We start from the raw sequence: 144,179 nt of genomic DNA on the forward strand, positions 1-144,179 counted from the left end.
GTGTGAAAAAGTATTTCCTTTGATCACTTTTTACTTTCCAGCTTTTAAATTTTATTGTATGTCCCTTGATCCTGTACTATGAGACAGGGAGAAAAAAGATTCAGATATACCTTTTTCATGCCATTCATGCAGCACTCCCCCGCCTGTACCCGCTGCAGCAGCCATGGACAGGCACTTCTCACCTGGTCTCAATCTGCTGTGGTAAAAGAGGATTGGGGTACTCTTCTCTCACTGGGGCCACCTACATACTGAACCCCTCATCCCCGGTCCCCAACTCAGAAAAAAGGTTAATAAAGTAAAACAAAAAATGTATTTAAGGATTGAAGCAACGCTGGATAAATATTCTAGTTTTATATACTTGTCATTTTCCCTCTTTCATTTTAAGGCAAATAATCCCAAATTTTTCAGTCTCTTAATGGAATTTTTCTCATGTCTTTGATCATTCTCATGCTCTTCCTTGATATCCCTTAAGAAGAGTCTGTGCCATTGATTTTATATGAAGGCATTATAATATTGTTTGTATTATTCACCATCCTCATGTATACAAGCATCTTATTTGCTCAATGCACATCTGTTGAAAATGTTTTTTTTTTTTAATTGAACTACCTATAGAGTGATGCCCAGTTCTCTATCTAGGGTTGATACAGTTAATCTAGTACCCTGTCTTGTGTGTGAAAGTTCCCTCCAATGTATATTACTTTGCATGTATTGACATTGAATTTCATTGGGCAATATGGTGCCCATTCACATACTTCATTTAGATGTCTATGGAGTTCCTCATAATCCTCACTGGTCCTCACTAATCTGAATAACTTTGTCATCTGCAAATTTTGCTACTTCATTACTCTACTTATGAGATCACTTTATTTGTCTTATTATGGTGACTATGTTGTCTGAATCTGCACAAAACATTTATTTTTATAATATGGTTATGTTCCGGTTTTTACCTTCTGTTAGTTGATGCTGCAGACACTTTGTCGTGCATGTATTAGGCAGCACATTGGAACCACTATCAATATATGTTATATCCTTAATGCATCCCAGTCCATTCCACACTTCATCACATAATTTGAGAACATGTTTTACATCCTGCTGAATAAACAAGCTATATACCCATTTACTCATCTGCATTTGTGAACTATTGTCCAGCCTAAGTACATATGGAACTTCCTGTTGAATTATTTTCAACTCTGCTGAATAAAAACAGATATACTAGGGATATGTTGCCTCTTAGGATAATTTTTGTACCTGCCATATGAAACAAGTTTGGCTTTTTAAAAATTCGTATATTAGCTTAAATCTTTTTATATGGGATCACAAAATGTTTGTTGAACTTTACTCCATTCTTTTAAAATGTACTTGTCATTTATTTTATTTCTAATTTTACAAACCCATCTATTGGGGAACCTTACTTTTTAAAACATTAAGTTTTACAATAAACAACTCCTATTTCTGTGTTGTCAGAACTTTGCATTCCAACTGTATGTTCATTAATGTACTTTGCTTTTGTATTGGAGCTGAGAGCAATATACATTTCTGAATGAGTTGCTTTTGTTGCAGATATTACTTAGCACCTCTTTTTGTACACTTGTGTGTCATGATTTCTTTTCTTTACTGCAAACAAATCTGGTCCCTGTTGCTTGTTTACTCTTTTTGTTCTGTCTTGAACATCTTGATACTTGATATGTATTTTTAATAAAAAAGGTGAAATAATTATAGTGCATCTAATACCCTATGGTGTGTAGGAAGTACAGTTTTCATTAGCCCCGTCCACTGTCCTTTGCAAAATCTAGTCCATTTTTCATTATGACATTTCTTTGGTTTGGTTACTACCTGATTTTACTACCTGACATGGGTCAGAATTATGAGAGGTTAAAACCCTATCAGATGGTAGGGTACACTTATTCCAGTGCTTACTGTTACAATGGTGAAGCATCCTCTCTAGGGTTTCATACAGAAAGACCAGTCGCTCTAAATTCTTATAGTACATCCTGCCACAGCACTCAACTCTTTTGATATGAGGATATGTAGAAATTACCCCTAAGAGTGCATAAATAATTTTAAATAGTTGTTAAGTAAGTCTCCATATATGATACTTCCTTGCAGCAATTTCACAATACAGTATGATTAAGGCCAGTTAATTCTCTCAGTAAAAAAAAATGCAAAAGTCATAATTTCAGTTTAAAAAAAAATAGTGACATAGTATTTCAGTAACTGCTTATCCATAGGTATTATAGTTGTCAGTACTTATTAAATGTATATAGTGAGCAAAACACCAAATTAATATGAAGGGCCAAATATGGTTCCAAAATAATGGAAAAGTGTTGCTTTGTAGCAAGTGGGCATGCACAAAACTATCATTTGAATAAAAATACTATTAATTTTTGTTAATGAAATCATGATTGTGACAAACAACCAAACTTAATCATGATGACTAATACTAACTACAGGCAGTGCTGCAATCAATGTGTGTTTTGCTTCTGTGATATTAAGACTTGTTTTATGGCACAAAATCATTGTTTTGGGGGTGAAGAGTAATAAGTACCAGATTAAAAGTGTTTCTAAACAACTTATCCCTATTTTTAATGAACTGTTAAAATAGCAACAGTAAGATAAACAGTAAAAATTTATCCTATTGACACTTTATTTGGAAAACATTATTTTAATTCCCATACTAAGTTGAATGGTACAAAAATAATGAACATTTGGTTTAATATTTCCAATTGAAAGCATTAGAAAGGATTATTATGTTTTTTAAAAAACCCTGTTGTTGGGCACTATTGTGTGCCTGTGTGGATCTGCAGTTGTTCTTTAAGCAGTTACTGTTCTCTTTGGGGACGAAGGTGGTGTATGGCATACTGAAAATAATTTTTTGTCTGAATGTTTTAACTGTCTCTTTCTTGTAATAACTTAGAAATGAGAAAAGACCATACTTCCCCTGTTTTTTAAACTTATTTTGCTTTTGTGTTTGATTACTTTTTGCTTGGCATTAATTTCATTGTGTTATTGGCATATATTTCCCCATTTTTGTGTGGGTCTTTCACACAGCAACAATGGAGAGAGAACACTTTTTAAAACTGGGAAATGGGTTTGCAAAAGTGCAAAAATTGGCATAGGAATTTGGGGCTGGTATAGCACATGAAACAATTTACGTCTTTTAAAAAAAATAAATTTCAAGTTGACAATGTCCCTTTGAGCTGCCCTTGGTTCTGTTACATGACTTCGTTTCTTGCATTAGAAACTGTTGTTATTGTCTCTGAAGCAGTCTCTCAGGCAACTGCAGGCTGTTTCATTGACATAATTGTCTGGAGTATGCTCAGGTGGTGATTGTTCTGCCTGCCCCACCCCCAGGGCCTTTCTTCTGTTTACAAACACACTGCCTAGGTCACTGCCCAGACATTGTTGATGATGTCATCTAGAAAGCACATGTCTTTCTGCAGCTTCAAAGCTTGCAGATTTCTCCCAGCAGGGTGGTATAAAGTGCAGTTTGAAAGGGAAGGAGCTCAGCTTGTACCCTACTGATGAAGCTGACATCTCCATGCATCTTATTCGCTGTTCCCATGCTGCATGGTTTTGGTTAATCAGAGATTATTGCTCTGCACGTTGCAACCTCCATAAGCAGCTTGGGACGTAGAGCATCCTGGGTAACATGGTTTGTAAACCAACTGCAGACATTTGTGTTGGATACAATAACTGGTGTGGATTTCTGAATTTACTAGACTGGAGCTAACCTTGGGTTATAAACTACAGCAGAGAAAACCTGTCATTATTCACAGCAGTAACATAATATTTATAATCAAATGGTTTGTGATAATTAGCATTTACATATCAAATACAGCTGATTAGTTTTGATTTATGTTTTTATACCTAATACTAGCCAATTAGCCCGTCATAAGACGGGATTTTCAGGTCTTTCCTCCACGTCGGTCTTCTCTCCTGAGCCTTCAGTCTCTGGCTTCATCTCTCTCTCTCTCTCTCTCTCTCTCTCTCTCTCCTCCGCCTCCTGCCTCTCTCTCTGTCTCTCTCTTTCACTTCTTCTCCCCCTCCTGCCTCTCACTCGGTGGACCGTGGAGCCCAAATGGCCTTTTAGACTCCGCACTCCCCGTGCTGCATGGGGAGCGCAGAGCCCAAACAGTCGCTTGTGCCACTTGCTTCCACGCGGCAGCCTGGCTGAGCGGTGCAGAAGTCTACCGCCCCGTCCCCCTTCACCCCCCACCGTGGCACTTGGCTGACTTCTGCGCCGCTCAGCCGGGCCGCCGCAGGGAAGCAAGCGGCGCAAGCGACTGTTTGGGCTCTGTGCTCCCCATGCAGCACGGGCCACCCAGAGGTAACAGCCAGCATTTCAGGCAACAGCGCCCCCCAGAGGGAACAGCCAGCATTTCAGCGTTACAGACTCTAGGACACTGGGCTACTATATATATGATGAAACATACATATTTTTTTGAATTCATTTTAGATTTTTTTCACCCATGTTATTGTTTCAACATCAAGTAGCTTAGTACAGAAGAATGATGCAGATTAGAGGGTCTGGGTTGAAAACCCTTTCCTGCCAAAATAAAACCAAAAACAAAGCAAAACTGAATGTTCAAGCAAGCTAAAAGAAGGGCACTTGTTATTTGTAGTTTTTCTTTAATTAACTTTAAAAACTGCCTAAAAATTGTCATAATCGTTTAATGAAGATTTTGGTACTGATTTTTAAGATAGTTAAAATCTGTTTTGTGAAGGCGAACATTCTGGCCTCTAGAAAAAAAAAATGCTATTTTTCTAAAATTATATACAACTGAATTTGATAGAAGTGTGTGAATGGCAATTGTTTTTATCAAATGTGAGATTTTCACAACAGATCTTGTCCCACAGGAATTTTTATAGATGTATTTAATTTTAACTTTAAATATCTTGCCATTGACCAAAATAATTTGCCATTTGCAAAGCAAACCATTATACTATGGCCTCAGTCCTACAAATATTTATATAATTAAGCATGAGATTAATTCTATTAGTCAATGGGATCACTTACATGCTTAAAATGAAACCTGTCCATAAAACTCAGCAGGATTGGGGCCTATATTGGGGGAGTTGTAGTTACTACTTACAATGGCCTTGCAAGCTGATTAATGGAGAAAATGTGTGTGCTTCTCTGGGAAAACAGCCCCCTCCACCGTATAATTTAAGGAAAGAGAGTGCTTGAGAATTTCAGGATCATAAAGTTTCTCTTCAGTTCACCTCCATTGAGCATGAGGTCAGTGTGAATGTTTTATATTTTGTAAAATGAGAACTACATGAAGCGGTATAATTTAAGGATAGAGTACAACTTCTGAAATTAAAATATTTTGTTGTATTTAATTGAACCCATAATGTTGTTTATGTGGGTTTGTGTCAGTTTTGTGGATAAAAACAATCTCAATAGAATTATGAGAAATTCTGTAACACAAGGATTATTGATAGATCATACGGAGTGAGAAGCCATTAACATCAGTTGCCAATGTGTACTTTTAGGGATTCTTAATGCACAGATCAGTTAGGCTGCTTTATGATCCATTCTGTCATGCAAGTGGAAATATATACATCTAGAAAATGATACTTTGTTACCCATAAATAGACCACATGCATATAAGTAAGAATGCATGAGAGAAATCCTCTAGCTTTTCTTAAAATTATTTTTCCTTGTTTTAGTAATTCAGGCTTGAGGTATTGTAGATAATGTCAACTGCCTATGGAAAATTATTTTAAATCAAGCCCATTGTGGGTTGAGTCCAAAACAAGATCCTGAAAAAAACAGAATTATTTTATTTTAACTTAAAAATGGATATAGAGAGTATATGAATGAGACTAATATATATATTTTAAGGCTGAGCAATAGATGCTGAAAATAGGACTTTTTAACAGAATTGCTGACAATCTTAATTACCGTCATGCTAACAGGTGCTGCTATAATATGCCAGAGTGGATTAGACAACGTTCAGCTGTTTAGCAAATCATGTCCAAGCCAGTGTGGTACCATGGGCCTACAACTCCAGTTTGGTTTCAGTGGAAGTCACTCATGCTCAGACATCTCAGAAGATTAGATTCTATGTCCCAAATCTATAGCCCAGATCCTGGCCTAAGCAGTCGGGCTGAGCAGAGGGCAGATGAAACTCTTCCTTCCCCCAAGGCTGTGAAACAGCTGTGGAATAATTTGTGGCCCTTTATGTGACTCCCCCTAGGGACAAGAGTATATATGTAGTGATGGATCTTTTGGCCCCACCTATTCAGAGGTCAAACACATAGCTGAGTTGTATACAGAGCTGAGCTCTATACAGTTCTACTATGTCCTGTGTCTCTGTCCCCATTTTGTGCAGCAGAATGCAGAACCACAAATGGGAGTCCTGCTGTCATGGGTCTCTCTTTCCCTTTGGTGAGGAAAACAGAAAAAATCCTCCTTTTGCATCATTAATATTGCTATTACCACTATATTGGTCAGATGACTTACTCCTGAATGCTTTTGCAAAGTAGCATACTAGTTACAGGACATCTCAGAAAATGATTGCATTTAGTAATCTATATTCTAATTAGTGGTTGATATTTACATAATTTTTCTGAATATTATGCAATGGAAAAAACTGAGTTTAGTCTGTATATTCCATAGTTTGCACAGTATGAGTACTAATTGCTTTGTACTTTTCCTAAGATTTAATTTGCAAACACTATCCACTATTAAATTAGCATTAATATATGAAAAGTGCAGGCAATTCAAAGTGAACTGTCTTCACCTGGTCAGTTTTACGTGGCTTCTATTCTGACTTCCTCTTCCCTCCATCCCTTTGTATAGGAGGTGGTATGGTGAGACGAAGGTGGAGCTCTTTTGTGGCAACCAAAGACCAAGCCAGTTATTCTAAACTAGAACATCAGAGCCAGTTGAATGGCAGTTTGAGAATTAGGAGTCATAACTGCCTCCTTGAAACCCCCACTTCATCTGTGCTTGGCCTATTTTGATGTAAGAGAAAATCTGTCTTTACATCTTGAAGTATGGGTAGGGTTAATCAAAAGAGCTTAAACCTAACCCACTGCAATATATTACAATATGCCTGACTTTTGAAAAAATTTGGAACTGATAATGCACATTATATATCTCTGTGAATATCGCAGAGTAACAGATACATTGGTGTATAATGACCTCATTCACTGCTGGTTTAAGCAGGCACTGGCATTGGCTGGAACCAGCAGGGAATTTGATCCTAAGATCATAGAACACTGGCTTGACATTACCTTGCACATGGTATGCAATGCATTTAAACATGCATGTTAATTTTTATTCTTTACAGTGGAGACTAAGAATATATATTATCCTGTTATTTATTATAATTTATTCTGGCAATTTAAACTTAAAATAACTTTACTTAATCTCCAAATTTTGGACTAGATATCCGCTTTGCCTTTTAATAAGTGAATTGTGTTTTGGTTAGCACAGGGATAGGCAAAATATGGCCCACAGACCGGATGCACCCACCAAGCCACAGGATCTGGCCCGTGGCCCAGCAGGAGCCTCAGCCAGGCTCCCTGCCTGCCCTGCACCAGAAGAGTGGTCTGAGGGGGGAGAGATGTTGCATGCTGCCCCTGCCCCCAGCACAATCCCACAGCTCCATTGGCTGGTTTCTAGTCAATAGGAGTTGCTTATCTGAAGAAAAGGCAGTGACTGAAGCGTACAGTCCTGACCTCCCCTCGGGCTTCCAGCCTTCAGAGAAGCACACATGGCCCTTGCAGCTAGCTGCTTTTAGCAGCCTGTGGAGGCATGGAAGGCAGGGAGCCTGGTTGAATAACCTGGGCTGCTTGCCATAGCCGGTGTCCCTGCCTGCTCTACCCCCTCCTAGACCCTGCACTCGTATCCCCTACTCCCCTTCTGCATTTCTACCCTAAGTAACTCAAACCCTCTGCACCACAGTCCTCTGCCCCAGGTAACAACCCCCTTTTTCACCCACTCTCCCTCCCAGATCCCACACTCCCTTTTTACCAATCCCTTACTCCAAGCTTCCTTCTGCACTCAACTTCCATCCCAGACCCCACACCTCCTCCATGAATATCATGGAAGAGCATGGGCCTTGACTATTTACCAAATTCTTGGAGTGCCCTGCCCCCCATCAAAAATATTGCTCACCCCTGGGTTAGAGCATGAAAAAAATGCATTTCAAATGTATTTTAAGCTCTGTAAAGACATATATATATATATATATATATATATATATAATGTCTCTAAACACCTTGACAGATTGCTTAAATATCTAATATTTTCAAACATTCTGTTGGGAAACAAATTAGTTAGCCACTATTTCATCAGTATTTACTGGAGTCATCTATCAGCCAAACAAAAATATCTTGAGAATTTTTAAGATCTTCTGTTGAAGTGTTTGCATTATATCTGTGTACAAATGTAAATAGCTGCCTTTGCAGGGGTATCAGTATGCAAAATCGTGCTCTAATGAGAGAAGCTAAGACATATATAACTGTGCTATCAAAGTCTAACTTGGAACTTGAAAGTACACCGGTGTACTTTTGAAGGCAAAGACAATACACCTACTTGCATTGTTTAAATATAGCTATATAGGTCTTAAACATTGTACAAACTTTAATTATATTCCCTCATTGCTTTTTCAGCTGACAGTGCCAATAATACAAACCCTAAAAAGTCAGAAAATCAATAATTAAGATATTCAGTACCTGTTCAACAATATGCTCTTCACTTCCTTTTCTGAACTGCTGGAAGAAATCTGCATCTTACTTTTCTACCAGCTACAGTGTCTACCTCTTCACTGTGTGTATTCTTACCAAGAAAATGTCCTGATTAATGTTTTAATTATAGTTGAATAGAATATATAAATATTTGTGCAGGCTTTGAATAGGTAAGGCATTTTGTAAGTGGAAGTGTTTCAAGAGAAATTTAAGATTTGAAGTTTTGAGTGCAGTTAGGGTATTTCTTAATATTTTCAAATAATTATATTTCAAGCCCTACCTCTGATATATTAAAACCACAAACAATCCTTAGTGGATGTCATGATTCATTTGACATCTGCACTGTAAATCTAGATGGAAAAGATGCGGTGGCAACAGGTAGGAGGAATTTGCATTCTTCTGACATACTTAAAGATACAGCAGAGTCCATAGTACAATTTAAAAGAGATTGAAATAACTTCTTCATGAAGTGCACTACAGGCAAAATCATGCATCTGGGAAAGTTAGTTTCTTTCACGTCCTACTTGGCTTCCTCTGGAACCAACAGTGTAAAATCTCTTGTCTGTTAAGGGATGAGGCTTGGCTGCTGCAGAATGTGTCTGACAACTCTGAGCAGTGCTGGCTGCAGCCCAATATCATATGGCTGGTAACCCCTGGGGCCTGACCTGGCCACCACTGGGGGAGCCATCTCTTCAATCTCTTGAAGTGTTGGGACTCACGGGAAGTGCAGATAGTATCTCCTCGCATCTTACAGTAAAAGCAGCTTTTTGGCTCATGTGGTGGTATATGTATTGTACAATAGAAGATAGTTTGTCTTTAGAAATTGAAAAGTTTGGTTTAATATAAGTAGAGAAACCCATTTTCCCCCTTGGGAGGATGAATTCATCGTGTTGATAGAATACTTGGACATCCTTACAGCCTAGGAACTTGTAGGCAACACATTTATTTCTCAAATAGCACTATAGTAAACATAGCTTATGTATTTCTATTCTTGTTTTCTCTTTCCTTCTAGTAGTATTTGATGTAGAAAAAGAACATCCTGTTTCAGAAATCATCCATGGCGTGGGGAAGCAGTGGCTCAAAAACAGTTGAAAGTTAGTATTTCTTTGGCAATGGTTTCTATTTTGTACTAAAGAAGAAGGCTGCTTAATGATGGTGTAGTCCTAGTCAGCCCCAGGGGAGATGTGCGATTGTGCCAGACTGGAGCTGGACCCAAGATGCTGGCAGGTAGAAATAGATCATCATTCCTTTGCCAGTGTCCTGGTGTGTGAAGCAGGGCATCCCTGCCGGTGAGGGAGGTCCCCTTTCCAGGGACAGGCTGCTGTGCCCCTACTCATGGGCTTCCCGTGTAAGTGGTCACTCTCGAGCTGAAGCACTTGTCTCTGGCCTTAGAAACACACGGCCGGGGCGTGTAGGCCGCGCCGTCTGCCCCCGGTGCGGGACTGGCTCCTGGGGGCTGGCCTACTTCTGCCCCTTGGCCCTGCAGCATCCTGGGCTAAGGCCGGCCCTTCGCTCCCCCGCCCCGCCGCTCCCTAGCGAGGCTTCGCCGTTGCCTTCCGTGTGGCTGGAGCTGCGCAGTGCAGGCGCCTGGCGGAGCCGCTCCCGCTCCACCCGCGCTCCAGTCCGCGTTTTCCCAGGCTCCGGGCGTGTGCCTTGTTCTTGGGGCGCACATGCTAACTTGTTGAGCTGCGCTGGCCTCAGCGCCTCTCGCCATTGGCCGGCGCGGCATAGGCCCATGGGCGTGCGGGCCGTGCATTGGCCGGGCCGGGCCGTCCATCAGCAAACGGCGAGCTGCGTCAGGTTGGGTTGAGCGGCGTCCCCGTCCCTGCTCGCTGTCTGGCGGCGGCTGCGGCGCCGGTGCGGGCGGAGGGGGGCGCGGAGGGCGGCCCGTTCGCTCGCTCGCTAAGATGGCGGCGGCGGCGGCGGCGGCCGTGGCCCGGCTGGAGGGCCGCGAGTTCGAGTACCTGATGAAGAAGCGCTCGGTGACCATCGGCCGCAACTCGTCGCAGGGCTCGGTGGACGTGAGCATGGGCCACTCCAGCTTCATCTCCCGGCGCCACCTGGAGATCTTCACCGCCGCCCCCCCGCCGCCGGCCGGGGCGGACGGGCCGCCGCCGCCGCAGGGAGATGCCGCCGCGAGCGGAGCGGCAGGAGGAGGGGACTTCTACCTGCGCTGCCTCGGCAAGAACGGGGTCTTCGTGGACGGCGTGTTCCAGAGGCGCGGGGCGCCCCCGCTGCAGCTGCCCCGAGTGTGAGTACTGGGCAGCGGGGCCGGCCGGGGACCCCTGGGAGCGAGAGCGCTGCTCAGCCTCCCCGGGGACCCCCTGCTGGAGGGCGGGCGGCGCTGCCTCCGCACGCCGGCTGCCCCGTTTCCATTTTGCTGGCACATGGTGCATGACAGGCAGGGAGCCCTCCGTGCCGGGACGCGCATCGTGAATCCCACGCGGACAGCCTAGCGCACCCGGCCGGGGCCTTGCTTCCTTAGCCAAGCATGCTGGGTGCCGTGGCCCATGGCCCTGAGCCTGTCCAGTCCTCCAGCGCTCGTCTCCGAGTGGGGCGGCCTGTGCCATGCAGACGGCAAGCATCACATCACAGGAGCATTAGGCTGTCTGCTAGCTAACTCTTCCCCAGCTTGCTCTCTCTCATAATCACAGTATGCAACGGTAGTATGTGTTGAGTGTCAATCGGCCTGCACTGCTCTTTGGAGCTATGACTGTTGGTAAACAGAATTGAAAACATTCCCGCACATTGTTGCAAAGGAGAAGTCAGTTAAGTCTTTATCCACGCACTTGGGATTTCAGATCAGTACTAAGCAAATTTTGTGATATTTACAGTGCTGTTTTAATGTTTTTTGAATAATTTTATGTATATTCTATGGTAGTTTTGTTTTCTATTTAACTAAATTGAATTCTGTCTACCTTAACGTACTTATACTCAGAATTTTAATGTTCTTTAGGTTATTTAACAATGAAGAAAGAGTGTGCAAACAATACATTCCTTCACTTTTAGCAATTTTTTTCCTGCAGAATATTTTTCTGGTGAAGTGTGTGAGGCCTGGTATTTTTAAGGATGTACTGAATTACAAATATACATTCCATCCTTTTGAGAAGTTGCATGTGGAAAGTGAGGAGTATGTCTCAGTCTGTGCATCCAAAATGTAAATATTTCCAAAACACAGAGTATCTTAATTAAAATATACAAAAAGTTGGGGGGGGGGGTGTGCAGAGTAGTTATAAAATGTGTTAGAGGCGTTTTCATAGAAAGCATGCCTTCATTGACATAATCTTGTAGCTTTTAAACTTTATTTTGGAGACTGAATGAGACTCTGCTATTTTACGTTTATGTAGTTTAAGCAATTCACATATAAAATTATATTAGCTTAAACCTGTGCTTTCTAGGAAATGCTAATTCTGGAAGAGCTTGCTGTGTGACTGTATGTGTAGTGCTGTATAATCACAAGTACAGTTGGATGACTTGTTTGACCTCTAACAACTGCAACTTCTATTTTTGCTTTTTTTCCTTTTGTGATAATCATGTCTGTCATATGGTTAATCTGTTTTTCTTCCTTTTATAACTGGGTTTTAAAGTATTTTTATCTAAGGATATTTGTTGAAGACATGGGTAAGGATGCACTGTTTTTTTTTTTTTTAAAATCCACATTTAATTTTAAACTAGTCTTTAAAATGGTATATGATGTACTGCAAAACAGATATAAAATTAATTTGAGCAACTTAATCAGGTAGCAGATTTCCACGAAATAACTAAGGTCATCAGAAGCAAAACATTATATTTACTCAGTGTGCTTCTCTTGTTACGTTATCAGTGTGGATCTTGAGTTGTACTTTGCTTTAATGCTTTTAAGTCTGCAATGTTGCCACATAATTCTTAACAGGGGCAGAAAATGTTTACTTGTGTTCACAGTAACAATACACATCACAAAATTTTGCTTGGTGAACAAAGATGTATTTTTGCATAAGATTTTTTTTGTACTGAGCTAAGTAAATTAGTACTTAAAATTGCATCAAATGATTGCATGGTTACTTGGACTGCACATGAGTAACCAGCTTGCACAGTTTAACGTGAAAGTCATGTATTGCCTACAGAATGTACTTATGACTGACATTGAGCCTTGTAAACAGGATAGCAGGCAGCTGTTATCAGAAATTGTAGAACTAAATAGATTGATTTCTTTGGTTCATAGATGTGGGGATAATTTTTAAAATGGTAAGGACAGGCAAAATTGATGATGTCACCAGCAGGTTGAACAAGATTTACTTATAAATGCTGTTGGATGACTTATCTGTATCATTTCTGAAATATTTTAAATCTCACTTTCTTGCGTGGAAAGTTAGCCTTTAAAATGTATATCGTAGTTGTACCTTTCTACTTTAGCAAAGTTCTTTTGCAGCAGTGCTCAGTTGCTTATACCAAGTAATTAATGTGAAGTGTTGATGACTAATGTTGTTCATAGAAGCTATGTCCTCGAGTTTCACTGTGGATTTAAACTGATACATCAAATTTTATTTTATTTTTTATTTACATCTTTTCAGATAACATTCAGAGTCCAGGTGAATTAACTATATTAATTTATCAAGATATTTAGTTTAATTTTAAATTATATTTTAATTTCAAAGTGAGTGATGCAAGTTCATATCTGTCTGCATATGGCCCAGGAGATCACTCAGACTAAAAAAAATTCTAGTAAATTACCAGCAATATGCCTGGCTTGTGATAAATCTATAGTTTTTAAAAATTGGCCAGTGGCAAATATACTTAAGCAAATCTAAAACCTGTTTGGCACATCATTTGTTTCATTTTTTTAATACTTATCAACCTGATTAAGAGGCTGAAGAATAATCCTAAATTTTCATTCTTATGAAGAGTATTTGTAGATGTATCATATGCATTTCATCAAGATTATATATACTGCTGTAAACTTTTACACCAAAATCCAGTAGCTAAAGCCTGCAAGATTACTTGCATTTAAACTGTTACATCTGAGTATGAATGTCTTCTGGAACTAAGCTTTGGGATGCTATGGAATAATCTGAATATGTGTGTGGGTTTCTTTGTGGGTTTTTATTTTGATTTTTTTTGTACTTGCTGTTAATGTTAATGACCACTATTTTTATAGGATCTGAACACACTGTTGTGTGTGCAACCAATTGCAGTAGTTAACTCAGCAACCTTATTCCCTGAGCAGTTTTGATCTCAGTGCTGATGCAGTAACAAGGAAGTAAACAAAAATCCAAGGCACTTTCAAATTCCAGTAAATATTTTTCCTAATGGTAAAGGGTACAGTAAGTAAAGAAAGAAAACCTTTTCCAATTTTTCAGCAATAGTGCAAAGAATGAAACTCAAAACAAAAACTAAGTATCACTAACCCATCTACTTTTAAAAATTAGACGTTTTGATTATTTTTTCATCAGTGTTCCTGATAATCTTCTAAAATGACAAGGTCCACATCCTTTGACTTCAGTACTATTAATAGTTGAACATGAGCTAATTTAATTTCTTAATGTTATGGTTTTACCTTTTCTTGGAAGTAGAGAGCTGAAATAAAACTTGTCAGCCTCCTGCAGAATATGTACCCTAAGAATCTGGAAAAGGGGAAGCTTTGACAGTTTGGAAAATATAATGGCATATTTGTTCCAAAGATGAACAGTATGCAATGTTTAATTATGGTTGATTAGTTGACTGTATTAGTCACTGACACTTTGTTTTGATTACACTTTTCTGAAACTTTCAATCACAATTAAATAGCTTTTTCAGTCAGAGGGCACTGTTAGTGGGAGCAGTATGTTTTTTGTTCTTAATCCTAACAAATTCACACATACACAAACAAGTCATTTTGCTAAATGAACAAAACGGGGGGGAAAAGTAGCGGTTTTGCGCTCAACAATAAATAGTGCTTCACTTAGTATAAGCATTCTGAAGCGTGACAAAATGTTCAGAAACCTCTGTTACACTACGTGAGTTTGCATAGCTTTAAATAAAACCTACTGTAATTACCGTTGTAAGACCCACAGTTTGACATTTTTTGTTTTTACATAGAATTTTTGAATTGGCTCCAGTTGAAGTCTGTATCAGAATTCCCACTGGCTTCATTGAAACCAGATGAGGCCAATAAATGGTAATGAAATTGGAGAATTGAATTTTAAAGCACAATATGTTTTATATTTTTTTTCCTTCCAAGTTGACCAGAAATAGAAAATAAACCTACAACAATAAATCTCTTTTACCTGACAAGGATAGGTTTCAGCATAGTGCCATACACTGATTTTGTTTTGTTTTTTAAATATGATGAGGACAACTATAGCACATAATAGGACATGAGAAATGGGTATGATGTAATAGTTGCTGTGTGTCTTAAGGCAGTAAATGGTGAACTCTTAAATTGTAAGAGACATGTGAATCACAATTTTGAAGGAGGCCACGAGTTCAGTCCTTCTGTCAGCTGGTCAATAGGAACTCAAAGTCCTATGTAGCATTTCAACAGTTCTTTGCTGGGAATAGAAGCAGTTGGTAACAAAGCTGTTAAGTTTTTATAGTATTTTTTTTCCATATTGCTATCAGGTTAGAAGTTATTTTTTACATTGGCAATAATGCACACTTGAGGCTTGAAGGTACGTGAAACTTGGCGTTATGTTTCTGGGTGTTATAATAGTCAGACATATTTTAAATATTACTATTAATATTCATAAAACAATTCATAAAAGTATACTATTGAAAATGTGAAATAGTAATGTTCATATAATGTAGCAAGGCATGTAATACTTCCTACTCACTGGATAAGTGCTGATATTCAGCACAACATGTAACTTAGTCTACTCCTCTTGCAACTGTGAAATGGAACCCCAGCGTAAATTTGCACCACTCTGAAAATTACAAATGTTAAATATTTATGTACCAGAGTTTGTCTGTCTTCTATGAGAGGATTAAGTTACACTTTTAATTATATGTTTACTATGCCTACAAAGTTAGAGCTGTGTTAGTACCATTAAATTGCAGCAGCTACTCTCTCTTACTGATTAAAACGAAGAGGTTCTGTATTAAGACTCTGTGCACTAACTGAACTTTTACTTAGTGAAGTTACTGTTTAATTGGGTGGGAGGGGCAGAAAATGAGATACTCCAAAACTGTTTCAGTGCCCTTTTTTTATTTGGATGCTTGTGGATGCAATTCTGTGTGCACAAATCCAGTTATTGTTTAAATTTGGTTCACAGATGGAAAGTGTCAACCAGGATTGAGTTAACAGTTGAGATGAATGGGAGGGTAACCTTACTCTCCTGGAGCTGTTACCTGCTGTCTGCAGAATCAGAAAAACCTTTTTAAGTTTTCTGGCATGTCATAGAATCATAGGGTTGGAAGAGACATCAGGAGGTTGTCATGTCCAATCCCCTGCTAAAAGAAGGGTCATTCCCGACTAAATCATCCCAGCCAAAGCTTTGTGAAGCTGGGACTTAAAAACCTCTAAGGGGGAGATCCCGCCACCTCCCTATGTTCAGTTCATGTTTTAAAAGCTTTCTTGGCGAATATAGAGCAGATTATTTTTACAAAAAAGTAATGTTCTGAGAAATATGCATGTCACAAAAGAGAGAGAAATACCTCAAGCAAGCTGTATTTGACATGCTGACAGGGTTACTGATACTACTGCCCAAGGTAAGTTGTTTGAAAAAGAGACAAAGTTGAAATATTGTTGCAGCCGTTGTGAGTTGTGCATTTGAGGGCTTGATGGGGTGTCTTAGAATTTCATACAGAAGTAATTGTAACCACTGAAGTAACATGCCTGTTTGTTTATTTTAAGCATAACATTAAGAAAAGAGAGAGTTTTGGGCTGGGGCTTATGAATCAGACTTGAGAGAATTTTTTAGTTTATTTTCTAGAATGGGCAATGTGGTGTCTGTTGACAATGCCTAGTGTTAATTGGGATATATTTAATTGGCGTTCGTGGTTACTTTAATCTTGTATGTAGCAGAAGTAGAATCTCAGATATCAAGCACAGTGAAGCTACACTGCACTGATCATTAACAGGTTTATGTGCAAAAGAATGTGTGGTGAGTGAAGATAAAACTTGTGCTATTTGAAATGAGACCACAGAAAAGAACATGATATTTATATAAAGTCATTTTTATGTAGCAGCTGTCTTTGCTGTATACTAAAGACAAAATTTCACAATTCAACATTGAGATTATCAAATTAAATATCTCAGTGTTTAAAGTTTTACAGTGTAAAATAATCAGACACTAATATGTTGTGGAGTACCGTATGCAGTCAGACTAATACAGTGTTATGTTTTCTGTATATGTTTTCAGTTCATGGTGCATTATATCCATGATAGCACCCTCCCTGTCTCTCTGTAAAATGATTTCACATAGAAGAATTTTACTGCCTTTTTAGTAACATTACAAATTACCACCCACTTCAGTTAACTATAAGAGGAAATATATTCTCTGTATTGTAACATGAATTAGTAGAAACCAGAAAATACTTTTAAGAATGGTAATTTTTCTGTCACACTATTACAACTCTAATCAAGTGAGAGAAGAGAGATGTTCTTCTGTAATACATGCATAAAGTAAACTTGATGATTTCCTGCAGTTTATCTCTCTTGGAATTAAACCATAATGTCTTCGAGGATTTTTATTTTTGGAGGGAGGGGAGAAGAGTAACAAATTGTTCTGCATTGTATGTCTTTTGCCACTTAGGTTAATATGGAGAATTGAAGATGCAAATGATTTGAGGTTGGACCTCCTGAGGTTTCTTCCAACTCTAATATTCTATAATTTTATGATAAAATAAGGAAATTGGCACAACAACATTTTTCACTCTCCCCTGCAAAATGGAATCATATTGTATTGTTGGGTAATTCCATGCCTCATCAGAAGAATTATTATGGCCTGTTAATTACAGTTTTATACATAATATATCAAACCCTAAGATATCAAAATAATTAGGACATGTTATGTAAGTTTTAAGGCTGGATAAAGGTTTTACTTAAGAAAATTTTCCTCTCCTTCGAAGTAATATTACATTGTAGCGGTCTAATCTGCATTAGTAGTAGAAATAGAAACAGTAGTTGTGCAATGCACAGTACAAATATTTTTTCCTCATAGCAAGACCAATACTAGCCAAAGTATGAAAGGCAGTTGTCTTGTGCCTCTGCTATATTTATTGAAAAATACAAGAATGTTTCAAGAAATCCTATTCTAACTTTCTTTTCCAAAAGTGTATAAATATTAGAAAAATGAAGGGTATACATTTTGTAGAAAGCTTTAACCTTTAGGTCATGCAAATTACTGTCATCTTTTCTACTACAACCAATGAGTTTTATAGTGGGCTAAGTATTATAACTAGCTAACATCTCCCATGAAATTTTATGCTGTGTTTTTGAGAAGGTGACAGCTTTATCAACTGTCTCATTTATTTTGGCTATAAAAAGTTGAAATGTAGTAATAGTTGTTTACTGTGACCTTCTGCCTCGGAGGAGTTTTTTTAACCTAATTATAGCTTTTGGGGGCAACTTGTTAATTCTGCAACTATTCCTTGCTGGATGGTTTTGGAAATGTCATATTCCTTAGTTGAAATTTCACTACTGTTCTTGAAAGATTGGGATTTCATGGCTTTTATTAGGTAGTGTGATACGGGCCCATTGGTCGTTCACTATTCTGTGTCAATGATTTTGGTCAGACCTGACATACTCACTACAACTAACACACTGTTGTAATCTGTATCTAACAGGTGTTATGTTAAGATCAACCTATTACTAGTTTATATACAATATCTTAAATCATTACATGGTGTATGTATGGGGTGCATATAAAAAGTCAGAAATATGTGCTGAAATTAAGTTCTTAAAATGTGCTTGGTAAGCAGTTTGTAAGACCAGTCTTCCCTAGACAAAGGAATGTATATTTATTTCTCAGAGCAGCCTGGGTGTCAGGCAGTCAGTGAAGGTATGTTTACATGTAAGGTGAACAACACTATCAAGCTAAGAAATAGAGTGAAGACAATGTGGCATCTACACCACATCGAGAGAAACTTTTTTGTTTCAAAGGTTTACTGGAATATAAAAAGAGCAGGGAACTCTATAGATGTCCTTTACTTGAGGAGTCAAACCCAGCATTTCAAGCTGTGTGTCATGAGGTCATGGCTAAAGAGCAGGGGTCAAGCTGAATGAGGAACTGCGGTGAAAAAACTTCATTGAATAAAAGAGTCTAGTTTAAGTTGTGATTTAGCCTCAGGCTATGGCTACACTAGAGAGCGTACAGTGGTGTGACTGCACTGCTGTAAGCTCTAGCTGAACCACCCTAAGCTAATGGGACAGAGCTTGCCCTTCAACTAACTATCATTGCTCATTGGTAATGGATAAATTATCACAGTGCTGTATACCACTGCTTAGATTGGTTTAACTCATGTCATGCAGGCGTGTCTTAGACACTCAGGTATGTGTATAAAGTTACACTAACTTAAGCGGTAATGTACACATACACTTCTTGGGCTATTTTTTATTTTTGTTTGTAACCATTTCTATCTTTATTTCTTACATCTGCTGTAACTTAAACCTGTCTCTTTTTGTTAATAAACTTGTTTTACTTTTACTATAAACTTTGTGCTTTTGATTTAAGTGAAGGGTTTGTTAGTCCCACCTAAGTTTGTGAGTACTGTCTCTTTAAAGGAACAGCTATCTTGTTAAGATTTAATGGGTGCTTTGGTAAGAGGGGCTAAGCACTGCAAAAAAAGGTGTGTCTGAGTATTCTTGGGAATTGGAGTCCACTGATTACCAGTCTTAACCTTGTCTAGAAGATAACAGTCCTGAAATGTTTGCTGGCAAGGCAGGCATGCTAGTATGTCAGGGAGATGACACAAAGCTAAGGGTGAGAGAGCTTAAGACAGTGGCTCACACTTCTGGGAACCCCAGCAGATCATCAAAGCAGGATGTACAAAATAGGGATGTAATAGTGTAGTCAATTAACTGATAAGCAAAAGCTTATCGGTTAATGCTATAGACTAGATTCATTTTCCCCTACCTCCTGCCAATACATTTTTAACAGACTGGCCAGCAACCCTATTTATTTCATTTGGTGACCCCTTGTTCTTATGTTATGGGAACAAGTAAATAACTTTTCCTTATTTTCTTTTTCCACACCAGTATGATTTTATAGACCTCTATCATTTTTCTCCTTAGTCTTTTTTTCTAAACTGAAAAGACCCAATCTTTTTAAGCTCTGTTCATATGGCAGCAGTTTCAAACCCCTAATAATTTTTGTTGCCTTTTTCTGAACTTTTTGCAATGCCATGATAACCACATCAGTATGCAGTATTCATGGATTCATGGGCGTACCATGGATTTATATAGCAGCAACACTTGAAGTTTGTGGATGGTATAGTCATCATCGAGGAAGATGAAGAGACGTTAGCGAGAACGGTGTAGGTGCTAAATGAGAAAGGGAAGTGGTATTGACTTATTATGAATATCGATAAAATGAAGACAATGGTATTTAGAGATATGGAAATAGGAAGGAAGATCAGTGTAGATGGGATTGAACTAGAGAACGTAGAGAAGTTCACATATTTGTGGGGCAACATGATGTATGATCTAGACTGTAAGAAGGAAATACCAAGTAGAATAGTGAAAGCAAGAGTGAGTTTGAAGGTGATGAATAAGATCTGGAAAAGTAAAGAGATTAGCTTAGGAACAAAGCTGAGCATCTTTAAAACGTGTGTATGTAGCAGCATGTTGCACGGATGTGAAACATGCATAATAAAATATTAGAAAAGAACGATATTGGTGTTCGAGAGGAGTTTTTATAGAAAGATCCTTAGAATAGGATGGATGCAGAAGGTCACCAATGAGGAATTATATAGGAAGATACAGCTGGACGAGAACCTACTTCAGAAGGTTATACAACGGCAGTTACAGATATTCAGGCATATCTGCAGAATGAACGACGAGTGAAAAGTTAAGACCCTGGCATTCGGCATTATGGACGGTCAGAATAGGAGAGGCAGACCCCACAGAGAATGGGTAGATAATATAGTAGATTGGTGCAGAGCTAGTCTACAAAACTAAGCCACTCCACACAGGACAGGGAAAGATGGAAGGAAATAGTGAGGGAGGCGTTGGACACCAGCAGGCACTGAGCCCATGGTGGTTCATGATGATGATGAATAAGATATTCTCTGATTTATTCTCCATCCTTTTTTTTTAATGATTCGTAATATTCTGTTTGCTTTTTTGGCTACTGCTGCTCATTGAGTGGAAGTTTTCAGAGAATTATCCACAATGACTCCAACATCTCTCTTTAATTGTAATAGTTAATTTAGTCCCCATCATTTTGTACAAATAGTTGGGATTATGTTTTCAAAAATTGGTTTATTTTAATAAATTAAGATATTACTAAAACACAAATTTTAAAAATATAATTGTGTCCCTGTAATGTCAAATATCGCTTTTACAATGTAATATACTAGCTAGAAGTATGGGGAACTGTGTAACTAGGATGATTAGCCTGAGATCCATCATGGGCAAAATAATTAAAAAGCATTAGAAGAGATGGGGATTCAATAGATAAATTTAAAAGATGGGATTGTAATTAACAAGATTTTATGGAAAAATAGACATTTTCACACGAACAATATTTGAAATTACAAATTTGTTTGATAAAGATAATGTAGATGGAATGTATTTAAAACTTTTTAAAGATTTGACATTTTGATTTTTAAAGTGGCATTTATACAATTTCAAAGTGCATATTAAATGGATTAACAGTGGCTAACTGACAAATCTGGGGACTCATCATTGAATGGGAATGTTTCTAGTCAGGTTTTGCAAGGTTCAGGATTAGGCTCAGTGCTATTCAAACTTTTCATCAATGATTTGGAACTACGTACAAAATCAGCGCTGATAAAAAATTGAGGCTGATGCACAGATTTTAAGTGTGACGAATAATTTTGAGAACAGGGCAGTCATTCATAGCGATTGAGGTTGGGCCTAGTTTACATTTGGTCTACATGGTTGGTAAAATTAGGAGCCTAGAAATAAGGAACGGAATGCTAACCAGTCCAACATGATGAGGAATTGGTAAATAGTGAATCTGAAAAGGACTTGAGGTCATAGTGGTTAAGCATCAGTGCAATGTTGTTGCAAAGAGGACTAGTCTGTTCCTTGAATATATAAATGGGAGTAATAAATAGGAGGGAACTGCAGCTGATACTGGAATATTGTTTCTAGTTCTGGTGTCCACATTTTTTAAAACATGTTGAATAATTTGAGGATCATAGAACCATAGAGCTGGAAGAGACCTCAGAAGGTCATCAAGTCCAGCCCCCTGCTCTGGGCAGGACCAATCCCAACTAAATCAACCTAGCCAGGGCTTTATCAAGCCGAGACTTAAACACCTCTAGGGATGGAGACTCCACTACTTCCCTAGGTAACCCATTCCAGTGCTTCACCACCCTCCTAGTGAAATAGTTTTTCCTAATATCCAACCTGGACCTCTCCCACCTCAACTTGAGACCATTGATCCTTGTTCTACCACCTGTCACTACTGTGAACAGTCTCTCTCCATCCTCTTTGGAACCTCCCTTTAGGAAGTTGAAGGCTGCTATCAAATCCCCCCCTCACTCTTTTCTTCTGCAGACTAAACAGACCCAACTCCCTCAGGCTCTCCTCATAGGTCATATGCTCCAACCCCCTAATCATTTTGGTTGCCCTTCGCTGGACCCTCTCCAACGCGTCCACATCCTTTTTGTAGTGGGGGACCCAGAACTGGACACACTACTCCAGATGTGGCCTCACCAGAGCCGAATAAAGGGGAATAATGACATCTCTGGATCTGCTGGCAATGCTCCTTTTAATGTAACCTAATATGCCATTAGCCTTCTTGGCTACGTGGGCACACTGTTGACTCATATCCAGCTTCTCATCCACTGTAACCCCCAGGTCCTTTTCTGCAGAACTACTATTTAGCTGGTTGGTCCCCAGCCAGTAACAATGCTTGGGATTCTTCCATCCCAAGTGCAGGATTCTGCACTTGTCCTTGTTGAACCTCATCAGATTTCTTGTGGCCCAATCCTCAGATTTGTCTAAGTCACTCTGGACCTTATCTCTGCTCTCAAGCGTATCTACCTCTCCCCCTAGCTTAGTGTCATCTGCAAACTTGCTGAGGGTGCAATCCATCCCCTCATCCAGGTCATTAATAAAGATATTGAACAAAACCGGTCCTAGTACCGAACCTTGGAGCACTCCGCTAGAAACCAACTGCCATCCTGACATCGAGCTGTTGATCACTACCTGCTGGGCCCGGCCTTCTATCCATCTTACTGTCCATTTATCTAGTGCAGGAAAGAGCCACGAAAATTATTTGAGGACTGGAGAAAATACTCTTTCATGATCAGACTAAAGCTCTATGAGTTTAATTCGGGATGCGGGCCAGAGGCAGTTCATCAGGGTTAGCTTTAGGGATGTAAAAGTATAACCGGGGCTTGATATACCGTTGTTTCTACTTGCCCGTGGCGAGTTGATTTCAGCTGGTGGCTCCGTGCACCCCATTTACCGGTGCTGTGCATGCACAGCGCTGAGCTGGCGCATGCACGGTGCAGACCTGGAGAGTAGCTTTTGCCGCAGTTTGTCGAGCCCTAAGTATAACCATATAAACAGTTAACTGATAAGCCTAGGTTTATTGGTTACCATTCACAGTTACACACAGGCTCTTGGGAGTTGGCTGCCACACCGTGCTGCTGGCTCTGTATCAGAGTCCCCTCTTTGCTGGGAACTTGTTCCAATTTGTCCACATTTTTTCTAAAATGTTGTACTCCTAACTGGACACAGTACTCCAGTTAAGGCCCAATCAGCCCAGAGTAGACTAGGGATGTAATAGTATAGTTGGTTAAACAATAAGTAAAAGCTTATAGGTTAATACTCTAGACTACACACATTTTCCCCCAACTCCTTGCCTATAAATTTTTTAGCAGGCTGGCCAGCAGCCTCTAGCTCAGTCCCAGCCTGCACTGGGTTCTGAACCTACCCCCCTGCTGCGGCTCTGCATTTAAAGTGTATTAGGAGCCAGGCAGGCACCCTAGCTCAGTTCTAGCTTGTGCTGGATCCAGGAACTCGGATCCCTTCTCCTAGACAGGGGCTGCCTGGGGACTATAGAATAGTCGACTATGAGGTTAATGGACTATTCAATTAACTGTTATTTAACATCCCTACTATAGACTACATGAGCGTGTGCGCGCACACGCAGAGTAAATTTTTTAGCAGGCTGACCAGCAACCTGGCTTAGTCCTGGCTTATGGGTCTGGGATCTACCCTTGCTGTGGCTCTGCATTTAAACTGTATTAGGAGCTAGACTGGCAGGTACCCTGCTCAGATCTGACTCGTGCTGGGTCCAGGAGCACAGACCTTTCTCCTCCCTCCCCTGGACAGGGACTGCTGCCACCCTGCGCTGCTTCTTCTGTATCAGAGGCAGCAGCATGGGATGACAGGTAGCCAGTCCGCGAGGGGAGCTGGTTTTTAAACTGGCTTCCCTCGCAGACCAGCTTCCACCTTGCATCCTGCAAGGAGTGACGGGGACTCCTCGGAAGTGGGACTGGAGCACACTGGCTGCCGGTCCTGTCCCCTAATACTATACAGTAGTTGACTAACCAATAAGAATTCATGAGGTTACTCAACTATTCAATTAACTGATATTTAACATCCCTGGAGTAGAGTGGAAGAATTACTTGTCATATCCTGCTTACAACATTGCTACTAATTCGTCCCAGAATGATGTTTACTTTTTTTGCAACCGTTTCAGTGTTGACTCATATTTAGCTTGTGGTCCACTATGACCCCTACATCCTTTTCCGCAACACTCTGTAGATAGTCATTTCCCATTTTGTATGTGTGCAACTGATTAGGAAGGAACAATTGGAATAGTTGGCCTTTTTCCTTATTGAATGTCATCCTCTTTTCCTCAGACCACTTCTCCAGTTTGTCCAGTTCATTTTTAATTACAATTCTATCTTCCTTTCAGCCCTTCCCAGCTTGGTATCATTCGCAAATTTTATAAGTGTAACCTCTATGCCATTATCTGAACTACTGATGAAGATACTGAACAGAACCAATCCCAGAACTGATCCCTGTGGAACCCCATTTATAACTATTCATTTAAAATGATTTTTTTTCTGGGAACAAGTATCAGAGGGGGAGCCGTGTTAGTGTGAATCTGCAAAAGCGACGAGGAGTCCTGTGGCACCTTATAGACTAACAGATTTATTGGAGCATAAGCTTTCGTAGGCAAAGACCCACTTCGTAGCTCTGATCCCAGGTATGGGAAGGATGGTGGGGGAGGGGGATGAAGTAAACAATATGGGGACATGCATCTGACGCAGTGGGTCTTTGCCCATGAAAGCTTATACTCCAATACATCTGTTGGTCTATAAGGTGCCACAGGACTCCTAGTCGCTTTTATTGGAACAGACTACTAATGAAAATGGTAGATTCTCCATCTCTTGACATCTTCAAATGAATGTCTTCTCTAGAAGATAAACTTTAGCCAAATGTAAGTTATACTTTAATCAAACCCAAGTCATTGGGATCCATATAGGGGTTTTAGGGTGCAATGTGGCCTGTGATGTCAGGCCAGGTTTACAGTATAAACTAACATTGCTGTTTCACTTCGGGGTGTGAAAAATCCCACACCCCTGAGCAATGCAGTTATACCAAACTAACTTCTTGTGTAGACAGCACTGTGTCAACAGCAGGGCTTCTCCCAGTGACATAGCTGCTGCTTCTCATGGGGGTGGATTAACTACCTTAGTGATCCCCATATTGTTTACTTCATCTTCCCCCATCCTTCCCAGAGCTGGGATCAGGAGCAGGGCCACGGTTCTGGGAGGAGCAGATGAGGACAGAGGGCTGTGGCTGGGATCCCAGGGTTGGGTGGCACTCCCCAGTACCCCCACCCCTGAATATTCCTTGGTGCCGCCCAGAGAGCATCCGCCACAGTTTGGGGACATCTGAACTAACTGAAGCACTGCAGTGGTGCCAGTACACGATCACAGCTGCACCAGTGTGGCTGCACTGTTTCTATATGTGCACCTAATGATACCTTCTGGCATTTCACTTTAGACATCTATGAAGGTATGCAACAGGTTCTTGCCTAATTATTTCCTGTTGGATTTTAATGAAGTATTTCTCCGAAACAGTGCTTTTCAAACCAATGTAGTCTGCAAATCCCGAAGGGTCTGCAAACTGTTTTAAGATTTCCAAAGGGATCTGGACCTCCATTCAAAATATTTTAGGGGTCTGTAAATTAAAAAAAGGTTGAGAACCACTTCTCTAAAGTGAAGTATAGCTTTTACCTCTGAGTAGGCATTGAGGCTGGGCTTGTTTTTTCATCTTTTTTTTTTTTTTAACTAAATAACATCTGGTTTGCCACTTCTGTGCGCATATGTATTTATAAATTTTTTCTTAATCGTGTAATTTGGTTTACCACCAGTAAATGTCAAAATCAGTTGCTTATTAACAGTATATATGCAAATTCTTGTTCTGAAATAAAATTGGTAAGGAGGGATGATGCTTACTGGGTACTGGTACCTGGAAGGAGCCCCAGGGTTGTGAGCCGCCGCTCCCCCTCCCCACATGGGGGCACTGGGAGCAGACACTGGGCTGCTGGCAGTCCCCAGGTGCAGGGGCCAGCAGCAGAAGACCCGCTTAATCAGTTAACTGGTTAAATCTAAGGTTTAACTGTTTTATCTGATTAACCCAGTTTTTACATCCCTGCGGGTGTAAAACCAAAGCCTTTCCGTTAGTCCTGATATTGGTAGTAAGTCAGGTCACTACATAACAGCCTGGAAAGATTATTGCTTTTAATAGGAATTAAATTTGGGTTTTCTAAAAGTAAATTAAAAAGAGAAGGCATTATGATCTGAGTGTATGAGCACACGATTGGGAATTCTTAATCCTAGCGCTGCTACCGACTTGTTGTGACAATGGGCAATTTGTTTAACCTTTCGTCTTTTCCCCTCATTTGTAAAATATAGATAATGACTTACCACTAAAGGTTGTTGGGGGGCAAATGTCTGTACAGTGCTTTCAAAATATAAACGCTTTGTCCATGCTAAGCATTTTTATTTATTATACCAATGGGTTCAGAATTGTAAATCGCTCCCGTACTTGTTCATGTCAGAAGAAACGAATATTTGTGTCTGAGAGCTAGAATAATGTTGATTTAAAATGTTTGTTTTTAGAATATATAATTGGATTAAGACTCCAAAACTACTACAGCAGGAAACTGTAATAAAATTACCATTTAAGCATGTATATTTCTGCAAAAACTTGGACCTGGAATTTTGATATTTTAAAGGCTATGGCTATCATTGTTATAAAATATTACAGTACCAAGTTGAACTTGTATATGGCTATGGAGCTACAAGTACGTAGCTATTTTTTTCAGAACTAAAAATGGAATTAAGGAAATTATAAAGATTTTAAATCCAGAGTGGGTATGTTAAATAAAGCCTATGTGTAAAAACCTAATTTATCATTTTATATGGTAATATATGGGTGCTCAGTGCCTTGTGGACAGAAACCTGGCCTCATTAAAACTTTAGTATAATTCAGACAAAAGAGGCATATGACACACAAATCATATTATTTGGATTTACATAAATATGTAGGTTACTGGTGTTACATTCTGTTAACTTGTGTAAATAAAATGTGTTTGGGTGTAGGAATGGTGAAGGATGAAACAGTAGTGAGTTTATAGGAAGTGCGTGGAATAGGAGATCTAGGAAGCTTGGAAAACAATTGGAGGGGGGTGGAGTGTTAACATGTAAGGCCCTATATGGAAGAAAAGTCTCATGTGAGAGAAGATGGAAGGTGTTTATAGAGCATAATATATGAATGACGAAATAGTAAGAAAAAAACACAGATCCAAATGAATATTTTCATGCAGAACTTGAATATGAGGATGAGGAGTTTAAATTTGATTTTAAATGAGCTGGTAAGCAGCAGGGAGATTTGAGCAAGCGGGACTATTATAACAAAAAGTATGAAACAAGGAAGTTTATTTTAGCCTCATGGTTTAGTGTGTGTCGATTAAAGAGGGGAGAGAGGTTGTAGTAGTCGTATAATAAAGATGATAACATTGAGGATGTATTGGAAGTGATGGACTCTGGAAATATTTAACAAGATGATGCAGCAAAATTTGATAAGAGGTAAGCCTGGGGGGAGAAGTTGAAGATGAGCAGAGCCTGAAGCTATATGTACACTACGAAGAAAAGTTGGAAAAAGATACACAAATTGTGAACTGCAATTTGCGTATCTTTTTCTGCTTTTGTTTCGAAAGAGGCTTTTCCAAAATTTGGTACGTCTACATAATGCCAGATTTCGGGAAAACCTCTTTCAACACATCCCTTCTTCCTTGTAAAATGAGGTTTACAGGGATGACAAAAGAGCATGTCTGCTTTTCTGAATTTCCAAACTCCCTCTGACTCTACATCCTCTTAAGCACCCAAGTCCCCTAACTCGAGCTCCTTTTTGCACATAAGCTCTGTCTCATGCCCCACATTCCCTCCATAGAAAAGTACGGCCCTTGACAACTTACCAAAATCTTGGAGTGGCCCCCCAGCAAAAATTGCCTACCCCTGGTCTAGGCTTAGCCCTAGCCCTAAAGGTATCTTGGCAGGTTCTCGATGGATGATTTCCCCCCCCCCCCCGGTTGTGTGTGCGTGTGTCCCATTCCACATTCCCTAGCCTGCAATGATGCTAGTCTCGAGTGTGTCGGATCACATTTGGGGAGCCTGCAGACGCACAGCAGGTGGTTAGATGATGAGATGCTTCTCCACATTAAAGAAGCTCAGGGAGGTTCATTTTGCATATCGCACCTTTCACGCTACTATGCAAGGTCACAGAATGTCAATTCTGACTCATACTGCCACCATGTTTTAGACCAACAAGCAGAGCAGCGTGTGGTTGTCTCTGCTGTGTCAAGAAGCTCTCCTCATTTGGGAGTTTTGCATAGTCAGCTTGGTGCACCTGGAAGCTTCTTATTTCCCAGGAGTCCAGAACATGGTGGCAGACAGTTTAGCAGATTATTCTTCACCTATGAGTGGTTGGTGAGACATGATCTCCTCCATTCCATCTTCTGCTTGTGATGGAGGGCAACCAGAAATTACACTTTCTTTTGCTCGTTCCACAGCCTGGGGTTCTTAACAGATGTGTTTTAGCTGGCCTGGAAGGACTGGTTAAAGTACATCTTTCCCCTGATCCCATTCATCCTCAAGATCTGCAGGGCCAAGGTAATCTTGCTGGCTCCTGCATGACTGTGCCAGCATTGGTACACTGCTCTCCTGGAGCTGTGGGTGGACAGGTATTAGTTTCCTCTCTATCCTGACCTCATCATGCAGAACCCAGGGGTGCCTCTTTCATCTAGACCTTGGGTCTCTACACCCTTTGGCCTGGAAGCTTTGCGGCTCAATACCACAGAGCTCCAGTGCTCACCACAGGTTCAGCATGTTCTTTTAGGCAGTGGGAAACCATCTACTGCAGCCTGTTAACTTGCTAAGTGGAAAAGGTTCTCGTGCTAGTATGCATGGAGCCCGGGGTCAGCTGCTCCATGCTGCGCTGTGGCTTTGAATGCCGTGGAGATTCAGGGGTCAGGCTCCTCGCGCCATTTCAAAGTGGGAGCGCCCGGACTCCGTGCAGCATTTCAAAGTGGATCAGCTGGGAACTCCATGCAGCGTGCTGGCTTTGAAATGTACAGGAGTCCCCAGCAGGGGCTCTTATGCATTTCAAAGAGGAAGTGCAGCATAGAGCCTGGGGCCAGTCCTCCACTGACCCTAGGCTCCCGGGAGCACTTCTGCTTTGAAAGGGACTTCCCGCTGGCCCTGGGCTCCAGGTGGCGTTCCAACTTTGAAATGCACAGGAGACCCCACTGGGGCTCTTGTACATTTCAAAGGTGGAACGGGGAAGTGCTTATCAACTCAAGTAGTCAATGGAAATTCCATAGACTCCTTGACTAGCAAATTAATCGCTACTTAACATCTCTATATTGAACCTCTCATCTCCATCCCAGAGCAATGATTTAAATGAAGAAAGCAAAACTTAATTGACTCAAGGACCTAACAATGCAGGATAAATCTAGACTACAAGTAAATTAATTTTAATGGACTCACTTAAGAGGCCCCAGGTAAAATGTTGATCCAGTTGTGCTCTATGTTGTACAAATACATTTAAAGAACAGCGACGAGGAGTCCTGTGGCACCTTATAAACTAACAGATGTATTGGAGCATAAGCTTTCGTGGGCAAAGACCCACTTGCATGCATCTGACAAAGTGGGTCTTTGGCCACGAAATCTTATGCTCCAATACATCTGTTGGTCTATAAGGTGCCACAGGACTCCTTGTCACTTTTGCAGATCTAGACTAATATGGCTACCCCTCTGATATTTAAAGAAGCAGCATCTCTCTTGAAGAGTTTGCAATATAATCTCAGCTAACTTTTTAAAAAATAACCTGAATTATGGAACCCTCAGTTATGAAAAATGACTTAGAGTAATCCTTGAGTGTTAGTGTACTGCCTTTTCCTTACAGCAAATTTGCAACTGCATCATCTGATCAAGAGTAAATACTATGGTTTTAAAAAGTTATGTTTTCAGGATGAGTATGTGTTTTGAAATGAAGGCAGAAATGAGTTTCCAGTTGAAGGTAGGCTTTTCAGTTGTAGTTATTATTCAGGTTTCTAGATATTGATAATCCAAACCAACCTATTTTGGACATGAAAACCACTGTGCATTTGTCAGTTAAAATGATCAAATGACAAGCACATTGGCAACATACAGGAAAGAAATGCAATAGGTAAAAACCACAGAAGAGCTTCGGTTTTTGTTCTCTTAAACATTGAAGCTCAGATCTACTTTAAAAAGTGTTGCCGGTACATAAGATTGAGAAATGCAACCGATTCACATTCCCAGCTTGTCTCCGTATTGTTTAAGCAGTGTCAAAGTGCACAATGAATAGAGCTGGTCAAGAAACAGTTTAGTTTCAAACTCAAAATGATTAATGAAAACTTTCTGGGACTGACAGATTTTCTTTTTCATAGTGAAAGCTGTGAATGTCCTATTATTCAGTAACAATGTAGCTACCTTCCAGGAAAAGGGATATTTAAATGTTACTGATTCTGTATTTTGATCAGTAATAGAGAGGTAGCTGTGTTAGTCTGATCTTGCTAAAACAAAAGGAAAAACTATGTAGCACTTTAAAGACTAACAAGATGGCTGAACAGGTGATGAGCTTTCGTGGGCCAGACCCACTTCCTCAGATCATATTTTGGAAGAGAATTGGCCAGTCCTCTTCCAGAATATGATCTGAGGAAGTGGGTCTGGCCCATGAAAGCTCATCACCTGTTCAACCATCTTGTTAGTCTTTAAAGTGCTACATAGTTTTTCCTTGTATTTTGATCAAACATTCTTGCTTGATGAGCCTCTTTCTTCTCAACAGAAATATTTCTAATGTGGAATGACAGTTAGGTGGCGGCATGATTCAGCCAGGCTCTGCTGAGAGGGTACTTGCATTGTATCTCCAGTAGCAATGAGTCTATTCAGACACTTGGTGAAGAGTTGCAGCAACAGTGTTACATGTTTACTCTGCCTGAGTATTATACACTTAATTTGAAATATGCAATAGGGCTTTTGTTAAAGGATTTTCTAGTTACTTGTTCTTACAGAAACTAAAATAAAACTGTCCCCTTAAATGCAATCTCTTGCCCTCATGGCAGGGTCTAACTTCCCAATTAAGTCTCTGCTTTTATCAAGGCACACTCAACTTTATTTCCAAATGCAGGGAAAATTGTTTCCAAATAGTCTCCAGCTAGCTTCACTTTTCAGTTTAAAGTTGTCCCTGTCGGTTCTAGGCTTTTCTTTATCAAATCCGTTCTTGAACACAATGGAAGAAGGCTATGTTTCCGAGCCTCGTAGTATTTCCTCTTTATAATCTGCCCCAAAATAAGCTCCCTCTAAAGCTTTCTGCCTCTGTGATTGGGAGCTGGCAGATTCTTTAGATCAGTGGTCACCACCAGTAGATTGGGGTCTACTGGTAGATCTTGGAAGCTCTGACAAGTGATCTTGACTGGTTTGGCCAAGAGGCTATCGAGCGCAGCACTTCAGCTAACCCTCCCCCCACTGCTGTGCACCTCCTTTCTTTTGCCTCCCCCCCCACAGCCTCCTGCTTATGGTACAGAGCAGGGAAGGGAAAGGAGGGGGTGCTGTCATGGTGCCCCCCTCTCCCATCCTGCATTCTGTCCCCACAGAATGGAGGTGAGGGGCACAACAGGGCTTGGGATGGAGGGAGTTTGTTGGCTGCCTTTGGGAGTGATGCAGGGGTGAGCCTGCCTTAGCCTCACTGCACCCAGGAGCCACCTGAGGTAAGCAGTGTCCAGCTGGAGCCAGCTCTGGCCTCCCCCTCCCCCCTTGCATCTGTTGCTCCAGCCCTGAGCTCTCTGAACACAAACTCCCTTTCAAAGCCTGCACCCTGAACCCCCACCTGCACCCCAACTCCCTGCTCCAGGCTCAGTTCCAAGCCCCTCTCACACTCCAAATCGTTTAGCTCAAGACCAAAGCCTGTGCCCCAACTCTCTGCCCCTATGTGGTGAAAGGGAGGAACGATGGGGAAGGGAGGGAGGACGTAGTGAGCAGGGGCAGAGCCTCAAAGAAGGGAGACAAAGGAGGCGGGGCAAAGGTATTGTACTTAAATTCAAAAAGTGATCTTATGTTTGGATACTACTGTTTTAGAATCAAGGCAGGGACTCTTTCCACTTTGAGGAAGTCCATCCTTCCTGGTTGGGTGTGGAGTCTGCACAGAAGGAGCATTAGTTGATGGAGATGGACATGACTATTCAGGATCTCTGACAGAATCACAGAAGATGAATAAATATATTATTTGTAGGGCTTTCTCTGTTTTAGTCTCCTCTGTGATCTGGCTTCCATATGTTAATTTGGCCTCACTACCTACAAGATAGGGAACACTTATTTCCTTTTTTCTCATGGTGAAATTGAGGTAATGAGAGGTTAAAAGACTTACCTAAGATCACATAGGAAGACTGGTTCAGATCAGGTAGAATCCAGGTCCCCAATTCCCTTTCCTGTGACTTTAACACACAACTGTCCAGGAATTTATTTTTCCAATACACCTTTTAGAATACTCTAAAATTGTTAGCCCTAATCTCAAACTGTTGGGAACGGTTTTACTCTTTGCTGCCACTAGATAGTCAACCCAGCCCTCGAATACATTACCTAGTCCATGGGTGTGTTTACTATAAGTCCTGCTTATAACTGGTGTTCTGAGGACTGAAGTGATCACTAGCCCCAGCTCACCACTTAGCTATAAATGAAACTGGTTTTATTTCAAAGCATGGGAGCATTATCTCTAGCAGTCCCTTTGGCTGTCTTAGGAGTAGCTTTGATAGGGACCAAAAAGAATAGTGTTGTACCCAAGCTACACCAAGAGGGTGGTCTGTCGTAAAACAAAGGTGTATAATAGTGAAGGAAGTAGTGACAAAGAGAGAACATGGTTTGACTGCTTAATGCACTAACTGAAGGATGGACTGGAGACTGAAGAGAGCAAATCAAAGAAGAAAGTATTTCAGTATGATCATCTTTGGCAGTTTAATCAAAATTTACAGTTGCAAGAAGCAGTACACTTTGGCGTTTCTGCATGAGGCTGCAGTTACAGAAGTGAAGAAGTAACTGTGGAAATACTTTGCTTTGGTCTCTGCTCTTGAAGAATTAATATAGTTCAGTTTATGTTTTAATGTTGTTTATTACAAGTAATATTCACTCTGATTCCAGATGTGTAACTAGTAGGGATGTAAAATCCCATTTAATTGGTTAACTGACTAAAGGGTGTGAGCCCCCCAGTCCCTGCTGTACCGAGGGGTTGCTCACGTTGGTCAGAGCAGCCCTTGCCTGTGGCTCCCCAAGCCCCAGGCAGGGGCTGCACCATCTGGGGCGCTGAAGCAGCCCCTGCCTGTGGCAGGCCAGGGTGCCCTACAGGCAAAGGCTGCTTTGGCGTCCCAGTGAGAGCTGTCCCTGCCTGCAGGGCGCCCTGGCCTGCCACTGACTGGGGTCTTCTGGAGAGATGCTCTAGCCCTGTTGGTTAACCTTCACTGGTAAATCTCACTCATTAAGGATCAAGCTTACCAGTTAAATTTTCACATCCCTAGTAACTAGTGTAGAAGACACGTCTAGTATTAGTTTTGAGTCTCCCCTATTTCAGAGCGGTTCCATTGTATTTAAAACATTTAAGAGTTATTGTTAGTTTGATACCAGATTTAGCTTCTTGTTCTAGTTGGATTTCATACACTAGAAGATGGAGTAGTGCAGAGCTAATTATTTCCAGATAAATATAGATAAATACCCGGGGGGATGGGCTGCTGCCGTTACAATGACATTGCATTTCAACTTAATGGTCCCTGGGCTCCGACTAAGGAACAAATTGTATGTGGCACACTAATGCACTTTTGTCCTACTTATTCGTCTTTGTGGGAGCTGCCTGCTCTAACTTTCTATGAGAGTGTTCTGGAGGAGAATGCATTACACCTGTAGGCAGATTTAGATCATGATCCTGACTATGCAGGAACAATTGCAGGATGGGGGCCATACTGAAGAGCACTAATAGTGAGCAACAACTGTGGGCTGATGAGTTAGTTTGCTTGAGTGTGGCTTTTATTTTTAAATACTTGGAAGGTTCTCAAATACTATAGTGATGTGAGTAGTAATAGTACTTGAATAGAAGTTGACTAGTCAGTTTACTAGCAAATTGAAGACACTAAACGGAGTTCTGTGGAGCTGGAAAGATTGTCTCCTCTTCCAGCAGAAGTTGTCCCAATAAAAGATATTACTTCAGAGTTGTCTTTCATGGCACCAGAGCATGGAAGGTCTCCTGAAATCATTTCCTCAGTGTGGTGCAAGAGTGAGGAAGGCTAACAATGTTAGGGACCAATAGGAAAGGAGTAGATAAGATAGAAAATATCATAATCTCTCTCTATATATGATTTTTTTTTTTGCAGGATGACAGAATGATGTCATCACGTCACCTGCATCCATAGGAGCCCAGTCCTACTCACACCCAGCCTGGCCCTCCTCCAGGGCCATATGGAGAGCCAAGGCTGCTGCATTGTGACCCCAGCCCAGCCCTCTTGTCCCCAGTGGCTGGGGGAGAGCCAGGGCTGCCATGGCCTCATCCTAGCCTTCCCTGGTGGCTTGAAAGGGTGGGGGCGGGAAAGCTAGAGCTGGGGCTGGTGCAGCTGGTGAGTGGGAAGAGAGCCAGGCTTGGCATGGCCCTCCCCAGTGGCCGGGGCGTGGGCAGGGAGAGCTGGGGCGGAGGCTGGCGCGTCCTTGGCATCTGGGGGGGTGGGGGGATTGGTGAGCATAATGAGCAGGAGGCAAAGCCCCCTAGTGTCACTATATAAAGAGCCAGGGTGCATTCAGGCCTGTAATACTGTGTGTAGTTCTAGTCATCCTATCTCAAGATATTAGAATTGGAAAAACTAATGATAGAGGCAGTAGGGAGGAGGGGGGATGATAAGGGAGTCTGCTGCGGGTCCCAGCGAGCTGCTGCCGCAAACAGGGACTAGTGCTGGAGCAGCCTCTGTTCACAGCAGGCACAGCTGAATAGGGGCTGCTGGACTCAGCACGAGCCGGGCCTGAGCAGTCCCGGCTTGCTCTGATCCAGGACACTGCGCCTCTGTAACTTAAATGTAGTAAGAGCCTGGCGACTCTCACTACATTTAAAATGCAGAGCCGCAGCATGGGTGGCTCCTGGATCCGGCACGAGCTGGGATTGCTTACTCCCAGCTGGAGCCGGCTCCTGAAGCTACCCCTGCTGCGGCTCTGCAGAGCAGTCCTATCGACTAACCGTATAGTCCATACGAATTGTATATGATTAGCTAGGTAACCGCAATTTAACATCCTTCGACTGGATGATGTGATGGATTGCTCAGTAATTGACCTGTTTACTTTCTCTGAAGCGTTTGACATTGGCCATCTTCAGAGAACAGGATACTGGCCTAGAGGGCTGTTTTTGTGATCTTATGGAACCAATAGAGAGGTACAGTAACAACACATCTGTATAGGAAAGACAGACCTCCTCCCCTATGTAAAATTCCACAGAGAATGAAATTCAAATACTACTATGTGAGGAACTGATAATATTCTTTCATCCATCTGAATCCAGAATAGGTCCTAATGATCAACATTTACTACAGGTTTGACATTCCTAGTCTGGCACCCTTGGGACCTAAGTGGTCTCCCTCCAGGGACTTTGACAGGCTAGGAGAGGTCGATGCTTCCCTGCTAGCTGCCGGCCCCGCTTCCAGGCCCTCCTCCAGGAGCCTGTGGGTCCATCAGACTCCAGGCTGGCACTAGCTCCTGCTCCCAGCCTCTGGGGTTCTTTGGTCCAGCACCATCTTCTGGATCACAGATGTTGCTGGACTAGAGTGTCCCAGATATGAGAGGTTCAACCAGTGTCTGGTGGCTAGTTGGGAGTCTGTCTGTTTGAGGTAAACGCGCGTTCATATCACTGTTGGCAGCAAGGACCAGTGTTCCCTGCTAAGATTTTCTGTCCATGAGCAGAGTGAGTTTTGTCTTGTGCACCAATATTCAGGTCATGTGCACTTGTTCAGATGTGTGCCCCCAGGGCACCCAAGTTAACAAATATCTTACATCTTGTAAACCTCTCCCTTTCCTCCTCTGCTGCCATGTCCTCCACCCTCCGCTGGTGCCTGCTGTTGCCCCCTAACCTTCACCCTCCTCTGCTATCTTGGCTCTTTCCCTTCTCACTCCCCTCCGTTCTTCTGGGACCTGCCTCCCTCCCCATCCTCTCTGATTCCTGCACCCGCCCTTCCCTTCCCCCTGTGCCCACTTCTCTAACCCCACTTCGAACATCTGTAGTTGTCCCTGCCCGTCCCCTCTCCTAAAAATAGCACCTCGGCCCCAGCTTCAGTCCTAGCACACAGGTGCAGCTGGGGCTGTGGTGCTATTTTTAGTACCATGGCCCTGGCTCCAGGTCTGGCAGCCGCCATGTGGCCTGCTCTGGCCGTAGCTCCAGTGCTGGAAAGGGCTGAAGCTGGGCCAGGGCTTTGTGGAGGCTGCCCAGCTGCTCCTTGAGCAGGAAAGTCGAACAGCCACTGTGTGGCTCTGCTAAAGAGGTGGGTGAGGGCACACGTCGGTGTGTGCCCACACAGATGTCCCCCATAGATGGAACTGTGGCAAGGACCCTTGCTGGCAGTGTCAGATTGAATTGTTATGTTTATTGAACAAAGTTGATTGCTGCAGAAGCTGGTTGCACCCGTGTTGCACAGAGTCTTCCTATATTTTGGAGTTCTACTCTGTTACACGAGTGTTCTGATTGAGGCTTGTCTGTGTCACCTTTTCTATTGTTGTACATATAGCTCATGCACTCATCTTGGATCTGCGCAGACTATTGCTTCAGAGATGCTGTAATAGCCAGTTCTATATAATTGAATCTAGCAGTTACAGAAATTAGTTTAACTGCCGCCATATGTAATATTTGACAGAACTCCTTAAAATGAATCCATGCCAAGCAAAGCCTTTGTTTTTTGGGGTATGGTGAAATACTATGCAAGCCAAACAAAATTAGTATGTATTCATTTGCTGACATGACTTGCTATGTGATCTCCAGTCAGTTATTCAGTATCTCTGCCTCAGTTACTTGTCTGTGAAAAGGGAATATTTTCTTTTCCCCATCCTTTATATTTTCTGCTCAGGCTTTAATCTCCTTCAGAGCAAAGACTGTCTTGCACTGTTTCCATACAGTGTCTTGCACATGTGGATTCTGGGTACTGCTATAATGCATACATATTTCTTGAATTGTGTATGGTAAATCCTGAAGGGAATACAGTTTTGCTTCTAGTATTATGTGTTGCTGCAGAAGTTCATTACTCTCAAGCTTTTAATAATTCTGTTGATGATAATTTGTCTTCCTTTTGTTTGAACACAGAATGTATGGATTCTTTTATGTACATTAGCTGCTTACATAGGACAAGAAATATTAAAACTTCAAGAATAGTCCCTGATAGCCGTGTAACATGATGAAAAGAGAAAATTGATAGATGGTTATAACTGAGAGGGATCCATTACACAGCTATTTCCACTAGATTTAGCAATTAAAGGAGAATGGAATTGTAATAGAATTAAAAGAGGTCTCCTTGAAATACATTACTATATTACTACTTATGAAAATTTGTATATACTTTTTTGTTTTGCATTTGCAACATAACTGATTCAGAAACTGGCAGTGTATTTAAAAACAATTTAGGTACAGTCATTTTGAACTTCAGGGTCACCAACTATTTCCAGTGCAGAATGTCACCCTTAACATCTTTTCTGAGCTTTGCTGTTTAGCTTTTTTGCAATGAACTCTGTAATGAAAGTGGCCTGCTCACTAGAGATTTGCTGCTGAGAGCAATCAGCAGCAGCGCCTTTCAAAAGCAATGATGATTCTTGTTTCCTGTTACCGCAATCCCTGCTTGTTTTCAGTAGTCTTGACGCTCATGTTGCTTTAACTCGGAGAGCCTGATAGTATTAGGTCTTGTTTACACTACAACAGTGGTCTCCAACCTTTTTAACCACAAGATCACTTTTTAATTTACATTTAAGTGCAATGTAAGATCTATCTCAAACCCAAATACCCTTGCTCCACTTCCTTCCCTCCTCTTCTTTCAGGCCCTGCCCCTGCTCCACCCCTTCTCTGAGGCCTCACCCTGTTCTCTTCCTCCACCATCCTCACTCAGTTTCACCAGGCTGGGGTTTGAGTGCAAATTCTGGTCTTGGGCCATGGTGTCCAGTGTGTGGGAAGGGCTCCAGGCTTAGCCCAGGGTGAGGGATCGGGGTCGAGGAGGGGTTTCAGGGTGTAGGCTCTGGGAAGGAGTTTGAGTGCAGGGAGGCTCATGTCCAGGGCAGGAGGTTGGGTGCAGGAGATGGTTCATGGCTGGGACAGAGATTCAGGAAGCAGGGTCTGCCTGGGCACTGTTTAATTGAGATGGGGTAGAGCAGTTGCATTAAGGCAGGCTTATTCCTGCCCTGGCCCTGCACCACTCCTGAAAGCAGCTGGTATGTACAGCAATGGCTCCATGGTGCCATGTGCTGCCCATCACCTACACACAGGCGTTTAGCCCACAGCTTCTACTGGCCATGGTTCCCCTTTATTGATCAATGGGAGCTGCAGGAGGGACATGCCAGCCACTTCCAGGAGCAGCAGTTAACACAGGAATAATTATTCCAGCTGTGACAGGTTAGGCATTTTAGAACTCATTACTCAAAGAATTACATTTAAGCATAAGAGAGGAATGAAAATGATGAAATGCACAGACCAGGGGTGGGTGGGTGTGGGTGTGGGTGTGTGTAAGTAAGAGGGACAGATTTGCATTGCCAAGCTCTTTCCATCCTCTTCTCTGTGTGTGGAGACAGGGTACAGGAGAGGAGGGAGGAGGGACACCCTGACATCAGCGCTTCCCCCTCTTCTCTCTCCCACACACTGTGCAGCAAGCAGGAGGCTCCCAAAGGGGCAGCTCCAAGGCAGAGGAGGAGCAGCATAACGGTGGAGAGGCAACTGACGTGCCAATGCTTGATAGCTTCCTGGCCAAACCAGTCAGGATCACCAGTCAGGCTCCAAAATCTGCTGGTAGATCCTCATGCACTGGTTGGTGACCGCTGCATTTCAAGATAAGGCTATAAGTTATTACATGGTTTTGTAAAGTTGAAGGTAGTTCAAAGTAGCATGACCTCAGTAGGGAGCCTTTGAGAGTGATGCACTGTGGGTAGCTATCCCACAGTGCATGAGCCACTTTGCATTCAGGGTTATGCTCCCGGTGCATGCTGGGACCAAAACTGCAGCTGGTGGTTCTGGGGTCATGTCATCAGCATCCCATAATGTGCACAAGTACCTCCTCTCCCCTTGCTTAAGATCAATGGGGAACAGCCTTTTTACGCTCTTTTTGGCCAGGGTTACCCGCACAGATGCCATAGCAGTGCAAGCATGGCCCCTTCCATGAATCAAAGCATTGTGATATTGAGGTCTACCTTGGTGTGCCTAATGATGGAGTGTTAAGAGTGTATGCACAGCACTCCAGGAAGAAGACAAGGACAAATCTTGGAATGCCATGGGAACACTGTTCAGGCAATCCCTTTAGTTGAGCAAATTGGAAATGCAGCTGGCAGTCGATCCCCTGGAAACAGTGGAACTATGTTTTTGGTGCTGAGAGACCAGCACAGAGTGGTGGGCCCGCATCGTGCTGCAGGCATGATCAGCAGTGGCTGCAAAACTTCCAAATGTGCAAGGCCGCTTTCATGGACCTTTGGAAATGGCTTTGCCCTGCCCTGAAGTGCAGGGGCACCCAAATGATACTCTGACTGACAGTGGAGAAGTGCATGGTGATTGCCCTCTGGAAGCTTGCAACACCAGACAGCTGTTGGTCCATTCGGAATCAATTCAGAGTGGGAAAATCTGCAGTGAGGGGCTGCTGTTCTACAAGTAGCCAAAACAATCAATACCACTCTATGGAGGGTAGTGACTCTGGAAACATGAATGCCCCAGTGGATGGCTTTCCCACAATGGGTTCCCTAACTAAGGTGGGGCAATAGACAGAACGCACATTCCCATCTTAGCCCCTGGCCACCTTGTCAAGGAGTACATACACCTCTCCTGCCACTCCGCATCTCCTCCAGTAACACATTCCTTCACTCCATTTGCACCTAAATGTATCTTCCCTTGTCCTTTTCCGCTTGCGGGCTGATGTGAGCTGGACTGCTGGTGAAGCTGGAGAAGTTTGCAGCAAACTTCCTGCTGTTCCTGCTCTCCACAAAAAGTTACAAGGGCACACATTACAGGAAATACACGGTGGAACCTAAACCATAATTTGTTAACACAGTGGTTCCCAACCGCTGATCTGCCAGACCACGCCCATGCCGGGTGCTTCAGGGCATATGGCTGGCAGCTGCTGGAGCTGAAGCTGAGACTCTGGGGGCTGGCACTGAAGTACATATTTTGGTGGACGGGCAAAATTGTATTTGTACATTCATTACTTGCAAATAAAATATTACCAGTCCGCCAAGAATTTGTGAATGGGTTTGTCAGTCTGTGGTATAAAAGGGTTGGGAACCACTGTGTTAACATACAGCGGCAATGGAGATGTGTTGTGTGAAAAGCAGCCACTGTGCAGCAGGGGCACAACAAAGTTCTCAAGGGAATATCTGGACTCATGCCTTTTGTAAGCAGGCTTGGTAAGGGGCCTGTCAGAGCACATCTTATGGGCAAGAGGGGAGATAGGGGCCGATCATGTTGGCAGGGCAGGACGGTGACTCACGTGGCTTCCCTCCTTGTGTTTGGCGCACCCCACTTTCTGGGAGAATGCTACTCTCCCATCATGCAGGAGCCTGTGGGTGGCAGGGAGAACTGGGTCCGGTCATGCTGGCAGGGGCAGAGCAGTGGCTCATGTGGCTTCCCTCCTCTGTGTCTGCCACGTGCTGCTTGCTGGGAGAGTGCTATTTTCCCATCCTGCATGAGCCTGTGGGCAGGAGGGAGGATGGGGTCCAGTCATGGCAGTAGGGCAGGGAGGTGGCTCACTCTGCTTCCCACCTCTGTGTCCATCTCACCCCCCCTTCTCCGTGTAAGGTCAGGGAATGCTACTTTCCCATCCCACAGAAGCCTGTGGGTGGAAGGGCAGGAGGAAGGGAGGGGTGCCAGATGCTGAAGCCATGTCAGCAGCAGAGACAGCAGCTTAATAGCATCATCTGTCATCAGGTTACCATGCAAGGTATCAGTCTTCTCTGAAGCACACAGAGTGGTAGGTAGCTGATGCTGACTGAATGTGGCTAAAAACATGGGCTTTGTGCTGCAATGATGCCAACTGCTTGCTGGTAGTTGGACGTGGGAAGGTGCCCTACCGTGGAGGATGGAATAAGGCGGCCTCCCCAGAAACCTTGCCAGGATGATCAAAGAGTTATCTGAGAGCTCCATGGAGATATGCAGGGAGGATTCCCGCTCCATCGCCAGAGACTTTAACAAGCCCCCCACACTGTGTAGGGACAGAGTGTGCCACACATCACACCCGATTGCCTTTACCCACATGTAACAAGGGAAAAAAACCAGGAACTCATTAGAAGTGCCCTCCCCAGAATTGTTGCCTGACAGAGAGGTCCTGAGAGAAGGGGATTGTCTCCAAGGTTATTAAAAGTATGGTTTTGGCCCTTGCCACCTGCTATAAGGGGGCTATAAAATTGATGTAAATGTCAATTAATCAATGTAAAGTGCTGGAGTGCTGTAAAAGTTATCTTAAAATAAATCCATAACTCCTTTTATGCTGTTTTGTGGAAAAATTTTTTTAAAAAAATACAATTAAAATGCTTCCATGTTTCTCTAATTTGACACAAGTATAAATTCTGCTATGGAGTTTTGAAAAGAACACGAATGGCAAAATTTAAAAAAAATATGCAAGTCTATTTATTTCATTGTTTGTACTACCAAGTAATATGAACTGTTACTTTCATATTATCTAGAGTTTGGGAATGGAAAAAAATTAAATTTAATATTAAATTTTCAGTTCTTTCTTACAAGGTTAAAATCCATCACATGTCAGCTGTGAAAGGTTAGGAAAAAGATATTTCACAATATCTGAACACTTGTGCCTGAGAAGTCAAGGTATCAAGTGGTTTACATTTCCGTTTGACATCCTCATTCCGTGACAATGAAATCCAATTGATATGCTGGGGAAGCTTGACTGAAGAAACTTCACTGCTTTTTCATAGCAAGTTATAATACATTTAGAGCAGTTTTGCAAATTTTTGCTTACGTAAGGCAAACGAGTAAAAATTTTCCCTTCTGCTCTGGTGATGCTATGATGTCCTTACTGCGGCAGACTTTTTGTATCTTGCGCTTTTGTAGTGTTTCTTGTCTAAAAAGATCCTAAAGTATTTTAGTAATTTAAATAGCTATACCAACTTGGTTTCTTCAGAAGAAGTAGGTATTCTGTGCTACAGGGAGTTGCGGCTGTGGAAGCTTTTAAATAGCACAGGGCTAATTGTCACCTATCCTGTAATGCAGTGGTGGGCAACTTATGGCTTGCGGGCTGCATGCGGCCCATTGGGATTCCACCTATGCCCCGTACACCCCCTCTCTGCCCCCTTTTCCCTCGCCTTTTGGGCACTGGAGCCTCACACTTACCTACTCCTCCCACTTCTGCCTAGCACTTTCAAAGTGCCATGAATTGGCTGATTCACACTGTGTCCCCCGCTCCTCCCCTTCCCTCCCATCAGGTGATTCATGGCACTCTGAAATAGGGATGTAAGTGACTAGTCAACTACCCAATAAGCATATACTTATTGGGTAGTTAAGTAGTGACTCAACTAGTTGCTCCTCCCCCTCCCCCCGGCTGCCTCTATCAGAGAGAGGCAGCAAGGAGAGGGGAGAGCAAGAGCGGGTGTTGAGGGGAGCTGGGTTAAAAGCCAGCTCCCCCTAGCACCGTCTCCGTGTAAGGTCAGGGGAGGCAAAGGCGCAGCAGTGTAACGGCAGGAGTGGGGTCCACTTGTGCTGGTCCCACCTGCTGTGCCACTTCCTTTGTACATTTGAAAGGCAGAGGTGCAGTGGGATAGCGACTGCCTCCCTTATCGACTAATCGAGTAGTTGATGGAAATTTCATTGACCATTCGATTAGTAGATTAATTGAAATTAAACATTCCTACTCTGAAAGTGCTGGAAGAGGCGGGGGGGGGGAGAAGCGTCCCATCCCTACTTCTCTCCCAGCACTTTTGGAGTGCTGTGAATCCGCTGATTTGCGGTTTTCAAACTCTGGGAAGGAGGAGGAGAAGCAGGAACAGAGCATGAATTAGCCGATTCATGGCACTCCAAAAGTGCTGGGAGGGTGGGGGAGGAGTAGGTAAGTACAGGGGCTCCCATGCCTGAGTATGTGAGAAGTGGGGGGAATGAGGCAGAGAGGAGGTGCGCAGCTGCAGGTGGAACCCTAATGGGCTGTAAGCGGCCCACCACAGGATTTCAATATTGCAGCCAAAGACAGTCCACTCGCTAGTCTTGGTTGCCCATAGCAGCTATAATAATAAACTCTGACTTAATGAAATTTCAGATTTGGATTAGGTCTAGCAAATGCTGAAGAGGGAAAGGAAATTGATTAAAAATAGTGGAAATCCTTACACCTTCAGGTCAAAACTCAGGTATAGTCACTGACAAGTCAGAGATTCTTCTGGTGCTTCAAGGGAGACACAGAAATTTAGTGCTTGCAGTATGAAAAGCTGTTCTCTATTGGCTTCTAAGGGAATGTAATGGATCAGCAAAGCAAAGTCATATTATGATTTTTTTTTCATAGAATCCTGCAATAAAACTAAAAAACTGTTCCTAACCAAACACAAAATGTGTGTCACAGCAGAAATGTCTGATGGGGATTCGTCATGTCTGACTGGTTTAAATGTTCTATATAAAATCCTTGGAGGATCACTCTGAATGCTGTATACCTTTGCTACTCACTTACTGAAATATACATCTGCCTCTGAAGCAGAATACAGTAAATGGTAAATTGTTTTCAGTCATTTAGGACCGAAATTGAATGGTAGTTTGTTTAAAGCTATTATCAACAAATCAATCCCAGAGTTTTAAATCTCCATTTTCCAGTGTAAGATAAGCGTGCAGCTCTGTTTTTGGCCAACTGAAGCTGTTCTAGTTTAATATTACTCTCACTTCATCCCACAAGTATCACTTGCTTAGCTAGATAAAAAGATAGGAGGGAATGTAGGTAGATAGGCAGAATGTAAATACTTTTTAGTAAGAATTTAGCCATGACTCTAGGGTCTAACATGACTGGACTTGTGAAAATCATTCTGGGATCTTTAATGGTTTCAAGCGGTTAGGATCTCAGTTATATGGCCCAAAACCTGAGGCTGTGTCTACATTGGCATGATTTTGCGCAAAAGTTTTGCACAAAAACATGCTGCCTGTCTACACTGGCGGGGAGTTCTTGCGCAAGAACACTGACATTCTAATGTGTGAAATGAGTGCTTCTTGCACAAGAACTATGATGCTCCCGCTCAGGAATAAGCCTTCTTGTGCAACTGTTCTTGCGCAAGAGGCCAGTGTAGACAGACAACATTAATTTCTTGCGCAAGAAAGCCCGATGGCTAAAATGGCCATTGGAGCTTTCTTGCGCAAGAGAGTGTCTATGCTGGCACGGATGCTTTTGCGCAAAAGCACATGCCAGTGTAGACGCTCTCTTGCGCAAATACTTTAATGCAAAAACTCTCGCGTTAAAAGTATTTGCGAAAATCTTGCCAATGTAGATGTAGCCTGAGTGTTAAGAGTAATATTGCTTCCCTAATGTTTTAGGTATTTACTGTTACGGTATACCTGCTTTTTTTTTAAATAAACACCAGTTAGTTTAAATATCTCTACCTTGATTTTTATTATCTTGGAAAAGGCTCCATTTTTAGAGCTACCGTAAGCGTGAAGTGTTTAGATTAACCCAAAAATTTATTTAAATTCTGATGAGCCTTTTCTTTATTACTAGCTGCCTTTGGAAGAGGCAGATTCTATTTCTTTAGTCAATATAATATCAAAACTGTTTTAAGCTCTATCTTGTTTGATGGTGTGTGTTTTAGTTTGATGCCTTGAAGTTTTACTTTTGTTTTTTCAGAGACCATTCCTGATGATTGCTCTCTCATATGGTCCAGACAAATTTCTCCTATTCTTAGTTCATGCTTTTTACACAAGTGAACTTCTTTTGGAGAAGTAGAAACAATGGCAAAAACAGCATGTTGTCATCACTCCAATTTCCCAGAAACTTGTTGTGTAAGCTTTAATAGATGTGTAAGAAGTGAGATGTCTATGTAACTGCTGTACATTAACATCTACAGCCTCACGAGCAGAAAATGTATAGATCATAAAGCGAATGTACACACCTCATCTGTAGTTTTGCCATCATGCTCACTTTGTGTTATGGCAAAGTGCAGGAGGCTACGAATCCTCCCAGCTATTATTTCAGGAGGGACATGATGGAGAGAGAGTCTGCTAACTCAGAAACAAATCTAAGATAAGTCCATCTGAAAGTGCAGTTTTAAAAACTTGTGATTTACTTTGATTTTTTTCATCTTACTGTCTACCATGTGGTCTTAACTTTTAAATTCTGAGAGAGACTTTACTGCTCCTGTGCAGTCAGTTCATATGTTTGAAAATCTTTAACCCAATTTAAAGGAATTTTTTAGCTAGGGGGACTGTAGATTAGCTGTTCCTTTTAAGGTGACTATCGGGAAGAGGTAGAGAGGGAGAGGAATGATTCTGTGGTTAAAGCAAAGAACAGGAGTTAGAAAATCTAGTTCTGTATACTTCTTGTAACAATTAGGCAAATCACTAACTTTTTTTTTTTTTGCCTGTTCTCACCATCTGAAAAGTGGAGCTAATACCCAAGTTACACATGTATTGTGTGATTTAATTCATTATGGTGATCCTTGTACTGCCTTGAGATCCTCCAACAAGAGGTAGTATTTCTATCACATTTCTATGTGATTGGATGTTTGGTTTTTATTACATCATAGATATGACAGAGAAGGTAGGCTGTGGTTGTATATCAAATGTGTGTTTCATTTTTTGCTTCATAAATTGTTGATTAAGAATAAAATTTATAATCTGAATTTTGCTAGTGTAGGGTGCTTAGACTGGGTGAGGTATTTTTGGATGGATTATTTTCAGTTAAGTGACATCACTTCATGTTATTAACACATCCACATTAGTCACTAGGCTCTTCATTGCTCAGCATTGAACATAGAACCTCCGCCTCTGCACTGGTACCAACCATGGCACCATCCATTCTGGCACTGAGGTACTTCCACCAGAGAGACCTGATAGTTTAATTTACATTTAACTCTCCATTTACATTTAACACATCATCAGCCACAGCAGCACCCAAATATGCCTCTTTGCTCACGCCGTTATCTATTGATGACGATGACAGGGAAATAACATACACATACCAGGAGCAAAGATAGGACTACCAGCCACAACACCAACGTAGTCATGGCAGGCAGTAACGTAAATGTGATCAAAACAGAGCTATGAACCAGCCACAACACACTAAGTAAATTTGAGGCATCCATCAAGGGACTGAAAATGATTCTACCTGCTCCAGAGTTGTCAATAAATAAGACTTTTAACCATCACCTTCCTTCTTGTCTCCATCCCTCCCCTCCCATCCTCCTACCCCTATCCCTCTTTAGGGACCACTCTCACAAGGCCATCTTAAGATAGGAAGTTGATCATCTCTTCGGACTGGGTGTTAGAAGCGGTCCGACATGAATATGAAGGGAGTGGTTTTTGCTCACACTATTTCCTCACACAGAAAAAGAACGGTGAATGGTTCCCAATTTTAGATCTTAAAATTCATGTAAAGGCAAATGTTGACCATCATGATTCTTTCTCTGGAGCTGAATGATTGGTTTTCGTCTTTTGACTTACATGATGCCTACCGCCATGTTATGGTTCATCCTGCTCATAGGCATTTTCTTCGCTTCATCCTAGGTACCAAACATTGCCAGTATACTGTCCTACCTTTTGTACTCTCCAGCACACTCAGTGTTTTCTCCAAGATGCTTGCCATGGTCACCGCCCACCTGAGGAAACAAGACATTGCTGTCTTCCCTTACCTCAACGATTCCCTCATCAAGGCAAAATCCAAATTGGATTCTTGTTGAAGCACTTACCTGCTTATGATGATCTTCCACTGTCTGGGCCTGTTAATAAACAAAACAAAATCAGTGCTCACATTGACACAGTCCATACAATTCATTGGAGCACAGGTCGACTCAACAGCCACCATAGAATTCTTAAAAATCTGCGACCTGGTTCTCAAATTGTGTTTAGTGCCATGAGTCACAGCGCACAACTGTCTCCAGCTACGCGGCCACATGGCATTATGCAATCTGGTAGTACCAAATGTGTGTCTCTTTATGCGAGGCCTCCAAGGCTGGCTCAGGATAGACTACAAGCCAAATCATCACCCCCTCACCAAAACCCTGTCCACTTCTCCAACAGTAAAAAATGCAATAATATGGTGAACAAAAACAGACAACGTATGCACAGGTATTCCTTTCCAAACACCAGCCCTTTTGGTTATCACCACAGATGCCTCCATCACAGGATGGGGGGTGCACTTGGAAGAGATTGACAACTAAGGTTTTATGGACGTCAGTAGAATGGGCTCTCCACATAACTCTCCTTGAGCTCAGGGCTGTATTGCTTGTCTGCCAACACTTCTTACCAGCAGACATGTCAGAATATATACTCACAACATCGCCCGCATGTTTTATATAAACAGGTAAGTTAGTGCCTGTTCACATGACTTATGTACAGAGGCTATTGCCCTGTGGAACTGGTGCCTCGCTCACAGCATCACCATAAGTGCATGTCACCTTCCTGGTGCCTTAAATGCCACTGCTGATGCATTAAACGCCTCGGGAACACAAGTAGAAGATGGATTGTTATGAGAACTCTGTGATCTTTGAGCAATGGTGATACCCTCTTTATAGCCCTTCTCATCACAAAAGCAAACAAATTGTCACCTGTACTGCTCCAGGGCCAGCATTGGCAAGGGCTCCTTTGGAGATGTCCTCATTCTCAAGTGGAACCATCACCTACTATATGTCATCCCACTGATTGTTCTTCTCAATGGGACAATTCTCAAGATAAAGAGAGACAAGGCGAGAATCATTCTTATAGCCCCATACTGGCCCCAGCAGCCTTGGTTCCCCTTCCTGAACAAAATGACCCTACGTCCCCCAATCATGTTTCCACACAACCCAAAATTGTTACCAACTAGGGCTCCAGACACAGCACCTGCAATTTTTCAGACTTCATCTAAAAGCCTGGTACCTAGATGGTTCTCAGGGATAGAGCTGCAGTGCTTAAGTCAGGTACAGAACCACCTTCTATATAATAGGACTCCCTCAATTCGAAAGACATATAGCAGCAAATGGTCACAATTTGTTCAGTGGGCTGCTCCCCGCAGCATTTCTCCAGAGATGACCTCATTATCTGTTATATTGGACTATTTAGTGCACCTTAAACAGTCGTATCTCTATTGGCTCCATCAAAGTACACTTGGCAGCAATTACAACTTTCCATACAAAAATTGATACTACAGTCTTTGCACATCCAATGATGAAATTACTTGTGGGCCTTTCATAAACAATATACCCTGATTTAACTCCCCCGTCAACCTTGGGATTCGCATTTGGTGCTAAAGACCCTTACTAAATGCCCACTTGAGCTGATGGCTACATGCTCACTCCTCCACTTGTCATTGAAAACTGCATTTCTAGTGTCTATAACATCAGCCCAGCGGGTAGGAGAGATGGCTGCCCTAATGGCAGATCCTTCATAGAATACCTTCTTTAAAGATAAAGTTTCTCTATGCACCCAAAGTATACTCATCCTTCCCCATCGATCAGACTGTTCACCTACTTGTATTCTTTCCCAAACCTCATGGCAACACTTTCAAAGCACAAAAGCACAGGGCACTTTTACATCCGTTTACATCCATAGACTAAGGCCTTTCAGAGCTTCACCCCAGGCTGTATACGTATTTCTATAGCAGCTAGTGATTCCCAACCTTTTTCCCCATGGAGGAACCCTAAAATAATTGTTCATATCCCGAGGAACCCCTACCTATGAAAACGTTTGCTTGGCCAGAAAAAGTTGACAGCGGGGAGCGCAATTCAATTACTGCTAAATTATTGTCAAGTAATTTTATTTGTTAAGAGCTGTTATATACAGGGCTTGACAAATCCGCTTATCTACTCACCTGTGGTGAGTAGATTTCAGCCGGTCGGCCCGTTCACCGGCGTTTTGTGCATGTACAGTGCGGGGCTGGCGAGTGGTTTTCGCCGCGATCGTCGAGCCCTGGATATATATGTCAGCTTACATTGTAAGAAAAAAAATTGGAGCATTTTTCCTGTCTTTTTTTTTTTTTTTTGTATTCTCTAATCTTTTTTTCTTCCCTTCCCAAGTATCAAAATATCAAATCAAAATAAAGTTCACCTCCGAAGTCAATGTAAAGTTTACTTTCAGTGTGGCACTTGGGCTTGTTTCTTTTTGCACAAATGTTGAATTCTTGGCTGAATTTTTGACAAACACACTCTCAATTCTTCCTCTACAGATAACAGATGATTTCTTTCTTTGCTTTTAATTTTTGTAAGACATGAGAAAGCTTGTTCATAGAGGTAAGAAGTTGAATAAGATGTTCACTTCTTTTGCTGAGATCACAGGATATTCTCTTCTTATTGAAATCCAAAACACATCAAGTGGCACTTCATTGAATTTTATCTTCAAAGTTCCATCGCACTGTAGTTCAGTCAGTTCTTCTTCTTGCAGACTGAGTAAATTTTGAGAGAACTCAACAAAAGGGTTCCTAAACCAGTCAAACATTTCTGGTGACAAAGAAGGAAAGTATTGGTCAAGCTTTTCTGTCAGTAATTCCAAATGACTGGTAATTAATGGGATGATTTCTTTATAATCTGTCTGACTCTGAAACTGAAGTAGGAGTGGAAACATTTCAGTACTTCCACTTGAAAGGTGTCTTTTCCAAACCTTGAGTTTATTCTTGAATGCAAGAAGTTTGTCTGTGGAAGTTAGAATGTTTTCTTTTGGGCCCTGCATGGTGGTGGTCAAGGTGTTTAAGTGCTGATAAATATCTGCTAAGTAGGCTAGTTTTAGCAGCCATTTTGTATCTTCAAGAAAGTCAGAAAAACTGGCTTTATTATCTTTGAAGAAAAGCAGTAGTTCCTCTTGCAGCTCAAATACCCTTGTTAAAACTTTCCCTCCTGAAAGCCATCTAACATCAGTGTGTAGAAGGAGAGTCACATGGTCTTTTTGCATATTTTCACACAGCTTTGCAAACATGTGTGACTTAAGAGGGCGCTGCTTTATAAAATTGACCATGTTCACAGCTACATCAAGGACTTGTTTTAAATCCTCCCCAATAGTTTTTGAAACAAGAACTTCCCGGTGGAGGAAACCGTGGGTCGTTATGACATCAGGGTTTTTTTCTTTGACAAGTGTAACAAAACCTTTTATTGAGCCGATCATTGAGAGGGCACCATTGGTGCAAATTCCAATATACTGGCTCCATGACAAACCACATGATTTCAAATAAGACAAGATGTTGAAAATGTCTTGACCTTTGGTTGTTTCTGGCAGCTCTTTACAACAACAAAAATTTTCCATTATTTCACCTTTGTTTTCAAATCGTATGAATGCTAACAGCTGAGTTTTACTTGTTATGTCTATTGACTCGTCGACTTGGCAAGCAAAGTTGGTATTTTTTAGTATTTCAGACAAGACCTCTTCGATGTCATGTGATATCATCCACACGCCTACTAATAGTATTATTAGAAACAGGAACTTTGTCAATTTCAATTTGCCTATCAAAGAGGCAGTTGGTAACGTACAAAGATTACTTCGGTATTGCCAATTGCTGGACAAAAATTCCTGCGATATTTCGAGGGATATTTGGAATTGTTCGCGGTATTTCAAAATTTTTATTTATTTATTCTGTGATTTCTCGCGGATCCCCTGACGATGGTCTGCGGAACCCTGGTTTGGAAACACTGCTATAGCAGAATGCAATAAAGGACAGCAAATATCTCAGAGATTATCACACTGTGTTTCCAGCTGCATCAGAATTTATCAGCATAACCAATTATCACCACCTACCTTGCTGTGTGCCCATTCCACCAGGGCTGTAGCCATATCAATAGCTTACTTCCACAAGGTTCCGTTGGAAGACATATGCTCTGCGGGAACATGAACCTCCGATCAAACATTCGCTGTACACTACGCACTTTCACAGGGCCTCTCTCTCTCCAACTAGAGAGGCCAAGCTGTATTATCTACGACATACTTACCAGATCCAAAGTCTCTACCTCCATAGGCCATATTGCTCTTCAGTCACCTGCTGTGGAGCACCCACAGGGATGTTTCTCGAAGAAGGGGGAGATGGTTACTCATCTTTAGCAGTAACTGACGTTCTTCGAGAAGAGCATCCTTGTTGGTGCTCCACCACCCCTTCTTCCTCCCCTCTACTTTGGAGACGTTTCACCAGGCTGGGTTTTCCAGGTAGGGAAGGAAATGGGGTGGGGCACGGCACACGTGTATATGATCTGCTCACGGTGCATGCGTGGCCCCCCAGGCACTGCTGTGAAGAATCTAGTTTGCAGCGCTAGGATGCGCCAACACCTGCTGTGGAGCACCTACAGGGGATGCTCTTCTCAAAGAACATCAGTTACCGCTAAAGGTGAGCGACCTCCTCTTCTAGCTTGAGTCATAGATGCCTTTTATGGACACATCTCAGTATCTTATGACAGCACTCTTTCTCTACTTTTCTCCTTTTGCTTTCCTTGTCAGATATACTAGAACACTAAAGTACTCCATATAAAGTATTTTCTAGTTTTAATAGGGGTTTTCAGACAAATCTGTTGTTGACTGTGCTTAAAAGTGAATGATGATATTGTTAGAGTGCCGTATTTCCTTTCACATGTTCCTTTGCAGCCAAGTGGTACCTCCATGATGTGCCGAAGGAGGGCATTTCTGAAGTGGTTATCTGTGACTGGCCCACACAGTAGTAAAGGAATATTTTAGCACTGTTGTTTTGTGTATAAAAGGAAGAAATTGCAATTAATTTTACTTTTGTGGTGTTAACTAAAAGCTATGGTATAGTGCAGTGATGTATGGCTTGTCAGGTGCTGAATACCCATTTGTAAATCTGGTACAGGTATAGGCATATAAAACAGATTAAAAAAAATAAAGTAAACTTTATCAGTTAAAAGATGAAATTTAGTGATAGAGACCACACAACCAGACTACCACTGCTGTTGTACAGAGAGATGCTAAATAGTTGAAAATGCAGTGTTTCCATAGGCGCAATTTCTTTTGTATTCACAGACTGGGGAGCCTCAAATTCCAGAGGCATTACATGAGCAGTTTTAATGAATTAGTGTCTGGTTTTGTTGCAGCAGATGTGACAAGCAGCTTTATAAGCTGCTTCCCATCGATCGCTGTTTTCCAGCTCTTTTGTCTCTTTCTTTTGCTTGGAGAAAAGCAGTGAAGAGCTTGGTTTCTACAGTAACTGCTGCCTACATTCCTGCCTGCGGGCCAGTTTCTTTCACTGTCCTTGCAGCCTATGCTGGGCTACTGTATTCTGTTTCTTAAGGGTTGTTTCTTTCCCCCACCTCCTTGGTGGCTTTAATATTTTACCATGTAAGAATCAGAAGATCTTGTGGTAATTTGTAGTTTCAGGTATGAATTTCAAATTAAGCAAAGCATACTTCCAAGAAGGTAGACTAACATTAGTTTTACTTGCAGCTGATGGATGCCAGTGTTTGTATGGTTGGTACTTGAAGAGTGTTAAATATCTGCAGAAGAAGAATTATGGGTGTTGGCTGAAAATCTGGGATGATGCTGTCATTAGTGCATATTTTATATCAGGATGGCAGAGAATTACATCTAAGTATGTGATGCTGATAATGTTATTTACATATACTTCAGTAGTTAATAGTAGTAAGGTGACTAAGGGCAGCTGTTGCCTAGCTTTTTTCAGCCTTCACTCTCATAAATACCCTTTTAAGTAACTGCAAGGAGCGTAGTAATAAATATATATTGTTTATAGTTAAATTACCTTTTTGAGGGGGAAAGAACTTCACGTGATGTGAAGAACTAAAATTAATTTTTTCCTAAGATTTCAGAAGATTTGTTCCCTGAATATTACGAGTCAAATGTAAAAGCACTGACACATGAAGGTTTCAGATGCTAATAGCTTTTGAAAAAAAGTTTTCATGCTTCTTATATTTGTTGTAGGCCAAACCTTTTGCCAGCAATGTGAAAAACTGCACAAGCAAGAAAGCAGTGTTGCTTCCTACAAATAGGAAGACAAATTTTGGATCGGGTTTGCGGTGGGGTTTTTAGCGTGTGTGTGTGTGTGTGTGTGTGTGTGTGTGTGTTGCTTTAAATAAACTCTGATTTGGGTAATTTGTCATCAGTTTCTATCTCAATTAACTTTGGCCATTTACTGAATATCACTCATTTTTCTAAATTAAGTCATCAAGAGCAGCTACACTTTTAAGTAAAGTCAACTATTTGGGGGGAGCAGGGGTGGGGAGGGAGGAAAGGGATTGCATGTCCCCATGGATGCTTCTCTCAATTGTCTCCACATGCTGATATGCCTTAGTGAAACTTCCTTGGAAGTTTCCATTATCTCTACATCCTAACTGGCAAAGGGCTTAAAAGGGTACAGCATATTCTACTGCCAGTATGACAGCATCAGTTCCTCTGCAACAGTCAGCTTCAGGATAGTTTGGAGAGCTCTATATCAGGGCCATTACATTGACAAATAGTTCTTGTCTCTGTGAGGCACATTTTTCCACGTAAACATTGAGCATATGGTGTTACCGTTCATATGCTCTAACAGCTATGGAAAGAACTACCACAGTGTCAGATTTGTGATGCCAAAACTTGCATGTAAATTAGGACTCGACACAAAAGGAGTGTCCCACTACGTCAAGATAATATTCCAGTTGCACGTATACCCAGCCTGTTCAACATTACAATTCTGCAGACTCTCAAGAGGCAGGCACAGAAATGTGCCAGTAAAACAGAGTGATATCACACACGAGAGTCAAGGTACAATAATACCGCTTGAGTGGGGGAAGTGAGCACCTGGAGTCTAAACATCTCAGTACCACATCTCAAATGGCTGCTGACTGCTTCTAGAAGGATCTGGAATTAGCTCTTCTTTGCCAGAGAAACATGAGGGCAAGGGACTGGACTTGATGACCTCTCAAGGGCCCCTCTAGTCCTAGTATTCTATGACACACACATATTGAGGGTGGCTGAGGAAGAGGAAAAATATAAATGTTCACAAACATCTTATCTTCACCAGCTAATGCATACTTGGGGATAAATAAATTGCAAATATGAATATATGCAGGGTGTGATGAACAGCAGCGAAAGCTGCTCGCCAGCACCGCATTGCACGTGGTATGCACCACAAATGAACGGGACGCCTGGCTGAAATCTACTTACAAGGGGCAAGTAGATTCAATACTTTGTCGAGCCCTGAATATAGGTATTTAACACTTTTACAACACTCACAAAATTCCTAAAGAAAAACATGGATATAAATAGTACTGATTAAACAGCAGCTTAAAAATACACCAGACACCAAAACCTTGTCATTTGGGGGAGAAGATTCAATGTAATTCCCTTTTTATTACAAGAAAATTAGTCCTCTTTCCCCTCTAAGTCTCAACTATAGAATTTCTTATGATGTTAGTGGTTGACTTATTTGGGTATTCTATAAGGAATTTTTACCATTATCTCTGGTAATGGTATTATTATTGGAGGCGATTGGTATGTGACTTACAAAATGTGTCAATTTGGCATTCTCTTAAGCAGCCCTAGCTTGTTTAAGCTAATGTTACAAAACATTCTGTTTATGAATTGTTCACTTTGCCTATGCCAAGCAATATGAGCCTGTGAACTTGAAGGTTCATGGTACAAAATTTAGGCCATGTCTGCGCTGGCACACGTAAAGCGCCAGAGGTTACAGCACTGCTCATAGAGCACTTCAGTGAAAATGCTGTTGGGTGTCCACACTGTCAGTCACCAGCACAATAGCACGACCACACTCACGGCATGTGCAGCACCTTCGGAGCAGTGCATTCTGGGCAGCTATTCCCACAGAGCACCTCTGCTGCAGTAGAGGTTTGAGGGGTGGCACAGGGCATCCTAAGTCCTGTCCGAGTGCTGCATGGTGCATCACCTCACCTCCCAGCCATCAGTGCTCTTCTGTCTGCATTTAATGCCATCTTTCAATGGTTTCTGTGGTATACAGCTCTACCTCCTCGGTATGCAGGAATTGATCTACAGCTGTTGATGAAAATGCTGCTAGGTTTCATGAATGCCAGTCGTCTCACCAACACATCACAAATGGCAGTCAAGCTATTCCCAAAGCTGCAAAGTGATGAGGATCTCGGGCAGGATTTTTCCAACATTCTTGGGGCATTCACAGAGGTGCTGAGCACAGTGGAACGCTTTTGGGCTGAGGAAACAAGCACTAAGAGGTGGACTCATGTAGTTATGCAACGTGGGGATGACAAGCAGTGGCTGACAAACTTTTAGAAGAGGAAAGACACTTTCATGGGACTGTGTGCTGAGCTCACCCCCCACCCTGCACTACAAAGACATGCAAATGAGAGCTGCCCAGCTGGTGGGGAAGCGTGTGACGATCACACTGTAGAAGCTGGCTATTCCAGACAGCTTTCGCTTGGTCACCAATCAGTGTGGAGTGGGAAAGTTGATCATTGGACTAGTGCTGATGGAAGTGCACAGGGCCATCAATCACATCCTACTCCGAACGATCAGGACTCTGGGCAGCATGTGTGAAATTGTGGATGTCTTTGCACAGAAGAGATTCCCAAACTGCAGTGAAGTGACAGATGGTGCCCACATTCCAATTCTGGCACCAGACCACATAGCTTCTGAGTACATTAACCACAAGGGGTATTTCTCCATGGTTGTGCAGGTGCTTGTGGATCACTGTGGGTGTTTCATGGACATTAAATCCGTCTGATCTGGAAAGGTGCATGACATGTGCGTATTTTGGAACATTGTCCTGTTAAACAAGCAGGGACTTTCTTCCTGGACCATAAGATCACTGTGGGGGAAGTGGAAATGCCCATTGTGATTCTCCGAAATCCTGCCTACTCATTAATGCCATGGCTCACGAAGCCATTTACGGTGACCATTGACGGCAGCAAGCAGTGGTTCAATAGTAGCCTAAGCAGGTGCAGAATGACTGTGGAGTGCTTTTGGCCATTTAAAGGCCCATTGATGATGTTTATATGGGAAGCTAGACGATGATATCCCTATGGTTATTGCCTTGTGCTGTACCCTCCATGATACTTGCAAAGGGAGGAGTGAAAGCTTCACCTACAGCTGGACTGCTGAGGCACAGTTCCTGGAAGCCGAGTTTGAACAGCCTGAGACCAAGGGTATTAGAGGAGCACAGCAATGGCCATAAAGGTCAGCGATGTCTTGAAACACCAATTTGATGCTGAAAGTCAGTGGAACTTGTTGCCATGCACAGGAGTGCAGTGGCTCATTGCTAGGGCGTTACTCTGATTGGTCTTTGCTCAGCACTTAGCGCTACAGTGACTGTATCTTTGCTGGGGTATGCTTGTTTGCTTGCTTTCATGTAATGGAATAAAGATTGCTTTGAAACATGTAAGATTCATTTATTAAACTCAGCAAATGTAGGACACTCGTGAAGCATGAAGCATCTGCACTGTGTGGAGGGACAGTGACGGGGAGGGAGAAGAAGCAGAAGGTGAGGCATGCCCCAAGAATTGTACAGGTTCGTGTATGTCCAAGTTTCATAGGCAGCACTGCTTTCTGATGTGCTGTGCAAAGGGGGCTGCAGTTCATCACAGGCATTGAGTGCATCGGGAATCCGCATGGATGAAGGTTGGGTGGGCAGGTGTAGCCCTGAGCTGCCAGAGCAGCGGCCAGTGTGCTTGGTCACAGGGCTGGGCCTGCTCCAGCACCAGCTAGTGTGACTGGCTGCAGAGCCACTCCAGTAGCCAGCTCTGGGACCAGCTGCTCATGCAGCCCTGGATTAGCCATACAAGCTGCTTCAAAAATCACAGAGATTGCAGGAAGTCATAGTATCCATGACTCTGCATCTTCTGAAACAGACATGGAGCCTTACTCATAATATATTTCCCTTTGAAAATCGGAGGTGCTGATCCAAGGAATTGACTCGTTCTTTAGGGGCACATGGTCTTGCCACACCATATCTTGATCATTACAAAACAATTTCAAACCGAGTGTTGTAGGACAGTGGCTCTCAACATTTCCAGAGTACTGCCCCTCTTCAGGCATTTGATTTGTCTTGCATTCTCCTAAGTTTCACCTCACTACTAATCGGACATAAAAATTCACCTCACTTGCTTACAAAATCAGACACAAAATGTGAGTGTCACAGCATACTATTACTGATAAATTGCTTTTTCGTTTTGTCTGTATGAAATTTTAGTGTGTACTGACTATACTAGTGTTTTTTATGTAGCCTGTTGCAAAAGTAGGCAAATACCTAGATGAGCCGAGGTACTCCCTAGAAGAACTGTGCGTACCCTCCGGGGTAAGCTTACCTCTGGTTAGAAACCACTGTTGTAGGGGATGTTCGAGCATTGGACTTTAAGTTTTAGTGCCTCAAAGGACACATAACTGAGAGTGAAGAGTTTGAGGTTGTTGCATGCTTAGGTGCTGAGACAGTAGTAGAAATCCAGACAGGTGATAAGCTCCAAGAAGAGGAATTACCAGTGAGTATCATAGAGCTGGAAGAGACCTCAGGTGGTCATCAACTCCAGCCCCCTGCCCAAGGCAGGACCAATCCCGACAATCAACCCAGCCAGGACTTTATCAAGCTGAGACTTAAACACCTCTAGAGATGGAGATTCCACCACCTCCCTAGGTAACCCATCCCAGTGCTTCACCCCACCCTCCTAGGGAAATAGTTTTTCCTAATATCCAGCCTAGACCTCCCCCACTGTAACTTGAGACCATTGCTCCTTGTTCTGCCATCTGTCAGTACTGAGAACAGCCTTTCTCCATCCTCTTTGGAACCTCCCTTCAGTAAGTTGAAAGCTGCTATCAAATCCCCCCTCACTCTTCGCTTCTGCAGACTAAACAAACTCAGATCCCTCAGTCTCTCCTCGTAGGTCATGCTCTCCAGCTCCCTTATTTTGTTCGCCCTCCGCTGTACCCTCTCCAATGGGTCCACATCCTTTCTATAGTGGGGGACCCAGAACTGGACACACTACTCCAGATGTGGCCTCACCAAAGCTGAATAAAGAGGAATAATCACTTCTCTGGATCTGCTGGCAATGCTCCTCCTAATGCACCCTAATATGCCATTAGCTCTCTTGGCTACAAGGGCACACTGTTGACTCATATCCAGCTTCTCATCCACTGTAATCCCCAGGTTCTTTTCTGCAGAACTGCTACTCAGCCATTCGGTCACCAGCCTGTAACAATGCTTGGGATTCTTCCATCCCAAGTGCAGGATTCTACACTTGTCCTTGTTTAACTCATCAGATTTCTTTTGGCTCAATCCTCTAATCTGTCCAGGTCACTTTGGACCCTATTCCTGCCCTCCAGTGTATCTACCTCTCTCCCAGCTTAGTGTCATCTGCAAACTTGCTGAGGGTACAATCTATCCCCTCATCCAGGTCATTAATAAAGATTTTGAACAAACCTAGTCCTAGAACAGATCTTTGGGACACTCTGCTAGAAACCAACTGCCAACCTGACATCGAGCCGTTGATCACTACCCATTGGGCCCAACAGTCTGTCCAGCTTTCTATCCATCTTACAGTCCATTTATCCAATCCATATTCCCTTAACTTGCTGGCAAGAATATGGTGGGAGACCGTATCAAAAGCCTTGCTAAAGTCAACTTATATCACGTCCACCGACTTTCCCATATCCACAGAGCCAGTTACCTCCTCATAGAAGCTAATCAGGTTGGTTAGGCACGACTTGCCCTTCGTGAATCCATGTTGACTATTCCTGATCACCTTCCCCTTTTCCAAGTGCTTCAAAATGGATTCCTTGAAGATCCCCTCCATGATTTTTCAAGAGACTGAGGTAAGGCTGATGGGCCTGTAGTTCCCGGGATTATTGTTCTTCCAATTTTTTAAAGATGGGCACTACATTTGCCTTTTTCCAGTCATCCAGCATCTCTCCCGATCTCCACTAGTTTTCAAAGATAATGGCCAAAGGCTCCGCAGTAACATTTGCCAATTCCCTCAGTACCCTCGGATGCATTAAATCCAGGCCAATGGATTTGTGTGTGTTTAGCTTTTCTAAATAGTTCCTAACTTGTTGTTTCCCCAACAAGGACTGTCCACCTCCTTCCCATACTGTGTGGCCTAGTGCATTTGTCTGGGAGCTGAACTTGTCAGTGAAGACAGAGGCAAAGAAAGCATTGAGTACTTCAGCTTTTCCCACATCATCTTGTCACTAGGTTACCTCCTTCATCCAGTAATTATGCATGCCTTCCTTCCACACATTCTAGGGATGGCAACATGTAGATGTCTATACAATTAGCTGATAAGCTTTGGCTTATTGGTTAATCATATCAGCTACATGCATTCCTCTCCCTTGCTGCTTCTGTATCCTCACCGGAGCCGCTTCTTTCTCTCTCCCCCCCCCCCCCAATTCCTTGCTGCCTCTGATAGAAAGGCAGCAGCACAGAGGGTGAGGGGGGCAGGTGGGAGCTATTCGCGTGGGGAGACAGCTTTTAAGAGGCTCTCCATATGTGCCTCTGCCTTGCTGCCTCCTACAGAGGCAGGGGGGCAGGTCAGGCAGGAGCCGGGGTTGGTGGGAGCCAGTTCCCCTCAGCACCGAGCCACATGCCTTCTCCCCATGCGCTGCTGTCTCAGACCCCACGCAGACGGGCTATTACCATGAGCTCAGACCCCCACGGACAGGCTGCTGCCACCCCACACTGCTGCCTTATTATCGGAGGCAGCAGCGTAGGGTGGCAAGCAGAACAGGTCTGTGGTTTTTAAACCAGCTTCCCTCGCAGACCAACTCCTGCCTGCTACCTTGTGCTGATGCCTCTGATAGTGAGGCAGCAGTATGGAGTGACGGGCTTCCTGGGAATGGGGCCGGGAGCACATTGACTGCTCTTCTCTCCCCCTCTCCGGGACCATCAAATAGTCATGTAACTGCTAAAATTTTGGGTGATTACACAACTATTCAATTACGTGGTAACATCCCTAACACATACCACTCCTCCCACACCAGTGTGGACAGTTATTGAAGCAAAGAAGGAATGCTGGAAATGTGGATGTGGCAAGTACAACCCTATTGTGCATATTTTTTCCTGACACCATTATCTAGTAGCTTCTTGAATTATTTTTGTTTATTTAACACTTATATTGCAGTAATTCCTGCCTGGTCCCATCTTGCTAGGTGCTATACAAACAGATACTAAAAGACAGTCCTTGCTTCCAAGGAGTGATTGGAAACAGTTGATCTTCACTTTTTTCTCTGCCCTCCCCAGCTGTATAACTCAATCCCCACGCTCAATCCCAGTCTTTTCTCATTGTTTTCTCAGAGTTGTAACTAACTGATTTGGTGCCTGAGGCAAGACCATCCTTGGCGTGGGCAGGGGGACTGACGTGACGCAAGGCATAAGCGAAGACAGTGTAGTAGCTATTTTTTCTGTGCCCCCTCAGCCATGCGCCTGAAGCAAGTGCTTAAACTCCTCCTACCATCAGAGGGAGGAGGGTGCTTCCGGTCACCTATGTTGAATGGATATGAGCAAGCACTCGAAGAAAAGACCTGTTTCCGTAACTGCTGTTCTTCAGGATGTGTTGCTCGTGTCCATTCAACATCCTGCCCTCTTTCCCCACAATTGAAGTTTTCCAGCAAGAAGGAAGAGATGCTGGGAGCACTCTGATTGGTAAGAGGAGTTTAAGCACATGCTGACTTCAATACAGCTCATCCGGTAGAATCATCCTCTCAGATTTGTTGCGTAAGGGCATAGTGCATAAGAACTATGTTACAGCCTTGAAAATCTCCTGGACAGGAACACTGGCAAGGAAGGCTGCAGGAGGTGGCTTGTGAGAACTGAATGTACTCCGACAAGCAGGGATGGCTGGGCACACACCAACTGGTAGCACATCCACAAGCATGCGGTTAGCCAGTTGGAGATCCTCTGAGTGGCTGTTGGGAGCCCCTTCATTCTCTCAGCATATGCAACAAAGAGCTGGGGCTACTATATATCCTGTATAATGCAGCATGTGCATACCACTCCTGGGGGCACCTGAGCTGGTTCCCCCTACAGTTACTGCTAAGAGGAAATCTTACGGCATTGATTTATGTGGCAAGCACACACACTTACATTGAATGGACATGAGCAACATATCTTGAAGAACATCGGTTATGGAAACAGGTAACTGTCTTTTCATGGTGCGCTTTTGTAGCAAGCATTGCAATGTATTTACGTGGCCAGGTATGCTAAACATTTATATGCCCCTTCATGCTTCGGCCACCGTTCTGGAGGACATATTTCTATGCTGCTGATGTTCCATGTGCTAGCAGTCTTTGATGATGACGTACCATATGGTGGCTGTTTTAAGAACACTTTCACTGCAGTTTTGAGAAAATGAAAAGATGGTACCAATGTACAGCTACAGCACTCAATCAAAAGTTTAAAAATCTGAAGTGCCTTCCAAAATGTGAGAGGGACGAGGTGTGGAGCGTGCTCTCTGAATACTTAGCAGAGCAACACATTGATGTGGAAACGACAGAACCGGAACCAACCAACCAACCAAAAAAAATTCAACAATCAATGAAGGAAAGATTTTTATTTTCTATAAAAAGAGCAAATCCAGTCTTTATGGTATAGCAGTAATGTTTTCTAGTGTTTACTCAAGTTTTTCTGCATTTGTCATCTACAGTCCTTCATTGTGGCGGTTAGTTTAAAAACAGCTAACTAGATTGCCAAGTGAAGGAAGAAGAGTGGTTCATTTTGCTTTCCTGCTGCAACCAGTGTGCAATGTTTTGGCATAGATTCTGTTCCCAATTTAGTACATCAAGTATGCTTTGGAAACAAGTTGTCTGTTAAATTCAGACATAGTCCTTATGAAACAAGATTGAAAGGAAGGTCACAGTCACATTTTTTTCCCTTTTACTCTTTAAGCATGTAACAGGAAAATATGTTCCATGGTCACTAGCAGTGAATGTCCATGTTTGCCTTAGATACATCTATCCTTAAATGTGCCAAAGTTATAGTGAGACTTGGAACAAATGCTTCCCTTATATATGCTAAACTGCCTCCAGATTGACCTAGTTTTAAAAATAGTGAGATTTTTGAAGGTTAAATTAATGTTATCCTTAACAATAAAACATTAATTTCAAAATTGGTGCAATGGTATTAAATATCTACCACTCACAATAACATTCCTTCTTGCACCTATTCCAAAGCTGCTTTGTTTCCTTTCTTAATAAAACTACAGTAGAATCTCAGAGCTGTGAACTGACTGATTAACCACACAACTCAGTTGGGATCAGAATTACACAATCAGGCAGCAGCTGAGATTTTAAAAACACACACAGTACAGTACTATGTTAAAAGTAAACTACTTTAAAAAAAGAGAGCAGCATTTTTCTGCCTCAAAGTCTCAAAGCTATATCAAGTCAATGTTCAGTTGTAAAGTTTCGAACCAACCACCATGAACATGAACATTTCGTGAACATTTCAGAGTTACAGTCAACCTTCATTATTCCCTTTAACTCTGAAGTTCTACTACAAATCTGTAAGAATCATTTAGCAATATGGTTTCTAAGGTTTGTTTGTAGATAGTCATTGGCAAAGGCTGTCGGCGAGGGACATGTAAACATGCCCATGGTTTGGGGTCTGTTGCATATCTAGCATGATTTCAGTCCTGTACATATCTAACCGATTTCAGGGGAGGAGAGGGCAGCAAAGCATCTAATATTGTTAGATTATTGCTGATCCTGAGCAAAAGGTACCTGAAATACCTGAAATAGTCTAGTGGTGCTATGGTTAATAACAGAATTAAATGTAGATACATGCCTATCTGTTTAATGGTATACCAACTATAAATAGCATATTCTCTTGTTTAATTGGGACAATTTCTATATGCTGTAGTGCTCACCTAATGAAGGGGGAAGGAAATGTTTTAAAAGCCCATTAAATGAGTGGTGTGTGTGTGTGTGTGTGTGTGTGTGTGTGTGTGTGTGTGTGTGTGTGTGTGTGTGTGTGTACGTGTACACACACATAGATATACAGGCAGTCCCTGGGTTATGTCAATCTGACTTACGTCGGATCCCTAGTTACGAACGGGGGTGGGGGGGGCGCAGCTAGTGCGGGGTGCCTCCCCCACTGTCGCCGCCTCCGGCAGACCAGGGAGATGCGGAGCTATTTCCCCGCCCCCCCAGCAGAGCAGGCTTTTCTCGCCGCGGAGGACGCGGGCGGCGCGTCTTGGCGGTCCCGATGCCCGTGTCCTCCGCGGCGAGTCCCCAGCAGCTTGTCAGGTGGACTGCTTAAAGGTTCAGGGGCAGCCCACCATGCAGAATGTCCCAGAGGCATGGTTCAATGCTTTTTATGGAGAGTTTTGAAATTGTGGAGTTTTGTTCTGAATAGGAACAAAATGTTTGAGAGCCCCTGTTGTTTAACCTTACTAAATAAATAAATACAAATAAAATCAAATAATCAAAAGGTTGGCTAACAAATCTGAAACCTCCTCCAGTAAAATTGCTTTTTAGCAGAAAGCTGGTTCATTCACTTTTTCAAGTAATTCCTGTACGAGAGAGCACATACTTAGAAAAAATATAAATGAATAAAATAACCGCATTTTCCTTGTGCTTTTACCTCAGTACCTAATATGCTGTCAAAATCACAGAATCCATCCATAAGTATCTCTGTATGAAAACACACAAGAGAAATGGACTTTCATTTTTGCATTAAAGTCATGTACATAGTTAATATGATCCTATATAAATTACTTTGCATCATCTCTTTACATTTGATGGATCCCTTTTAAAAAACACAGGAAAGAAAGGAAAAAGAAAACTACTGGCAATTTGACACCTCTTTATACTTGGAGTTTGAAGGCAACAGTGGGGGAGGCACCCCGCACTAGCTGCTTCCCCCCAGCAGATCAGGGAGATGCGAAGCTAGCGCGCCCCCTCCCCCCCCAGCAGACCAGGGAGACGCGAAGCGGCTTTTCTCAGCAGACACCTCAGCTTGAGAATAAAGGACTGAGGAAAGTGAGGTGTGGGAGAATAAAACTGAGCTCTGGAGAAATGTTTGGCTAGAGTTTCCCCTACAATATGTACCAGTTCCGACTTATATACAAATTCAACTTGAGAACAAACCTACAGTCCCTATCTTGTACGTAACCCGGGGACTGCCTGTAGATAAAATTAAACACTTTGCATATTGTTTATATAACTTGATTTTATGAAATTTAAATAAACTAAGTCTATATGTTTGCTATATTAAGTTTTTATTTTTAAGTGACTATATTTTTTGTGTTAAATCTGTCTATTTTTTAATTTAAATTAAGGCTACATTTGTCAAGATTGTTAATTTCTGTATTGCCTATTGCTTTTATGTTTAGGCACCATTAGCATTGCTTTATTCATAGTAAAGTGGTTTAGGAGGGGAAAAAAAACAAAAATTGCTTTTAACTCATACTAGTGAAATTATATACGCCTTAATCCCACAAACATGTAGGTACCTGCTTAATTTCTCTGAGTAGTTTCACAATAAGACTGATCAGTGTAAAGTTAAGTGCTTCATAAATATTTGCAGGATCAGGGTAATAGTGAACAAAATGATACTGATGAATGGATTTTGGAGGACGACTTGTTAGATCTCTAGTAGTTGCTAACAGTTCAGTATACTCACACTGAGATTTGTGATTTTTCTGTGGCTATATTGATTGTTAGGAACATTATAAAAAGCAATTTACAAATTAATGCACAAAATCCATTCCTTCTGATGCCATTGATCAGATGTTTTCAAAATAATACCCCATTTGGAGTATATTTCCAATTCATCTCAAGATGGAGTACAGGAAAACTAGAGTGAGCTGCAGCTATTAAAATTAATGTATGCAATTATATTATATAAAGTCTAAAATTGTGTGTGTGTGTGTGTGTGTGTGTGTGTGTGTGTGTGTGTGTGTGTGTGTGTGTGTGTGTGTGTGTGTGTGTGTGTGTGTAAGTAAAATGAAGATAACTGCAGATCATTGCCCAAGATACACTATTTCCTACTTTAATTGGGGTAAAGTTTTGTTTGTGAGTTACACAAAGTCTGTTGTATTACTTGTAAACCTGTTGCATATATATTTGTGTTTTTCAGATGTACTTTCAGGTTTCCCAGCACAAATATCAAGATAACATTCACAGCTCTGTCCAATGAAAAGAGAGAAAAACAGGAGTCCCCAGAGTCTCCAGTGAAGCCTGTGCAACCCCAGATCTCTCCCTTAACAATAAACATTCCAGACAACATGGCTCACCTGATCAGCCCTCTCCCTTCTCCCACAGGAACTATCAGGTATTTAAATCTTGCAACATTGCATGTAGGGTAGTACATGATTACAGAATCAATACAGGACGTAGCTCATTACAATAATGCTTATGTTGGAGCTCAGAGTAGCCTTAGATGAGCCTTAGAGTAGAATTATAGCATTGTGTTTTTTCAGTGGCTACCCATTCACAGAGATACAAATCTGTTACCATCATGACGGTCTGACTTTAAATAGACAAAAGCATGTCATTGGGTTAAGGCTGTGCTCTGAACAAGCAGTGAATGAGGCTACATTTCCCAGTGGCCGAAATATTTGGACACACTAGAGTGAGCTTAAGAATTAAGCATCAATCTAACTTACAGTTTTCTTGCTTTTGTTGGTCTTCATTATCCCCATGACAACATTTTAATGTAGTTTCTATTTTTATTTCCATTATTAATGCTATTCTTAAGCATCGGACTGAAAGCCAGTGTCCTCAGTAAGTTTGTCAGCAGAAAAATGTTTTAGCAGTTTGGCAATGCTTACATTGAAAACCAATGAATAAAAACCGAGTTTCTTACTGACTAGTGACTGCAGTCACTAAACTAAGTGTCGTATTTATAGTATATCAAAACACAGTACTTCTCCTGTTCTTGAAGTTTTGGTAGGTGAGGTTAATTTGGGTCTGTCAGTTTAGCTGTGTTGATTAGAGACTTGCCACAAATGTTTGGCTTGTTAATTGACCTTCTTGCAAACTGCTAGAAGAGCATTTTGAGTAGAATTTTCTGACACAGCTAAGTCACTTAAATATTTTTGAAAATTCCATCTCTTCCTCACTAATTCTGGTAGATCTGCTTGATTCAATGAATGTACAACTAGTATGTCTGATTCTGTTTTGGGTCATATTACAAAGTTTAAATTCAGAGCTAAATGCGTTGATACTCAACAGGAGTAGAGCTCTTCATTCCAGTTTTGTGATGGTAATTGTGTGGTGTTTGGAAATGGTGCATTTGGAAAAAGAGATTTGGTAGTATAGCAGTCGTCTGGTTTTTATTTAAGTCAGGAAAAAATATCTTTCACAAGAAATGACTGTATTCACAAATATATTTGAATAAATGTGTCACCATTGCTTTTGCATTTTCTCAGATGTTGCAGTCCTCTCCCAGGACTATTGAACATAGTTGTTCAACTATTAAACTAGACCATTAAAAATCACTATACCATTCTGAGGGTTTGGCTAGGTTGACATTTTTTCCTGTAATTCATTGTGTTGTGTGAAGGATGTGTAAACTTGCTTTGATTATGCCAGATGTGTTGCATGCTGTTAGTTGATATGTGTAAAACTTACACTGCACAGTACTGACCAACATTTTTTTAAAAGTGCTGACCCTCAGACTCTTAATCTTCAATTGAAGGCCAGTTTCACACACCATGGATAAAATTCCGGCGGCCCTGCTGGACAGCCCATTAAGAGCTAACCTTAAATGTTGGAATTGTGGAGATAAAGTTTCTCTTGAAGAAAAGTGTTTTTGTATGATACTGTATTTACATTCAAGAAAATGTCAGTCACTTCAAAGGGAGACAGCACAATCTTCCTGTCTGCCTGCAAAGCAAATCCTGGCACATGCTACTTTTTGTCTCACCCTTCCAGGTGGTATCCATTAGCACTAGTTCTTCGAGTGCTTGTTCTCATTGATTCTAGTCAGGTGTGCATGCACTTCATGCGCAAGTATTGGAAATTTTTCCTGTAGGGTCAGTGAAGCCCCTTGGAGTGATGCTGCTATGGCAGCCTTTATAGACCACTGCTTCCCTGACCCTGTCTTCAGTTCCCTCTTACCATCTGTGGCGGTGTTGGAACATTTCTCCCCTTCTCCTGCCCCCCCCCCCCCATCCTTAACTAGCATTATACCTTGTTGTGTTAACTACTCAACAGTTAGTTACTTTTCAATTGTAAAACTCAGTCTTTAGTAGGGGGCAGGCTCACCCATATTTATTGGCCTTCATGGGCACCAGGATATGTCAAAAGGCCAAAGATTTAAAACTTGGACAGTTAGCAAAAAGTCTATGCTAAACAGTGACTCCCACGAGGTGTGCACAAGGTGTCTTGGAGAAGAATATCAGTCCAAGAGGTGCAAGATCTATAGGGGCACCAGGCGCAAGCTGCATATGCAGCGTGCCGTCATCGGTATGTGAAATGGCACTGAGAAAGGACTCTTGGGTTAGAGACTCTCGGCACTGAAGCCTACTGGCACCAGCTGATGCATGGCACCGCTATACCTCTCTGATGCCGAAAGGTTGGTAGAGCGTGCTGTCCTTACAAGACATGCCCCTCTCATGATCCTTCCCAGCACAAGAGAATGTTAGCATGTAAGGCTTAGCAAGATCAGCCATTGACTCCAGTCAAGCAGGCACAGTAGAGTCTGGCACAAAGTGTCTTCCTTGAGAACCAGAATCCAGTGTACAAGCCATCTACACTAGACACCTATGAGGTTGCAAGGGACCGCAGAGCGATCTCTGAGACTGGATCCCCTCCAGATACTGTCATGAGTGCCTCAGTCCAGGGGACATAGATCAGTGTCCTCTTCTCCCCAGCACTTGCCCTCACCAGCACAGAGGGATCATGGAATTCCTTCCCCGGCACCAGAGACAAGGGACAGATCTACTCCTCCAGAAGCGGTGGAGCACTGAGCACATGACACGGTTCTCTGTCCCGAATCAGCCAGCACCAATCATCCCCAAGGTTGTGCTGGCACAGTTTTCCAGCACTGCCTTCGCTCAGTGCAGACCCCCGTCTCTGGGTTCATTGGCGCCCCTCAGGTCATCTCTCTCTGACTGTCAGAAGCAGCCTCACTGTATTCAAGCAGAAGCCACACCTGCAAGCATAGACTCGAAAAGTCAGTGCCTGGCACCCACAGTGGCCCCCACCCCACAAAGGCTCTTTTGGACACCCTGAGCCTACCACCAGTCCCATGGTGCATCCAGGACAGGGCTGGGCAGTAATTTTTGATTGGGGGGGGGGGCACTCTCAGATTTTGGAAAAAGGTCAAGGACTGCACTTCTCCATGGCGGGGGTGTGAGGTTTGGGATAGAGGTTGAGTGCAGAAGGGAGATGGGGTTGCAAGAGAGCATGTGGGGTCTGAGAGGGAGTTTGGGTGAAGTAGGGGGTTGTTACCTGGGAGGGGGGATTAGAGGGACCAGGGTCTGCAAGGAAGTATGGGTACAGGAGTGAATTTTGACCTGGAGGAGGAGTATACCAAGGAGTGCAGGGGCTGGGAAGGAACTGTGATCTGGGTTAGGATGTGTGTGCAGAGAATTTGGATGGTGACCTAGGGAGTTAGTAAGTGGGAAGGGCTGGGGTGCAGGAGGCAGGGGCAGAGGTGTTGGAGGCAGACTCTGGCCAGGAGTCATTTACCTTAGATGGCTCCCAGCCAGCAGCCCAACAGAGTTCCTGAAGCAGAATTCCTCCATGTGCTGCTCAGGGCCGTGCCCCTGGGGGCTGAAAGACTTTGTGCACTTTCCACCCCCAGGCCAATCATCACAGCTGGGGGCAGAACCTTGGAGCGGGGGAGCGCATGAACTCTCGCCCCCCACCAGGTTTGTGCGGCACATAGAGGGTACCGCCCACTGTTCTGAGGAGCTGGCGGCTCCCTCTATGCGCCGCATGCCCCTGGTAGGAAGGGGGAGAGTGAGCGTGCTCCCTTGCCCCCAGGCCAATCGTCACAGTGGAGAGCGGGGCTTGGGGTCAGGCGTGCATGGAGTCTCTCGCCCCCTGCTAGAGGCACGCCTCGCTGTTTAAAATGGCTGGTGGTTCCCTCTAGGCACCACACGCCCCCGTGGAGGAGAGCTGCCAGCTTTGGGGTCTCAGCAGGTCAGCCTCAGGCCAGATCAAATGACTTGGTGGGCTGGATCTGGCCCGCTAGACTTATTTTGCCCACCCCTGATCCAGGGGCTCAGACTCACCCCCATTCCAGATCGCTTAGGGACTCTCAAGCCTCTCAGCCACCGGTAGCCAGTGTCTCTAGATCACTGCAGGGGACCACGGACGTTGTGGAGACAAGAACCTTTGCCAACACCAGCTTGGTGCAGGAAGAGGTCAAGATCCAACCCAAGCTGACCCCCCTAACACCACAGGCATCCTTGTGTCATCACCAGATGAAGCTGTGGCAGGCCCATTGATTACAGGCATATCCAGAGCTCCACCAACTAGTAGTCTGGAACATGAACTTTGCAGGTGGAGGAGGTGCTCATTATTGACTAGCAGACTAGAGCTGTGTGCCAATCAGTGATTCCTAACGCCGACCCCACCTCTGGGGAATAGATGCTTGGGAGTCATTTGACTGGAATTGACATGAACAAACTCTTGAAGAAAAGACAGTGGCCTGTTTACACGTAACACATGTTCTTCAAGATGTGGTGTTCACATCCGTTCCAATACCCGCCCTCCTTCTCCTCTGTTGGAGTATTCGCCATGAAGGAACCAAAGCAGGAGTTGAGGTGGCAGTAATATATAAAGCCTGTCATAGCAGCGCCGCTCCAGGGCGCTCCACAGCCGACCCAGAGCTCCTAGGGGAAAAGTTTATGAAACTTGTGCACACAGCACAAGCGCACTTGATTGAAATGGTCATGAACAACATATCTCGAAGAACACCAGTTATGAGAAACTAACTGTCTTTTTTTCCTTGAAGTTTTAAACTTTATATATTTGGATTAATCTGTTAATCTAAACTAGTATCTTGGATTTGGAACAAATCATGTGGATGGGAACTTGGAAGACTTCAGATACCTGCTTTTATTTTCCTAATTGTGTTTTTTGTTGCTACAGAAAGCGGAATTGAATCCTGTCATTATGTAAACATTTGGGGGGCTTCTTGCATTACATCAAAATATTTAAGCAGTGAAAAGATTGCTCACTAACTGTTTCTTAACTGTAAAGGGACATGGGGAATTCCAGAAGAATAGCTCTTTGTACAGCTGTCTTCGGGTACGCTATAAAAGATGGAAAAAACATCAATTTTCAAAAGATATGGTAAAAAATCATTTGAATTTTAGAGTTAATATTTTATACCTTCCTAACAGTAATGAGCCGTAGCAGACTGCCAGTTATCAAAGTTTACCCTTGCCTACTGTTTTGTTGATGTGTTTTTCACTATGTCATCATTTCACTAGTATTTGGCCTATTCAGTTATTACTTTACGTGAGGATTTGTAGTGTTGATTGATACAGCTCAGTGTCTATATTCTAAATAAGTTTACCTGAAATATGTGTTTGATTAAATAAGAAACATCCAGAACTTTCTTGTAGCTTGTAACCATTATGTTTTCAAACATGTTGTTTCATCCAGATAAACAGTACTCCAAGATAAACAGAGTTTGTGACTAGGCTAAAAACAAGATTTGTGGAAATTTCTCATAAGACCTAATTTCTGAAAGCTTTCTAATCAGAGGTTCAGATAAGCATCCAGAATTTTTGGCTGTATAAGTAGACAGAGCCTCTAACTAAAATGGACGCATTGTCAGTAACGCTTACATAAATACAATATAATCTACAAAACAGTTAATCCTTCTTGCTTTGAAGAGAGCGCCTGAAATCTTGTTTTCTGGAGTGATTCTGATTCTTACCATGAGCTATAAATTCCGTTTATAATAGAAATACTGACAGATCTTTTACAGCAGACTGGGAGCGCTAGTGAGTTTTCCTGTAACTAGAAGTATTTGATTAGATATAATGTGGTGATATACTGTATAACAAAATAGTAGGATCCTTTTTTATATTCTACAGTGCTGCAAATTCCTGCCCGTCTAGTCCGCGTGGTGCAGGCTCTTCAGGGTACAAAATGAGTCGTGTAATACCATCTGACCTACATTTAATGGCTGACAATTCACAGTCAGAAAACGACAAGGAAGCATCGGGTGGTGATAGCCCAAAGGTAAACGTTACACAGAATGAATTCATAATAAAATCTTGACCCCAACATACCAATGTTGGAAATTTATCCCATGTATATTAACTTAGACATGATTTGGCATTCAGAAATTTAAAAGGGATAGAAGATAGAAATCTTTTGTGGTTTGATATGCCTTATATCTTGATTTTTTTTTTTAAAAAAAAATAGATTACCAATGAAGATTTTCATGGCTGTTTTGGCTTCCAATTATTTGCATGACCATCATTTCTTAGACATTTAGATTCATAGTCCTTGTTTAAATTTTGTATTCGTTTCTTTTAATTTTTACTGCCATCTTAAATCCTCCTGATTGGAAGCTGTAAGTTTGGTTTTAGCTTTCCTTTTTGAAATCCGCAGGTCATCCAGAAGTGTTCAATATTGAAGTTGATAATTGTATTGTTTACATTTTAGCTAAGAGGTATATTGTAAATTTATGAAGGCAAATATTTTAAGGGTTCTTTTTTTTTTTTTATAGGATGACTCAAAGCCACCTTATTCTTATGCACAACTAATAGTACAAGCAATTACAATGGCACCTGATAAGCAGCTTACACTAAATGGAATTTATACGCACATAACTAAAAACTACCCATACTACAGGACTGCAGACAAGGGCTGGCAGGTAAATTTCATTTCTAGTATTTGTTTTAAAAGTCATGAATAAAAACAACTATTAGCATGAGAAATAAATGATAGGAAATATGCCAAGCCAACTTGTTTTATTTATACTAGTTATATTTAGTGACCATGACCGCTCTTCAGTAGATTTTTGATGGACTGAATGGTTCTTAAATGTGTATTGGATGGGTTTCTAATCTTAAAATCTCTAGGTTGGCAGAGGCTTTGTTGTACTATGGCAGCATCATTCTCTAGCTTTAGCATTCCCCTAGATTTCCAATAGGGGAATTAATAGGATTTCTATTGAAGAAAAAATATAAACATCATATAGGTGGCTGTATCAGAGGCAGCAGCATGGAGTGGGAGGCAGACTACATGGGGAACTGGTTTTTAAACTGGCTCCCCTTGCAGAACACCTGCCACGCTGTGCTGCTGCCTCTGATACAGAGGCAGAGCCCCTGTTCATGGGGCATCCAAACTGGTACAGAGCTCTGATACAGAGGCAGCAGCTCAGGAGTAGCAGGGGGCTCCCCAGGCCTGGGCCAGGAGCGCACTGGCTGCCACCCCTGGGGATTATCAAATAGACATGTAGCTACTAAGATTTCATGCGATTACAAAATTATTCAGTTACACGATATCTAACCTCCCTACTTGTGATGTTACCTCAGCAAGCCCAAATGAAATCCCAAATACTCTGACTACAAAGTTTGTTGAAAGCTGTAATCTTGAGCTTACAGATTCTTAGCTACTGGTGTACTTATCTTACACTGTTGACCACCTAATTTTTGATTGTGCTCACACAGGTGACGAGATAATTCCATTTGTCCACTTGCAACTGATGAGAATCTACCTCTGCTGAGTGTGGAAGACTAAACTGTCTTCTTCTGCACAATATTTTAAGTTTTCTTAATAAACAAATTTATAATGGAACATTTGCTAGGATAACCAGTTGACTATAAACCATATGCACTGTTTTGTCCCAGGTACACAGACATACAACTCCAGTGCCTCCACTGCTGCTTCTAGTTTTACCAAGGGACAGCAGAGAACAATTAGCAAGACTGGTCCGTTTCTCTTCTGCTCTTCAGAACCTTGTGCATGCCTTTGAAACCATCATGTCAGTCATGTAATGTCTGTTTCACTGCTTCTGTTGCTTAGTAAAGTTTTTATCTGCAACAGAGGCAGATACCAGAGTTATTTTCAGGACAGGGGCAATAAATGCAGTGTGAGGAGTTGTGACAGAGTTAACTTTCACATTCACAGCAAGTTAAATGCTTCCACTTTCCAGCAGTAGGGCAGACGGACATTTCAGATTTGATCACACCAAAGAGCTAGAAGTATGTATAAAAGATGGATCAGCCTGGTAGGTGTTCCAATAAAATGGAGTGGCTCTTTTGGTTAATAGTCTTACAAAATATTGTCATGATAGTAGGAAACATCTCATTTTTGAACAATACACTTAGCTTCTGGCTTCAGGCAGGCAGTACATGACAATTTTCGTTAGGTAATCTGTATGCTTCAGGCTCATAGTGTTGGGCCCATTCTGTAGTCCTTCAGTCTAGAAAAGTTGGATTTAATCTTCTCCCCTTCTAACAAATGAAGACAAATGTAACTGATAAACTTATATTCTTCATGTGTTCAGCTAGTTCTGTTTTTGTCTTTGGTAGGGGAAGCACTTTCTGTTAGCATTAGATTGCACTGAAGAAAATAAACCAGGGTAACATTGCCCTAAATTCTTTAAGCTCTCTGAGAGAGCTCATAAACCACATCTGAGCCTAGGATGAGGTTTGCATTTAATTTTGGGGATTTTGAGGAGTGCTAAATTGAAATATTATGAAAATTTTCCCCAGATGTTTCAGTGCTAACATTCAGTGGATCAGAACAGGATAGTACATACTTGAATGGTTGTATTTTTTCCCTTCACCTGAGTTATCAAATTCTGAAAGGTCTCCATGTATGTATGAAGCATATAAAGTCAAAGATAGACTTTCCCCGTGCATCAGAACATTGGTACCTTCATACATTTTCATCCAGAGTACATATGTGAAGTTGCATCAGATTTTAGTCGTCTTGCCATTGCTGCGTATTAGGCATGTTGTACATGCAGACTGCAGCATGAGATGATACTAACCCCGGTAAACTAAATTTGGAGCTACTACCATTCACAGTTTTCATAAGCCCGCTAAATCCTTGACCTCTCTTTTGAGACTGTCAAGTGATAGATATCTTTTCCTGTATTGGGGAAGAACAACTGGGAACTGAAGCTGCTGAAAGAATTCTCCTTCTTTGTGTGGCAAGGAAAGTCAAACTCCCAAGTATCTAGCTGGATCTGAAATTTCTGAAATCAAACTTCTCTCCTTACTATAAAATAATGTCAGTGTTATTGTACAAGATCAGAATCGGTGTATATAGTATGTTTTGGCAGCCCAATGGGGGGAAGGGGGGAACAGTTTTGACTTTCACTTTGTAAGGTGTTCAGGTACTACTAATTTTTCTTTTTATCCAGTGCTTTATGTCCACACGACTTTTGAAACCATTCTTTGTGACTACTGCCCTTTTTGTGAGAGGAAATCTCATTTCAATCCTAAGGAGCTTGTTAACAATATTCTTGAACTGGTGGGAGAGGTTTGCACAATGCCAAGACTGCCTTCCCCAGGCTTAGCATTCTGCGTTTATAGCACTCCCATGCATTGGCTACCCCAAGGAGCTAGACACCTGAACCCCGAGTCTCCTGAACTACAAACCACTAAGCTAGGCCACATTCTGACTTTTTAGTAAAAATATATATGAATTCTACATATTTTTTTATGTTCCATAGAATTCAATACGCCACAATCTCTCTCTGAATCGTTATTTCATCAAAGTACCACGTTCCCAGGAAGAACCAGGCAAAGGCTCATTCTGGAGGATAGACCCTGCCTCTGAAAGCAAATTAATAGAGCAGGCTTTTAGGAAAAGGCGGCCTAGGGGAGTACCTTGCTTTAGAACCCCTCTGGGACCACTCTCTTCTAGGTAAGGAAAAACAGATGAACAAAAAGACATTTAATTTTCAGAAGTTTACCGTAAATGTTAAATTTCCTGCTGGAAGTAAGAGAGAACAGTACTTTAAATAGTAACATGTTGGTATGGTAAGATTTGAATTACAGTTCTATAACAGAACCAAAAATGATGGCTGTTTTTAACCTCCAGGCACGTACAAATTAGATAGTTGTGTATCCAGCACTAAATCACAAATTTAGTTATTTAATTTAAAACACTGAGTCAGGATGAATTCTGTATAACACACCAGTAAAGATTGTGGTTGGTTTTCTATTGCTTTTTAGTGCTAATGTACTAGCTCAGTTTACAGAAGTAATTGTTAGCTTGTTAACATATGAAAGATTTTCTGTACTTCGTTGTTTCACAATTACAATTTAATTGCTAACTTGTCCTTCCCATGCCTTTGAAAATTATTTACAGTGAAAATATGAGATCTCAGCTGTTACTATTTCATTGAAGTACAGATGACAAAAATGGTTAGCTTGATAATATTTAACTAATATTCTTTAATGGTGAACTACATAGATGCAATTATTAGCTATGTACAGGTTGTGTCCCCTTTCTCTGCTGCTGGCTTGCTTTGACTTACTCTTTAGATAGCTGGTTGTCTCACACACACACACGCACACCCTAAACATTTGTACTGTTGTATGGATTGCTAGGAAACACTCCATCAGAAAATGTCCAAATGTTTCTATTCCATTAACCTTAGCCAAAGACTTCCTTTGAATTCTTCTCTTGGCTAACAAAGGTTTATGCAGAATCAAAGTCATGGATTTGATGGATACTTGTTTGGTAGAAGGCAAAGGGTTCCCCCTTGTGGAAAGTACATATATTACAACTTTTAGCAGCAAGGTCACTCATCTGTCATAATTAACTTAACATACCAGCTGCTGCTTTCATTTTCTTAAAAAACAGAAGTGCCCCAGCTTCTCCTAATCATTCTGGAGTGTTGTCTGCCCACTCCAGTGGTGTACAGACCCCTGAGAGCTTGTCAAGGGAAGGATCTCCAGTCCCAATGGAAACTGAGCCTAGTGCTATCCAGCCAAAACTAGCAGTAATACAGGAAGCACGATTTGCACAGAGTGCCCCAGGTGAGAATTTTTTAAAATACTTTTTTGCTGTGCAGTGATGAGGGATGATTTGTAAAATATGTTGCCTGAAGTAGTCTTGGTAGAATTCACACCTAAATTAAAAAATCTGTGAATGTTTTCAGATAGCTCATTAACTCAATTAAGGCAAAACATGGGGAAGTGCGTAAACTTAGTGTGTGAAGTTTTTCCTGAAAATTGCAAATGGAGTTGATTCATTTCCTTTCTGGTGTGTATGTATGTTCATTGTAGCACAGATAGATGCTTGCTTTGCTAGTAAGCAGAGACTGTACTTCTGTTTTAGGTGGGAAAACAGTAGCATATCTTTGACATCTCTTCTTCTGGAAAACTATTAAATATTTTTGTACAGCACAGATTCTCCATGGGCAGAACGTGAATTTGGATAAAAAGCTTCATTAGGAATGGTTGACCTGGATCAAAGTGATCTCCTGGATCAAGAGTTTCTATACTAAATAAATATCTTAATTATTGCACATATTTGCAACTACATAATTACAGCCATATTTTCAGTAGAGGGCAAGAAAACCAAAAATGGGAAGGGTTGAGTTCAATGGTGGGATGTTTCTTTTGTATTGACTCTGAACCCCTTACATCTCTCCCCGTCCCTCACCAATATTTAGTTGTGTTGTATTGGCAGTTTTATTTGTGTTCTAGCTACCGTGTTTCCTAATGCTATCCCTTCTGGTACAGAGAAGACTGTGTAGGTATTTATTTAGGTCTCATACAAGGAGCCAGCAGCAATAGTCTGATTATTCCAACTCGGGGGTGGGCAATAATTTTTAAAAGGGGCCCACCCCGGAAGGGCTGGGGCCTTGAGCAGAAGGGCCAGGAGATTTCTTGTGCTCTCCCCCTGCCCCCCAACCCTTATTGGCCTGGAGTCGGGGAGCGCAAGAAGGCCCCCCCCCACCCCAATAGAGAAAGGCCAGCGATTTTAAAACAGTTGGCGGTTCCCTCTAGATGCCTCTCATGGTAGGAGTCCTCATGCATTCCCCTTGCCCCCAGGCCAATCAGTGCCTGTGGGTGGGGGCACGTGCGAAGTTTCCTCATCCCCCAAGAGCGCACAGCAGCTAGAGACACACGTTGGCAGTTTTCAGACGGCCGGCATGTGTGTCTAGCTGCTACGCGTCCCTGGCAGGATGGGGACAGGACATGAGAGGCTTCACGCACTTTCCCGCTCCCAAAGGTGCATGGCAGCTAGAGATAAATGCCGGCTGTTTTAAAACTGCCAACGTGTCTCTCTAGCCACCACACGCTCTTGCAGGGACAAGGAGACTTTGCGTGCTCCCCAGGCCCTGGTTAGCCTGGGGGTGGGGGAGCAGCAGGGTTGCTGTGGGTCGGATCCATCGGTTTGGTGGGCCAGATCCGGTCCGCAGAGGGCCCTTTGTCCACCTCTGCTCCAACTCTACATGCCAAAATTGTAAGGTATTAAGTCTTTATTATCTATTTCTTAGCTCTTGTAGCATCCAATGAAGGAGAATAGTGAGGGTTATTGCTTTTACAAGGCTTCATTGCAGTATATTTGATAGAATGATTAACTAAAAGAATACTTGATTCAAACTTCTAGTCTAATTTATTTTTGTCTTTTTTGATAGGATCACCTCTATCTAGCCAACCAGTTTTAATTACCGTACAACGGCAGCTACCACAAACTATTAAACCTGTCACTTATACTGTTACAACTCCTGTGACAACATCAACATCCCAGCAGCCCGTAGTTCAGACAGTTCATGTTGTTCACCAGATACCAGCTGTGTCAGTCACAAATGTGACTGGATTAGCACCAGCAAACACTTACACTGTAGCTGGACAGGCAGTGGTTACACAAGCTGCAGTGGTAACCCAGCCCAAGGTAGAACCTCAAGAGAATGGAGACCACAAGGAAGTAAAAGGTGAGAATTGGCTGAGTTCAGTAAGTCTTGTATAAATATGTGAATGCCTTATGTGTCTTTTAAAAATCACTTCATCGGTGCAAGTGGAAAAAAATGGATTAAAATAGAATATTTATTCCATGGTCACTTTTTCAGATGCTTTGAGGTTTATTAATAAGATGAATTATAGTCATTGGAGAGATAAAGTTAACTAAAAATCACTTTTTATCTTGTTTTGTTTTAAGCTATTGTCTTATAACATTAAATAACTTTTATTGTTTTCCAGTTAAAGTGGAACCTATACCTGCTATTAGCCATGCTACAATAGGAGCTGCCAGTCGTATCATTCAGACATCTCAGACCACGCCCTTACAGACAGTTACTATAGTGCAACAGGCACCTCTAGGTCAACACCAGCTACCAATAAAAACTGTAACGCAGAATGGAACGCACATAGTACCCATCACCACAGCGATACAAGGGCAGGGCAACACTGGTAAGCTTTTGACTAATATTTCCTGTAGCCACAAACATTTCCAGTGTAGGAACTGGCTGCCGAATGAGCATATTTGTACAGTTTCTCAGAATGCCCATTTGTAAAATCTCATCATTTATATTCCTTCCTTAGCTGCTTGCACTGACACAGTTTCAGGACATACTGTTTCAGTTCCATCATGCAGCCATGTGTGTATGCCAGACAGACAAGCCTGTCTGTTACCAGAATGGGAATTGACTCTCTGGAATTCTTAAAGGGGCACTGTCAAGGATGACTACTTGAATTAAACCCAACATAAAAATAACTTAAAAATGTTTCTTTAGTTCTTGAAAACTGTTCCTGCACAAAGGCTGCAGTACAACTAAAACAGGCAACCAGTTCTCTCGGTGGCCAAAAACAAATTGGCTTTTTTGGGCAGTCTGCTTTTTAGGTAATTCTTCTGCTCTACTTTTCTCCAAAGCTTGTAAAGAAAAAAATATTAAAATTTACAAGAATTCTAGAGGATTCTTTTGAAAGCTTCTTGCCTATCTAATACCCTTTGATGTCCCAGTTTTTGAGTAGGCAGTTTGATTGGATGGCAGAACAAATGTACATTTTTATTGAATATGACTTTTGCTTTGGTTTGCTGATGAATCTAATTTCATGCCTATTTGTTTTAATTTTCCCTTTGAAACAAGGTGAATTAAAAATACGATTTAAAAATAATATATTGTTTATTTAAAGCAGATTAATCTACATGTTGCTGATTCTTTGCTTTTTTCTCATTTTATATTCTTAAATTGATGAACTATTTTGTACTTGTTTCTTTAATGATGTTTCCTAACTGTTCCTGGAATTTCAGATTTTACATAGGAACTTCTTTCTAAGAAATGTTCCTACATAACTTGTTCATGTATACTTGGGAATGTCAAGTTCAGGGCCTTGTTAACATACTTACTATGAGACTAAAACAAACTCAAACATAAAATGCAAAGATAGCACAGGCTGTTGTGGCTATCAACTAATGCATAATGAGATTCCTTCAACAAAGCTATACTCCATCAAGGTTTGCAGTCCAAAGTCAGTTAGAGTTCTTGAAAATGCCATTCTTGGGTGCCTGGCTTTGTATTTAGGAACTCTTAAAAATATTGACCTTTGTATATAAAAAGTTGTAATAACTTGTTAATTATTGAAAAATTGACTTTATTATTGCTGAAGCCATTTTGTTTTGAAATGACTGAATTTTTATTAAAAACGTCTAGTGACAAATTCTGTTTTAGTCCCTGATGCTTTAACTATTTAGTAGTTTAAAATTAAGTACATGAGTAGCTCCATTGATGTCAATGAAACAATTCATGTGAGCAAAATTAGATGTGTATTTGCAGAATCAGTCTTAATTTGTTTTTTTCTTAGAGAAGTTTTGTAAAAATCAAATAGAATCCATACCAGTAGACGCACTTAAAACCAAAAACCACTTCATTTATAATTTAGTTGATTCTAAATCTAAAATTCTTGAGTGCTTGCCGATGTCCATTCAACATAGGTGCTCATGCTCACTGGGACACGTGGACTGGAGGGCCCCTTGTAGCCTCACCGGTTTGGGGCAGGTCTTGCCACAGCAACATGCTAAGTCCCCAGTATTCTATTCCTTGGAGCACAGACTGTTGGGGGCATGAGCTCCGCGGCTTCAGGGTTACTGTAGAGAGAATGGGTCCCCATATGATTCTCACCGTGCCAAGCTCTACTCCCCTCAGCATCAGTACCCACCAGCACTGAGTAGCTCCTCTGGTCCCTGGACCTGCTCGTATAGGTCCAGATCCGTGGCCCAGCACTGGAGACCGGCATCCCTTGAGTACACATAAAACCTCAAGGGGCTGCTTACCAGACGCTCCAGGCCCCGTACTCAATCACAGAGATTGCAGTTGGTACGGGAATCTCGCCACTGCAGGGAGCATAGGGCACTCTCCAAGCCGGGCCTCCACCAGTGTCCGATCAGTTGCTGCTGTCTTGGACTTAGTCTCCTTGCCTCCAGCACAGCCCTCCGCACCTCACTTAAACCCATACCATGCGATATTGCAGCTGGCCTCTTAGGGCACCCTTTGGCCTCAGTAGCAGTGGTAGATGCAATGGTGTCCTTGGGCGCCCTGGGGTTTTCAGGTTCAGCCTGAGGAAGCCCATTTGGTGGCTGGAGCCTCAGAGCTTTCCTCAGTACTCCCGTGAGCCGGATCCAGGCACTGGAGGTGAGAGGGTATCTTACCCCTCATATGGAGGAGGGATCCCTGGAAGAGGGCCAATCCTCCTCTTCTTCCTCATTGGACAAGGCCACTGTATACCCACCTCCCATGGTCCCTCCGGATGATACAAAAGCCTTTCTCAAGAGCAGTGGTATTCCAAGAGGTCTCTGAATCCCTCTTTGGGTTCTTGGGCTAGTGGACACCAGCCAGACTAGCCCTGTCCCTACACAAAGTGGTAGCCAAAATTGCCAAGGTGCGCTGGCAAAACCCATTCATCTATCCATCCTATCTCAAAGACAGCGGAGAGAAAGTACTTTGTGCCTGCCCAGGGCTGAGTGCTCGACACCCATGCATCGCCTCGCTCTCTGGTGGTGGAATCAGTGAACCACAGCGAGCGGCAAGGCCAACCCACCCCCATGCTGAGGAATAAGTTCTCCAGACACCTCAGCTTGTTTGGAACAAAGCTTTATTCTTCGGCCAGCTGTGTCAACTACGGGTTGCAAACCATCAGGCTCTACTTGCATGATACAACCTCAACTCGTGGCAGTTGATGGCCAAGTTTGAGGTGTTCCTCCCTGAAGCATCCAAAAAAGAGTTCAGGGTGCTATTGGATGAGGGCACAGCCATAGCAAGGATGGCTCTGCAGGCAACATCGGACATGACAGATTCAGCAGAATGGTCCATGGTGCCTGCAATCACCATGAGAAGCGCTGCATGGCTACTTTGGTCAGGTCTGTCACCAAAGGCCCAGAATTCAATCCAGGACCTCCCCTTTGATTGTGAGGCCCTGTTGATGGAACAGATGGATATCAAACTGCAAGACTTTGGGTCTCTGTATGCCAGGGCCAGAGCATAAAAAGTTTAAGCCCCGATCTGCTCAGCCCAAAGTGCAAAATACCTGGCAGGACCCCAGTACAAGGGTGCATGAAGACTTTCCGTAAAAGGCAGGGCTGTCATCCTTGTTGAGCCAGCCCAAGTCCTCTGGCATGCATGGTTTTTGAGGGTATGTTCCAGGGCGACATGGAGGATGTTTGGATCGTTCCTGCCCCTTTGCCGCCTGCCTCCACCCTTTCCTGCCAGCTTGGGCAGATTAATCGGACTGTTGGGTCCTGGTGCAGGATGGCTATCCCCTCCAGCTGACTTCTACTCCCCCCTTCCCTCACTCCCTCCCCATTCCACTTCAGGGACCCTTCTCACAAGCAACAGAGGTTGCAGAGCTGCTCTGCCTGGAGCAGTAGAAAAGGTGCCTGCCCAGTTGCACAACCCAAGGCCAAGGGAGGACCTTCAGGCCTATTCTGGACCTTCAAGACTTGAATCAGTACCTGGCCCACTCCAAGTTTTCTATGATCACCCTGGGGTCAATTATTCTGGACCTACCGGCCTCAAGGATATGTACTTCCACATTGTGATCTTGGAGAGGGATAGATGGTTTCTGAGGCTCAAGGTAGAATCATAGAATCCTAGGGCTGCAAGAGACCTCAGGAGGTCAAGTCCAACTCCCTGACCAACCCTAACTAACTAAATCATCCCAGCCAGGGCTTTGTCAAACCAGGACTTAAAAACCTCTAGGGATGGAAATTCCACCACCTTCCTAGGGAACCCATTCCAGTGCTTCACCACCCTCCTGGTGAAAGTTTTTTATAATATCCAACCTAGAGCTCCACCAGTCTAACTTAGACCATTGCTCATTGTTCTTCCATCCCTCACTACTGAGAACAGCCTCTCTCTGTCCTCTTTGGAACCTCCTTTAAGGAAGTTGAAGGCTGCTATCAAATCCCCCCTCACTCTTCTACAGACTGACTAAGCCCAAATCCCTCTGCCTCTCCTGGTCAGTCATGTGCTGCAACCCCATCATAATTTTGGTTGCCCTCCGCTGGACCCTCTCCACTTCCTTTCTATAGTGGGGGGGTCCAGAATTGGATGCAGTACTCCAGATGTGACCTCACCAGTGCTGAATAAAGGGGAATAATAACATCTTTAGATGTGCTCCTCCTAGTACACCCTAATATGACACTAGCCGTCTTGGCTGCAAGGGCACACTGTTCACTCATACCCAGCTTCTCATCCACTGTTATCCCCAAGTCCTTTTCTGCTGAACTGCTGCTTAGCCACTCTGTCCCCAGCCTGTAACGGTGCTTGGGATTCTTCCATCCCAATCATAGAACTCTGCACTGGTACTTGTTGAACCTCATCAGATTTATTTTAGCCCAATCCCCCAGTTTGTCTATGCCACTCTGGACCCTGTTCCTACTCTCCAATGTATCTACCTCTCCCCTAGCTTAGTGTAATCTGCAAACTTGCTGACGGTGCAATCCATCCAGGTCATTAATAAAGATGTTGAAGAAAATCGGCCCTAGAGTTCATCCTTGGGGCACTCCACTTGAAACCGACCACCAACCAGACATGGAGCTGTTGATCGCTATCTGTTGGACCCAACAGTCTAGCCATTTTTTTTATTCACCTTACTATCCATTTATCTAATCCATACTTCCTTAAGAACATAAGAACAGCCGTACTGGGTCAGACCAAAGGTCCATCTAGCCCAGTACCCTCTCTGCCGACAGTGGCCAGCACCAGGTGCCCCAGAGAGGGTGGACCAGAGACAATGATAAAGCGATTTGTCTCCTGCCATCCCTCTCCAGCCTCTGACAGACAGAGGCCAGGGACACCATTTCTATCCCTGGCTAATAGCCTTTTATGGACCTAACCTCCATGAAATTATCTAGCTTCTCTTCAAACTGTTATAGTCCTAGCCTTCACAGCCTCCTCTGGCAAGGAGTTCCACAGGTTGACTATACGCTGTGTGAAGAAGAACTTTCTTTTATTAGTTTTAAACCTGCTACCCATTTATTTCATTTGGTGTCCTCTAGTTCTTCTATTATCATAGAATCATAGAATAATAGGACTGGAAGGGACCTTGAGAGGTCATCGAGTCCAGCCCCCCGCCCTCAAGGCAGGACCACGCTCCGTCTACACCATCCCTGACAGATGTCTATCTAACCTGTTCTTAAATATCTCCAGAGAGGGAGATTCCACCACCTCCCTTGGCAATTTATTCCAATATTTGACCACCCTGACAGTTAGGAATTTTTTCCTAATGTCCAATCTAAACCTCCCCTGCTGCACTTTAAGCCCATTACTCCTTGTCCTGTCCTCAGAAACCAAGAGGAACAAATTTTCGCCTTCCTCCTTGTGACACCCTTTTAGATATTTGAAAACCGCTATCATGTCCCCCCTTAATCTTCTTTTTTCCAAACTAAACAAGCCCAGTTCATGAAGCCTGGCTTCATAGGTCATGTTCTCTAAACCTTTAATCATTCTTGTCGCTCTTCTCTGTACCCTTTCCAATTTCTCCACATCTTTCTTGAAATGTGGCGCCCAGAACTGGACACACTACTCCAGCTGAGGCCTAACTAGTGCAGAGTAGAGCGGCAGAATGACTTCACGAGTTTTGCTTACAACACACCTGTTGATACAAGCTAGAATCATATTTGCTTTTTTTGCAACAGCATCACACTGTTGACTCATATTCAACTTGTGGTCCACTATGACCCCTAGATCCCTTTCCGCCATGCTCCTTCCTAGACAGTCACTTCCCATCTTGTATGCATGGAACTGATTGTTCCTTCCTAAGTGGAGCACTTTGCATTTCTCTTTATTAAACTTCATCCTGTTTACCTCTGACCATTTCTCTAACTTGCTAAGGTCATTTTTAATTATGTCCCTATCCTCCAAAGAAGTTGCAACCCCACCCAGTTTGGTATCATCTGCAAACTTAATAAGCGTACTCTCTATCCCAATATCTACATCATTGATGAAGATATTGAACAGTACGGGTCCCAAAACAGACCCTTGCGGAACTCCACTTGTTATCCCTTTCCAGCAGGATTTAGCACCGTTAACAACAACTCTCTGACTACGGTTATCCAGCCAATTATGCACCCACCTTATCGTGGCCCTATCTAAGTTATATTTGCCTAGTTTATCAATAAGAATATCATGCGAGACCGTATCAAATGCCTTACTAAAGTCTAGGTATATGACATCCACCGTTTCTCCCTTATCCACAAGGCTCGTTATCCTATCAAAGAAAGCTATCAGATTAGTTTGGCATGACTTGTTCTTCACAAACCCATGCTGGCTATTCCCTATCACTTTATTACCTTCCAAGTGTTTGCATATGATTTCCTTAATTACCTGCTCCATTATCTTCCCTGGGACAGACATTAAACTGACCGGTCTGTAGTTTCCTGCGTTGTTCTTATTCCCCTTTTTATAGATGGGCACAATATTTGCCCTTTTCCAGTCTTCTGGAATCTCCCCTGTCTGCCATGATTTTTCAAAGATCATAGCTAAAGGCTCAGATACCTCCTCTCTCAGCACCTTGAGTATCCTGGGATGCATTTCATCAGGACCTGGTGACTCGCTGTCATCTAACTTTCCTAAGTGATTTTTAACTTGTTCTTTGTGTATCCTATCTTCTAAACTTACCCTCTCTCTGCTTGTATTCACTACGTTAGGCACACCTCCAGACTTCTCGGTGAAGACCGAAACAAAGAAGTCATTGAGCATCTGTGCCATTTCCAAGTTTCCTGTTACTACTTCTCCCTCCTCACTAACCAGTGGGCCTACCCTGTCCTTGGTCTTCCTCTTGCTTTTAATGTATTTATAAAAGGTCTTCTTGTTTCCCTTTATGCCTGTAGCTAGTTTGATCTCATTTTGTGCCTTTGCCTTTCTAATCTTGCCCCTGCATTCCCATGTTGCTTGCCTATATTCATCCTTTGTTATTTGTCCTAGTTTCCATTTTTTATATGACTCCTTTTTTATTTTGAGATCATGCAAGATCTCCTTGTTAAGCCAAGCTGGTCTTTTGCCATATTTTCTATCTTTCCTACACAGCGGAATTGTTTGCTTTTGGGCCCTTAACAACGTCCCTTTGAAATACTTCCAACTCTCCTCAGTTGTTTTTCCCTTCAGTCTTGCTTCCCATGGGACCTTACCTACAAGTTCTCTGAGCTTATCAAAATCTGCCTTCCTGAAATCCATAACCTCAATTGTGCTGGTCTCCCTTCTACCTTTCCTTAAGATCATGAACTCTGTTATTTCATGATCACTGTCCCCTATACTGTCTTCCACTTTCAAGTTCTCAACTAGTTCCTCCCTATTTGTTAAAACCAAATCCAGAACAGCTTCTCCTCTGGTAGCTTTTTCAACCTTCTGAAACAGAAAGTTGTCTCCAATGCAGTCCAGAAACTTATTGGATAGCCTGTGCCCCGCTGTGTTAGTTTCCCAACATATGTCTGGATAGTTGAAGTCCCCCATCACCACCAAATCTTGGGCTTTGGATAGTTTTGTTAATTGTTTAAAAAAGGCCTCATTATTCTTAATTATGGGAATTAATAAATAACTTATCATATCCCCCCTCGGTCTCCTCTTTTCTAAACTGAAAAGTCCCAGTTGTTTTGACCTCTTCCAAACCCCTAATCATTTTAGTTGCCCTTTTCTGAACCCTTTCTAAGGCCAAAATATATTTTTTGAGGTGAAGAGACCACATCTGTACACAGTATTCCTTAACTTGTTGGGAAGAATATTGTGGGAGACCGTATCAAAAGCTTTGCTAAAGTCAAAGTATATCACATCCACTGACTTTCCCGTATTCACAGAGCCAGTTACCTCATCATAGAAGCTAATCAGATTGGTCAGGCATGACTTGCCCTTGGTTAATCCATGTTGACTATTCCTGATCATTGCCCCTCTTCCAAGTGCGTCAAAATGGATTCCTTGATGGACCCCGTCCAGGATTTTTCCGGGGACTAAGGTAAGGCTGACTGGTCTATAGTTTCCTGGATTCTCCTTTTTCCCTTTCTTAAAGATAGGCACTACATTTGCCTTTTTCCAATCATCCAGGATTTCTCCCGATCTCCACGACTTTTCAAAGATAATAGCCAAAGGCTCCTCAGTGACATTTGCCAACTTCCTCAGTACCCTCAGATGCATTAAATCCGGACCCATGGATTTGTGTAGGTTTAGCTTTTCTAAATAGTTCTTAACCCATTTGTTCTCCACCAAGGGCTGCCCACCTCCTTCCCATACTGCATTGCCTAGTGCAGTAGTCTGGGAGCTGACTTTGTCTGTGAAGACAGAGGCAAAGAAAGCATTGAGCACTTCTGCTTTTCCCACATCATCTGTCACTAGGTTACCTCCCTCGTCCAGTAACGGCCCCACACCCTCCCTGATCACCACCTTATTGCTAACATGCTTATAGAAACCTTTCTTGTTATTCTTCCTATCCATTGCCAGCTGCATTTCCAGTTGCGCTTTTCCTTCCTGATTGCTCCCTTGCATTCTTGAGCAATATATTTATACTCCCCCAAAGTCACCTGTCCAGCTTTCCACTTCTTGTAAATTTCCTTTTTGTGTTCAAGCTTGCCAAGGATTTCCCTAGTAAGTCACCCTGGTCGCCTACCATATTTGCTTTTCTTAGTGCTCACTGGGATTGTTGTTCCTTTGCTGTCAATAAAGCTTCTTTAAAATACAGCCAGCTTTCCTGGACTCCTTTTCCATTCGTGTTAGCATCCCAGGGGGTCCTGCCCATCAGCTCTCTGAGGGAGCCAAAGTCTGCTTATCTGAAGTCCAGGGTATGTAATTTGCTGCTCTCCTTTCTTCCTTTTGTCAGGATGCAACCACAATAATTGTCCTACCCTTCAGCCTATCCATAGCACCCAGAGTATTTACAAGGTGCATGTTGGTGGTAGCAGCTTACCTACATCATTTAGGGGTCCAGGTATATCCCTGTCTGGATGACTGGCTGGTCAAGGGCCATTCACAGCAGAAAGTCCAGGGGGACGTTGATCTCCTCTCCACATGTCATAGTCTCAGGCTCCTCGTAAACAACAAAATATAGTCATTAGTCCCAGTGCAGAGAATCGAGTGTATAAGAGCAGTACTCTACTCTGTGGCAGCCATGGCATCTCTCCCTTGGAACAGGTTCAGAGCACTGCAGGATTTCATTTACCAGCTGTCCCTTGTCCCCGTAATGACAGCAAGGGCATGTCTACACATCCTCGGCCATATGGCAGCTTGCACTTACGTGATGCCTTTAGCCAAGCTCATCAAGATGTTCCCACTCCAGGTTTGGCTGGCGTCAGTGTACTCCCCAGCACAGAATCTCCTTGACTGTGTAGTCATGGTATTGCCTTGCATCCTCCACTCCTTGTGATGATGAATGGAACCACACAATCTCCTCGCTGGTGTCCTGTTTAGGCAACCCCAACACTCGGTGGAACTAGTTTCTAACCCCTTGGAAAAGAGTTGAGGTGCTTACCTCTGAGTGGTCCAGACTCATGGCCAGTGATCCCAGACCGAGACAGCCATCCACATAAACGTCACAGAGCTCAGGGTGGTCAGAAATACGTGCAAAGTGTTCTTGCTTCACCTGCCGGGCAGAGTGGTCTGTGTTCTCAAAAAAAAAAATTAAATTTAACAAAAGATAAAGTCATAATTTGAAAAGTAGAAGTTAAAGCCTAGTGAAGAAAATAGAAAGGAGCATAAACTGTCAAATTAAGTGTAAAAATCTAATAATAAAAAAGCCAAAAAGGAGTTTGAAGAACAGCTAGCCAAAAACTCAAAAATAGCAAAATGTTTAAGTACATAAGAAGCAGGAAGCCTGCTGAATTACTATTGGGGGGCCACTGGGCAATTGATATGCCAAAGCAGCACTCAGAGATGATATAGTAATTGTGGAGAAACTAAATAAATTCTTTGCTTCGGTCTTCACAGCTGAGGTATTAGGGAGATTCCCAAACCTGAGCCATTGCTTTTAGGTGACACATCCTGAGGAATTGTCCCAGATTGAGGTATCATTAGAGGAGGTTTTGGAAATTTAAAAGTAACAAGTCACTGGGACCAGATGGCATTCACCCAAGAGTTCTGAAAACTCAAATGTGAAAATGCAGAACTATTAACTGTGGCTTGTAACCTATCCTTTAAATCAGCTTCTGTACCTAATGACTGGAAATTAGCTAATGTGATGCCAGTATTTAAAAGGGGTTCTAGAGGTGATCCTGGCGGTGATTACAGACTAGTAAGTCTAATGTGAGTACCAGGCAAATTACAGGCAGTCCCCGGGTTACGTACAAGATAGGGACGGACTGTAGGTTTGTTCTTAAGTTGAATCTGTATGTAAGTCGGAACTGGCATCCAGATTCAGCCGCTGCTGAAACTGATCAGTTTCAGCAGCGGCTGAATCTGGACACCAGTTCCGACTTACATACAGATTCAACTTAAGAACCCCAGGCGTCCCCAAGTCAGCTGCTGCTGAAACTGATCAGCAGCTGATTCCAGGAAGCCCGGGGCAGAGCAACTCTGCCTCGGGCTTCCTGTAGTCAGCCGCTGGTCAGTTTCAGCAGCGGCTGACTTGGGGATGCCTGGGGCAGAGCAGCTGGGGTGCTGCCGGGTTGGTCCAGAAGCGCCAAGGAGTGGTGCTGCGTGACCAACCAGCAGCGCCCCACCTGCTCTACCACAGGCACTGGGCTTTGCTCCACGTCTCCCTGGTCTGCTGGGGGGGGCACTAGCTGCGTTTTCCCCCCCCCCCCCCCCAGCAGACCAGGGAGAGACGCTGAGCAAAGCGGAGGAGGACCCGGGGCCGGACCCGCGGCGCTTCCAGATCAGCTGGAAGCGCCGCGGGTCCGGCCCCGGGTCCTCCACCGCTTTGCTCCCCATCTCCCTGGTCTGCTGGCTCCCCCAGCAGACCAGGGAGACGGGGAGCAGCTTTTCTCGCCCCGGAGTGAGAAAATCCCCGTTCGTAACTGCGGATCCGACATAAGTCGGATCCGTGTAACTCGGGGACTGCCTGTAGTTGAAACTATAGTTAAAATAGAATGTCAGACACATAAATGAACAAGATCAAATCAGTATTTTAGATGCCTCTATACAAATGCAAGAAGCATGGGTAATAAGCAGGAAGAACTGGAAGTGCTAATAAACAAACACAACTATGGCATTGTTGGTATCAGAGAGACTTGGTGGGATAATACACACAATTGGAATATTGGTATAGAAGGGTTTGGCTTACTCAGGAAAGTTAGGTGGGGCCAAAGGGAGGAGGTGTTGCCTTAATATTAAAATGTACACACTTAGACTGAAGTGGAGATGGACGTAGGAACCAGATGAGTTGAGAGTCTCTGGGTTAGGTTAAAAGGGGTAAAAAAACCAAGAGTGATGTCATGCTAGGGGTCTATGACAGACCACCGACCCGGGTAGAAGAGGTGTATGAGGCTTTTTTAAACAACTAACAAAATCATCTTAAGCGCAGGATTTGGTGATGATGGGGGACTTCAACCATCTGGACATATGTTGGGAAACTCACACAGCGGGGCACAGACTATCCAATAAGTTATTGGACTGCATTGGAGACAACTTTTTATTTCAGAAGGTTGAAAAAGCTACTGGGGGGAAGCTTTTCTAGATTTGATCTTAACAAATAGGGAGGAACTGGTTGAGAATTTGAAAGTGGAAGGCAGCTTGGGCTAAAGTGATCATGAAATCATAGAGTTCATGATTCTAAGGAATTGTAGAAGGGAGAACAGCAAAATAGACACAATGGATTTCAGGAAGGCAGATTTTGATAAGCTCAGAGAGCTGGTAAGTAAGGTCCCATGGGAAGCAAGACTAAAGGGGAAAACAACTGAAGAGAGTTGGCAGTTTTTCAAAGCGACATTATTAAGGCCCAAAAGCAAGTCATTCCGCTCCATAGAAAAGATAGAATGTATGGTAAAAGACCGCTTTGGCTTAACCAGGAGATCTTGCATGATCTAAAAATCAAAAAGGAGTCGTATAAAAAGTGGAAACGAGGTCACATTACAAAAGATGAATATAAGCAAACACAAGTATGCAGGGGCAAGGTTACAAGAGCAAAAGCAAAAAACGAGCTCAGTCCAGCTAGAGACATAAAGGGTAACAAGAAGACATTCTACAAATGTATTATAAGCAAGAGGACAGGATAGGTCCATTGCTCACTGAAGAGGGAGAAACAATAACAGGAAACTTGGAAATGGCAGAGGTGCTTAATGACTTCTTTGTTTCAGTCTTCACCAAGAAGTCTGATGAAGGAATGCCTAACATACTGAATAGTAATAGGAATGGGGTAGGTTTAAAAGATTTTTTAAAAAAAGTTAAAAATCACTTTGAAAAGTTAGATGTCTGCAAGTCACCAGGGCCTGATGAAATGCATCCTGGAATACTCAAGGAGCTGTTAGAAGAGGTATCTGAGCCTTTAGCTATCATCTTTGAAAAATCATGGCAGACGGGAGAGATTCCAGAAGATTGGAAAAGAGCAAATCTAGTGCCCATCTATGAAAAAGGAAATAACAACCAGGAAAATACAGACCAGTCAGTTTAACTTCTGTGCCAGGAAAGATAATGGGGCAAGTAATTAAGGAATTCATCTGCAAACACCTGGAAGATAACGGGGTCATAGGTAACAGCCTGCACAGCACAGCTTTCTTTGATAGGATAATGAGTCTTGTGGATAATGAAGATGTGGTATACCTACACTTTAGTATGGCATTTGATACGGTCTCACATGATCTTCTTATCAATAAATTAGGCAAAAATAACTTTTATGGGGCTACTGTTAGGTGGATACATAATTGGCTGGATAACCATTCTCAGAGAGCAATTATTAATGGTTCACAATCCTGCCGGAAGGGCATAACAAGTGTGGTTCCGCAGGGGTCTGTTTTGGGACCGGTTCTGTTCAATATCTTTATTCACAATTTAGATACTGGCATAGAGAGTACACTTACTAAATGTGCAGATGATACCAAGCTGGAAGGGGTTGCAACTGCTTTGGAGGAGAGGGTCATAATTCAAAGTGATCTGGACAAACTGGAGAAATAGTCTGAGGTAAATAGGATGAAGTTAAATCAGGACAAATGCAATGTACACCACTTAGGAAAGAACAATCCATTTCACACATACAGAATGGGACGTGACTGTCTAGGAAAGAGTACTGCAGAAAGGTATCTAGGGGTCATAGTGTACCCCAAGCTAAATATGAGTCAACAATGTGACACTGTTGCAAAAAAAGTAAACATGATTCTGGGATGCATTAACAGGCGTGTTGTGAGCAAAACATAAGTCATTCTTCTGCTGTACTCTGCACTGATCAGGCCTCAGTTGGAGTACTGTGTCCAGTTCTGGTCACCACATTTCAAGAAAGATGTGGAAAAATTAGAGAAGATCCAGAGAAGAGCAACAAGAATGAGTAAAGGTCTAGAGAAGGTGAGCTATGAAGGAACACTGAAAGAACTGAGCCTGTTTAGTTTGGAAAGGAGAAGTCTAAGAGGGAACATGATAGCGGTTTTCTGGCATCTAAAAGGGTGTCACAAGGAGGAGGGAGAATAATTATTGTTCTTGGCCTCTGAGGATAGGACAAGAAGCAATGGGCTTAAACTGCAGCAAGGGAGGTTTAGGTTGGACATTAGGAAAAAGTTCCTAGCTGTCAGGGTAGTCAGACACTGGAATAAATGAGAGAGGTGGTGGAATCTCCATCTCTGGAGATATTTAAGAGCAGGTTGGATAGACATCTATCAGGAATGGTCCCGACAGCGCTGAGGGCAGGGGACTGGACTCGATGACCTCTCGAGGTCCCTTCCAGTTCTAATGTTCTGTGAGTCTATGATAATTTGTTGGGGAAAAGTCAACATGGTTTCTGTAAAGGGAAATCATGCCTTACTAATCTACTAGAGTTCTTTGAGGGGGTCAATAAATATGTGGACAAGGGAGATCCAGTAGATAAATTGTACTTAGATTTCCAGAAAGCTGTTCACCAAAGGCTCTCAAGTAAAGTAAGTTGTCCTGGGATAAGAGGGAAGATCCTTTCATGCATGGATTGATAACTGGTTAAAAGACAGGAAACAAAGGGTAGGAGTAAATGGTCAGTTTTCAAAATGGAGAGAGGTAACTAGTGGTGTCCCTCAAGGGTCCGTAGTTGGACCAATCCTGTACAAGGGTCTGTACTTGGACCCGTACTTGGAGAAAGGAGTAAACTGTGAGGTGGCAAAATTTGCAGATGATACCAAACTGTTTAAGATAGTTAAGACCAAAGAAGACTGTGAAGAGCTTCAAAAAGCTCTCTCAAAACTAGGTGATGGGGCAACAAAATAGCAAATGAATTTTCATGTTGATAAATGCAAAGGTATTGCACATTGGGAAAAAATAGTCCCCATCATTTTGTATGTATGGTTGGGATTAATTTAGCTATAACCACTCAAGAGAGATCTTGGAATCATTGTGGCTAGTTCTCTGAAAACATTCATTCAATGTGCAGCAGCAGTCAAAAAGTAAACAATGTAAGCAGTCATTTAAAAAAGGGGTAGAGAACAAGACAGAGAATATCTTATTGCCGCTGTATAAATCCATAGTACACCCACATCTTGGATACTGTGTACAGATGTGGTCACCTCATCTCAAAAGATATATCAGTATTGGAAAAGGTTCAGAAAAGGACAACAAAAATTTCAGGGTTTGGAACGGGTGCCGTATGAAGAGCAAATAAAAAGACTGGGACTTTTCAGCTTAGAGGAGGCTCAGGGGAGGGGATATGATAGAGGTCTATAAAATCTTGACAGGTATGGAGAAAGTCAATAAGGAAAAGTAATTTACTTGTTCACATAACATAAGAACTAAAGGCCATCAAATGAAATTAATAGGTAACAGGTGTAAAACTAACAAAAGGAAGTTTTTCTTTGTGAACTGCATGATCAGCTTGTGAAACTCCTTTCCAGATGATGTTGTGAAGACCAGAACTTTAACACTGTTCAAAAAAGTAACTAGATAAATTCCTGGAGGTTAGGTCCATCAATGGCTATTAGCCAGGATGCGTAGGAATTGTGTCTCTAGCTTCCATTTGTCAGAGGCTGGAAATGGATGACAGGAGAAGAATCACTTGATGACTACCTATTCTGTTCACTCCCTCTGGGACATCTGGCAGTGGCTACTGTTGGAAGACAGGATACTGGGTTAGATGGATCTTTGGTCTGACTCAGTCTGGCCATTCTTTTGTTCTACATCAACAGGCAGGGAGGAGCCCGCTCCATGTCCCTCTGCAAGGAAGCAATCCGACTGGAATTTCTGTGTCCTTCACCATATCTAACTGGAGATAAGCCACCTTCCGGGAGCACACAATGTTATTGTGGACCATCTGAGCAGAGAGTTCTCATCTCGCCAAAAGTGGTGTCTCCATCCAGAGGTTACCCGCATTTTCTTCTGGAACTGGGGCTCTCTCCCCAAGTGGACCTGTTTGTGACAGAATACAACCTGAAGTGCCTCACCTTGTACTCATGGATGGGTCTAGAGGAAGGCTCCATCTCTGACACCAGTCTTCTCCCCTGGATAGACTGTCTCCTGTATGCATTTCCCTATTCCCCCTGATCATCAAGGTCCTCTAGAAGATCAGACAAGACTCTGTGGAGGTCATACTGGAGATAGCATGCTCAGCAAAGGTGCAGCACATCCTCCTTAAAAACAGGAAGCCTTCAACTAGATCAACCTACATGGCCAAGTAGAAGCAGTTTTCATCTTGGGTGTCCCCAAGGGAGGAGTTGTCCCATCGAAGCTTCAATTGGTCCTCAACTGTCTTTTGCCTTGGAAACAAGAAGGCCTCATGGTCACCTCAATCAGTGTGCCAGGCTGCAATCTTGGCCTTCCATCTGCCGATCTAGGGCACTCGGTTTTCTTGTACAGTCTTGTGCATACTTCCTGGAAGGCTATTCCCACAGACCCCAACCCCTCTTCCACAGTGTGATCTTAATCTGGTCCTCGCTAAGCTCGCCAGTCCTCTGTTTGAGCTAGGGATGTTAAAATGTGTTCGTTTAGGTAAACGTGTAACTGCTGACATTTTCAGGTGGTTACACGTTTACATGGCGGGGGAGGGGAAGGCAGCTCCATGAGAGCTGGTACGTGTGGGGAGCCAACTTAAAAGCTGGCTCCCCACATACACTGGCTCCTGCCTCTCCCCACTCCCTCCCCCCCGCCCCCCCCCCCCCCCAAACACACTGTTGCTTCTGAGGCAGCTTTGGGAAGGGAACTGTGTGTAATTGTGCATGTTCATATCCCTAGTTTGAGCCACTGGCTTCCTGCCCCCTTTCATGCTGTCATTGAAGGTGGCCTTTCTTGTGGTCATTACGTCATCCAGAAGAGTCTCCAAACTAAGGATGTTAAAATGCGGTTAATTGACTAATCAATAGGCACTTTTGCATTCCTCCTTTGAAATGTGCAAGAGCCCCAGCAACTCCGGGCTGCACGCAGGTGCCGCCTTTGAAATGCACAAGAGTCCCCAGTGAGGGCTCTTGTACATGTCAAAGCCATGGAGCCCGGGATCAGCTGGGAACACCCCAGTTGATCCCAGGCTCTCTGCAGTATTTCCTGGAGAGTCCCCAGCTGAACCTTGGACTCCCCATAGCTGACACTTTGAATCGGGCAGATGCGTGGTTCAAAGAGACAGCTGCCGAACAGCTGATCCACGGATCAGCTGTTTGGTGGCTGTCCCTTTAAATCACGTGTCCCTTCGATTCAAAGGAGCAGCTGTGGGAAGCCCGGGGTCAGCTGAAGACTCCCCAGCTGATCCCGGGCTCCCACAGTATTTCCCAGAATGCGGGATCAGTGCCTATAGACTAGTCAAAGAACTATCCAGTAAGCAAATGTTTATCAGATAGTCGACTAGTCTTGAACATCCTTATTCCAAACTTCACATGCTAATATCAGAGCTGCTTGACACCATCTTCAAACATAAGGTGCAACTGAGGCCACACCCAGCTGTTCTTCCAAAGGTGGTCTCAGCATTTCACATGGGCCTCCCAGTCTTGTATCCCAGTCCTCGTGCCCAGTGAAGAAAGACACCTGCACACTCTAGACGTCAGGAGGGCCCTTTTGTTCTACCTGGAAAGAACAAAGCTCTTTCGTAAGTCCACACAGATGTTTGTGGTCTACGCGGATAGGATGAAAGGCCATCTCGTATTGTCCCAGAGGATAGCCAGATTGATCACCACATGCATCCACACATGCTACAACCTACCAGGCGTTCCGGCCCCAGACTTGGTCAAGGCTTTCTGCTAGAACCCAGGCCTCGTCTGCGGCCTTTTTGGTGAACGTCCTGGTCTAAGACATCTGTCGGGCGGCAGCATGATCATCAGTGCACACTTTCGTATCCCACTGTGCAATCACACCCCTGCTAGGAGCGACATGGCATTAGGTAGAGCTGTGTTGCAGTCCGCCTGTTCTTGAGTCTCCTACCTGGCCCACTACTAGCAGTCACCTATGTTGAATGGACATGAGCAAGCATTGGAAGAGGAAGAGACAGTTCCCTGTTCTGTAACTGGTGTTCTTTGAGATGCGTTCATGTCCATTCAACCTTCCACCTTCCTTCCCCGCTGTTGGCGTCTCCCAGCAAAAGGACCTGAGAAGGGAGGGGCCCAGGAGCTTTCTATGTAGGATGGCATGTGCACGCCATTCCAGGGGGTACTGAGACCCAGGGCCCTATGGGTACTGCTGAGGGAAAATCTTCCAGCACCTGGGCATGTGGCAGGGGTGGGCAATTCTTTTTAAGGGGGGGAGGGGTCCACTCCAAGAACTTGGTAAATGAGTGTGGGGTCTGGGAGGGAGTGTGGGTGAAGGAGGAGGTTATGATCTGGGCAGGGGACTGGGGTGCAGAAGGGGATACAGAGGCTTTAGGTTACATGGGGTAGTGTGTTAGTGGGGAGAGGGGCAGGGAGGGGCAGAGGGTTGGGGAGGAATGTGGGGCTGGGTGCTGGAGCTAAGCTCTGGCCAGGAGAGGCTTACCTGGGTTACTTCCAGCCAGCAGCCCTGCAGGTTTCTCAGCCAGGCTCCCTACCGTCCATGCTCGCACAGGCTGCTGAGAGTAGCCTGCTGCAAGGGCCACGTGTGCTTCTCTGAAGAACAGGGAGTGCGAGCAGGGGAGGGATACTTCGCACATTTCCTATTCTTTAAAAAGGCGTTCTTGAATGCAAACAGGGCTTTTTCGAAAGAGAGCATCCAGACTGCCTGGGTGCTTTCTTTCGAAAAAGCGGCTTGCTTTTTCAAAAGTACTGCTTGCAGTCTACACTCGCTTTTTCGAAAGGCTTTTTCGAAAGTATCTTTCGAAAAAACCTCTTTCGAAAGAGGCTTGCAGTCTAGACGTAGCCTTAGAGTCTTAATCCTATTTTTGGCCAAAGAATTATTTTTGTTGTACATCGCCACCATTCCTGGCCATGGGGTTCATTGGTTGTTGTAGCGTAAACACCAAATGAAGAATATGAGCTATCTTCTAAAAAATCTTCATTTTATCAAATTTTAATGCTATCCTTGTTATGCAAGACATATTTGCAAGGGTCACACAAATTAGTGTGGCTTGTGGGCTTTTCAGTCACATGTATTCTCCCCTAACTGAAATTGATACTTTTACCAGGACTGCAAGTGTGCAGAAAGGAAACTAGTATGTAGCTATATGGTGTTCTTGTTACATTCTAAGTTCTCACCTGTCGTTTCCATGTCCTCAGCTATTTCATTGTCCAACACAGTTGTGAGTATTATTTGTGGAATGTTATACAGTACTGCTAGGGCCTGGGATTCCCCCTCCCCTCCCCCCCCCCCCCCAAACATTGAGAGGCAGAGGGACAGCTGCTTTGGAAGAGAAATTCTGCTCCGAGGACTGCTAGGCCTCTCTGGTCGCTTATTCAGGTCTTCCAACAGGAAACAGCATAACGTGTAACCATTAGTGGTTATTCAAGTACACCATCTTAAAAGACTAAAATTTAAGAAATGCTGAATTAGTCAAACACGCTACAGAGCAACACTTCAGCCACTTACCGAATCTTCGGTGGGCCCCGCTCTGTACACAGACATCATGCAACAAAGCAGAATCGCCAAAATAATGTTGGGGCATGAACAATCAGCTTCCTACCTTTCAGAACACAGTAGCTTATGCTTGGAGGTAAAGGATGCCTGATGGTTTAGGTGAAGTAAAGGTGACTTAAAACTCAGCCAGGTTAACAAATCTGGTCTTTTGAATTTAAAAATTGAACTAAAATAATTTAGTCTGAGGAAAACAGTTTCTGTAAATTTTCCAAATTTTGTGTGTCTACCTTGCACTCTTCAAGCATACCCAATTACAAATGTGTATAGGTTTAAAGCGTGGATGTGGTTCATGAAATTCATGGTATTTAATTTCTGCAAATAATCAGTAATATGAAAAATACAACCGCATCTGGTAGTAGTATAGCAGTATAATACTGCTGTCTTCACTGTGCCAAATGGAATGTGTAAGTTGCACATTTCTATACAGAGTTTTTTAAAAAGCACCATACACAGGTTTCACTTGTTCAGTGTGGTTGCAGAATACCTTGCTACATTTCTTTTAAGGGACATTAATTATTTAGTCTGCTTCACTGTAGTAATCGACTTAAATGTATATTAATCAGCTGCCCCTTAATTTAGCCATACAGGACTGTGGAACTTGGCCATGATTTCACTGTACAATCCTGCTTTCAAAAAGGAATTAAGCAATATGATGTAGGTTGCAAAGGCAAGCACACAAAAGTTAGGTAATGCTGTCCATGCTTCTTTAATTTAGCCTCCATATGCATTATGATACAGTGTTTTATTTTTATATGACCCCTGCCTCATTCAGTGCTCACTGAATGAACAGCCACTCAGTAGCTGATTGTATCCTCCTTGTACAGTGTGTGGCCAGCAATGCGCATTATTTGTGTGCCATTCAAACCCCGCTTTCAGAGTCGTGAGTTTTGTTTAGCTTTGAATTTGTAACTTGGGGGGGGGGCGGTTGCAGATTCTGTTAATTTGATTTACATCAGTATATAGGGGAAATCTGCAAATGCAGTGCAAGTGTTTGAAGTTTTAAAATGCATTTAAAACATAGTTTCAGCATAAAATGCTAGTTCCCCGTTGCTAAAGAAGGTAATGGGGAATAAGTAATCTGAGAGTGCTTCCTAGCTGTGTGAGGACCCCCTTTCCCCTCCATATGTGATACTGGGTTAAGGCACTTTATCTCTGTGCCTTACTTTCCTAGCCACGCAACATAGATACTTCCTTTTTCCACCACTCTTTTTCTACACTATTTAAATGGTGAGTTCTTAATGTTTGTACAGTGACTAGAACAATGTGCCAGGTTGGGGTTTCTAATTCACTGCTGTAAAACAAATAATAAAAGAATGTATAATGTTTAATTACAGTGATTGTTTGATTCGTGTATTGTCTTATATCATAATGAATTTGGAATCTGAAGTTTTTTAATTATCTTTCTTACAGCTGCTGCAAGTCCTTTGCATATGTTAGCAACCCATGCATCCGCATCAGCATCTCTTCCAACAAAACGCCAGAACGGAGACCAGTCAGAACAACAGGAACTTAAACGTATCAAAACAGAGGATGGAGAAAGCATAGTCATAGCTGTTAATGTGGACACCCCATCTGTGGCAGTGAGTGATCAAGGCAGCCAGAACTAGAAGCTTGTGGAGTTTTTGTTTTAAAAAAAAAAAACAACTCCATGGTGCCAAAAGGAGACATTTAAATGTAACACCTAAAACATTGGAACATGTTCTCATGCAGTGGGGAAAGGGGCCCTGTGATCAGACTTCAACTTTCAGCACTGAAAAAACAACACAGGTGGCCTTAAAACTCAGTAATTTAAAAAAATTAAACTGCAAAACATCTTGTTCCAGAGGCTGTGACCCTGCTCGTCCCCACCCCCTACTGAACTAACTTTGAATACACTGAGAGAGCCAGTGTTGAGGAGGGCTGCGGCTTTATTAAATCTTCATTGGATTATTTTAAGGACTGAGTATCTCAGTGTAATGGCAGCATGATAAGCGCTTAGTGTGAACTGGTTTCAAATGATTGTATATTCCTTAAAGGGAACAGAGGCAAGGAGCCATTTCCTACATCTTGGCAGCTAGCCTTTCATAATTACCTACCCAATGCAGTTGTTGGTAGATATGCAGTATTTTGTTGTTCACATGTGGAATTAGAAATTTTTGAGGTGTATTTTCATTTCTTTGCAAAATAATGGGGTCTTTGACATTTCAAATCACTCCATTTCTACTCCGGAAACTTTGGAATCACACAATACTTTTCATGTGAAATTTTGTTTCGTAAAAAACTGAATGTAGGGTTTTTTTAACCAATGGAATGATTTACTTTTTCTGTCCTGTTAAAGTTCAGATAAAGCTACTTTATTACATCTTCAAATTTTCATATTTTAGCAGTTGCCTGATAAATTTAATCAAATTTTATTACCATGTGTAGTGATCAAATGCTTCTTCGGGCTTGCATGTAACTGATTAGAAATTACAATGTAAATGAGCCGTTAACTGACGTAAAGAACTGCTATGAATTTGACCAGAGCTGCACTTACCTGTTTCTCTTTATTGCTACCTTTTGCTGTTTGTTATTTTGTGTTGACTTTGACTGTCCCTGGCATATTTTTCCAGTCTAAAGTAAAACAAGAGTCTCGCTTAATATTGTGTATGTTTAAGATAGCAGACTGTTCTTCATTTAGAAAAGATAAAATCCTTTATCACAAGTCCTTTTAAAAAGAAAGTAAAAATTAACTTGTCAGAGGTATATTCAGTATTTTTAAGCTTAAGCACCCATCTGTAGAAATTAATCTGACCAGTTTATCCATAAGACTTTTGATGTCATACACATCTGGGGTCTCTATTAAGAGTAGCTGTTGTGGTTTTCTAACAGTGGCTACCATATTATTATAATAAAAGGGTTTTTTTAAAATGTGTGTTCTGCAGTTGAACAGTTTAAAATGTATGGGTAATTATTCACTTGAACTGTGGTGATAGCTTCCACCTTACATTTCCAAATTAAACGTAAAGTTCAGGCTGCTGTTCAGTCATTAATTCACATAACGTCTTGTTCCTTCATACAGGAAGATGAGTGAAGGCTGGAAAGTGGGCTTTAACTGTGAATTCCAATTTGTTACTTTCTGTTATCATGTCATTATTATTTATATAAATACTTTTTTCCATTTCAAAAAAGGAAAATCTGTATTTTCATGGAGGGCTGAAACAGCTTTTATTTCGTTAGCTTAAGGAAACTCTATTTACCTGAAGACCAAATTGAGAAATCTGTACTATCATGTTAATCCACTAAATGGAACTGTTATAATTTCAATGCAGATAATACATATTAAAATTATGAAAAGTACTGTACACTAGGTGAGTTAAGAGGCATTTAGAAAAATCTGATGTAAAATTCCAAATTTGTATTCAGAGCATTAGAGGGAGTTTAAAAAATATTGAGAACAATAAGCATCTCATCCCTTGGTAGTGATCTATAGGGGGAGGGGTATTATTACTGGACACTTCATAATTTATACACAGCCATGTAGATTTCATTTAAAATCAAAGCAGTAGTTAGATATAAACCTACCGATTAGAACTTCGTTTATATTTAGAAGCGAGAGTCTGTTCACATCTAAAAAGGAACAAATCAGTGAAATCTTTTTAATAAATGTTAAATTATTCAAAAAGCATCACTAACTTAGTCTAACAGTTATTCAACAAGTGTGTTTATGAAGTGTTCTTTGCTCTGCTGCTTATCAGAGTTTATACAGGCAGTGTCAATAGAGCTGCTACTAGCACAGCAGTGACTTGGTCTTGAATGTTTAAGCAGGAAAAGGCTGTGCTCACAAACTGGTTCTGATCCTGATAATACGGGGTGGATTTGGCCCTAATTCTGTAGTACCGTGAAGGCTATACAAATGGAAATTTGGTAGCAAATCTTGATTGAAATAATTTGAGTCGCATGGAGTTTGTCTCAGGAATATTAAGAGAAACCTTGTGCATGAACTTTGTGGACTAAAGGTTTCTTTTAATGTGTGGGTTTCCAAGGAATGTTTACAAATATTCAAGAACAAAAATGCATTACTACTTCCATGGATGCAGTACTTTAACATTCAAATGTAAATGAATGAACTCAGGTTATTTTTAAGAGAGCTGTTCCTTTAGCAGTTTGATGAATGTCAAACATGTTTGGTTGTAGAAAGCATCTTAGATACAATGATACATGAAACAGTTTTGATAAGATTCTGTAATTACAGCCATGCTTCACTTGGTATGGTACTGATGATGACCTTACTGAATCGGAGTAGAATATTGTTCCCTTTGGAATCTTGCAGCCCCCTTGGTTTTGTTTTGACTGACCAAAAACTTCCTCAAATGTGCCATAAATGTAGGGCATTGCCCTCCCACTAATATTGATTGGTCTCTGATACAATTGCCTCTTGTAACTGATGTACTGTATTACCTTCCCATGGATTCCTTCCAGTGTCCATCTCTTCTTTTTTTTAACCCAGCCTTTTATGAAAAAGGCTGTGAAAATGTCTAATATAAGCAAACTAGCTGGTAGTATTGTAAATGGGATTTGACCAAAGCATTTTATAACTTCCCGCCTTAGAGCAATTGTGGAAGATTAAATGTTCACTAGCACGCAGTGCTAGTCTGTGTCTTGCTTTTATGCTGACTTCCTTTGTCATGTGAGTCTTCATGGCAATGTCTCCAAGCCCCCACCTCTCCAAGGATAAGATCTTTGAGAAACTGGGGTGGGATAGATGGTGGCCTTCACTTTCAAGCCAGACTTCAGCCCAAGCCCTTGAGAGTTAGGGTCCTCTGAGTCCTTGAACGAGAAGATTCTCAGGCCTCATCTTGTGCTGGCCCTATGATGGCAGCCCTCTTCTATTGTATGGTGTTAGAAAGCCATATTCAGAACCCAATCCTAGTCCCCAATACAACCAGAAGAGACAAAACACTCATTTTCTCTAGTAGGTGAAGTTATCTGACAGATAATCTCACAGATTTTTGTATGTTTGCCACTTTACATAAATGCGCAACAGCTTACTATTACACTATTCTTGATTTTACTGATTTAGGTACAAGTAATCTGTGCTAATCACAGGGATATCTGTGAAAGTGCTTGGGTGAGTAAATCACTTTCCAGTTTAGATAACTAGACAAGAGAGAAAATAGCAATGAGAGAGTTATTGTCAGTTTTCATTGTTTTTGTTTGTTCCAGAGTGAAATTATTTAAATCACCAATTTTAATAATTGAAAATCAGAAAGTAGGAAACATTGATTTTAAATATCAATTTTAATTGTATGCATTTGTACGTTAGTTATTTTTCTAAGGAGATGTTGATTCTTCTTGGTTGTTAGCCATTAAATTGTAGATTTACAACTAAATAGAGCCTTTACACTAAATTTGGTACTACTTTTTGCTCACCAAGAGGATAAAGTATATTTATAAAAATTCATGTAAGTACTTGTATAGCTAAACATACATTTATTAAGATTTTTTTATTGTTCCAAAATAGTGAATGATGCATTTCCTATTTACTAGACTAATTTTTTACTTGTGATATGTCAGTCTGCAAGTGGATGGAAGTTGGAATTCAATTAAAAATGCACATAAACAGAAACCTCAGATTGTTTTTATTAAATAAATCTACCTTAAATGTGCTGGATCTCTAAGGAAAAGGTTATCAAAACATCTTTTGAATTTGTGTAGTGAGTTAATTGTTTCTGGTTATCATGTCCTTCAAGATTATAGGACTAGTTGGTCTCATCCTAATTGAGATCTCATTTTTTTATTCATAAATTGCAAGAAAAAACAAGGTTTCCTGTTGTTTTAACTTATAGCTGCTTTCTTAGTTTTGAATGAACGGAAATGAAAACTTTCTCTTGGGACTTGCAAAAGAGGATACAGCTATAAAAGTCAGCTTAGTGCTTCAGCAACTTGATTCCAGAGGATAACCAATGTCAGCCAGCAGTTTGACCTTCCTTTGTCTGCATTCTTGTAATGCTTAAGTATTTTAATTTAGATTTCAATAGATTACAGTGAGTCTAGGCCTTAATTTAAGTTGCTATCTTTTTAAATTTACTTCTAAAATGTAAATCAAATTATTCTCTCCCCTTGTTTGTTCGTTGATTAGAAATTCACAAACTATTTATTACCTTTTCTTTTTGTGCTGTAACTGTATAAAAAACAGACCTATTTCAGTTTGAAAGAGTTCAGAAAATGTTGTTTTCTCATTTTACAGGAGACCTAATGGAAATGTGTGTGCCACTACTGCAAAAATGAATTTTCTGTTAAAGTGTGTAAAAGTTTCACTGAAGTTGAATTAGCAATGCCATGTACATTTATCATACCGGCAAATAATTTTTCTTTTCAGGGATTTGGACTAATACATGTTAGGATTGCACATAGCATTTACCAGCACCACCACCTCTTATATCCCAAGATGGTATCAGAGTATTTCCTCTTCTCTAATGGGTAGGCAGTGTCTTCTAGATTAAAAATGCTTTTGATCAGCAGAAATCTGTGAGTCTTGCCAATACCATGACAAGCAATACATAAACTCTTCATTAAGTCAAGAAGGTCCCCCATAGGAGTTTCATGAGCCCGCTACTTGTAATTAGGAATGTAAACTGCTAAAAATCATAGTCATTACATGTGTTGCAGGCTATGCAGTATAAAGTTTACATAAGCTTTATACTACAGCACCTGCAGCAGAGCCTCCTGGGGTACAGCCCCTAATGATTAACCAGAACTAGTGATGCCTCACCCTTTAAGGCTTACCTTCAATCAAGTCACCATTTCATGATCAAAGTGGCCTTACAAATTCAACTATTTCTTCCTATGTCAAAAGCAATTCTAGAACAGCCTTTCCTCAGTTCCTTCTATGCCTTCTGAACTAGTCTCTGTACATTTCAAGTTCACTATGTACAGCTTTCGTCTATAACAACACCTCTTTTCCTGGCCTAGCCTTAAGTAAGCTGTTCTCTCATCACACCCAAGTCTCTGATGCCAATTATCACAAGCTTTATTAACTAGCATGCGAGTTTGTTCTTATTCCCCATACTTCTCATATTAGATCATTCTTTAAGATACTGATTTGATTACTGCCTCCTATGATTCTGACCTTTCTCTGTTGCATATTTTTAACTGACCTGGGGGATTTTTGGCTCCTGCCCCCCTTGCTTGGTAAGGTAGTTTGAATTCAACTATGTTGTTCCCTTTCTTTGATAGGGTCAACCTATCTCTGCCTCACTGTCCTGTGAATGGCCCCTGGTGAAAAATGACATTTACCTGCACCATATAGCTGGCACCTTACCCCCAAAGGATTTAAGATCCTACCACCTGTAGCCCCAGCTCCTTGGCCCTTACCCCAGAAGCTCTGCTCCTGGTCATACTTTACATAATCAGTAGTGTCCACAGGGAGCTGCAGATAAGCCTTCATAGAGCCAGGGAAGGGTAGGTTGAATCCTGTTCCTGTACCTTGTAGTCTTTGGAATGGACATGAAATTGGCATGAAGGTGGGGGGAGGAGATGGCCCACTTTTAAAAACTATTTTGTGCATTTCTGAACTGGCCATGGGCTGCTGTGGAAGGGGTGGGGCCAAGCCACCAGTCACCCTGTGGACCCTGCTGCTGGGATGCTCAGGCAGTGCAGTAAAAGTGCAGTCCATGTGGCTCTGTAGGGAGGAGGTGGCTTCTTGTGAGGAACCCCGGGCCCAATACTCAGTTCTTATTGCCTAGAAACAACTGGCCAATAGGAATTGACCCCAGCCAATCTCTCAGCTACTGTTGGCTGGAAACACCCAACAGCAGCCAATAGGAGCTGAGAGATGGGGAAGGGAGTAGCACCAGCCTTTTCCCCTTCCTGCAGCTGAGTGCCATGTGGCGGAAGTAGCTTGCAGTCTAAAGTGATCTGGAGCTGCAGCAAACAGGGAGCCCAGCCTGCCTGGGTGGTGCTGCACCTTCCATTCAGTGCTTGCCTCTGGTCACTCCTGTCCCTCACCCAGGTCAGCAGCCAAGCCCTCTGCACAACCCATTGCCCCAGGTCACAGCTCCCTCCCAGACCCTATACCACCTCCTACACCCTTCCCCCAGGCTGGACTCCTCTTCTGCAACCATACTCCCTCCCTGCCCCAGGTCACAGCCCTCTCCTTCATCCCAAGCACGCTTCTGCACTCACCCTAGAACCAATATCTCCACAGACGTGTGTGGCCCTTGACCATGTTCCAAAAATTATTGCCCACCCCTGCTCTAGGTGCAGCAATGGGAGACCTCTTGTGTGACCCTCGGCCCATCAGGGCTTGAGGGGGGGGGGGGGAAGAAAGGGAGAGACGGGACACCATGAAATCTCCTGCCCTGGCACGGGTGTGTAGCAATTAGAGCAGTGGTCACCAACAAGTAGCTTGGGGTCTAGTGGTAATTCCTCCAGCCGCTGACAGCTGATCCTGACTGGTTTGGTCAGGAAGCTACCAAGTGCTGGCACTTCAGCTGCCCCCTCATGCCAAACAGGATGGGGGGAGCTTGAGTGAGCTGGGGTGGGGCCTCACAACAGGCATGGCAGGCTGCAGGGCAAGGGGCTTGGGGTGTGATCCTGGCTCACACAACTTCACAAAGTGATCTTGTGCTTAAAAAGGTTGGAGACCCCTGAAATAGAGAGTGTTACCAGCTGTTTTAAAACAGCTGCTATTTCTCTAGCAGCTGTGGGCCTTGGCTCTGCTGGCCCCAGCTCTTGAGTGCAGCCTGCAGGGGCCTCTTCGCCCACCCCTGAGCTAAAACCTCCCTAGCCTACAATGGGCTGGGCTATTTTGTTCCATTTGAGCTGGAGGCTAAGGCCAATAGGGAAGCCTCACATAGGACCTTGCCCACTCTTGGAATAGTCAATGGTATCTGTCTACACTGCATTCTACTGCTACAGCCAAGCAAGATTGCAAATGAAGTGCAGATTTGAATTTCCCATGCTTCATTTGCATAATTGCATCCAGCCACTTTTTCGAAATAGGGTATTTTGAGAAATGCTATGTAGACAGTTATTTTGAGAAAAAAACCCTCTCATAAAATGAGGGTAAGTTAATTTCAAAAGAAGGGTTTTTTCCTCCAAGTAACTGTCTACACAGCATTTTCTCATCTCGAAATAGGGTATTTTGAAAAAGCAGCCTGATGCAATTATGCAAATGAAGCATGGAAATTTCAAATCTGTGTTTCATTTGCAACTTCGCTCAGCTGCATCTGCATTCCTCTCTCAAGAGGAATGCAGTGTAGACATACCCTTGCTAAGCAGTGCCAGAGGTACTGCTTATGCACTGTCCAGCAAAGTTTAGTCTTTGATCCCAATGTGCTGTAAGAAAAGCAAATATTTTAGGTGCCCAGCTTGGCTTAACCATGAAAGCCTTGGGGAGCTTGAACCCAAGAAGGAATCTCACACAAAGTGGAAACTTGGTCACAGTGGGGGGAGATGGGTATACACTGCTCCAGTGCAGGGGTGGAATCTGGAAGGTATGGTCACTGCTAGCAAGAAAGAGCTGAGGGTGGGAGGGATAGGTGATTCCCCATATTGCATAGCATGTGCAGGGGGCGCCAGGCCAGGACTAAGGGGAAAAAGCTTCCAGCACTGGTGCATGAGGCAGGGATATTCCCATCCTACGGGCTGGACAGGAACAATCACTTCAAGAATACTTCACTTTAAAGCAAGGGCACAACAACTATTCTTGAGAAGCAAGTCTTTAGGATGGACTGTGTGTCTTCCAGAGGAAAAAATTGTGGCCTTAAAGAAGGCAGTCTAATAGGGAAGCATGCAACAATTCTAACTAAGAAATGTAATACTTTTGAAATCTGTGAAAAGGTGATTGTGTGTGTAAAGAGTTAATCCACTGAGTACCTTAAATGAATACAGCAAAATTAGTCATTTATTTAAAACAAACATTACAAATAGTGTGCAAAACAAATGATTACATACACATAAAAGCAACATGCAAACTTGACCACAAAATCTGCATAAAAAGTTACTCCTTAGTCTATTACTAGATGCTAAAGAAAAGTTTGCTAAATTTGAGATTTAGCTGCAAATTAGCTAAAGAGTGAACTGGACTTTAATTTTGAAGCATTTGTGACATTAAAGCTAAGGCATTGTATGAATATGCATCATGTAATTAGTGCTAGTGTTCTATTTATCACCTTTTTAAAAAATGGTATGTGCCTTATTTCCAAAAATTAGTGATATATGTAGTTGCCCAAAGAGGAGAAGGGGGAACAGATGATGGATGCAAGTCAGTTGATTGGTCGACCCAGCTGCACCTAGCTGATGCTTCAAAAACCCTTTGCAGATTGAGTCATAACGAGGTGGTGTATTTCACAGCACCTGCTTTAGACTGTAGGCTAAGTGACCTGGAAAGCCACTGTGAAGCAGAGTCTACATTTTAGAAGCAATCCAATGCAACTTAAATTTTTCCTGGAATGGATGTTTCATTACAGAAGTAGTAGCCTCCCCTTGAAACATGACCTTCATTTGCCACAGCATCCTCTGCAATTTCCTTTATATGCTGAGTAGTGGTTAGTCACAACACCAGTACCTAAAATGTGCCTTTGTATCTAATATATAGAGTTTGGCACTACTGAAAGGTACATTAGTGCTTGTAGTTAATTCAGTTTACCCAAGAACCTCCCTGTGTGCATGACAATCTAGGACCACGAGACAACTGCACCACACTCTAGAACAGGGCAAGTGCAGTTCAGATTGGGTTATTCTAGCCACCTGTGTCTTCCTCTTCCCTTCTACATAAGAGGGAAATAAATGCCACCTGTTCAAGGCAAGCTGCTGGTAGAACAATTCTAGTTACCTTCTCTTTCCACAGTCATTTCCTGCCCCACAGAGAGGTTCAGTGGAAGTGATGCAATATGCCAAATAAATGTACAGTCTTTCCTGAAGTTTGTAGAAAATGCCTCAAATACATAGTAGGCACTCATCATCTGCACTCTACATTTCACAGTTTAAAGGAGACCCTGTAGGCACAAGCTATTGAAAGCCATTTCTTGAAAACTGAAGAGTTGACAAACCCACAGGGGTTTCCTCCCCTCCCCCACCCAACCCCCCACTAACATTGAAGAAATAGCATATGAGTTTAACATAAGCTGTGATGTAGAGGACTTCTGCCTGTTTGGCTCAGGGAGGGTCCAGGCTTCTCAATGAGGTCTGTTATACATCTTGATCAGTATTGGACATACCTACCCACTCCTCCTAAAGAAGCAGAACCAAGGTAGTACTTTGACCCAAACTTTTTCTTCCTCAGTTTAGTCAAAGCTTGTCATCAGTCATTTCTAGAAACTGAGCATAGACATCCCTTGAACATTCCCCTTTTTGGTTGAATAAGAATTTGTAGTAGCTACCATCTGCACATATTGCTGAAACAAAGAGACATATTGGGTAAGTGTTACAGATCAAATAGCACATCACCACATTACTCAGTGAGCACCTTTTCAGAAGCTCACTGTTCTCAGACCTCTAGGGGACAAGTCTGGGCAAAGTTACTTTGCTGTTTAGCATAAACATCTTAATCATGGCAAGGAGACATGTAGTTTCCCTCAATGGCCACAATATCGGTCATACGCCCTACTTCTCATCAGCACAGATCCAATGGGATGCTGCAGGCCTGGTCCAGCATAAAGATTTGCTTGTTCACTTTTCCAGGCTGCATGGTCTGTGGTCATGGTCACTGTGATCCCTCCCTCGGACACAAGCCACAGTGTCTTGTCTTATTCTTTACAGTATTAAAAATAATCAGATCAAAAAAAAACTGGTCACTCGGGGAAGAGTATGCCAGAGCTTGCTTTTTGAAACAGAACCCTTGGGGAAGTTCAGATGACTTACCTATGACAGCATTTGGCTCTGTTCCAAAGGCACAAATGCATGGAGAGCCCGAGGGAACCTGAAATTTGGAAAAGCTCCATTTGGAACTGAAGTATTTGGGGAGGAAGCTGGCTGAGGCCAAACTGAAAGAAAAAAAAAAAAGAAAAGAAGAGAAGAGAAGAGATGTACATAAGAGCCACCACAAAGACTCAGGTGCCACCTCCTTGATTGTTATGGTACAGAGCCAAAGACAGACCTGTACCACAGCAGAGTCGGTGTGACGACACGTTGGGGTTCCCCCGCCTCCTGCACCCCCGGAATGGCACAAACAGACTCCACCAGCCAGTAGAATAGAGGTGGTTTAGTGCTTCTCCAGCATACAGCACAGCACAGATGTCATCAGGTTACAGGGCAGGCCTAGGATGCCTCAGCCCCCCTGGATATGGGGGGGGGCTCAGCTCCTAAACCCCCCAACCTGTTGCTGAGGCTGCTTCCTCCATCCTCCCAGACAGAAACTAAACTAACTCTCCTCCAGCCCTGCCCCCCAGCCAGGGCAGCATTCACCTTCCTTTGTTCCTCTCCATGGGGGTTAGCTGGTCAGACCGGTTGAGAGATCCCTTTGCATAATGACACATCCCTGTCCTTCTGGGCTGTGATACCGGCGGCAGCCAGTGGGGTTACCACAGACCCATAGAAACCAGCAAGTTCCCCCCCCCCGACTACGTCACAGTCGGTCTAAAAAATGGAATGTCAGAAACACAATGAGGTCTACTAGGGACTTCACTAGTACACTAGGATTTTATCTGGAAAGGACTGGCACCATTGTTTAAAACAATAAGTAGTCCTGTGGCACCTTAGAGACTAACAAATGTAGTATGGGTTTGTGGGCACAACCCACTTTAGAGGAGATGATCATAGAATACCAGGACTGGAAGGGACCTCGAGAGTCCAGTCCCCTGCCCTCATGGCAGGACCAAATACTGTCTGGACCATCCCTGATAGACATTTATCTAACCTACTCTTAAATATCTCCAGAGATGGAGATTCCACAATCGCCCTGGGCAATTTATTCCAGTGTCTGACTACCCTGACAGTTAGGAACTTTTTCCTAATGTCCAACCTAAACCTCCCTTGCTGCAGTTTAAGCCCATTGCTTCTTGTCTTATCCTCAGAGGCCAAGATGAACAAGTTTTCTCCCTCCTCCTTATGACACCCTTTTAGATATCTGAAAACTGCTATCATGTCCCCCCTCAATCTTCTTTTTTTTCCTAAACTAAACAAACCCAATTCCTTCAGTCTTCCCTCACAGGTCATGTTCTCTAGACCTTTAATCATTCTTGTTGCTCTTCTCTGGACCCTCTCCAATTTCTCCACATCTTTCTTGAAATGTGGAGCCCAGAACTGGACACAATACTCCAACTGAGGCCTAACCAGAGCAGAGTAGAGCGGAAGAATGACTTCTCGGGTCTTGCTCACAACACACCTGTTAATGCAGCCCAGAATCATGTTTGCTTTCTTTGCAACAGCATCACACTGCTGACTCATATTCAGCTTGTGGTCCTCTCTGATAGATCTTGAGACAATTGTATGTTAGGAGGCAGCAGAACACAGAGGTACAGGGTTTGCCTCTTACTTTTTTCAATCAAATATATCAGTGTTTACTCTTCAGTGTCAGTGAACTAAGTTTGTCTCGTTAATTGCTACTATGGAAAAAAGCAGCTTCATTTTGGAGACAGGAGAATGTTACTAGCATGTGTTTAATGCCAACCATTAAAACCCCAAAACAATCTCAGACCAGTAGGCTTAGAAAATAGATGAAGGCCTACCTAGACTGCTTGTTCCTTTTGGGGTCTTCTGCAGCAAAAATATGTACTGTGCCATGGTCACTTGATACACAAATTAGAGAAGCATCCTGATTGAAGTTAATGCTGTAGAGAAATAATTGCAACAGATTTTTATTTAGCTTTCATACATGGTAGTAGCTTGATTGTTAAGGTGTATATGTATTGCATTTAACCCAGAATTAGTCAGGCAGAACAAACAAACACTTAGCATTTCAAACCCTAATTAGGCTTGTGCACACAGCCTGAATTTTAAAAAGGGACCTTGTGCCTTTGCCACAAATAACCAAAGGGAAGATTTTTGGCTCAGCACAAAGACCCATCAAAAGATGGATAAAGCATATTACTTGGAGAAATAAGCTCACCAGTAGATATTAGCTGCTTGAGAACCTCTTCGCAACTCCTGAATTAAATGTCCTGATGAAGTATCAAATATTCTTATGAGGGTCCCCTGGAAAAAGTAATGAAACATTTTTATTAGTAAAGATGGAAGAAAACTTTATCCTGTATTGTAAAGCATTGAAAGCACATCACATGTGATTCCTAACACACTAACAATACCCTGGTAAGAGTATCAAATCCTAGCTGACTTGAGTGCAGATTACTTTAATCCCATTATGAACTAGGAGGATTCCTTACTAAGATTATGCTTAAGATTCGAAAGCACTGGGGTCTGTCACACCTCTGGTTTTATTTTACCAGCACGATGCCTGGTTTGCTCAATGTCAGCAAAACTATTTAGCAGTGTACAAATGGCCAGCTGAAACACTGAAACATTCATGATGGTTTATGGAAACATGTTTCCAGTAACCAGTGCAAATATGCTAAAGCGTCAATTTTTCATATTCAGAATTCATCCTCGTCACTATTCTGGATAATTCTTCGTTAAACCAAGATGGGACAGCATAAAGCAGGATAACCCACTAAGTTACTTTGTTAGAATCTTCTGGAGGGATTCCCTAAGTACTGAAGTCTAACCTACATGTTTCTCTCACCACCTAGCATCAGGCAATCCCCATTGCAAAGCATTATCTTATTTCAGTGAACCAAGACACCCAATAAGACAAACTGCACTCCCCCAGAACATCAAACCAACCTAATAGCTTCGACAGGAAAATAAGCCTGGCAAATAGGATGGGAACTGGCATCTTGAATTTAGTAAAGTTTTTGATAGTGTCTCATATGACCTTCTCAAAAAACAAATTAGGGAAACACAACCCAGACAAAGTTACTATTAGGTGGGGTGCATATCTGATTGGATAACCATTCCCAGAGAGTAGTTATCAATGGTTCACCGTCATTCTGGAAGGGCCTGTTGTGTGGGGTCTGCTGGCATCAGTTGTTGATCTGGCTATGTTCAAGACAGTCATCAGTGATTTAGATAATGGCAGAGAGTACATTTAAAGCTGTGGACAGCACCAAGCTGCGATGGGCTGTAAGTGCTTTGGAGGTTAGGATTAAAATTCAAAATGAGCTGGACCAGCGATGGGCAACCAAGGCTCATAAGTGGCCCTCTGCCTCAGTGGGCCACAAGATTCAGTCATGTGCACTAACCGTGGCTCCAAGAATAAGACTGAAATATTCAGCATTCCATTTATTTAACACAAGTAGAAATGTTTTGATCATTTTATATTACTAGAACTATCAATTTCAACCACCACACAAACATTTGCACTTACTTTAATATATCAAATCCCTGCCCAGCCTCTTCTTTGCCTTCTCTCCTATGCACATCCCATCCCAGCTCCTCCCCACCCCTCCCAGTACTTCCAGAGAACCATAAATCAGATGATTCATGGCGTTCAAGCTGGGGGGGGGGGAAAATGGGGCACAAATCAGCTGATGGGCATTCAGAAGTGCTGGGAGAAGGAGGCGGCAAGTGTGGGGGCCCTCAGAGCATGAGAGATGTGGGGGAAGTGGGCTGAGAGAGGGTACACAGGCTGCACATGGAATCCCGATGGGCCACATGCAGCCCTAGGCCACAGGTTGTCCACCACTGATCTGGACAAAACTGAAGAAATGGTCTGAAGGAAATCAGATGAGATTGGATTTAATCATTTTTTTTAATTTAATATTAATTTAGGAAAGGCTCTGCCAGTTTTTAGCATTTGGTGCTACTGGAACATACATGAATATAGCCAAGATTCTAAAGAGACAAGCTCTCAAACCCTATTTCACTTAAACCCTATACATGAGGCCTCTTACCAGGTGCTCTGTCTTGATTTTTTTCCACTCTGCTCTTCAAAATGGCAAATATAAAGAGCAGCCCCATCCACAAATGAGCAGAGATATGACAGAAAATGTGCAACCAATGTATTCAAGAAGAGAAACGTATGGGTAGGATCCTAGGTCTGTATTTAGCAGCCTATAAGAGAGAGATTTGAGTTCCTAAGCAAGTCTGGAACATGGAAATCAACATTTTTTGAAAATCTCATCCCTTAGATCAGGGCTGGGAACCTTTTTTGGGGTCAAGGCCCACTGACCCACAGGGAGGAAAAAAAAATAAAAATCAAATCAGTTGGGGGCTGCATGCAAGTGAGAAGCAAAAAACCAAAACGCTCACCGATGTGGTCCCTGGCCAAGAAGGAGAAAGACACTCCCCACATTCCCCTCCAACACCAGAGCCTAGTCGGGCCCAGGCTAGTAGATTGTGTGTGCTCCAGTCCCTCAGTAGGCATGGGCTCCCCAATGCTAGGAGGGGAGCCATGAACCTCGGGGCTGGATCCAAGCAAGCTGCCTTACATGCCTCACTTAGAGCTAGGGTCCCAACTTTAAGCTTCTATTTTTGAAAATGTTGCCCCTGCAAAGTTAGAGCTATACACTAGCATCTGGTGAAACAGACATTCCTTGGCATTAGCACATGAAAAGGAGTCCAGTTGAAATCTGCCTCCACTTTCCTCTCATACTGGCTGACTTTAGAAAGCTTTTGAAGCTTCATTGATTCAGGAGTAAAAGTCCAATTGACTTTGAGTGGAAACTATTCCATGTCACAGGTGCTTTGGAAAACTGCATAGAAAAGTTATGTAAAGAAAGTGATCAGCTGTTAACTAGTAAAGTTATTCTGATTGTGATACCAATATTAAAGCAGGATAGACAAACAGGTTTATAGTCCTCCAGTCCTAGAAGTTAGAAGGGCTTGACATTGAAATGGTAACTGTCCTCAAGAGCAGAGTCCATGCCAATGAAAATCCACTAATAGCCGTATGGTAGTAGCATTTCAATTATGCCACTCCAAAGAGTTAGGAAGAGCTGGAAAATGGTTTCTAATCATGGTTTTCAAGCTTTATGCATTCACCAACATTTCAATGTGTTCCTCAATCTGAAGGTAAAAATGAAGTTCAACCGAAGCCAACAAAGACTGGATAATAGAGCAGCCTGCTTTCCAGAAGTGAACTTAAGTTAAATAAACTTAAACAACAGATGGTCTGGTAGCACTTTGTAGAACAACAAACCATGTGGATGGTATCATGAGCTTTCGTGGGCACAGCCCACTTCTTCAGATGACCAAGCTACCAGACCATTTGTTGTGTTTTAAGTTTATCCTGTACAGACTAACTCAGTTACCCCCTGAAGCTTAAGTTAAATAGTTCGACCAGCTACAGGTGTGTATGTCCATGTACAAGATAGGTAGGGATAGTGGAGGATGACAATTTTCTGTAGCTTTAGGCTCAGTAAACCCATGAATTCCTTGGAAGTAAAGAAAGAAGCCAGTATAGTAAAAGCCTGTTCTTGGTTCAAGATAACGGGACTTAATTTGAGTACATCCACTGGGTTTACTGGATGAAGTAATGCCCCAGTTCAGGGTAGCCAGAGAGCTGCCAGACCTCTAGGGAAGTATCCAGTTTTGCTTAGTTAGCAGTAAAGATCAATGGGAAAAATTAGGGGTGTTTAAGTGTTAAGTTTCTGGAACTAGGTTCCTTAAGATAGTTTTCCAGTAGTTACAGTGTAACAAGCCTTTGTGCCGCTAATACTAGGACCATACAGTATACTCATTAAATATAGCCACAGATGATAGAACATTGGATTATTTGCTTACTTTTTCTGATGCTGTTGCAATTCTTGTTCCCTGCAGGTTTAAAGCTATACAGCTCAAGATTCCTTCATGAGCTGGTATATCTACAGGAGGCTTTTCTGTATTAGCCAGATCCACTATCTGCACATGCCCGGTATGCGTTCCAGGGAATGCAAGAAGGGAATTATTACTATTTGGACAGAGAACACAGAGACCTATAAACAATTGACAAAGAAAAAGCAATTTATTTTCAAAAAACTAACCACATAACACCCAAACACATAGTAACTCTTACCATACTCCTCATGCAATGAGGAGTAAGGTTAATTCGAGGGAAGGGTTTTGGATCGGACTACTGCGTCTACACGCAGCGAGTTAATTCGGGCGACCGGCCGCGAATATGCTAATCAAGCATGGGATATTTAAATCCAGCGCTTCATTAGCAACTTCGGTATGCTTCATTTGCCTCCCTAGTTTGAACTAGGGGGGCAAGTGTAGACATACCCTCCGTCAGGTCAGAATCCTTTCCTGCACTCATACCCCCTATCAGACCCTGCACCCCAATCCCCTGTCCCAGGTCACAACTCCCTCACACCATTCACCCTCTCCTACACCCAAGCTCCTTTCTACAACCAACCTGTCCTAGACCCCACAGCTCCTCCATAGAAAAAGTGACAACTTGCCAAAATCTTGGTGTGGTTCCTCTCCCCTCCCCCGTCCCCCCCCCCCCCCCGTCTCCCCCCCAATCAAAAATTACACCCCTGATGTACAAGCAAATATTGCAGGGAGGGGATTACAAAGGAGCATTGCAAATTTACAGAGCTTGATCTGTGAGACTGCAGTTCATTCCACAGTGCAATCAGGATAGTCCATGTCTATGAATCAATATTTCCTGCAAGTAGCTTTCTAGGTCTGCTGTATGAGCTATCATAAAGTGGTCCAAAGCCCAAAGAAAACATCACTTTGCCACAATTTAAAAACAGGGTAACAAAATATATTTTTAGAATAAAAGCTGAAGTCGGAGAAACAAAATTAGCTTCAACTACTTATTAGCTCAGAGGGCCAAAAAATTATAGTCAGAAGCTTTCACCTTTTGAAGGTGCTGTACAGTTTCCTTACAGGATGAGGACTGAGAGGTCAGATATAGAAGAATCACTTTGTGGGGGTAAAAAGTGTTTACCCACAAGTGATAAGTTCTTATTTTTCTGTGCAAGTTCATTTGAGATTACAGTCACGGTCTCATTTTATCCACAAAATTGTTATTGGGGGAAGTCTAGTGCACTGAAGGAGTTGCATCACATGTTGTGACAGGTATTATGTAGGACCCCTGGATCTCGAAAGGTATGTTGATCATTGTAACAGTGGAGCTATGTCTGTTGTTCTGGCAGGGTCAGGTGCTGCTTTGAGTTGGTGTGTCCTGGTCTGCCGAGGTTGGGGATTGTTTGAAGGCCAGTACAGAGGGTTCAGGAAAGATTTATTTCAGGATGTGGTCCCCATCAAGTATGGGCTGTAACTGCTTAATGATACCCACGTGGGTTCCGGTGGGGTGGCAGGCGACAACTGGGGTTGTGCAGTCAGGTGGGACGGGAGGGGCTTATTTTCATATTGTGTGAGCGTGTATTTGTGTAGCCTGTTCCATGATGTGATCAATTGCTGTCTCTTTAGTAGACTTATCCTTGGTCGTCAGTATTCTGCTCTAGAAAAAAAACCCACATTCATTTGCAGAGGGCACAGATTTGTAACTTTACAAATGCCATGCAGAAAAAAAAAAAAGGGCAGCACCATCTTTCTTTGGTTTGCCAAAGCATCATCATCATCCCACAAGGGTAAAACTGTAAAATTCCAAAACGAGTCACTGTAAAGTGAACAAGAAAGCAAGGAATTTGAACTAAGTAATGGAATGGTAAAGTGTGACTAAAGAATAGTAACCAAGGCCACTAAAGAACACCTACCTTCCCCCACTTTGTTCACCACTAACCTTTAGGGTTGTAGCAGGTTTCAAAAACGTGCAACTGGTGGGGATTGTGTGTGAATGTAAAAACTTTGATCATGGAATCCAAAACTACCACAATTCTGAAAGAGATAAAAAGGAAACTCACAATCAAGAGCAGGGAATGGAGACAGACACTAATGCATAATTATTTCATTTGTACAGTGTCTTCAACATTAATTAGATTCTTACACTTTCTTACACCCCCCCCCACCCCCCAAACCAATGGTAACTGCAGTTCCTGAAAAAAAACACTGTCACAGCTGTGAGTTAACATGACAGATAAAACAGATGCAACAAGACAAAGCCAGCTCTTCACAAATTCAAGCACAGGTTCCTGCCACAGATCAACAAATCACAGGAACATTCTTCTGTACATGGCAAAGCAGATAAGTGTCCATGGAAGAAGCTATGCACCAACTATTTGAACTCTGATGACCTCATCCTTTTAAATGGACAAACTTCTAAGTAGATTTCCAGTTGCAGACTTGTGCTTTAAAGAATTTCCTTCCACGTACCGCTAAGAAACTTTCAAGAATACTTCTACATGTAGCAGACAAATAATGCCTTGCACATTGAATAATTTCACTCATACCTACCTATCTCTTCGCAATTTAACTGCTTTAACTTCTGTTGAAAATTCTATTTCAATCACAGTCTTCTTTTTCAGATCATCCCAGATCATCACTAAAATGATGGAAAAGATCCCATCAGAACAGTAGTAATCTTTCATTTCAGATTTCTAAGAAGTTGTACACAATCTCTTTCTAATTAGAAAGCACTTATAAAAGTTTGATAAAGTGACAAAGATATTTGTTGGACACTAGTCCTGATTTTGTATTCAGCCTGAACTTACAGCACTGTTACTTCCCTACCCCACCCCCAACAGAAGCACAATTGTAAAGTTATTACAGGTTACACCTTTAAAATCTGGGACTCTGGTCAAGCAACATTTGTGGTCCAGCAGGATAGAAAGTGAATATAACTAATTGAAATCAGAGGATTTATGTAGCCAGATTAATTATGGAAATGAAATGCAAACTAGACACAAGGGCAAGAGTGACAAGTGATCAACCCGCCCCCATTGCAAAAGCTACCAAGAGAGACAGTACCTCCAGCACAAAAGTGAATTGCTTCAATAGGAAATGAAAGAACTTCCACTGACTCAAACCACTCCCAGGAAAATTTCCAATATCACCAGGATTGACTGAACTGTAAAACCCTTACTACAAGAAATCTGTGGAGATTTCCCCCTTCCCCCCAAGTCATCTCAGACAGACTTTCAAATGGATACAATGTACAGTAAACTTCCGATAATCCAGCACCTTTAGGACCCAGGGGGTGCCGGATTATCAGATGTGCTGGACTATCAGAAGGGGGGGGCTATGAGGAGTCTGGAGTAGAGTGGGAGGGGATGCCACCCCAGACCCCTCATAGCCCCCCCCTTACGATAGTCCGGCTCTGCCCTAGGCGTCCCTGATTCAGCTGCTGCTGGTCAGTTTCAGCAGCAGCTGAATCGGGGATGCCTGCAATAGAGCAGCTGGGGTGCTGCCGGGTTGGTCCCGCAGCGCTGAGGGGTGGCACTACGGCACCAACCCAGCAGCACTCCAGCTGCTCTTGGGGATGCCTGGGACAGAGCAGCTGGGGTACTGCCCGGTTGGTCCCGTAGCGCTGCCCCTCGGGGCTGCAGGACCAACCCGGCAGCACCCAAGCTGCTCTTGGGGACCCCTGGGGCAGAGCAGCTGGGGTCCTGCCGGGTTGGTCCCGCAGCGCTGATGGGCGGCGCTACGAGACCAGCCCCACAGCACCCCAGCTGCTCTGCCCCAGGCATCCAGATTCAGCCTGCTGGTGAAACTGACGCTGCTGGTCAGTTTCAGCAGCGGCTGAAACCTGTCGCCTGGGGCAAAGCAGCTGGGGTGCTGCCGGGTTGGTCCCGCAGCCCGGAGGGGCAGCGCTATGAGACCAACCCGGCAGCACCCCAGCTGCTCTGCTCCCGGCTTCCCCGATCCAGCTGCTGGTCAGTTTCAGCAGCAGCTGAATGGGGGAAGCCTGTCCGGCTGCCCCAGCACTTCCGGGTTCCTGATGGTGCCGGACCATCAGGAGTCCCAGAGCATTGGATGCCGGACTAATGGAGTTTTACTGTATTTGAGAAACTTAGCAGATTTACCAGTCACTAGCCAAACTTGTAGCCCTGCCTGGTTTCGTTTCCAGTTTTGCATGGCGGACATGAAGGTCTGAGTGCTGACAGAGTCAAATGCAAGTATTCCTTCCTACAGCTTCTCTCCAACAGCTGTTTGCAAGGGAAGTCCAGGCAGTCTTCAGTCCCCACTGATCAACTCCTCCCCCTTCCTCCCAGGCAGGCTCACTACTTGCCCTGGTTCCATGCAACTCCTGGAAATGGCCACCCAGTCTCTGAAGCTCCTAGGCACATGGGCAGCCAGGTAGGCTCTGTGAACTGCCCCCACTTGGATGCCAACTCCACATCTTCCACTGGCAGGGAACCACAACCAATGGGAGCTGTGGAGGCAGTGCCTGAAGGCTCAAAACAGCATATGGGACTTCACCTAGGGACCAAAGGAACCTGGCAGCTGCTGTCTAGGACATGTGGTAAACACCGTCAGGACACACCACAAACCTTCTCCAACCCAGAGTTCCCTCCTGCACCCAAACTCCCTCCAAGAGCCTGCCGCCTCAGGCAAAGCCCTCACCCTCCTCCTGCATCCCAACCCCCTACTCCAGCCCAGTGAAACAGAGTGAGGATGAGGGAGAGCGAGTGACAGGAGGAGATGGGTGGGTGGAGGAGGGGCAGGGGTCAGAGAAGGGACAAGACAGAAGGTACCTAAAAACGTTTAAATAAAAATGAGGGTCCTCAGGTTGCCAATGTTTGAGAACCACTGCCTCAATAGGAATTTTCTAACATTTATTTTCAACATGTATCTTGGCAAACAGTGAGCAAGCCATTACCCAACTAAAATGATGTAGAAAGAGCCACAAATATTCCAAAGTAAGTGTGGCAGAAGAAGAGTCTAGTATTCAGACAGAATTCAGCCCTGGCACAAGGATGCACAATTTCCACTGGCTCAAGAAAATACATCTCATGCAAACTTAAATACTAAAGTCATTTTAAGTAGGCTACAACATACAAAGGCTATACACAGACTTGCTGGATTTTATTTATTTATATAAATAGTTTTAGATTTAGCAGAGATGCCAGAAACACATTTATGAAATCTGCTCCTTACTGCTCAATACAGTACCTTTGTTAGGTGGATATTTTGGTTTTTTTCCTCCACCAACTAATGCTAAATAGTTGCACCGAAATAACATTTCAACATGGCCAATGCCTCCTTCTAGAAATTCTGTAAAACGAAAAAGGAAATCTGTAAATATACACAGCTCTTAATTTCACAGCAGAATGGGTCTAAGCATTGCAATGTTTTCTTTGTTATACCAACTATGACATGTTAGTGTTTTTTATAGAAGTGCAAAATATGGTTCAGATCAAACCCATGTTAAGAGGCCTTTTACTGCCTTGCCACAAGAAAGGTGTGTCAGTATAGGATTAAGACTACTCGCAGTTATCTGGACTATGGAAAGAGTGTGTGGACATCTCCTCCGGTCCGAACTGGATTCTACAAGAATCAGAAGAGTGATTACTCTTTGCTATAATTAAAAGTTTTTTCAGAAGTAGCCACAAGTTACAGGCAGTCCCCGGGTTACGTACAAGATAGGGACTGTAGTTTGTTCTTAAGTTGAATCTGTATGTAAGTCGGAACTGGCGTCCAGATTCAGCCGCTGCTGACACTGACCAGCGGCTGACTACAGGAAGCCCGAGGCAGAGTTGCTCTGCCCTGGGCTTCCTGGAATCAGCCGCTGATCAGTTTCAACAGTGGCTGAATCTGGACGCCAGTTCCGACTTAAGTTGAATCTGTATGTAAGTCGGAACTGGCGTCCCCAAGTCAGCCACTGTTGAAACTGATCAGCGGCTGATTCCAGGAAGCCCGGGGCAGAGCAACTCTGCCTTGGGCTTCCTGTAGTCAGCCGCTGGTCAGTTTCAGCAGTGGCTGATTTGGGGACGCCTGGGGCAGAGCTGCTGCCGGGTTGGTCCAGTAGCGCCCAGAGCGGTGCTGCGGGACCAACCGGCAGCGCCCCAGCTGCTCTACCCCAGGCGTCCCGAGAAAAGCCTGGTCTGCGGGGGGGGGGGGGGGGGGGGGAGGGGCACTAGCTGAACAGGGAGTCCCCCCCCCCAGCAGAACAGGGAGTCGCAGGCAGCGGGACCGAGACGTGCTGCGGTCCCGCCGCCCCGGTCCTCCGCCCAGACACGCCACAATCCCGCCGCCCGGGTCCTCCGCGGCTTTGCTCCGCGTCTCCCTGGTCTGCTGGGGGGGGGGGGGGGCTGCTGCCCGCATGCTCTGCGGCTTTGCTCCGCGTCAACCTGGTCTGCTGGGGGGGGATTTCCCCCCAGCAGACCAGGGAGCAGCTTTTCTCGCCCTGGAGGACGCGGGTGGCGGGACCATGGTGCATCTGGGCGTCCCACCGCTCCCATCCTCTGGGGCGAGAAAAGCCCCGTTCGTAACATAAGTCGGATCCGCGTAACTCGGGGACTGCCTGTACATCAATTAATTTAAAAAAAAAAAAAAAAAACACACAGGAGGTTTCTCCCCACAAATGGATACTTTAAGTATACTTTTTAAAATGGAAAACAAGCAGTTACTCATTTATGGTATGTATGTAGCTTATTGATCCCATTAAAATTAGTTTTTTTTTTGCGGTATGTTAACACTTCTTGCAGGCAACAAGAAAGTGTTTAGGAGGGATTTTGAGTGAGAAAAGTGGCAGTTTAGTATACTTGGATTATGTCGACATGCCATGTTTATGGGCAGTACTGGAAAAAAGCAAAGGGGATGAGGCATTGGAAATGGTGGGAGAGTTGAGACAGGTGCCTTTTACTTCTGATTTTCCTCTCCATTTATGCAACTAAACTAGAAGACTGTATTCTAGTCAGTTTTGTTTTTTGGGTCTCAAGCTCTACCATCCTTCATGGGCAAAATGGAGCAGTTCATACATCTCACTCCACACAGCGAGCTCTGTGGTCACAAATGAGCTGGGAAACATTATCTGGCATATAGTAGGGTATGTGCTCCATCAGGATCTTGGCCAGAATTTGATATTGGCCAGGATGCCAGTACAGCATGCAGAACAATGGGGTTGGGGGAGAACATGCTCTGAAGATGAACCAATGTGCACGGTCATCTGGAGCTTCTTTGTGGCATTCACTTTTATCCCCACACAACCATGAACCAGCTGGACTAGGAAATAATGAATACTTGGAACCCCAGAGCTAGGTCCAGTGGGAAGGTGCTTTTAGCTAAAAGTGTCATTTGGGTATCCAAGAGGAGGAGTCCAGAATGACACTTTAGTGCAGCACTCCGAGATACCAGGGAACCGGAATGATGGCACTGTTAAAGGTTAATGGAAAAGTAGGACAGCTCCTATGCTAGAGGGCTGTATGAAAACAGTGTTGGAGTGAATGCAATTCAAATGTACAGATGCCGAGAAGCATATGCCACCAACAAGGCCTTCATGGCAGGAGGTTCAAGAAAGACTCCTTTGGAAGTCTTGAAGGGGAATGAGAAGCAGAATGCCTGGTTTCAGAGAGGGGAAAAAGTTTTAGAAGCTAGGTGGTCATAAAGACAGTGAGCTTTCTGAAGGCAGAGCTGGAATTCCAGACATAGCAGAAAAAGGAGAAGGCTAGGGGTGGAACAAATTAAATGTAGACCCTGAGGGATGGAAAGCAAAATACTCAGCAGGGAATGCGATTAAGATAGATGTCACTAGCAATTAGGAGTTACACCCCTCTTAGGGCAGCTAAAGGATGTGCGCACTAAGGATGTTAAGGAACAGGTAGTTGGCTAATCGTCTAGATGATGCAATTTGTATTGATTACACAATTAGTCGATAAGTCAATAAGGGGAGGCACTCTGCAGAGCCACAGCGGGGGTAGCTCCCAGAGCCAGTGCAAACCAGGACCGAGCAGTCTAGGTCCTGCAGCCCCGTTTGCGGCAGCCTAGGATGGCTGCAGGCAGAGGCTGCTCCAGTAGCAATTCCTGCCTGGACAACCATATCCACAGGGGTGGGGAGCGGCTCCCCCACTGTTTCCTCCCCTCCCAATGAACAGGGGCTGTTGCCGGACCAGGCTCCCCACTGCTGCTGCCTCCAATACAGAAGCAGCAAGTGGGGGGTGGAGGGGAGCGAGTAGTTGAATACTCAAAGTGGGCACATTCTTTTGGCATCCCCATATTCCTCTTGGTGAGAGGAATGAGGGATGTTCCGAAAGAGGAAGCTTTTCTGAAATTTGGCCCTGTGTATATGGGCCAAGTTTCAGAAAAGCCTTTTTCCACTTTTTTTTTCCCTCCAGAAGAGATCTGCAGTGTAGACATAGCCAGAAAGCAGTGAGGCTCTTAGGAAACCTGCAATCAAATGAAGGACTATAGAAGGAGAAGGGGTTATTTCTGAGTTACAGAAAACACTGCCATTCCTCTCAGAACTGATACAGCCTGGTTCATTCCACTGGTTAAAATAGATTTCACATGTTTGTCAAGTTTTATCCTTGAGCAAAGCTATATATAAACTTTAACAGAACCACCAAAGCAGTTTTTACATGACAGGATAGGGCAGAAAAAGCCCAGCACTTGATGTGGAGCTCTACTTTTTTTTTTAAAATAACCACACACACAACACAGCCCAACTTGTAGTTTAGGCTGTGACTTTAGAGAGCTACCCGAGTTCTTTCTGTAACCTACACTTACAATGTAATTCTGACGGCCCCTCTAGTAACCAGGGCACAGAGGTTTCAGTCTGATACTTGCTTTGAACCTACATACCAGAGTGTCAGTAGAGGCAGTAGAGGACAACCAGAAGTTAAACTGCAGATCTAGAAGTGGCATGAAAGAGACTCCCTTTGGATCTGGTTTAGCCTCTCTTGTCTAGAAGAAATGTCACTGGACCAGGGTTCAATTCAGGAAGAAACTAACCCAGGCAAGAGTGCTGTAGAGAAGACTAGTAGACGGGACTTTCAAAAACAGACCTAGCATAGAAAGTGATACAATCTCTCTCACCTTGTTTCTCCTTTTCTTTAAGAGGATCTGCATTATAAACTCTAAATCCATTTTCCATCCCACATGCAAAGCACCCTAAAACAAAAATGAAAAAAAAAGCATTAATTATGAAGCACAGGCAACAAAGAATAAGTCAGAGGGGTTGGGGGTCACTATTCAAGAACTTTAGTGTCAATTAAATTTATTTCAAGAACAAGGCTGTACATCTTTATTAGTTCAAAACGGAAAACCTAAGTTGATTTTTAAACTTTGTTTCAAGGTTAGATGTTCCCGGTGGTCTTTTTAAATAAGTGGTGAAGAAATACTGAAAATTAAAAGTGTTATTGTATCACATAGGAGGCAGTTTGATAAATATATATATATATATATATATATCAAAACTAGGGAGAAGGACATCATAATTTTGGTAAATTCTTATAGGATCTTACACTCTCCAGTAACAGCTAGCACAGAAGTCTCCTTTTAGTACAAAAAGTGAGAAATCCTATTTCAAATATTCAGATTCCTTATTAAAACTTTGCTACGTTGTCTAACATGTTTGTTCCTGAAATAGGTGGGAATAGTTCTTTATATCGACCATATTCTTAAGTCCCTTTCAGGATAACATAGAAAGAAGTCCATCAGTTGCAATTAACTGTGGAGAACTGGAGAAACGGATGACCAGAATTGGGCTATGCAGATCTCTTAGACGAGGAGGAAGAGAAATGCCTTTTTAATGTATTCCTTCAATCTCTGTGCCAGAGTTCCACGACTGTTTTATCTGCTTTACAAATTAGTAAACACTAATGGTGCTACTTATCACAAGTAAGCAGTGAGTTATACCACTGGCCAATATTGGCCTAAGGCAGAATACTTTAGAAACATTAACCAGCATCGAGAAAAAAATAATTTGAAGAGGCGTTGCCACCAGCTACCCAAATAGAACACAGTTATTTAATTACATGCATTTTAACATCCTTACCTAAACAGTATACTTGGATTGAAGTTTCTGGGAAACTCCATTTGAACTCACAGGATTTGTGCATATGACAGATTTTTATGAGCTTGTGTTGCCTAGGAGAAGGCAGGTGCAAGATGCACATTACTGAGGGTAAGTCTGGAACTGGGAATTTGTTGATGTTGCTCTGCATGTAAAGCAAGAGTATCTCCAGCCACAGCTCTTGTACAGTATAGTGGAAGTAGCATGGGGGGGGGGGGGAAGAAGGGAGAACAGCTGCTCAATAGACTGAACCCCAGGTAAGATGACATATCTACTCCAAAAATAAGAAAAACAAGAGTCTTGTCAGGCTCTGTGTCAAACCACAGATTAATAGCCATAAAACTATAATAAAAACCTCACTTCATACCTTCCTTCTCCATCCTGCCAGACTATTTGCTCAGCTCCCTATGACAGTGAAGCATCTGCATGGTGCCAAGGATATTCAGAATCTTGTGACCTAGTATCATGAATTATATACTGAGAACATTCTAAGATGGTCATATCTGATGACACACAGACCCTGAAAAACCACACGCATTCAACATTATTTTTCCTGAAATTTAACTAGCTTGTGTCAAACTATCAATTTCAGGAAAATCACTTGTTCAGGATTGCCAGCATTCTGTATTTGCATACATGGACCTTCCAGGTTAGCAGCAGTTAAGACAGTAGTTGAGAAATCCCTACCCCTCTCACAGAATTTTAAAATAATCCAATAGCTTAAAAGTTTGAGGGCAAGGAGATAGAGGAAAATTACATTAGAAATTTGTGCTGAGAACCTTAAAGAATCCAGTGATTTAACAATTCATTCTCTTTTCCTCTTTTTTATTGCCATTTTATTTGAAGACAGAATTTCTTCTCAAATATGACCATATGCCAACTAGATTAGTTGGAAGCAAACCATCCTACTACACACAGGATGCAAGTTTGGGAGTGTCCTTAGGATTCCTGCTGACTGAGGTCATGGAAAACAGTTACAGCAGGTGCACTCCTATTTATGTCAATAAGTGCTTTACCACTGATTTCCAATAGGTATAGTATCAGGCTTTTATTCTGCAAGCAATAGTCAGCAGACCCCTGAGGCAACATGAACAGCTACCTCTACACCTGTTTTCAGTCCTACAAAAGTCATCTCCCAAGAACAGAAGAGAAAGGCCAATGGCTTTCTTCACTGGTCCAGATGTACTAGTTTGTTGAGCACAACTCCATGCTAAGCTTTGAGATTTCTGCTTGGCCCAGTTTCTAAAAAAGTTCCCTATATACGTGTGGAAAAGGGCAAAAAGTTAATAAAAGAGACTTTGATGGATAAGAAGATTAAAGATGCCTATAATATGTTGTACTGAGAGGCTTCTAGTCATGCTCAAACCACAGCTTCATTTTGTCACACCATTTCTTTGTCAGCTCAATGTATACTGCAAATTAAAGACCTATGGTATTCCATGAGCTGCAACAGAGATAATAGACTAATATTTTCTAGTCTGAGTCCCATTGGGTAGATAGAAAGATTAACCTAGATAATCTATACAGAAGTTTCTGGAACCCCATAAAATTAGGTCACTCATTCATGAAATATTGGAACTCATTTACAAAACTTTTCTTAAACATTGCACAAATGAGAGAGAAGAACCCCAATCTAACAACATTCAGTTGCAGTGCTCATTTGATACACCTCCTAGCCAAACCCTTCAATGTTCCAGAAGTGAAGGCTAAGGTTGTTGGAATTGCAAAATGCTTCCATAACAATTAGGGATGTGATCATGTAAACAGTTAACCAATGAGTCTGGGCTAATCTGTTAACCTTCACATTTACATACAACCCCTCCCCCCACAACCACCCTGCTGCCTCTCAAAACATAGGCAGCAGGGTGGTGGAGGGGGGAGCCAGCTTTTAAACCAGCTTTTCCAGACTTCCGCCTTCCCCCCTCACCCATACTGCTGCCTCTAATACAGCAGAGGAGGAGAAGGGGGTGGGGGGGGGGAGGGCAGCTCTCATGAAGTCTCCGCCTCCTTCTCTCTCCCCATGTAAATGTGAAACTGATGAAGTTTTCAGCAGTTACAGGTTTAACACATTTTAAACCCTAGTAACAACAACTTTGCAGCAACTGCTCTGAAAAAAGCAGGAGGAACCAAGCTAACTCTCCCACAAGACATGTGATGGAGCTCAGGAGGAGACTGTTTTGAGCACTATAATCAAAACTGGCCTAATCTGATGACCGTTTGTGAACAAAATCATGGAAAAAAAAACCCAGATGGCACTGTCACAGCCAAAGTTCAACATTGGGCTTAGAGAAATGTGGAACACACACACGGAGTACTCTGAAGCCTATTTCTGTAGCCCTGAACAAAACATAGGGAAATAGCGGTTTTATTGTTGATACTGTTGAAATCTGGAAGGAAATGAGTGAAATCTTAAGAGAAAATGCAGGTACAGAGTTCAATTACAAGTATTAAAAAAATCCCAAATGAGATAAGCTCTATTATCAATACTTGATAACAGGTCAAACCTTAACTGAAGAAGAGGAGCTGGCTATGACATGGGCATCCAGCAATCATTCCTCCATAATGCCAACAATAATAAACTTAAGAGGTAAGGGGGACCCATTCAAGAAATGTGTTTGCTGATGTTTTTTTTAAAAAAAAAAAAAAAAAAAAAAGGTCACACGACTGACCTGGTGGAAGTCAGTGGGCACATCTGCACTAGGAAATTATTTTGGAATAACTTATTTTGGGAGTTATTGTTTTGAAATAACTATTTCAAAACAGCACATCCACTCAACAAGGAAGCTTCAAAATTTGTCCAAGGCAGGTTCCCTTAATGTGGATGCGCTACCTCAAATTAGAGCCCCTGGGAGTAATTACTTTGAATGATTCTGGGGAGTAGTTATTTCGAAATAACAGCAGTGGAGTGTCCCTACTAAAGTTATTTTGAAATAGCAATTTCAAAATAAGCATTATTCCTTGTGGAAAGCAGGAGTTATTTCGAAATAACCAGCCCCTTCTTTCAAAATAACGGGCTTGGTAGTGTGTAGAGAAGGGCTTAAGCACTTGGATTCATAGACTGATGAAATGATAATCTCACTTAACAGCAATAGTGTCTTCTGCTGGGGTTGAAAGAATATTTTCTTCCTTTGGACTAATCCATGCCAAAGTGAGAAATTATTTGGGATCTGAAAAAGCAGAAAAAGCTTGTTTTTCCTCTTCCAGGCAAAACAAAAAGGCAAATGAAGGTGAAGACGAATGAGTTAGCTGCAGAAGCCAATCATGTTGATCTGGTTGACACAGTTAAAATAGTTTTAGCTGTGAAATCTACTATAAAACAATGTTAATGAAAACAAACCTGTTTTTAAAATAACGTGAATGTTTAACTCAAAATTCACATGCTTTTTTTGTTAAAATGTTTGCTTTTGAAAAAAAAAAAAATCCAGATTACATAATGTTGTTTTTGTTAAATAAAATAATTTAAATATCTGTCTGGTTATATTCTTCTCCTGATACAGCATAGCAAGAAAAATCCTCCAAATATTAATCGATTAACTTGTTGAATTGTAGACAGTTCACCTCCCAATGACTTCATAATTATCTGCTTCAATTACCTTTGTTAAATGAAATAACCACTCTCTCATTTTCTCATATAGTTGTACAACTAATCTGAAAAGTTTTAAACAGTGACTTTTATTTTTAAAAGTGTACAGTGTGTCCCTTCTAAAAATGAAACCAACATCCAAGCTGAAGAATACATATTAAGGTCATACTAACCAACAAGAATACACTTTTATGTAGAAAACTATGATTAAATGGAGTCTTCCTGACTAGTGATTTAAACCAAATCCACCCTGACTTTGAGATCTTTGGACAGAAAATACTATAGAAGATATCAAACTTCAGATGAATAAAACTTTGACCAAAAAAAAGTTTGTTGTGAAGTACTTGATAACACTTAACCTTTCCTGTGCGATAATGAACCTTCAGTGCAGAGCTAAACAATATTTAAAAAACAAAACAAAATGCCACACACATAAAAAAACCCAGTAGTAATGTTCCTTAAAGGAATAAAAGGAAAACATGGATCTGATACTGCAGGCCAAACACACCAGTCAGCTATGTCTGCACTACAGAGTTGTCGGAAAAACATCTGTTTTCTTTAAAAAAAAAATTAAAAAAACACCACTCACCACACTCCCTACACTTATGTCCACACTGCAATCACATTCTTTTTTTGGGGTGGGGGGGGGGGGGTGGGAATGGGGGTGAGGGGAGGGAGTATCTTGAAAGAACAGAGGAATTTTTCCAACATTGGTAAACCTCTTTCTACAAGGAAGATGCCTTTTTCCAAAAGAGCTCTTTTGGAAAAAGACATGTGGGTATAGGAAAGAGGGAGTTTTTGAAAGAAGAGGCCTCAGGAAAAAGCACAGGTGCCCTGGAGGCCATTCCATCCATAGTAATCACAGCTTAAAATGTGAGGTGTCCACACTGAATGGATGCTGCTATCTTTCAAAAAAAGATCACTTTTTCAATGCGCTTTGGCATGCGAACGCTCTCTTTTGGAAGAAGTTTTCAGAAGATCTTTTCCGGAAAAGCTTCTTCCAAAAGAAGCCTCATAGAAGTAAGGTATTTTCTAGTCCTATTAGATCATCCCATCTTCCTGTGATTACAGCATTGGTTATTCTTGAGTTAAGAAATTAGGTTATTGCAAAATTACATCCAGGCACCCACACTAAGTTTCAGCAGTCCAGTGACTCACGTTTCTATTTTTGGTTAGAAGGAAATCTGCACTTCCATTTTGATACTATTAGATGTACATTCACAATAAGAAGGAAAAATAATAAGATAAGCAGTTAACAACTGCTATAACATATTTTACTTCTGAGGCTATTTTTTAAAGTACAGGATGAACTTTTCTAGTTCAGCACCCTCGGGATCTAACCGGTGCTGAACCAAAGAATTTGTTGAACTAGGGGAGGTCAATATCGTCTAGCAGCATTACCAACATTGCCACTGGGCTCTTATACATTTAGGGGTAAATTAGAGATAAAACAGCAGCAAGGAGCTCTAAGAGCCAGGACTGGTGACTATAAATAAACTTTATGGGACCACAGGAAACCTGGCCATATCCATGATAAGTGGACATCTGGCTAATTAAAATCATGCCAGACTACAGATATTGCTGGACTAGAGAGGTTCAGCCTGTACAAATATACCACTTAACTGGAAATAGTATAGTAGCTTGCAAACAGAACTTCTGTCACTTTCTTTACCTATATAACTAGTGGACTGTTTAAACTTGCCTGTTAATTTAGAATAGATACTTAATGCAGTTAAGGTAAGTTTCTGAGCTGAGGAGCTATCTTCTTGAAGTCTGTACAACTCCTTTGGACATACTGGTGTGCAGGGCTCGAACTGCTGCACTGTCCGGCAATCTGCGCATGCGCAGATCGCCCGAACCCGGCTCTTCCGGGTTGCAATCTACTTGCCACAGGCGAGTAGATTGTATTATCTGTCGAGCCCTGCTGGTGTGTTAACAGAATTAAATAATGCTCATAATCAGGGGCATCAATTCAGACAAATACAGAGGGTGTTAGCAAAGTTGGGTCAGCATATACAGCCTCTTCCCGATTTATGAACCAGTTACGGACCAAGCAATTGGTCATAACTCGGTTTGTTCGTAAGTCGGACCTCATAGAGTTACATGTGACCGAGCTGTTCATAAGCACGGATCGCATTCGTAACTCGGGGTCCACCATTTACGACAGCTTCAGTCGTAACTGCAAACAGTCGTAAGTCGACCGTTTGCAACTCGGGGACCGGCTGTACAACATTTGCTGCTGCAAATGACATCACTAAATGATATCTAGGCAATTATTTCTTGTCTAATTATAGCATTTCCCCCCATGATAGCAGTGGGGAAGTCTAAGCCACCCCTACTTTCCTGAGCGGGAATGACAAATCCATTTGGCATACATGTCATTCTGGAAACAATGAGAGTCACAAGCACAACAATTTTTAATTCTAAACTAAGGACATGATGCTGAGATGGGCAGAATCTTGTAGCACTCGCTATAAGGCCCATACACCAAGGGTATATTTAGACTGCATCCCTCTGTCGGCAGAGGGATGCAGATTAGGAAGGTCGACATTGCAAATGAGGCAGGGATTTAAATATCCCACGCCTAATTAGCATAAAAATGGCCACCATGTTTTGCCGACTCAGCACTGTGTCAGCAAAAAGCAGCAGTTTAGCGGGGGATCTGTCGAGAAAGAAAGCCTTCTTCAACAAATCCCTGTCTAGACTGCCGTTTTTTGCCAACAAAGTGCTGAGTTGGCAAAACGCGGCATCCATTTTTATGCAAGTTAGGCGTGGGATATTTAAACCCCTGCCTCATTTGCAATGTCGACCTGCTTAATCTGCATCCCTCTGCCGACAGAGGGATGCAGTCTAGACATACCCCTAGTTACTCCTCATTAGCAGTTACACAAACAGAATAAATACCAAAGCTAATCTCTGTCTAAATATACAGTTTGAAACGGTGCACTCCCAAAACCAAGTAGCCCACACTAACCACTATTGTAAGTTATTTTTCCCCCCAGCCAATATGGTAGCTCAAACATATCAAAGGTGCAGTTTCCTTTAAAAACAGAAAAAAGAAAAAAAAAAAAACACATTCGTTCTCACTGGCTATTAAAAAGCACAAAAACAGTTTTATCGGGAATAAGATTTAAATAGAAAAAGTTAGCTTCAACTTTGTCTTAAATTTATTTCCTCACACTTTGGAAGAAAAAGTTTTGGTACTCATCCACAAGTCTTCCACTCCTCCCCCAGCGCAAGAAAGAGTTTTATTAAAAAGACTGATATTGTGTACAAAATAATCCTGCTGTACACATGTGCACTGTTTCTTATAATAGATTCTATAAAGGAGATTTTTCAAAGGCATTAAGGAGCAGCAATGCTACCACAAGTCAATGAGTGTTGGGTATGTCACTTTTACTGATGCCTTTAAAAATCTCCCTCCCCTTCCCTGAGAAAGGAGTGCCAAACATAGGACTTGAAGCTGTAATTAGTTTCCTCCATTATCCCAGCCAATGGACTCTAGATATCATTAGATAGACTAAAACACTACTGATTGTCAGCATGTTTTAGCCATGATTTAAAGTACGGTTCTTCAAAGGCAGCCAGCCATCAAGGACTTTCCCTTTGGCCACAGCCTCTTGGGCCCCATTCCCCTTGGCTGCCAGCAGAGGTTGGGCCCTGTCCACCAGTGGAGACACAAAAGCTAGAGGACCAGGCAGTTCACCTTCCCAGGGCTGGTAGGGTCAGGCTTCAGCCCATGGGTGGCAGGCTTGATTCCCTGGCTGCAGGGTGGCTGGCTCTGGCCCCAAGATCTCACTTCCCTCCCCATCAATTCTGGCCTCCACTATCTCATTCAAGGTTTAATTTGTCCCCAGGCTCACCTGGGCTGAGTAAGTATGCAGTGAAAAGTAATATTTGTCAACCTAACTTTTTATAGCAGACTTAGTAACCAAAAAAGCAAAAGATTTAAGAAAAAAAGAATATTTGAAGCACCTTATTTGTATTTCTATTCTGTTTAGGGCCTGTAAAAAAAAAAATAGAGCCAACTATACGTTATTTTTATTTTTGAATCTGCAGAAAAATCCCACAAATAAATTAAGGTTTTGGTATGTGTATATTTATTTGTTTTCCCCTCAAGTTAATTAAGTATTTTTTTTTAAATTGTCAGATTAGCCACCAGCAAGAGTTGGTGGCTGCAATCTGAGGCACCAAGCAAATCTTCACTAATTTGTACAAGATAAAAATGTTTATTTTGAAGTGACACAGGCACATTTGGGAAATTACTTCCTCTGTGAATTTCAGAAGAACCATCTTTAATTTTAAACCAGAAAATTAAGGCCATGTAAAAAGTTGTGTTACAACTTAAATATCTTCCACTTCAATGAATCGTTATTTTTAGTTGCTGAAATTTTAAAAAGAACCTGAATTTCAGAGAGTGCCAAGGACTGACCTACTAAACAGCAATGACACCCCAAAATCACTAACCGCTTTTTAAAATTCTGATCAGACTGTGGCTCCAAAGCATTTGTCTTAGACTGGATGGCTGCAAGGGACACAAGCGGAGGGCAAGGCACTGCAGACACAATACGGGACACCCCTCTAGATGAAGGGGCCCAACAGCTGCATCTTCACCGGTGTCCGGATGCGCAACCCCCCCGTCCCGTCCCCAAGAGCCCCGGCCCTGGCAGGCAGCGCCTCGAGCCGGGCCCGCCCCACCCCGAATCCCGGCAGTGAGCCCGGTCACAGCAGCCGCGTCCCAAGTCGGGACTCCCGGGGCCCCCGAAGCGGGGCGGGGCCCGGCCCCTCCGCCCAGCAACAGGTCGGGCGCCGCTTTGTCCCGCGGCGAAGCCCAGTCCCGCCCCAGCCGGGCGCTCGCGCGCGTCGCCCCAAACTTTCGGGGGGGGGGGGCAGAGGGGGCGGGGCGAGAACAAAGGCCGGGCCCTTCCCCCCCCGGCCCGCACCGTGGTCCTGGTTGAAGCCGGCGTAGAGCAGCCCGTTGCCGTGCGGGTTGGCCGGCAGCAGGTTCATGGCTCCTGCCGGATCCGGGGCGGCCCCGCGGCCTTTAAACCATCGCGGCCCCGGCCGGGCCCCGCCGCAGCCCAGACGCCGACACTCCCCGGGGCGGGCGGGCGCTGGGACAGGCCGGCGGCTGCTTCCGAGCCCGCCAGGCCGCGCTGCGAGCCAGAGACCATCCACCGCCAGGCGGGGAGCGCCGAGCAATCGAGCCGAGCCCGCCCCCTTCTCCGCAGCGGGGCAACCGCCCTGCGCCCGGACAGCGCCCAGCGCGCGCGAGGCGGGGTCCGATGCCCTGCCCCTCCCTGGGCTGACCGGGGGGGGGGGCGCTGCCTGCTCCCTGGATCTGGCTGGGGGGGGCGCTGCCTCCTCCCTGGATCTGGCCGGGGGGGGGGGCGCTGCCTCCTCCCTGGATCTGGCCGGCGGGGGGGCGCTGCCTCCTCCCTGGATCTGGCGGGGGGGCGCTGCCCCCTCCCTGGATCTGGCTGGGGGGGGCGCTGCCCCCTCCCTGGATCTGGCTGGGGGGGGGCGCTGCCCCCTCCCTGGATCTGGCCGGGGGGGGCGTGCCCCCTCCCTGGATCTGGCCGGGGGGGCCGTGCCCCCTACCTGGGCTGGCTTGCAGACCCGCTCCCCCTTGGCAAGCGGGGTGGGTCTGTTTGTTCTCCAGCCGCACCGGGATCAATGGTTTCCTTATGTAGCCTTATACTTACGTGGTCACATACTAATTTTTCCACAGAGACCCAGCCTCAATCAGCAGTCAGCATGAACAGTGCTTACTAAAGGAGGTAACCTCTCAAAATGTCTTTTTATCTTTGCTATGCATTATGAGGGCCCATGCCTTATTTATTACACCCTAAATCATGTCACTTGGGTGCAGCCACGAAGGACCTGTCCATGTACTCTTCCTCAACAATGCCCATACACAGGAGTTTTTATCTGACCAAATCTAGTGGCTTTTGGGTTCCTTTATACTGACAATGAGACAGAGTAGAAATCTGACCATGAGGATGCAGAAGAGGAACCCATATTTAATTTTATACAGTATTTGTAACTTCTCTTGCTATGCCATATGAGCCCCCCCTGCCATGTAAATCTGTGGTAAGTATGTAGTACCAGGGCAGCCTTTACCAGGAGCTAAAGAAGAGAGGTGAATTTTCATCCCTCTTATTGAGAGACTTTGGCAACAATGTGCCCAAGAGGTCCAGTTTTAGCGAGTGCCTTTTGGAGCCCCAACGTCCCATGATATCCCAAAAAGAGCTTTTTATCATTTGTGGCCTTTTCACTTAGAGTCTGCTCTATTGTAGGCTTCTCCTCAGAGACCATTCTAAAGCTACTAATACTTTGGTGCTGGTAGATACAGAAAATCTATTACACCAGTTCTCTGAACTGACTACCTATTCACTAAGGCTACGTCTACACTGGCCCCTTTTCCGGAAGGGGCATGTAAATTTCACCAGTCGTCGTAGGGAAATCCTACTTTGAAGTAGGAATAAGACCCTCCGGAAAAGGGCACTTTTTCCGGAGGATCGGGGCCAGTGTAGACGCTCTTTTCCGGCTTTTTTAAAAGCCGGAAAAAAGCGGCGGACATTTTTATTTAAATGCCGCGGGGGATATTTAAATCCCCCGCGGATTTCCCTACGACGACTGGTGAAATTTACATGCCCCTTCCGGAAAAGGGGCCAGTGTAGACGTAGCCTAAGGGTACGTCTACACTGCATGCTTATTTTGCATTAAGCTATTCTGGAATGTATTTTCTGGAATAGCTGCTTTCGAAATAGCGCAACTGAACACAAAAAGTGCATCAAAACAGCGCTTAGCTATTTTGAAAGAGAGCATCCACACTGATTGAATGCTAACTCGCATTTAAGGCCACCCGGAACCAGTTCAAGCAGGGCATCAGGTCAGCAGTTACTTCCTGGAGCTATTGCCTGAGCGTATCTGAAACGCAAGCTTAAAGGGACCCCCCTGTATAGCCGTTTCTCAGGTTCTTCTCTTGCTTGCCTACCTCTCTGAGGAAAAGCAAATCATTTTCACTGCGTACTTTGGTTGCCCTGTTATTGGACACCAGGGCACTCCCAGCTATGGAGCCGGAGCTGCCTTTGGGCACATGACAGCCCCTGACTGCCTTGCTGCAGTTTCTGCAGGCTGCCCTCCAGGCCCTGTAGGAACACGACCCCCAGCTGTTTAAGGAGACCTTCACCCTTTGCCTGGGAGTGCAGCTCTTCCAGCTGTACCCCACTGTGCACTGCTGCTTCTGGCAGCTGGACACCTGTTCCAATTGGTGGGACTGGCTTATGATGGAGCAGTGGGATGACCAGCAGTGGCTCCAGAATTTCTACATGAGGAAGGAAACCTTTCTGGAGCTGTGTGCCTGGTTCACCCCTGCCCTCACGTGACAGGACGCACAGATGCGACCCGCCAACCCCTCGGAGAAGCAGCTCGCCATGCTGGAGTTACCAGTCTATTGGGAACCAGTTCAGCATGGGGAAGTCGACTGTCGGGGCCCTTGTGATGCAGGTATGAAGTGCTGGAAAGGGGAACCCTAGGGAAAGAGGAGTGGGGGGTTGGGAACAAGCCCCCTTTCACGAGTGGTTCTCCAGTCCCACCCTCACACAGCCTTGTGGGGGGGGTGGGCTACATAGGGGATAACTCTTGGTGTGGTTGGGGGGGGGGCCTTGGGTGACTTCTAAAGGGCTCTGGCACCCCCTGTGATTCTCTGTTTTGTTTCTCTTCTGCTGCAAGTGATGAGGGCCATCAACACCGTCTTGCTGTGCAGGGTCATCGACCTCGGTGATTTGGATCTCATTGTCTCCGCCTTTTCCACCAGGGGCTTCCCCAGCTGTGGGGGACTATTGAAGGCACCAACATTGCCATCCAGGCCCCCAACCACTGGTCATCTCTACATTAACCACAAGGGATGCTTATCCATGGTCCTACGGGCCCTGGTTGATCACTGCGGGCAGTTTACTGACATCTACATCGGGTGGTCGGGGAAGACAGACAATGCCCATGTCGTCAGACACTCCAGCCTATTACAGAAGCTGGAGGCCGACACTTTCTTCCCTGAGCGCACCATCAGAGTCAGGGACGTGGACACGCCACTGTGTATCATGGGGGATGTGGCCTACCCTCTCATGCCGTGGCTTATGAAACCCTGCACCAGACATCTTGACCCCAGCAAGAACCACTTTAATGCCGTGTCATTGGGGTCCCTGTAAGAAACTCTCCTGAAGGGCCTCCCAGATGCGCACCCCCTAATGGGCCTGGTGGATGGCAGCTGTGGGCTGTTCAAAGGCCCTGCCCTCCTGGTCAGCATCAGCTCCCCCTCCCCCCTCTTCCTCTTATCTGGGAGGCCCTGCAGGAGATTTTCTTACAGGGACCCCCGTGACACTCTCCCCAGGGCCTCCCAACTAAGGGCCTGTGCCTTGCCCCTCTCTGCCTTTCCTCCAACAACCCCTCCCTTCCCCCTCCAACCCTCTCTCCTGCAGAGACAATAAAAAAAAAGTTTGGTTTTGAAAAAAATGAACTCGTGGGTTATTTATTTGGGTCAGGGATGTAAGCAACTAATCGACTAGTCGACTATCCAGTAAGCAAAAGCTTATTGGATAGTCAACACACTAGTCAACTAATCTCTTCCCCCTCACTTGGGGTATGTCTACACTACCCTCCTAGTTCGAACTAGCGGGGTAATGTATGCATACCGCACTTGCAAATGAAGCCCGGGATTTGAATTTCCCGGGCTTCATTTGCATAAGCGGGGAGCCGCCATTTTTAAAACCCCGCTGGTTCGAACCACGTGCAGCGCGGCTACACGGGGCTCGAACTAGGTAGTTCGGACTAGGCGTGGAACGAGGTGTACTGGTAGTTCGGAATAGGAAGCCTAGTCCGAACTACCTAGTTCGAGCCCCGTGTAGCAGCGCTGCACGGGGTTCGAACCAACGGGGTTTTAAAAATGGCGGCTCCCTGCTTATGCAAATGAAGCCCGGGAAATTCAAATCCCGGGCTTCATTTGCAAGTGCGGTATGCCGACATTACCCCGCTAGTTTGAACTAGGAGGGTAGTGTAGACATACCCTTGCTGCCTCTATCAGAAAGAGGCAGCAAGGGGGAGAAGAGGGGGGAGTGCTGGGGGGGCAGCTTAAAAGCCAGTTTCCCCCAGCTCCAGCTCTGTGGGAGGGGACAGGGGCGCAGCAGCAATGGTCCAACTTTGAAATGTACAAGAGCCCCCACTGGGGGGACTCTCCACTGAGCCTGGGCTCCACAGGGCGTTTCAGTCTTTGAAATGTGCATCACAAAGGCAGAATGCCATGCTAGTCCTTCCCGACTAATTGAATAGTCCATGGAAATCCCACCGACTGGTCAATTAGTTACTTGAAATTTAACATCCCTAATTTGAGGAAGAAGTAACTGGGGAGGGACTGGGAAAAGATCCTGGACATGGGGAGGGGCAGGTGGGGAGATGAAAACCTTGGAGGGGGGAGGAAAGGAGAGGAGAGGCTTGGGGTTAGGAGTGGTGTCTGGCTCTGGTGGTTTCTCCGCCTCATGTGTGGGGACCTCGGCGACCACGGCTAGGGGGAGAAGTAAAAGAGGGGGCTGGAGCAGGGTCAGGCATGGGAGGAGGGGCAGGACCAGGAACTGGGACTGGGGCAGGAGTGGCAGCAGGGTGGGTGAGGAGAGCCTGCACAGTTGCACATATGTTGTGTCCCTGCTGCAGCAGCTCCATCCAGGTCTCTCTCTGCCACTGCATGTCTTCCTGGACCTGCTGGTCCAGCGTCTCATGCAGGGTCCAGAGCATGGAGATGTGCTCCTGCAGTAGATCCTCCCGCGTTCTCCGGTGTCTGCGGTTTCCCCAGTGTTGTGCAGTTGTCTTAAGGGGTGTTGTCCACTCCCCTCTTGCAGCTGGTCCAGCTGGGGAGAATAAAGAGAGATGGTCAGTCATCCCTGGAGACACTGTGCCTGAAGCTTTGCCCTCAACTGTGAGCCAAGACCAACAGTTCTCTTGTCAAATGAAGGTGATGTCCTGGGAGCAAGGCCATGTGTGGTCTGGACAGCGGGCTCTTTCTTATAGAGGCCCAGATGTCCCCAGGTGAGAATGCTTCCCCCACCCCCCACTGCGTCCTGGGGACAAGCAGGCATGAAAAGTTGCCGGCTTCACTGGGATCCAGTGGGCGAAAGGGGGGCCTTGGGCTGGCTGGGCTTGCCTTGGTGCTGCGCACACGCTGGGTCCAGCAGTGGTGGCAGAACTTGTATCCCTGGCCATGGGAGAGAAAGGGTGAGGGTAAAGGTGGGGAGGAAGTGTGAGCAGCAAACACACCTACACCTGGCAGCGCTGTCCCCAGGAGTGGGTGCAGCCTCGAGTGTGCAGGGCTGCCCATGTATGGCACTTCAGAGTGTGTGTGTGTGTGAGTGAGTGTGTGCATGTCTGTCTGTGTCTCCTTAGCCCCAGCCTCCTCCTTCTAATGGTGGCTTGTGGTAGGAGGGTGTCGCAGAGGGTGCCCCACCCGGGTGTCTGAAGTGTGGCCGGCCTCCCCAGACCTTGTGAGCAGGAGCTCAGGGGTCCTCAGATGCAGCCTCCTGGGGCTGTGTGGCACAGACTGCTGCTGCATGTGCATCCATGAGCCTAGACTGCAGTTCGATTCCCCAGACCAAGAAGGCTGAGCGAGGAGCGCCCCACCCCCCAACCGCCTGCCATGTCCACCCTGTCTGTGTGAGAAAAATAAGATCACTCGCCTGTTGCTCTTTCCCTGGCTTCAGAGGATGCTTGGGGGGAAACATGTCACCAGTGTCACTGAGGCGATGGTGCTGACTGTGTCAGGGTCCTCCTCCTCCTCTGCCTCCTCACCGGCTCTGGCCCCTGGGTGGGCAACGATGGGCATCTCCAGCCCTGAGTCAACCACCAGATTGTGGAGCAAGTATTGATAATAGGGGCAGGAGTGTGGCTCTTCCTCCTAGCAGGAGCTGCGCTCCCTCGCCCTGGCTTAGGCCTCTCAGAGCTCTTTAACTTTCATCCAGACCAGCTTCTGGGTCCAGATATGGCCCTTGGTGGCCATGCAGCTGTCGATGACAGCATTGTGCTGTTTGGAATGGAGATCCTGGAGGTTTTCCTCCTCGCCCCACACCTCAAAGAAGGCCAGGATCTCCACCTCAGACTAGGACAGCACATGCCTTTTGCAGCACCTGGCAGGTTCCTGGGATCAATCAGAATGCTCCCTGAGAGTGGGGAAGAGCTCTTGGGGACCTCGAGGGTCGCTGAGTCACTGTGACAGCTGCAGTGTGGCTGGAGGCTGTCAGGGCCAGTTTCCTGCCACAAGCCCTTTCCCCTATGGCTGCAGCTTTAAGGGGAAAAGGAAATATAGAGTCCTGAGGAGTGTGGGCGCCTGTGGGATTTCCTGGAGGCCCCTTATTTCAAAATAATCCCTGTGCTGCGTCCACACATGCCCTATTCTGAAATAGCTCTTTTGGAAGAGGCATTATTCCTCGTGAAATGTGGTTTACAGAAATTGGAATAAGCCATTCGTTATTTTGAAATTATTTCAAAATAATGGAATTGCTGTGTAGATGCTCACATATTTATTCCAAAGTAACAGTGCAGTGTAGACGCATCCTAATCCTAATCAGCATCGTATGATTAAAGTCCTGTCTCTTTAGGAGATTATCTCTTCTCCAATATATAACTGAGATCTTCTAGGCTAGGGAGAAGAAGTTCTTGTTGAGTGGCTCCCAAACATAATATCCACCTCCCTTCATCTTCCAACTACTCAAACTGCACTTTGCTCTTTTGTGGATGATTTTCTTTTTGCCATCTCATTGCAGACACACCCTTGAGTGAATCAATGTTTTTTCTCTCACCAAACAGGATCTTATCTTTCCTTTTTGTTTTGTTATATAAAGACAGAGCAGAAGTGCTCCAGTCACCCAATGTTTTGGGAAACTATTTATCTATAGCTGAAGGGAAAGAATTTGTATAGAACAAAAGCATGGAATTTTGTGAGATCTGAGTTCCTCTGTCCCAGACTTGTGCCATATTACTTAACCTCCTTGTGACTCAGTTCCACAGTCTCTAGAATGGAAAAGATAATATCACCTATTTCATAGGGTTCAAGACTTACTTAGGATTTGTAAAATGCTGAGAAATCTTTAGCGGCAGACACTAGAGTATGTTATAAATAATAGGGTGGATAGACATCTATCAGGGATGGTCTAAACAGTACTGGGTCCTGCTGTGAGGGCAGGAGACTGAACTTGATGACTTCTCCAGGTCCCTTCCAGTTCTACTGTTCTATGATATTCAATTTTTTTGTTCCTCCTTTTCCTGCAACTCCGTTCACTCCCCAGCCTTGGTGGTCTGTCATCATTTCTCATTATGTTCTCCAATAAATTCAGACTGTAAGCTTCTGGGGTCAAGGAACTTTTTTAAAGATTATTTAAAGCAGTGGTTCCCAACCTTTAGAGGCTCCCGGGCGCCCGGGGGTGGGGCCACTCACGCGCCGGGCGCCCGGGGGGTGGGGCCACTCATGCACCAGGCGCCGGGGCCACTCACGCGCCGGGCACCCAAGGGCGGGGCCGCGCATCCTGGGGCACGCCAGGGGCGGGGATGCCCTTGCACCCGGCGCCAGCATGTGCCCAAGGGCCGGGGCCGCCCGAGTGCCTTGTGCCGTGGGCCCGGGGCTGGCTCTGCCGCCCGAGCCACTCGCCTGGGGCTGGCACCAGCACCACGCGCCCGCATGTGCGCTGGTGCGTGTTGCGTGCCTGGGGCCGGCGCCTCCAGTGCGCCGCCCAGGTTGTCGGCGGGCGCACACAAATGCCCTGGCGGGCGCCATGGCACCTGCAGGCACCGCGTTGGGGACTACTGATCTAAAGAGACATACATGCACATTACATAATAAAAATGCCACTCATAAAAGAGACTAACATATATTTTCTCATCTGAAGTGGGTTTTGCCCACAAAAGCTCATGATACTATATTTATTTTTGTTAGTCGCTAAGGTGCTACAGGATTACTCATTTTTTAAAGTTAACTTTTTCCTCTATTGAAGGTAATAAAAAAGGAGAAATTCTCAGCCATTTTATTTTTAGCCTGCCCATAGAATTTAACTGAAAATTATATTGCTGCTATAGAGTTTTATTGGATGGTTCAAAAAAATGCACCTCGGTAAAAAGTTATTTTTTATTCAATTTGTATAGATGGAATAATTTCTACAGTACTTACCAGTTCCATCCTTATTAAATTCTGTAAGACTTCTCCATAACACCATTATGTTAAAAGATTATAGTTTTGGACATCCAGCTACCAGTTTGAGCCTGGTAGCAGTGAATCTATTGGAAGGAGGAATTGGTCCTAGAATATGAATGACTGTTGTTGATTTGAGACTTCACAGCCAGTTGTATTATATATATGGGCTGAGAAAACTGATTCTGAGCTCAGCACTGCCATATTCCCTTTGTGTCTTCGGTCACATCAATTTGGCCACGGATTTTCTTTTTAAATGTATCCACTACACTTCAATGCTCCATCTGAAATACCTAGGTCATGTGGCTTCCACTAACTTCTACGTCAAGTGCAGGTGCTCAGCATCTCAAAAATTAGACATCCCAAGTTGTGGATATTTCGATTTAATGGACCCTTTGGAAAATACGGATCTTAACCTGAATTGTTTTCTTAATCTGTAACATGAGTAGAAAATAGCGAGCTACCTCGCAAGATATTGTTGCATTAAAATGACTATAGCACTATTATTAAAAGCCATTCTCTTCCTTCCAAGACAGGGAGGGTCATGATTTTTACAGTTTCTATCTTTAAGGCCACTATTTCTTGGCACTCTCTTGAAACATGTATTTAATTGCACCAGTAGAGCAATATTTAAAACATCTACTATATAAATAAAGTACCTTTTTGAACACAAATTGAAATATACCATTTTTGTATAGAAATTAAAAGCTATAATGAGAGATAAGTGATCTTTTACCAATTAAAATAATGCTTTAATCTGATCTCCTAAAATAAACACATTATTAAAGATACAAGTAGAAATCAGTTGTACGACTTACCTGTAGGTAGGCCTGGCCAAAGAGTGTGTGGGACCCAAGACAGCACACTGAGCTGCACAGCCACGCAGCTCCCGGCCGGGTGAGCGGGGCTGGAAGCTGGGCAGCATGGAGACTGGAATGCGCAGAGCACGGGGCCCTGAATGCACAGGGCCCAGGGCGACCACCTCACTCAACTTGCCCCAAGGCCGGGCCTGCCTTTAGAGTTTGCTTTGGGCATTTCGCTTTACATATCGGATCTTATTTTGGGAAATGATCTCACCGTCCAAACTTTCCACTTCCCTCTTGTGCTTTTCTGTCAACTCTTCTTTATTCTGAGGGGCGAGTGTGAAGAGGAAGCGAAATTTACACGAACCAATTATAAATTAATTGTATGGGTTTTTTTAAGAATGGAGATTTTATAGTTTTACTATTGGACCACGTGTAAAGAATGTCAAGTTGAGGGAGTGTCAGAGCTAATAACAACCCAACTAATGTGTTGGTTTTAAGAGTTTCTAGCACAACTTGGTCTGCCCTTGCAAAATGGAGATTTTGTTATCCACGTGCCTGCTTTGGGATGATCTTTTTGGTTGCACCTGCAAGGATTATTCAGAAATAATGTTTCCCAAAAGAAAACAAAAGAGAAAAAAAAGAGAGAGGAGGGCATTTCCCTTCAAATTTCATCTGTATAATAGAGCCCCTCTATACTTGAGTGTTACCATGTGATCTTCTAAACATCTGCTTCTAACACATCTGTTATCTT

At 43.3% G+C, this 144,179-nt stretch overlaps 2 protein-coding genes across 4 annotated transcripts; one reads left to right on the top strand and one right to left on the bottom strand.

The window, feature by feature from the left end:
• Positions 1-8,953: 8,953 nt before the first annotated feature.
• FOXK2 (forkhead box K2) lies at positions 8,954-101,715 on the top strand. The gene is made up of 9 exons (XM_075903536.2): positions 8,954-10,954; positions 65,718-65,912; positions 71,644-71,791; positions 72,285-72,431; positions 75,246-75,439; positions 76,385-76,560; positions 78,171-78,467; positions 78,733-78,942; positions 99,480-101,715. Exons 1-9 carry the CDS (start codon positions 10,611-10,613, stop codon positions 99,674-99,676), a joined length of 1,908 nt encoding a protein of 635 aa, XP_075759651.2. The 5' UTR covers positions 8,954-10,610; the 3' UTR covers positions 99,677-101,715.
• A 6,204-nt stretch (positions 101,716-107,919) lies between these two features.
• Positions 107,920-134,593, bottom strand: WDR45B (WD repeat domain 45B). 3 transcript variants are annotated; one of them, XM_075903538.2, is made up of 11 exons: positions 134,341-134,593; positions 126,182-126,271; positions 124,836-124,910; positions 120,975-121,076; positions 118,317-118,404; positions 117,706-117,800; positions 115,752-115,942; positions 112,081-112,166; positions 111,701-111,802; positions 109,896-110,017; positions 107,920-109,429 (listed from the first exon to the last, which is right to left on the bottom strand). In XM_075903538.2, exons 2-11 carry the CDS (start codon positions 126,192-126,194, stop codon positions 109,323-109,325), a joined length of 981 nt encoding a protein of 326 aa, XP_075759653.1. In that variant the 5' UTR covers positions 126,195-126,271; positions 134,341-134,593; the 3' UTR covers positions 107,920-109,322. The 3 variants fall into 3 exon arrangements, with proteins under 3 accessions (XP_075759653.1, XP_075759652.1, XP_089628099.1); XM_075903537.2 differs by lacking the exon at positions 126,182-126,271 and having other exon boundaries at positions 134,341-134,591; XM_089771973.1 differs by lacking the exons at positions 126,182-126,271; positions 134,341-134,593 and adding an exon at positions 133,865-134,063.
• Positions 134,594-144,179: the final 9,586 nt, after the last annotated feature.

Source organism: Pelodiscus sinensis, chromosome 20 (assembly GCF_052426305.1).
Source record: "Pelodiscus sinensis isolate ZL-2025 chromosome 20, ASM5242630v1, whole genome shotgun sequence".
Taxonomy (NCBI): Eukaryota; Metazoa; Chordata; order Testudines; family Trionychidae; genus Pelodiscus; species Pelodiscus sinensis.

Bases quoted from the DNA above. Each gene is read 5' to 3' on its own strand.
- FOXK2 (XM_075903536.2), top strand. From the start codon at position 10,611: ATGGCGGCGGCGGCGGCGGCGGCCGTGGCCCGGCTGGAGGGCCGCGAG. The intron at 65,913-71,643 runs GTATTTAAATCT...TATATTCTACAG, and splicing joins TCTCCCACAGGAACTATCAG to TGCTGCAAATTCCTGCCCGT. The intron at 78,468-78,732 runs GTGAGAATTGGC...ATTGTTTTCCAG, and splicing joins AGACCACAAGGAAGTAAAAG to TTAAAGTGGAACCTATACCT.
- WDR45B (XM_075903537.2), bottom strand. From the start codon at position 134,407: ATGAACCTGCTGCCGGCCAACCCGCACGGCAACGGGCTGCTCTACGCC. The intron at 124,911-134,340 runs GTGCGGGCCGGG...TTTTTGTTTTAG, and splicing joins CGGCTTCAACCAGGACCACG to GGTGCTTTGCATGTGGGATG. The intron at 118,405-120,974 runs GTACTGTATTGA...CCATCATTTTAG, and splicing joins AAAATATCCACCTAACAAAG to TGATGATCTGGGATGATCTG.